Below are 123,255 nucleotides of genomic sequence, written 5' to 3' on the forward strand. Positions count from 1 at the left end.
CTACCTTTCTTCCTATAAGATAACTGAGGCCTCCTGGATTTCCCATGTTGATCAAGACCAATAGAAAAGCTTAAGCTTAATGTAATGGAAGAAAAGATCCACACTGGAATAGTTAAAAATGGAAGTCTCTTGGTGAGCATCCAGATATCATTAACATCATATTTTGGATTGAGAAGTAAACATGCAAACATTAAAAGTTGGGCTTTTCAAACCCCACCCCCTCCCCCCACCCCCCACCCCCACTCCCCGCCACCACCTTGATTCAGTTCCTTCAGATATTGTGTTCTGTTCCTTCCAGATGGGGCATTCTCTTCTCCCACCCTCGGGATTTTACTCCAGTGTGCACAACAGAGCTGGGTCGTGCTGCAAAGCTGGCCCCAGAATTTGCAAAGCGGAATGTTAAGATGATAGCCCTTTCTATTGACTCTGTCCAAGACCATCTTGGCTGGAGTAAGGTACAGCACCATGGGTTTGGGCCTGAATCACATTTATTGCATATGTTGTATGGTTTCTTGGTTTTGGAGCTGATAAGAACATGAGAAAACCTCAAATATTCTGATCTTTTGTATTATACTTACAAGGTTTGCTAGTACTAACATAGGCCTTCAGAGAGCTACTTATAAATGCAAATTGCAAATTGGTGTGATATTTAAGAATTTTGAAATTGATTATGTCACATGGGAGACACTGGCCCAGGACCACCCAGCATGGTGTACCCTCATCAGAGAAGGCACTGTGCTATATGAGCAAAGCAGAATTGAAGTAGCTCAAAAGAAACGGGAGATGCACAAATTGAGAAACCACTCCAGATGTTCACATGGACTATTTGTGTCTGACCTGTGGTAGAGCATTCCAAGCTTGTATTCTGATCAACCACAGTCAGACACACTGTAATTTGACTCTAGCGTAGTGATGTCATTTTGGTCACCTTTGAGAGTGAAGGACAGCAACCAATTAAAGGGAAAGCTCAATTTCTGAACTCAAGGATACAGCAAGGTGGCTTTAGGCAAATGCAGACTCAATTATAAAATTAATACAGCATAAAATCAGTTACATTGTAGAATCAATAATTTTTATATTTTCACTTAGCAATTAATCATTGCTTTTCTTTTTTGTCTTTCTGTCCCTAGCAACCAGGACACTTAGCCATGGTTAGCACCCGATAAATGGTTTGAACTGAATTGAATTCAGGCTAACTATATTCTGAATCCCCACTAACTGTTCGTGTAGACCTGGTGGTTTTATTGTAGTCTTAAGTTAGATCGGCTATGCTAGGCAAGCAGTTTGATTTGAAATGATCAAATAAGTCTTCTTCCCCCCAATCACAAGAAGATTGTCAGTAAACATTTATCTGGTGTTTACTATGTGGTACATGATTAAGAATTGAAAAATGGATAAATTAGCCATGGCCTGGCCCTTTAGAGGAGCTTACAGTGTATTAGGATGGTCATTCAACTAGCATTTGTTATGTACCAACTCTGGGTACAAAGAAAGGCCAAGTATAGCCCCTGTCATTAAGGAGCTCATAGACTAATGCAGGGGACAACGTGTTAACAACATACATGTATATATATTACATACACACGCATATTTCTTATATCCATGATTTACTTACAGGATGACTTGGGAATAATTACAGAGGGAAGCACAAAGATTTAAAGGTAGGGTTGTTGCTGTGACATGGAGGGAGCCACAGAAGCCCGGAATAGGAGCTAAGCAAGGAGAGCATTCAACACATGGGGGACAACTAGTGAAAACCCTCAAAATTGAAAACATGGAGCATTTTGTGTGAGCAGCAGCAAGGAGGCCAGTGTCAAGAGGCAGAATATGTTGAGGGAGGGCAGTAAGATAAGATAGCCCAAGTCTGGAGGGATCCAGTTATGAAGGGCTTTAAAATCAAGATAGGGTTGGATCCTGAAAGTAATAGGGACCCCTAGAGTTTGTTAAGTGGGGTGGGGCAGGGAGAGGAGTGCAACAAATAACTGTAATAACAACTTGCTGTTGTGGTCCTTATGTGCTTTCTTTGCAGCCACTGTTGAAAGTGGATAGTACAAGTTGTAGTGTCCTCATCAGAGATGATACAATTCGTGGCTTGCACATCCATGGTTACAGTTTCTGAAGCCAACATATCCCCCAATTCTCCTGAATTCAAGCACAGAAATGTTTTTCACTGTGCTGTGGTGTCTTGTGCAAACTAAATGTGATTAGTATATAAGTAAGGTATAAAGTGCTATGAGAATTCAGGGGAAGGGAAAGATCGGTGAGTTGGAGTAGCAGGAGTCATGTTCTGAATGCTCTAGTAGCACTAAAGCTTGGACTGCTAAGTGCGCTGGCCTGAAAGTCAGAAAATTGATTTGGGTTCAGACAATGACCTCTCAGTCTACTGGTTAATACCTGTCTACCCTTCAGGACATGAGAGTCAACCTCTATGTATGGATATATACAAAATAGTTACAGGGTAATTTTAAAGAAGGAAGGAAGGCACTAATATCTTGAGGAATTAGTTATGCTAAAAAAAGAGACTGTCCATGCCCTTTGAACCACTGCTAGGCATATTCCCCAAAAAGATCAAAGACAGGAAGATTCAATAAACCAGAAATAAAGATTAAGTTAGAAATTTGACCTGGTTAATTGTAGATCATGGTTAGAATTGTTCCTGTACCCACCCTTTAGGAGTTTGGCTTCATAGTTAAGATAAGAAATCACTTTGACCTCTCCTTACTAGGGTTTAGCTGTTAAGATAATCCGGAGAACATATCTGGTTTATATATTCATGTTGCCTTGTTTCAGGATATCAACGCATACAATGGAGATGAGCCCACGGAGAAGCTGCCTTTCCCAATCATTGACGATCACAAGCGGGACCTTGCCATCAAGTTGGGCATGTTAGACCCAGATGAACGGGATGGGCAGGGCATGCCTCTGACAGCTCGTGTGGTGAGTTTCATAGCCCTGCCTCATGCTTCGAAAGCATCCCCATACAGGCTTCTTCCCTTGGGGCTTGCTTGTCTTGTTTCACTTTGATTTAAGGGTAGGTAGTGTTATCTAAGCGCCTCAGACAGAAGCTTCAGAGGTCAGTTGTTCCACCCTCTTTTCCGCCTTCTGTGTTCCTATCAGTCTGAATACTTGGGTGCCAGTTGTGGGGTGGAAGGGGTGGTGTGAGGGCTTGTTTGAGGTTAGGAATTCTCATTCAACAAGCTTTCATTATTCCAGAAATACAAAGACAGAAATCAAAAACAGTCCCTTCCTTTGAGGAACTAGTATTCTGCTGTGGAATGAAACACATAAATTAATTAATCAATATGTATTTATTAAGAGTGAACAGATGAAGAGGCAACTGGGTTGTGTAGTGAGTTGGGAAGACCCAAGTTTGAATCCTAGTCTCAGTTTCAGAATCTATAAAATGAGAGATTGGTCTCAATTGACCTCTTCCTCTGTTCCTTAACTATATACATGATTTTGAGGAGGAAGAGGAGACTTAACCAACTGGGGGCATCAGGAAGGACGTCCCACTGGAGCTTAATCCATCTATTTATAAATGAGATCATATGTCGGGACAGGAATCTGTACAGATAAACACCAATATCTTTGCTGCCTGGAACAAGGTATAAATTACACTTCCTGAATAATAGAAGTACACGCTTGCACTTTTCTGCACTTTTCAGGTATTTATTTTTGGCCCCGATAAGAAGCTGAAGCTGTCTATCCTCTACCCGGCAACTACTGGCAGGAACTTTGATGAGATCCTCAGAGTGATTGATTCCCTTCAATTGACAGCATACAAGAAGGTTGCTACTCCTGTTGACTGGAAGGTAAGGCATATAAAAGAAGAACTCAGTACCTACCTGCTCAACTGTAATAAGATCACCGTAAATCCAAATGCCTGAAAAAGGAGAGCCCGCTGTAGTAAATAGAGAGCAGACTTTGGAGGCAGGAAAACCTAGGTTCAGGCCCCACCTCTGTTCCATACTGACTCTGGACAAGCCCCTTGATAACTCTAGAGTCCTTGAAAAACAGTTGGTGGGGGCAGTTTCCTGCTTGAGAGTTCTCTATTCTGGTGATTGACAGATAGATAGATATCTACATAGCTCTTTCTATCTGTGTGTGTTTATATATCCCATCACCCCAATTCTAAGCTTTTGAAACATTATGAAACATTTTATATTCAGAGTCAGTCTTTATAGACATATGTTTTTCCATTGCTAATCACATTATATAAATGGAACCTAAGGTACATCTGAAACTTGCCTGAACACTCTGTATGTACATCTAGGGGCTTTTAAAGATAGGTAATTGATTATGTCTTCTACATTATGAACAAGGAGTGTGTATTTGTACGAAAGATGTAGAGCTGGAAAGGACCTCAAGCACCATAGTCCAACCCCATCACTTTACAGATAGAGGAAATATCTATCACATACGTGCCGGGGAGCTCAGGCAACTTGTCCAAGGCCCTATGGGGTCTAATCATTAGAGGCAGGATTGGAACCCACTTAATCTTGATCTGTGTGTCTAGTGAGTCTGAAAATTGGGAGATCTGGTTCTTAGCTCTGGGGTCAAGAAAACTGACTTAGCAATATCTCTGTCCTTTTCTTGGTAAAATTATTATTTTAAAGACCTTAACAGATGTTAAAACACTGACTAGGTACTATAGAAGTTCATGTAGTGGTATCATCCTTATAACAAAAGTTTCCCTTTTCCTTTTAAGAAAATTATAATTTACATCAAAAAGGTAAGGACTTTTTCCTTTGATCCCTCTTAAAGAACCTAGGGAACATAGGAGTGGGATTCAAGATTTATTCATGCTTTTATTTATGGAGTTTACATTTTGCTTTATTCTTTCACAATAAAATTTAATAAACTACTGACAACATTTTAGGGTTTTGATAGCTCCACCCCAGGCATCACAAGTAACACTAAAACTTTTCTTATTAATCTTTCTCCAGTGTGGGGATAGTGTCATGGTTGTTCCAAATATCTCTGAAGAGGAGGCCAAAAAATTGTTTCCTAAAGGCGTCTTCACCAAAGAGCTCCCTTCAGGCAAGAAATACTTACGGTACACCCCTCAGCCGTAGGTTACTCCAGCAAGACCATGCTGGGGTCTGGCTGGGCCTCCCTTGAAGATCTCTACCAGAAGGGATACCAGCCTACCAATCATGTCTTCCTACAGTAATTGATTTAAACATCTTGGGGTGATGAAAGTCAGGAGTCTTTGGGCTGTTCTACTAATGGCTTGTTAAATGAAAATGGCACTAAAAGTCACCCATGATTCTTCTCCTTGTGCCTTTACCAGCTTTCACTTGGGTCATTGAACTGCCTTGTTGTTCTGCTGGCTATCTCTGGGATGGCACTGTTTGGGACTTTTAAATCCTTGTGAGATCTGTTGTAGTCTCCATCATCAGCCACCTAGTATGGTTGGCATTTAGGAAAGGGACTACTTAGGAGCATTGCAGGAATGAGACTTCTTTAACTGACCTAATAGACAAATCATCTCTTTTTCTAATTATCCATTTGAGGGGAGGAGACGATTTAACATGTTTAGTTTTGATCTTCACCTCCCTGAGTTTATGACCAACAACTTGTAATAATTTAGGTGTTTCAGATAGTGTTTTTTCCTCAAATGTTGAGTGTTCTAACCACAGTTAGGAGATTCTTCTCTTTCCAGCAGATAACAGGGAAGCAGAATACAACCTTAAAATATTTTGTTACATTGGGCGAAAGAGCTTTCTAATTATGTTATAGTATGTGGTTGAGACTACAGAGAAGCTGCATAATGCCTGCTAGTGATGTACAGAATGGTGGAGGGCCATAATTATGGGTGCCTTTTTAAACAAGTCAAATATCTAGACATGGGGAAAACTCCTCTTAAATATTCATAATAAGATGAAAGCATGTATACTCAAGGGAAAGGAAGGGTTAAAGATACTATTTCTTTACTATAAAATGTTGTCTCTGCAGTGGATTGTTTTCTGATATTTTGCCTTTAGGGGAGCCTCAAATAAAAGCTTTTTGAAACTAAGTCGTAAGTCTCTTCATTTGGGTGTATGTGTCTACGTACACCTTTTGGGTTGTGATCTTATTATACCTGTCAGTTCTTGAATCCCACCCCACCCAACTGTGACTTCTCTCATATTAAATAAGAAATTTTTAAGCAAATTTTGACCCAACCACCTTGCTTTTTAAAATATAAAAACTGTCTTATTAATATCTTTTGTCTGTATATCCCCTTCATTTCTGAACATGCTGCTACTACCAGTAAGCTATTACTTAATCCCTGAGCCTTAATTTCCTCATCTTTAAAATGAGGAAGTAATGGCTTCTGAGGTTCATTCCAGCTTAGTGTGCTGCCTATTTTCTCATGCACAGCTTAGGACCCAACCATTTCGTCTTTGTAGGAAGAATTTATTTGGGAAGAAGTGAGACACCACCACCTCCCCTTAATCAGTGACTACATGTTAAAAAGTCTTCGCCTGGAATAATTCCTAGCGTTTATTACTGATAACTGTATAAACTCAATAGTTACTGGAAAAAGTTGTTTTGTTAACAGTATTCCATGTATATTAATTTAACAGAGGCGTTAGTTCAGCAATCAAAGTGGTTGTCTTCATTTCTTCCTCTTGGATTTCAACAGTGACAAGACCCTGGACCCAAAGCAGATATACAGGGGTTAGGAAGAGTAATTGTATTTATTTATGGCACATTGTGATTAACACATATAAAGAGGTTTGCAATGATAATTTCATTTGCTCTCTGCAGCAAACAGCCTTGTGAGGTAGGTGAGACAAGTTGACTATTGCCTTTTGTAAAACCAAGGCTCATATAATGACATCCCAATGTTAACAGCAGTCAGGACTTCACCAGGTCTTCTGATCATCTTACTGAACCATAAATCATTTGTTAAATTATAGTCAGCTTTTTTTCTGCTACCACAAAAGGAATTTTTAAAAAATTGATAAGACATGGGTGCATGAAAAACCTCTTTAGTTGGCTATGTATGAGAATGAAAAATACATAACAGTATGATAGACCTCCAAACATTAAGAGGGCACTGGCAAAATGAAATGGACTTAATTGAATCTTAAAAAGTTCTGCTGTTCTCCATAAGATTATTCACCTTATGTTTTTTATTTACAGATGGAAAGTGATTAAATGCTGCAAACATAAAATTCATGTTAATGACATTTTTAAAGTAGTCCATGAAAATCTTTGATTTTTAAACACTGATATACAAATTGAGATTTTTCAATCTGAAGAGCAAAAGATGCTGGTTCCTCTTTCCATTCCCACCCATATAAAAGATTTCAAAATGAGAAATAACTGAATAAAAAAAACAAAAACTATCCTTTTGTTAAAAGTGGGGACCCGACTTTTTGAAAAAGCCAAGTAAAGAAAAACTACATTTTTTTCTTCCTTGAAACCAACACTTCTGAAAACAATGCTGTATTAAGGAATAAAGGGTGATTTGTGGTTGCCTCCAAGAGGGACAGTAAAACTCTGTAGAGATACTATTTAATGCTTGGTGTCTCAAACTTTGAACCGGGAAAAAGGCTTAGGTGGCTAGGAAATTTGTAATTCTTCATGCTATACCCTGAAATCACTCTAAAGAAGCAGAGTATTCCTTAGAATAGAGCTGTTCTGTGATAACATCCCATGTGGGGCTCTTGGGGGGGGGGGGGGCATCGCTTGTAAGTTCATGAGGACAGTGACTAAGATTGAAGACCCAGAGAAAAGAATGGAACTTGGAGATAAATGGCCTTAGATGAACCAGTAGGTCAGAGACCAATGCCCCCCTTCCCAAATTGATGAACCTTACAAGAGGAGTCATCAGTAATTGTATCGCCAGTGTTTGGACCTTAAAAGTAGATGGAGATACTGGTTGCTGTTTCATGTTCATGTCTTTTTAGCTTAGAAGGAATATTGTGTTCTTGGACCATTAGCACTTACATGAATATGCTACAATGCAAAGCCTGCTTGCTTCATTTGAAGTAGAAGATGACCTGCATTCAAATCCTAGTTGTGGTAATTTCCTAATTGTGTGATGTTGGACCTCAGTCTTGCGAAATCAAGCACTTATAAAATACCTGTTATATGCCTGACACCATGCTAAGTGCTAGGAATGCAAAGAAAGTAAAAACCAAAACCCAGTCCTTGCTCTCAAGGAATTTACAGTCTAATGGGAGAGGTAACATGCAAACAACCATATACATCTCCTGTAAAAAGCACATTTCCCTAAGTTATCACATAGGTTTCTGCCAGTTCTAAATATGCAATTCTGATTCACCCTGTTGCAGGCTGGGGTGTAAAAACAGCCACATAAGAATGGTGTTCCTTTTACAATATTTAGGAGTGATTTTGCCATTTGAATTTCCCATGGCAGTGTTGGAGTGCTCTGGGTATATGTGGCAGCTTCTACTAAAATCAATTCCAAAGCCTCATTGTGGGGTGAGGGTGACTGTTGTGGAAGACATTGTCTGCAAATTCCAAGTTTGAACTAGAGCTACTTGGAGCTCAGACCTACACAAAGTAATCGTCTTGAGGATCAGACTTCCTAAGTTGCAAGAGGTCCCATGGAAGAAAGACTAGCAAAGATTGGCCTTGAAGGAAGAAAAGGATTTCTATGGGAAGGTCACTTTCAGAATTTAAATGGAAGAAGAGACTAGGCTGAATTGCCTTCAGTAAATTGGAAAGGTCTTTTAATGACCCTAAATTTCCCCCAGAAATAAGTCCCATTAGAAAAAAAAATTCAATATTCTACTGAGCACAGCTGCACTTTCCAAATGATGGAACCCTCCAGATTCTGAAAACTTTAAAATGATTATCACACAGAGGGCCTTAGAGAGGTAGAGGTTCCTGGTGGGAATGAAGAGGGTGCAATATAAAACAGAACTTTGAAGAGCCAGGAGAAAGGCTGCCACTGGACTTGTGGGATTGTATGAAGAAGAGGGGTCAGTCACATGGAAGGCTGTGAAGTCAGGAGGAAACGTTCAAGTACTGCAGAGGGTGGGCAGGAAAGGATGGGTGGCTATATGCATGGTCAGAGGGAACACATCCAGAATGTTTATGGCTCAGACTTCAGGCTATGCTTCTGACTCTCCTGATTTTGCTGCAGTGACTCCGCTGCCTTCTCATCTTGGGGACCTCCCTGTAGAACACTGAACTCTGTGCCAGGCCCCTTCTCCCACTGGTGAGTCCCTTCCAGGGGCCTCCGTTTTGGGGGAGGGCCCAGACTGGCCATGCTTTATTCCCTTCTGACTCTCCAGGATTTCACCACCATGCCCTTGGGTACCTCTCCCACTCCCCCGTTTTTATGTGCTGCTGTCTTGGTCCATTAGAACATAAGCTCTTTGTGGGCAGGGACCTCTTTCTTTTGGTTTTTATTTTTGTCCCAAGTGCCTGGAACATTGTAAGTGCTTGTTGCCTGCCTGCCTGCCTGCTTGCCTGCCTGCCTTAAATACTTGTGACTTGCCTTTTGGCCCTTCCCATTTTCCTCATGGTTTTCACCGTGTTTAGAGCTTTGAAATGTTCCCTCTTTACAAGCATCATAGAACCACGGAAATCCAGATAATAAACAAACAGTCCGAACAATTCTGTCTTTAATTGGCTTTACTCAAGAAAAATTTTTTAAATGTTACATTTAAAAATGTTAAAAATAAATATGCTAACAATTCATCTCCTTAAAATTGCATTTAGAAGCCAAGGCAATGTTACAGAAAAGTCCATTCTTCTACTTTTACTATAGTTAGGAAGAAAAAACAACAAGGAACTAATGCTAGAAAATGAGGGAGAGATACTGACAGCAGGAAGTCCAGGAATCAATATCACAGCCCCTTGCTCATTACCAAACAATATTAATAATTAATTTTTCTGAACTGACCATAGCTATTATCTCTATTTGGTAACTAGACCTCATTTGGTAAGACTCAAGTTTGGGGACTGGATGGATTGCTGGAATTTGTTACCTTGTGGAATTCTATTTACATCTCAAATTTGACACTCAGTCTTTAAAGTACAGCTCCGAAAGCAGTTCATGTCACCTCCTTCCTCATCAAACAGATGCAGCAGTGATTGGTTTCAGGGAAATTCTAAGAAAACAGTCTTGAGAGACTTTTGGGCCATTGAATGTGGATATTAGTCCGTGGTCTTTAACCAGAGGCAGTAGATGCCAAGCAGCAGATTCAAAAGCTTTGCTTGTATAAGAAGCTGACTCGTCTTCACAAAAGCTAAGAGAAAAAATGGTAGACTGTGAGTTTGCATCCAGGGAATGTAGTGGGTAGAGTACTGGACTTAGAGTCAGGAAGACTGAGTTCAAATCCTGACTCAAACCTCAAGCCACTGAACTTCTCTCAACTTTCTCATCTGCAAAATGGGGATAATAATACCATCTACCTCAGAGGATTATTGTAAGGATCAAATGGGATAATACATACTTACATATACATATATACATAGATATATAAAGTACTTTGCAAATTTCAATGTGATACATAAATGCTATATAGAAATATATAAAAATAAACTTCTATAAATATATAAAACTTTTGTTTCCAAAAACTATTACAAAGGAAAAATTAGGGAAAAGAAATTAAAATAAAGTAAGGGCCGTTTACAAGAGGTGGTGGTACTTGTGTTTTAGCTATCCTATCTGGCCCTGTAAAGCTATATTACTTAGATTGACATAGTCTTTAACTCTAAATTTCAGAGTACAATGCAAGGAGAGAAATGTTGGGTGAACAATATTCCTGTCTTTGCCACTGATATCTGTGTGGATCTATTTTCTTTTTAACAACAGGGGAATTTGAATTCTTAAGAACGACAAGAGTTGCCAAGGAGAAAGAAAGAGGGGTACTCCAAATGTAACCTTTCTACACAGACCCCTGCTTTTAGAATTTAAATATTTCTAAAAATATTTCTAAAATTTATGCCAAAGATGAAGTAAAATTGCATTTATTTTTAAATATTCCGTAATTCATATTTTAAAATAATTTTGATTTGTCTCTCCTCTCAATATCTCCAAATATTTTATATTTGATTTTGTAGTAATTTATATAATGAATTGTAAAAAACAAGTCAAACTATCTGAACTCACCATTTTCTTTTTTTTTTTTTTTACGAGTGGCTCTGACTCAAATTTTAGGTGTTGTTTTCTTTTTTTTTTAATTCTAATTTTTTTAATTATTAATTTTTATTTTTAGTTTACAGCATTCGGTTCTATGTAATTTTGAGTTCCAGATTTTCTTCCCTCCCTCCCACCTCCTCCCCAAGACAGCATGGAATCCCATATAGCTTCCATGTATAACTTCGCATTGAATTAATTTACACACTAGTCAAGTTACGGAGAAGAACTGTGATCAATGAAATGAATCATGCGAAAGAAGAAACAGGACCAAAAAAAAAATAACCAACCCAAAAACAAAAACAAAGGAGAGAAAAGGAAAAAAAAAAGGGGGGGGAGGCTAGCATGAAGTGTGCCTCAATCGGCATTCATACTTCATAGTTCTTTCTGTGGATGTAGATAGCATTCTCCATCGTGAGTAGGTGTTGTTTTCTGAGGAAAGAAAGAATACCAGCATTAACTAGACTTGTCAAAATATGTAGCCTAAATTGAACTAAAAATTTCTTAGTAAAATGTTACAAAGTATTAGGTCAGAGTGGGCATCTTTAGGCATGGTCTACATTCCTTTGGGACAGAAGCATAACTAGGATGGGATAGCCTAGGCTTTGTTTCAAGGTGCTGAAATTTAGAGGGAGCTGATGACATTTATGATAATATAGTTTAGCACCATAGAGCCAATTGAGCTAAGTACCTAGTTAGCAAGAAGACTTAAAATAGAAAAGTAGTAGGCAATATGTGTTTCCTCCCTACTCCACTCCCAACTGCTGCAACCTAAATAAGCTCCAACCATTTGCCACCTGGCTCTATCTACAAGACAAACGTCCTAAGGTAACTAATTCTTCTCTCACTCCCCAGATTACCTCCCTTGAGCTGAATTTGTCTTTAAAAGTTGATCTGATGGTGCTTTTTCATTACCGTTTGGATTTTGTGAGGTTCACCCCAAGGCATGAAACATTCTAATTAACAGCTCTGCTCTGGAACACTATAATGTCCATCTGTGTGTCTAAAAGCATGCACCAAACCCCTCTTGGGAGAGACAGGGTGACTGGGGGAGGGCCGAAAAAGAGACAGTCCTTGAGAATGTCTCGATAACCATCACTCTTCAAGATCACAGAAGATGCCAGAAAGTAGCCTCTAAGAGGAAATTGAGGAGGAAATACTCATCCTGATTTGGCACCAAGTACAAGGGCTTCAAAAATCGCCACAATTCCCAGGCTTTCTTTTCAACAGGCCTGGGAGACAGGCTGAACAAAGATTAGGATCCCGTTTTACAGATGAGTAAACTGAGGCTCAGAGAGATAAAACTTGCCCGCAGTCACTCTTTATGAGATGGCTTAAGTGTTGCGGATACAGCCTCGGATTTGGAGTCAGGAAAACCTCAGTCCTGATCTGCCTCAGACACTTCCCACATAGCTCTGGGCAGGTCACCCAATGTCTCTCAGCCTTGGAATCCTCATTTGTAAAAATGGAGATAATGACAGCACCTTCCTCAGAAGGTTGTTATAACACAGGTAAGGGTCAAATGCAATGACTCGTGAAGTGTTCTATAAACTTGAAAGTGCTCCACAGCTTGTGTTAGTATCATCATTATTACATCTAGTAAGGGACAGAAGCAGGACACAAAGCCTTCTTTCTGATTCCAAATCCAGGTCTTTGGTCAATACATCGATCTGCCTCTACATCAATTATTCTAATATATAGATATAGAAATATATGTGTGTACATATATGTATATATTCATATATATTAGAATTTATATTACAGAATATAGAATATCACTATGCCAAGCTACCTCTAAATGAATTATTACACATAAAGATATTTAAGTATATTGCATATATGCATGTGCATGTATACTAGAAAATATATAGATATATAGATATAACTATATATAGAATATATATAACTATGCCAAACTGCCTCTAAATAGATTATTCTAATATGTAAGTATAGCTATATTTGTATATATATTAGAATATAGATGCTACTACAGAATGTGTAGAATAGATATACTACCACACTAAGCTGCCTCTAAATGGATTTTCATAGATAGACAGATTGACAGAAAGCTATAGATACACACATACATATACATACTTGTATATGTATTATATACGTATATATTAGAATATTCCATTTAGAAGTAACTTGGTGTAGCATGTGTATTGTGCACATGTATCCATTCATGCACACATATATATGCATGTGTCACGAGTAAAATTTTTCTAGTTTCTGGGCAAATTATAATCAGTTTTATCAACCACCGCTAACAAGTAGGTTAACAAAAAGTGCTCATTTGTCCTTTAATCTGTGAAACCTTCAATACTTATAAAGCCTTTGAAAAAGGGAGCACACACCTGAGGATGGACATCAACTCTGATTAGGTTAACAAGTAATGAGAAGGATGAATATCATAATGAGAAATGGGCTTATTCTAATGAGAGGCCGGGGTACATGACTGGCCATATCACCCATCTAACGAAAGAGAGAATCCCCATTTTCCCAGACCTTTCTGAATAAAACACAATTCGCCTAATTTTATATTTTGAACAGATCTGAGTTCTCCCTCTTAATATCAGCCCTCCACTTCCAATAGGGTATATGTTACCCTATCTGAGTAACCTACAGGGGTTGATTTCTGAATGAGGAAGTAGAAAAGGGGGAAAACCTCGGTCCTAATTCAATAATTAGTTATTAAGTACAAGAGAGAAAGAATAATTTTTTCTCATTCCCCCATCTGATTCTACTGAGAGACGCAGTCTCCTCAATGAATCACTAACTGATACTACAACTACTTCATCAAATGTTCTTCACTATGGAGTTCATAATGGGAAATGATGTGAGGGGAAAATGAGGGAGAGATTGATCAGTGAATTGGCAAAATCAAAGGGGGCAATCCCCTTTAGTAGGTAGATTTCACTGACAAAAGGTACAAGGGTAAAAAGCAAACTATCAAAGAAATAAAATTGTCCATTTCATAGAAGTCTCATCTCATACAGCCATGGAGTCCTCTCGATGCCGTGTGGTGGAGTCCTTTATGCCCTCCGGCTTGGGTGTGGTCTGAGAGCAGGTTGTAGCTGTTGGGCCTTTCCAGTTCAGGTCATATGTAGAGATCCTTCTCTCGTTTTTAAGTCTCCTATAAAATTGGTCTTAACACAATTTTAAATTTACTTTGCCAATGAGGTCAAATAATGGAAATTAGCTCAAACCTTATGTCTTGACGATTAGCAACTCAAATTTGGAACATTTTAGACCAAGGAATTTACATTTTTAGGTTAGCCAACTGTCATATTGATATATATAAGAAACTCAGATACAAACCAAAAATTAGAACCTAATTTTTATACTTGACATTGTACACACACACACACACACATACACACACACACACACACACACACACACACAATTAGGAGAGATTTCACTAAGAAATTAATAACAGAACACTTTTCGTAAGATTGACTCAAATAACAAAAACGAAGTTATTTAAAAGTAGCCAGACAAACTTCATGTGTAACAAAAGGTTCTGGGACATTATATATAAAAACATTGAGTAATCAATTCCAAAACTGTTCATATCAAGTAAACTATTCATAATAAAACATTTTCAACTTCTTGCCATGTTCAAATGAATAACCCCTAGGAAATGTGGATGTCTCTTTAAGGTGTTTAACAAGATAGCCATTCCTCTTTTAAAGATAACCAATTGTGTTGATACTCTTTCCATTAATACACATGTATGTATATGCTACACATAAATACATGTATTAGAATATTTCATTTAACGTTAGCTCGTGTGCATGTGTGTGTGTGTGTGTGTGTGTGTGTACATAGACCTTTGTGTATACAGGTATATATAAACACACATATCACACAAATGTGTGTGTTTCTCCAATCTTATTTATACCAGGAACACACTATATTGTTGCCAAATATGTCTCTACCTACATGTTCACCAGAAATTAGCAAACTCAAGTTCCATCCACTATGAGGTTTCAGGTCATTCCTATTTTCACATGACTATCATTGTACTACATTCGAAAGGCATCAAGCATGTGAGGTTTAGCACAGTAATGCACCTATTCATTTAACAAATATTTTTAAAACTCCCACTTCTGTGCAAGGTACTATGGGACCCAAAGATGTAGAAGACATAACTTACCCTTAAGAAACTTAAGAGTTTAGTAGAGGATAAGGCATTTATAGAAATAATTACAATCTAAGGTAATGTGTTGTGTTAAAATTATATCTTGTTCTGGTTCCCCTGACCACCCATCCCCAATTCTAGTCAGCAAAATAAGTTTATAGGGAGACAGTATAAAGGGGCAATTGCAGGAAATAAGATTGCAAAGAAGAACCTGGAAGTCACATACAAACCATCCCAAAGATCAAAAGAACATTAATTTACAAATTATGTCATAAATTAACCAAAAGGTCCTATGATATATAAATCTCAGATAAGTTCCAGATATCCACAGTTAGACCAGCAGAACACCAAAGAGTGCTGGTAATTTTGAGATGATGTGAACATGTTAACTTTAAAGTTTCACTAACAACTTTGAGATGATTTGGATATGTCAATGAAATGAAGGTAGCAGAGACAAGAGTCTGTTCCCCAAAAGGACAGTGAGGTGACTCAGTAGATAGAGCATGGGGCCTGGAGCCAGAAAGACTCATCTCCCTAAGTTCAAATCCAGCCTCAGATGCTTACTAGCTGTGTGACCCTGGGCAAGTCACTTAACCCTGTTTGCCTCAGTTTCCTCATCTGTAAAAATGATCTAGAAAAGGAAATGGCAAACCACTTTAGTTTCTTTGCCAAGAAAACCCCAAAGGGGGTCGCAAAGATCTGGCCATGACTGAAATGACTGAACAACAGCTGTTCCCCCACCCTAAACCCTATAAAAATAAGACCTCTAACTTCTGCTCTGCAAACTCTCGTCCATCTCCATTGGGCCCATGCTGTTCAGTCTCCCAACTGCCCTCAGTACCTCATTCAAGTGTGATTGCAGCCCCATTTCCCACTGCCATTGTGGCTTTTCCTGCAATATCCAAAGAAACAGGCGTGCCTGCCGCCATTTCATAATTTCATAAACTATCAATTCATATGTGCTAAATGTTACACAGGTCAGATTTGACCAGGCTTAATTCTGATACAGACCAGCCCCTTCATAGCCCTTTATCACTACCACACAAAGAGAAGTACTAGGAGAAATGGGACTTTGGCTTGGTGCGGTTATAAAGGTGGAAAGCCACCACAGATTCAGTATTCAGGTCCATATCCTTTCCATCCCCCTATCACTGAAGGTTGTGGGAATAGAGAATTCCCTGAAACATGAATTCTTCTTCATCATTCAGTAATATTATTTGGCAATTTGGCCATAAGAGACAGGAGAGCAATGCAACTCCAATACAAGAGCCCCATGTAACAGGAAGGGCCTGCTGCAAATGTTGCTGTTTTCTACATATTTGCTAAAAACTTCATCTTCCTTGACCTCTCTGCAGCAGACCACACACTTCTGGGTACTATCTTCTCTCTGGTGTTTCATGAAGTTGCTCTCTCTTGACTCTCCACTAAACTGTCTGACCACTCCTCAGTCTCCTTTACTCTGTCATCTTCCACATCCCTTAACTGTGGGTAAACTCCAAGGCTCTACCTCTTCTCTCTCTCTCTCTTTCTCTCTCTCTCTCTCTCTCTCTCTCTCTCTATCTATCTATCTATCTATCTCTCCTCTCACTCGGTGGCCTCGGCTTCATCAGTTCCCATGGGCCTAAATATCATCTCTTTGCAAACTACTCCCAGATCAATATACACAGCCCTGGTCTCTCTCCTGAGCTCCAATCTCGCATCACAAAATAGCTATTGAATATTTTAAACTGAACGTCCCATAGCCCCTCAAATATGTTCAAAATCGAACTCATTATCTTCCCCCCAAAACTCAGCCCTCTTGCCAATTTCCCTATCTCTGTCAAGACACTACCATCCTTCCAGCTGCTCAGGTTTGCAGTCTTGGTGTTATCCTTCCGGCACTTGGCCTCCCACCTGGCACATAGGAAGAGATTAATAAATGTTAATTGAATTACTGAATTGAACCTTTCACCTTTCACCCCCACTCCCTCCATATAGCCAATCAGCTACCAAGTCTTCTTTCTATCTCTACAACATCTCTTGTATCCATCACCCCTCCCCCACTCAAAGAGGCACCACCATGGTTTAGGCCTTCATCTTCTCTTGTCTAGACCATTACAATAACTTCCTAATTAGTTTCTAATTCCAATATATCCTCCACACAACTGCCAAAGTGATTTTCTGAAAGCTCAGACTTGACCTAGACTATTGATCTACTCAATAAACTCTAGTGGTTCCTTATTACTTTTGGGAACAAATGTAAACTCTTTATTTGCCATTTAAAGCTCTTCACAGACTTGTTCCAATCAACCTTTTCAACTTTATTACACATGAGCTAGAATTAAAGAACGGTCCTTCTTACCATTCCTTAAATATCACCCTCTATTTCCTATCTCTATGCCTTAATACTTACTGCCTTCAGTGACTGAAAGGAACTCCCTCTTCACCTCTGCCTCTCAGAATTCCTACTTTCCCTCAAGATTCGGTTCAAACCCATCTTCTGTATGAGTTTGTATCCCAACTGCCACATCTCCTAGTACCTCCAAATTGCCTTTTATCTATTTGAAATGTACACATTGTCTCCCCCAATAGAAGGTGAGCTCCTTGAGGGCAAGGACTTAGGGGCACATTTGTCTTTTTGCATCCCCAGACCCCAGAATGACTTAATGAAATTCACCAAATGAATTTTTATTGCTTGAGTAAGGGCCAGCCATTGAAAGACTAAATAACCCAAGTTCAGGCTGGAGCAGTAGAAAGAGATCAGTGGGAACTCGATATTCCTTTCAACTACATTGCTTTCTTCTGGGAAAACTGAATTGATTGCTAGATGCTGCCAAAGAACAACTAGGCTCCAGAAGTCAAAAGGCTATGGGATGAGTGAGAAATCAAATTGGGAGAAATAAAAAGGGTTTTGTGTTACCAAAGCAAGACAAATTGAAGCTCAGAAGTATGCTTAGGGTAGAGCAGTGTAAAGGGTCCAGGATGTTGGAACCGGGACAGTGAGAGTCAAGAGACGTATGTGAAGTTGTAACCATATTTGAAAGATCTTAAACTGGCATCCCTTTTTCGTCCCTAAAGGACATTTATTTGTCCAGCTTCAGATATCAGCATTACTCCCTCCCTCATAGCTGCCTAACCATGACATCCCAAAGGCCCCAATTTTCACCTTTATCCTACCAACAATAATCTCTGTTTCACTCTTCCCCTGGCTCAAAAGATCAAGGCAATTAATATCATAAGGTCCCCCTATTTGTTTCTATCACATGTCTGCCAAGGTCACTCTACTCAGACTTGGAATTGATTGTCTCTGCCCACACAGATAAGGGGCAAAAACTGAATTACTTAAAACTACTAGAGGAAGGGAAGTACTATGAAATCACCCAAGCCTCACAGTGGATGTAAGATGAGTAGCGATCAAGAATGTATCTCCAACACAGGTGCAAACATGCCACATAGGAGGACTGTGTATTCAGCAAAGGTGTAAAGCTTGAATAGGAGGCATGATTTCTCCAGCTAGGAGGATGGTGATCATGCCTGGGACAGCAAGGCAAAAAGCCTTGTTCATCCTAAGGCCAACTTCTTAATCATTATTCTGAAACCAGATTTGACAAATACAAAATACAAGAATTCTCTTAGTTTCTTTCTTTAGAAATAAAAGCAAATTATAAATGTATTAAAGTGCCTGTCTCCTTACTGTTTTTCTCAGACTCAAAGCATTCCTTTTCTAAACTGTCATTTTTCGAAGTATCTTCTTTTCGTACAATCAGCAATTTGTTTATATCAGATGTACCTTGAATCTGAAAGATGAGTCAAAACTAATCACAATAGTAGTCAGCCATCTGTATATTATCTTTTTTCAGTAATATCATTCCAAGTTTTATTCCAAAAAGTCTGAAACCATTTTCATTTGGTTAACTTGACTTCCTTCCATTTACTTTTTAATTAGGTTAGCAAAAGGTCAATTTTGTTAGTCATTTCAAAGAAACCATTTTTAGTTTTATCAATCCTTTAATCTTTTTGTATTAGGAATGATCTATTTTCCAATTTTAAACATTTTATCATACAATTATTTGTTGATTTTCTAATGTTTAGTTTCTAATTCAGTGAATTTATCTTCTTTTTTTCTCTTTTGCTGAAGTATGTTCTTAGAAATATAGTTTTTCATCTGAGTACAACTTTAGTTACATCTCAGAAATTTTTTGTGTTGTCTTATCACTATCATTCTTTTACATAGTTATTATTTCTATGATTTGTTCTTTGCCCCACTCATTTTTCAGGATGTCATCACTTAGCACTGTATCTTTGGCTTGTCCTCCCTAAATCATTTAATGTTTTCAGTATACTATGGTCTTTAAAGGATGCGTTTAGCATTTCTGGTTTTTTTTTAATATTTCTTTAGAATTTTTTTGTGTCTTAACATGTGGTCTTTGTGTAACAGGATCAAGTGAGGCTGACAAATATTTGCAAACTTTAAAGTTTCCATTCAGATGGCATTATGAGTCTTTTCAGCTCTGAATTCTCTAAGAATTTGCTTAGTTCTATATTTTTCCCTTCTGTTTAACCAAATACAATATTCATTTATGCTTTTGTAAGAAAAATCCTATGATGCATAGACATAGAAGAATCTTTTTAATATATATAAATATGTATACATACATACATATTATATATATTTATATATATATAAAAAAAAAAAGCTAGCATTATGACTGAAAAGATACTAGAAGCTTTCCCAGTAAATGCTGGAGTAAAGTAAGGATGTCTCCTTTCTCCTACTGTTATTTGATATGTTTCTAGAAATGTTACCAATAGAAATAAGGTAAGAGACACAAATATAGACAAAGACAAGGCAAAACTATCCTTATTTGATGATGATGTAATAGAATATTTAGGAAAATCTGGATAATTGGCAAATAAACTAGTTGAGAAAATAATCAGCATCAAGAAAGTAGCATGATACAAAATATACAAAAATCAATCACATTTCTATATTGCAATAACAAAAACCTATGAAGAAACATTAGAAAGGAAATCTCATTTTTTTACCAAAATGCGTAAAAATCTGATAATTTACCAATTTACCAAAGCTCCCTCAGGACCTATATAAATACAATTACAAAACACTCCTTATACTTCTAGGTTATATGACCAACAAGATGAAGGGCTAGACATCTCCAAATCTCATGAACTTTCAAAAAATTCTACAACCCAAGAATGATGTGTAAGAGATAAAGTCATTGCTTCTGTCTCCATAGGATAAGACACCAAGAATTCTAATGAGGCAACAACTCATTGAACTAATGACAAAGAACACAACTCCTCTTGTGGCTTTTTTACCCTGGCATATCACTTCTCTAGACCACCTCCCTTGCCCCATTGATGATATCTTCTTGGGGCCTCCATTTTGTGGAGGGGCTCAGGCCAGCCAGTCTTTATTCCTTCCTCAAATCTGTCTTTGACTTCTGGACACTTCAAAACCAGGCCTCCACAACTATAACATCCTGGAACTTCCCCCCTAACCTCCAGGACTGGATTGTATTGAATTATCTAATAATCTCTGTAGTCTTCTTAGACTGGAATAGATGCAAACCTTGTTCAACTCTATCTCCCTCAGCTTCCTAGGTGGGCACAATGGTGTAAAGCCAATCAGTAAGTGAAAAGATCTTTCCCCACACATTGAATAGGCTTCAGGTGGGGCCAACAAAGGGAGGATTGATTAGACAGAGGCCCAGAGGTGAGAAGCCCTCAGGGCCCTAAGGGGAGTTGCTAAAACCAGAGTCAATGGTATGTGTTTGAGTTCTAAGGACTGTATAAAAAGAGAGAATAGTGATTGGAAATGGCAGAAGCTGCAGAAACTAAGAAACGGAGGACTAGAAGTGAGAAGCTGAAGAAACCAAGAAACGGAGAGCAGCAGGATTCAGCAGCTGAGGGCCAGCTTTCAGAGTGTGCAGAGTGGAGAATGCTTAACACAAGAGGAAGTTTCAGAACTTGGAGTCAGCAGAGCTGCAGGAGAGAGAGTGCTGAGCAGGGGCTTAGGATTTGTGAGTGATCTTCTCATAGAAGGGCACTAGCATTGAGGGGACGCACAAGTATGGTCTGGCTTGCTGGGTGGGCTTATTGGTTTTGGAATGTTGTTGCCACAATATCAAATTGGGGGCATTGGTTCTTGGGTCTGATCCTTTGGAGTCTAAATAAATGTTATACTTCCTCTGCCTTCTACCTAGAGAATTTATTATGCTTTGCAATTCCGAACCATTCAGGCATGCTCATGGCCCTCTTCGAGGTCATGAATTTTGACTTAATGATATAAATGGATAAAGCACTGGGCTTGGGATCAGGAAAACTCATCTTCACGAATTCAAATCCAACCTCAGACACTTACTAGCTGTGTGACCCTAGGCAAGTCACTTAACCCTATTTGAACTGAGGTTCCTCATCTGTAAAATGAGCTGAAGAAGGAAATGACAAACGACTCTGGTGTCTCTGCCAATAAAACCCCAAATGGAGTCACAGAGTTAGACACAGACTGAGCAACAAGCATAGAGTAACCAAATTCCTCCCAATATCTTCCTTTATAGAAGGTAGAAATTAGACTTAGCTCACTCCACTTTGCATCTACTGGTCCTGCCTGGTTCAACTCCACAACAAAATGCCCTTCTCAGGATAAACTCATCACTTGAAAAAAAAAATTTTAAACTCTTCACTTTTAAACTCTCTGCCAAGCTGTTAATTCATGCCTTGATTGACTCTACCTTCCTTAGCCTCCTCTCTCCTCTGATTGGAGGGCAGATATCCAGACTCCTCCCAGTGTCTTTCGTTATAGAGTTCAGAAACGACTCAGCTCTGCCCTGCCTGGTTTCAGCTTCACAGAACAAGACATCTCGACACCAAATATCCCTGGTGTCCTGTCCTGTCCCTTCCGCTCAGCTTTCATGCCTCCTTTTGTGTGTTGTCTTCCCCTTTAGATTATAAACTCATTGAAGTCAAAGGCTACTTTCTTTTTGCTAATTTTATCTCCAGTGCTTAGCACAATGTCTGCCACATCTCATAAACACTTAATCAATGTTTATTGGATTAGAATGGATTGGATTGGTTTATAACATCCTGGGATTACCAGACCTACTCAGAATTGTCTGTAATAAAAGAAATGAAAGAATCTCAGAACAAAACAAAACAAACAAGCAAACGATAAACCACTACCTAGTATTAAAGGAAGGTTTTGAGTTATACAGAGTTTTCTCACTAAGAAACTCCCTATACCGATGAAATCACAGGTCCAATCCCTATCCCCGACACAGGATAAATAATATAAGGACTATAGGATCTATGCTTTTGAGGTGAAGCTATATTATTTTTTTTAGTACTGTAGGTAGAACATAAAAGTTATTTTATACAATACCCTGATAAGATTTGTGGATAGAATAATAAGGTACAAATTTAGAATGCCAGGAATTATCCTTCTTACCTGAAAACATGTTGGAGGTATTAAGCTGGGAGCAAAATATGGTTCCTTAGTAGCAACATTAATCACACTTCCAAATACAAGGAGAACATATTGCATAGTATTATCATAAATAGACAGCTCACAATAGCTTGATAAATTTTCGATGTAAACATTATTTTCTTCTAAATACTTCTGATATGTTAATTCCTAAAAATAAATGATAGAAATAAATGGTCTGCTTCCTGGTTTACCTGGATCACTCTCCCTGCTCATCTTCACTTTTTGGCTTCCCTGGCTCCCTACCTCCAAGTCTTAGCTGAAGACCCACCTTCTGCAAGAAGCCTTTGCCAATCCTCCCTAATACTAGTGTTCCACTCTGAAATTATCCCCACTTTAACCTGTTGGTATCCTGTTGGTAGACAGCTGTTTGCATGTTATTCTCCCATTAGACTGTAAATTCCTTGAGAACAGAGACTCTTTCTTGCCCTTCTTGGTATGCCCAATGCTTAGCACAGTGCCTGGTACACACAGTAGTTGGTGTTTAATAAATGTTTATTGACTTGACTTAAAATATAAGGACTGCCACATGATTTCATCATGCATCACTAATCCATGGGAATTTAAAGTAAACAGGTGGACAATGGAGAACCAGTGAATAGTTAATAATATTTAGGCTTTCTAAGTCCTTAATAATATTCTAATGCAAAGGTTGCCTCTTGTGAGTTTGGGTAGAACTGGCTTTACTGGCTTATATTAGTCAGTTCCTAGTACCCACAGGGGAGGAGAGGGATGATCTTATAGCATCCAAAATGGAAAGACAAGGGCAAAAAGAGTGTCATTTTCCACAGGACTGAGGGGTGCAACATTAGGCAATCATAACACTGGATGTGACTTTAGGGGGTGACCTAACCTCATCTCCTCAACCAGTACAGGGGACTCCTGAACAATATCCCCCATAAAGAATCACACCTCTGCTGTAAGATCCCCTACAATGAGCTCACTAGCTCACCAGGAAGCCCATTCCAGCTTTGAACAATGCATCATTAGAAAGGTTTTTCCTCCTATTGAACTAGAGGAAGTCCCATCAATAGATAACTGCTCACTATAGCTTGATAAATTTTCCACATACATATTATTATGTTCCAAATACCTATGATGTTAATTTCTATAAATAAATGAATGAATGAACAGATAGATAGATATAGATAGTTAGATAGATAGATAGATAGATAGATAGATAGATAGATAGATAGATAAATGACATTAAGTTTACCCCTTGATCCTAATCCTGCTCTTTGGGTTGGTACAAAAGGTTCACTCTTAATCCATTCTTTGTGTTCCATGAGCAGAAAGATGCAGATTTGAACCACTACTACTCTGTAATTAGAAAGCTCTCAGAACAGGATTGGGATGAAAAGGTAGAGAGCCACAATAAAGAGATAGAAATTTGGGGTGCACGATCCCTCCGTATTTCCTCTAAGAATCCTTCTCCTTCAGGACTCAGCTCAGGAACCACATCCTTGGTAAAGCCATCCCTTTCTTTTTGGTTTTTATCATTCTCTCTCTTTGAAATTTGGCTTGTTGTATATTTATTTGTGTATATGTAGTGGTCCCCTTTAGAGTGTAAGCATCTGTAGAGGAGCGACTTCCGATTTTTTTTCATTTTGTCTTCTAATAGAAACACTCAGGTTAATCCAGGGGTGGGGAACCTTAGGCTTCAAGGCCACATGTGGCCTTCTATGTCCTTAAGTGTGGTCCTTTGACCGAATCCAAATCCCTTTAATGAAAGGATTTGATCTGTAAAGCTTGGATTCAGTCAAAGGGCCTCACATAAGGACCTAGAGGGCCACATGTGGCCTCAAGGCCTCAGGTTCCCCACCGCTGCATCTAATAGTTCCTCAGTTTGCTCACTTCACATGACCGACTGCTCTACCGTATCAAAGACATACACAAATATGGTCATACCCTTGATCTTGCCATCACCTGTGTCCATGTTCACAAATTCTGAAATTCCACAAACTCTGAAATGCCATTATCTGATTACATTCTATTGTCATTCTATTTCTCCCTTTGCCTTGCAACCTGAAACCCTGTTCTTCAACCACACAATGACCTATAATCCCTCAATTTTTTCCCAGACTATCACCTCTGCACTTGGCTACTCTCTCCTCCATTCCCCAGCTTGACCCCTTTCTGAACCAATTCAAACCCTACACTGCCTTCTTCTCTTGAGTCCCTTATGCCCTTCTCCAATTACCAATCTTGCCCTGCCAAGCCTTGACTTTCATTTGTTCCCACCATCCTCTGCCTTTGTTCTTACACATTTGCTGCTGAAGAGAAAGTAATGAAACCATGCTAATTGGGTCCACTACAAATTTATATGACATAATCTCAACTGGCACTCAATGTAGCAAGGAAATCTTTTACACTACACTAATTGACTGCATATCCCACTCCTCACAATGGCTTTTCCAAACTTTTTTATCCCTCCTCTCTCATAGCTCCGACACCTCTCACCTTTCTCAGCTAAGAACCTTGCCTCATACTTCATTGAAAAAATTGGGGCCACTCACCAAGAGTTTCCTTTTATCCCCTCTTCCTCATCTCACATCACTCATATTTATTCCACCACTATCTCTTCCTCCACCCCTTCCTCAAGTGTTGGCCCTTCTCCTTGCTAAGGCAAGAAGGGATTCCCTCTGTTTGCACAAGTGGTACCATTTCATCCTGTCTTCTCCAGCAAATTGTCCCTTCTGTCATCCCAATTCTCTCATTTATCTTCAATCTCTCTTTGTCCACTAGATGCTTCCTTACTGCCTACAAACATGCCCATCTCTCTCCCATTCTCAAAAACCCCTCACCTGATCCATCCATCCCTAATAACTATTGTACCACATCTCTCCTGCCTTTTGTGCTTAACATCCTTACGGCCATCTATAATAAGTGCCTCCACTTCCTTTCCTCTCTCCACTTAACTCTCGAGTCATGTTTCCAGCCTCATCATTTAATTGAAACTGCTCTCTCCAAAGTTACTAATAGTCTCTTAATTACCAAACCTAACAGCCTTTTTTTTCAGTCCTCATCCTTCTTGGCCTGTCTGCTGCCTTTGACATTGATCACCCTCTTCTCCTCTACGCCTTCTTCTTTCAGGTTTCTGTGACACTGCTCTCTCCTGGTTACTAATAGTCTCTTAATTACCAAACCTAACAGCCTTTTTTTTCAGTCCTCATCCTTCTTGGCCTGTCTGCTGCCTTTGACACTGATCACCCTCTTCTCCTCTACACCTTCTTCTTTCAGGTTTCTGTGACACCGCTCTCTCCCGATTCTCCTCAGACCTGACAGCTCCTTCTCAATCTCCTTTGTCAGATCTTCATCCAGATCTTCCCTGCTAACCACGGATGTCCCACAGAGTTCTAACCTGGCCCCTCTTCTGCTTCTATACTATCTCCCTGGATGACTTCCCCAGCTCCCATAGATTCAATCATCTCTATGCTGATGATTCTCAGATCTACTTATGCAGCCCCATCCTTTCCACTGACCTCCAGTGTGAACTCTCCAACTGGCTGTTGGGCATCTTGAACTGGATTCATCTCCTGAATCCATGAATGTTCACTGGCTGAAATTCCCCATCCCTGGAATGCTCTCCTTCCTCGTTGCTGCCTTCTGGCTTCTTTGGTTGTTTCCTTCAAGTGCTAGCTAAAATCCCTCCTTCTACAGGAAGCCTCTCCCAATCCCCCTTAATTCTAGTACCTTCCCTCTGTTGATAATTTCCAATTTGTCCCATATATGACTGGTTTGCACATAGTTGTTTGCATGTTGTCTCCCCTTAGACTGTGAACTCCTTGAGAACAAACACTGTCTTTTGCCTTTCTTTGTGTCCCCAGTGGTTAGAACAGTGCCTGGCACACAGTAGACACAATAAATATCTGTTGATTGACCAACTGACACCCAATGGGCTGGGGTCCAACTGAATGTTCATTAAATTATTCCTATTAGCACTATCTTTGCCTCTTGGGGTTTGCCAAATCAGCATCTGTAGAATCCACATAAGAATAAATGTGAAACAGAGAATTACAAAGCTCTGATTTCTCAGATGTCCTACATCTTCCTTGATAGTATTGTGATGAGTTACTGACACCACACACAGAGGCTTAAAGAGAGGTAGGCCTGAATTTCCTTACTGCTCCCTTCCAGCTCTAAATCTACGAATTATGAACTTTGTAGGCATTCTTCTGTCCTGTGAAACAACAGGATGGATCCCGTAGGAGAGGAAGCGTGGAAGCGGGAAATAATGAATTGGCCTTGGAGTCATAAGAACTAGATTCATACGCTGTCATATACTGGCTACATAACCATGGACATGAGTCACTCATTCTTTCAATGATGTACCAGGCAACCCGCTAAGAGTCTGTTACATAAGAGATACTGATCTAAATTAGTAGAAGGAGTTTCTATTCTGGGAGTCCCACACATTGCTGAAACCAAAGTTCTAAAAAAAAATTATAATAGTTGAATCACATGTCTTACCTCACCCATTATACCCGCCTTTATATATTGATTTGCTATGTTGAGTGAAACTTTCAACCACACTTTATCTTCTAAGAATGACCAAAATACATCAAAACCTTCATATAAGTCTTCTAGAGAGATAAAACAGGCCTGAAAAAAATAAGACACAGTAATAACAACGCGGGAATAAACAGCAGGAATAAGACTATGAGAAAATAGGAACTCTATCCACGCCAAGATATTGGCTATCTTGCAGAATATAATCAGGACATTTGTAAGGGTATGAATGTGAGGGAGGGGAGAGTCAATTGAGTAAATCAATCATATCATTCTATCCTATATATCAGGTGAAAACACAACTCAATTTCACTAAGTGAGAACAAGATCCATCAGGAGCAGGAGGAAGTCCTTTCTGAATGGATGAGGGACTTGGTCATGGCCAGGTGAGGAACACCAAAAAAGCCAATTTGGTTGCACCACAGAAAGTGTTAAAAGACTAATATATAGTAAGTGTCGAAGCCAGGTTGCAAGGGGTTTTAAAAGGTCCAATAGGTTTATATTTAACCCCAGACATAATAGGAAATTTTATTTATCAGGGGAATGAAATGGTTAGGCCTATGGCTTTGGGAAAATCACCTTGGTTGCTAGGTAGAAAATAGATTAGAGGGGAGAGAGACCAAGGCTATTACAATAGTCCAGCTAAGGAATGATGAGAGCCTGGGCTATGGAGATAGCCATGTAAGTAGAGAGAATGGAATGGATGAGGGATGTGGCCATAGAAACCACACTACTTGAAAACTGATTGGATGTGTGAGGAGTCAAGGTAGATGCTGTCCTTGAACTTAGGACTCAGCAAAATCACTGCCCAAGCTTTCTTGTTATAGAATATTCTATGACCTCCCCAAAGTCCTACCGTGACACCTCATCACAGTGTAGAGGACACCTAAGATTGTCATAGGTTAGGCCAGTAGAAAGAAAGCTCTGATAGCTTCTACCATGCTGGAAAGGCTTCAAGTCTGATTTCTAAGTACCGAACTAGCTAAGAAGGGAGTGGCTCATCACAAGTAGCTGGACCTTTAATAATGAATTCTTTAGCATTATAGTCCCTGAAAGAGAAAAATACTGCCATTAAAGTGACAGTGGTGAGAGAGAAAGAAAGATGGGGGGGGGGGGGCCAAGGGAAGGAGTGCCAATCAGGCAAAGAAGCTAAGAATGAAAGATTTTAGAGAACCCCTCACCATGTAACATCCTTATGCACGTATCAAAGAGGGAAATCTAGGCTTGATGACAGGAAAAAATGCCTAACATATAAAGCAGTCTGAAAGAGCAATGGTTGCCTCAGATGGTAACAAGGTTCGCCCTCACTGGAGGGCTTCAAGCAGAGGTGGGATCACAACTTATGGATTACTTTGAAATGGGACTGACTTCAGTCCCTTCCTGCTCTAAAATCCTGTGATTTCATGATTCTCTGATTATTTGGGTGGTTTTCAAAATAAAAGTATCAGAGTTCTCAGGGGAAAAAAAATCATACTGTGGCCCCGGATTTACATGAAAGAAAACTATTAAGGTGCATAGTGGTAAATGTTTAATAATTACCTATCCCTCCCCTCCCCCCTGCCCCGCAAAAAAATATGCTGGACACATTTTAAAGTTTAATCTGCATTGTTAATGTTTTCTCTATTACTTTCTTAGGTTTAGAAGATTATCCATAAAACAATAAATCAAGCCCTGATTTGTAATATTTACTGATTTCTGAGGTGCAAATGCTCACACTGAAAATTTAACAATTGGCTCTCCTCAGCTGGTTCAAGGTGATTCCAGTATACCTCTTCACGTAACATACAGTGAAAAAAGTAGTGATATCTGACCTGCAAAATAGTTTCACAGGTAGCTGTATAGCCCACTTCTCTTTTAAGCAGACAACTTAACTCTCCTATCATGTCACCACTTGTGACGTATTCTGTAAATGTGTCAGGTAATTTTGCCTGTTCTCTCAGCTTAGGATGAATTCCAAAGTGAAGAAATGAGCCATGCAGCTGCAAAGAGAGAAACACACACACACACACACACACATTAAAATACAAATCAGAAGTCATGCTGCCAAGAATAATAAAAACTTACCTTTTTTAAGTGTCTCATGATTACAAGTATTTTGTATATCATTGTCTCATTTAATGCTGACAACTGCCCCATGAGATGGGTAGAGAAATTATTATTATTTTTGTGTTATGGGTGAAGGAACTGAGGTTCAAAGAGAGAAAAATAATTTGTCTGTAGTCACACACCTAGTGAGTGGAGGAGATGGGATTCAGCTCCAGACTTGTCTCTGACTATCGTACCCTTTCCATTACCCCATGCTCTATATCTCAGGAAGTAGGAGCCCCCTTGTAGCCAGAATGGACTTTGTTTTCTTTGAATGACTCAACTTGCCTCGTTGAGCTTCCCTGGACGCTGGGGCTTGCTCTTCCGGGGCAGGACCAGAGCTTCCTGTGTGATGAGTCGTGGGGCTGGCTGAGGGGAAGTGTGTTAACGTGGTCTACACTAGGGGGAAGGGCCAAGTCAAGAACCAATCGGCCCTGGTCGTTCAGGCGGCGCTTGATGATGTCAAAAACTCTATAAGAGGGGAGAGGACGGCTTGAAGATCCTCCTTTCCTTTTCCGGTTGGAGCCAGAGACACCTACAGCCGAAGCTGAGCTGCCGGTAGCAGAGCTGACTAGAGGCTAGTGGGTAATCTTCTTACCGTAGAGGGGAAGCATGTATACGATTTTGCCTTATACCATCTCGCTTCTCTGTGGCCTTCTGATTACCCTTGTAAGGTGGACTTATTGGGCCTGGAAGCTTTTGATGAAAATATCAAAATGGGGACGCTGGTTTGTGGGCTTGTTATTGTGGAGTGTAAATACATGCTTTAGTTCTCCTGCCTTCTGCCTAGAGAATTCCTTGTATCTTGCGGTTCCGGACCTTTTAGGCACATATGAGATTCTCTTTGAAATCATAAATTCTGCCTTCCTAATATACCCCTCAGAATCTTATGATTGCTGTGCTCAAAGGGAAATGTGTTTTATGGAGTCTAGCCAGTTCAGAGAATTAGAGTTTTCAGGAAAATCACTGTCTGGCTTAGATTTTAAACTTGAACGTCCAGAAATTCTTTTCATTCTTTAAATGTTCTATTCAGCTTCCAAAGTTTCTTGGAATCTTAGACACTGTCAGTTTTTATTTGACTTCCTCTTTTTTCATATATTAGTGATGAAGAAATTATAAACAATGGTGATATCAAGTTCCAGCACCCCACCCAAAAATTCATCTGGTTGGGGAGGGAAAAAAAAGGATGATAGTAAGGAAATAACATTTTTAATTTCCTGGATCTTCCTTAGGGATGACACCTATCCCTAAGAGAGTAGTTCAGAAACTGAGATCTCAGTTCTGTGTTGGCAAAAGCCTGGACTGCTATCTTCATGTATCTCTGCCCATAGGAATACTACTTATCTATCTTTCAAGATCCTATTTGAATGAATCCTTCTTTTCCCTGTTTAAAGTGTTTTCAAGGCCCCTAGGGTTTTCCTCTCCACTCAATCCATCCTTCCTTACTTCTTGTTAACCCTCCCCTCCCTCCTAAACATAAACAGGGTGCTATAGGCTTCAGGTGCAGCTGAAGCATCTCTGGTCCAAATGCTAGCAGGCTTCCAACTTGTTTACCTGCATTCATGGTAGAAGGTCCCTGGAAGAAGGGTCCGGTAGACTTCAGGTTGTCTTTGAATGCAATCCTGGGCTGGATGAAGGCATTTACTGTAGTTTCTCTCTCATTCTCTCTTTTTAAAATTATTATTTGGTCTGGTACTTTTTAAAGACCATTACTGGAGTACACACGGGGGAATGTCACAGCTTCTCTGTTAACCTTCCACACAGCCATCTTAACCAAAAGTCCTTCCCTGGTATAACTTTCTTAAAATAATCCTCTTCTTGTCCTTACTTTTTTTCTGACCAATCTCAGCTCATTCTGATCTTTAACACTATTGAGATTATTCTTATGAAGTTGCACCAGTATTTAAAAAAAAATTTTAAACTATATTTAGTAGTATTTTATTTTTTCCAATTACACATAAAGACAATTTTCAACATTTATTTAAAAGAAATTTTGAGTTCCAAATTTTCTCCCTCCCTCCCTCCCATTCCTAAAATGGTAAACAATTTGACATAGGTTATATATTTTCTTTTTTGTGTTTATCCTCCCATTACCTAACCTTGCTTTCCTCTTTTGTACATATCTTTTTAAGATTTTAGTTGGTTAATGAGCACCCTGTGTATCTACATCAATCCCTTTAGACAATATTCCCTTTTCTTTATCACAAATGTTTATCTTTGTCTTTAGAATTTCATACTTAAGAGTTGCCCCTCCCTGTTGGGGTGATCACCCATGGGATTCTAGCTGTTTTTATTTTGTACTCCTTGAAATCTGCTCTTTAAGATGGATGCCAGACTATGCCCTGCCTTCTTTTCCTTCTCTATTACAAATCTAACATAAAGAAATGTCATTTCTGTACAAAGTTTCTACCCCAAAAGTTAGTTCCTCTTTGTTGTTGAGAATCAGATCCAGAATGGCAATTTCCTGAATTACACTTTTCAATTTATTAATCAATTGATCATTAAATCAATAAGTGTTGTTGTTGTCATTCAGTCGCTCGGTCACGTCCAACTCTTTATGACCCCATGGACCATAGCATGCCAGGCCCTTCTATGCTTCACTGTCTCTCAAAGTCTGTCCAAGTTCATGTTCATTCCTTCCATGACTCTATCTATCCAGCTCATCCTCTGCCATCCTATTCTCCTTTGGCCTTTAACCTTTCCCAACATCAGAGTCTTTTCCTGTGAGTCCTGTCTTCTCATTACGTGGCCAAAGTATTTAAGCTTCAGCTTCAGTATTTGACCTAGTTAATGGCCTGAATTAATTTCTTTGAGTATTGACTGATTTGATCTGCTCACTGTCTAAGGGACTCAGAAAAGTCTTCAGAACCACAGTTTGAAAGTGTCAACTCTGTGACACTCAGCTTTCCTCATAGTCCAACTCTTACAGCCATACTTTGCTACTAGAAAAACTACAGCTTTGACTCTACAGACCTTTGCTGTCCCTGCTTTTAGGTATGCTGTCCAAATTTGCCACAGTTTTCCTTCCAAGGGGCATCTTTTAATTTCATGGCTGCAGTCATTGTCTGCAGTCATCTTTGAGGCCAAGAATATAAAATCCGAAACTGGTTCCATTTCTCCTCCCTCTATTTGCCAGGAAGTGATAGGACCAGTTGCCAAGATCTTAGTTTTCTTGTGTTAAGCTTCAAGCCAGCTTTCACCCTCTTCTCTTTCATCCTGATCCAGAAGCTTCTTAATCCGTGTCATTTCCTGTCATCAGAGAGGTATCATCTGCGTATCTGAGATTATTGATATTTCTCCCAGCAACCTCAGTTCCAGCTTTTGATTCACCCAGACTGGCATTTCATAGTAAGCATTCAAGAAGTATTTGTTAATTAACTGATTATGATATACATCTTAGGCATCAATGTTTAGTCATTTAGAGAAGAGGTTTTATGAAAACTTTTAAACTCCCAGAGTACCATTTTTCTTACTATTTTAAATTACTTTTTTATAATTGATATTAATGTCTCTTACACTTGACATTCCTGAAATAATCAAGTAAATTCCTTGCGGCATGTCACCCTCTTTACATATGATATCTCCATAGTCAAAACATGCAAGTTGGGCTTTTTCCTGAAAAAAAAATTATAATTATCACAAAAACTGACAATTCAGTTTTCTAAATTAAATACTAAAGAGAAATATGGAATATACAGAGAGATTGAGATTGAGAACAGAGACAGAGAGAGATGAATTACTTGGAACTAACAATAATATTGTTATGGTTTAATTTTGTGATAACAATGCTCAGTCATGCATATTTCTACTGTGGAACATTTTATACCATTTTATATCATTTTTTGCAATTTCAATAAGACCCAGAGCCTGAATTAATGATCAGCCGGAAGAGCCTGAACCTGAGCTTCTTTGGTCTCTAAAGTTTGCTCAGAGAATATCTTTTCTCTGTCAACAGGGCCAGATCCGGCTGACCTAAGAACATTCTTTCTCCTGTTAACCATTAAAGGATGAGACCTTCATCCCAAGAAGACTACCTCGCTTAATATTTTACGGGCCTATACTATGTTATGGATTGTTAATGAAATACAGAAATGCTGGGTTGTAGTTTTAACTGACCCTTGTCCATCACCTTTATCTTATTGTATTTACAAACCTATTCCATTAAGGGTCCTGTTTTACATGGGGATCATAAAATCAAGTAACATGCTGAATTGTGATGGTTCTAAAAAATTTAAAAACCTGTTCATTCCTCTGTACAAGGAAGTCAGACTCTCTCTGGCTCAATCCATGATGGTGTCTGTCTGCTATGATTAAGGGGAATGAATGAATAAATAAATAAGTAACATGAATTTTTCTATCATCTAGCTCTGTTTGCCTCCTTTAACCAACTTTCAGGTTTAACACTACTCACTGTAGGCTGACTCAAAACATCTGATCTTGACCTGGTTTCCCCACTTTTAGCAATGCAAGAAGTATAGATAAACATGCATCACTGGCTGGGGAACTCATTTGATTTAAATCCCATTGAAAATCAATGAGCTTTAATCTCAGCATCACGAGTTTAGAGCCCAAAAGATCATTCAGTCCAACTCCCTGATTTTACAGATGAGGACTTTTGCCTGTCTTCTTAGTTCTCACAGCGAATTATTCTTCAAAGGGCTCATTTCAATCTTCTCTCATACATGTTCTTGTCCCCAAGACAGCCACCTCTGGGAAGATTTGTATAATGTGAACAATCATAATCTAGGAAAAAGATAGCCCTGTGTATCTTGGGGAAAGGGTGCTTCTTTTCATAGGTAGGGAGGTTGCAAATTCAATTGTTATGGTGATGGAGAATGGGAGGGGGTGTTTATTCCAGGATTCAATTAATTCTTTTCCTATCTCCATTTGTTTGAGAATGGCATGCTGGAGGTAAGCTGATGTCATAAACTTCAACCAAAAATAGGATAAAAGCTAGGACCTCAAACCTGGACTAAGAAATTTGGGAAGACTGAAAAGCTGTTAAATGATCTATATATACATCTAAGCAGATAAGGGCACCACCGCACCTTTGTATGGGAAAAAGCAGACCATTTCAATGAGCAATCCCAAAGAGGACATTGTAGCTGCATGGAGTCTGTTAATGAAACACAAGGTCCACACCCTGGGTGCAATCAGAAGGAGTTGCAGGAGGCCTATGTTCTTTCTTGTCTGGTCCTTGACCCAGCTATACACCACAAAGGTTTCTGTGTTCCAATATGCACATTCCCTGTCCCATACACCAGAAACCTTGGGTTACAGAATGCAGGGTTTTGAATAAGACAAAGTGGTCCAAAGGAATAAGGTTATAATATGGGCACAGAACTTGGGTGCAGGTATTCTTCTTGCCCAGGAAGAAGAAACAATAGCATAAATGTGGGTCACATAAGATAAGGATTATGATGCGTATAGATCTGTCAGCTTTAGTTTCTTTAAGTCTGTTTGGGGCTGATTTGCTACAGAGTTTGCCAGACAAATCTGCTCAGATTTAGCTGATTCAGGAAGACAGTTGGGCTTATGGGAGAAGGCATTTTAGGCTCATTGGAATGTTTTGTATCTGAAGTTAAACATGGCACTAGTTCAGCTTGTGCTTATTTAAAGATATAAACAAGGGACTGTACATTGTGACAAGGATTTAGGAAAGCCAAGTTTTTCAAATAAGGCCTTGAGAGCCAAGAACTCCTTTTTCCAGTATGATGTAATTCTGGTGTGAAAGGGTTAATATAACTGGGTTGGATCCCAGTTGGACTGAGATAATGGCCACAATCAGTTTGTGTAAACTGGATCTAAGATAAAAGAAAATGTCTCAGAGCTTCAACAATCTGACCAGATTTAGGCAAGCATTTAAAGGCATGATTCCTCTGTAAAGGCATGGTTAATAAGTGATACATACACTCAGGATGGAAAAAAAAATACCAATGGTAGTAGCCCAAGAACTCCAGGAAGTATTACAATGGATTGACTGCCATTGAAAAAGGCCTTTGGACTTGCTACTCTTTTCCCCAACTTAGGTACACACCACAGAGGTCTCCATGTACCAATATCTATGTACTCCTCATCCAAAATACATACTTATGGCGGACTTTCCAGTTAAGGACAGCATCACCTTCTACATCCATCAAGGAGATATTGTGTCCTAGGAACTCAATTTCCATGAGGTCCAATACCAACTTCTTGAGCTTTTTATGAAACAAGTATTTTTAGAACCATTCATACGTGCATGAATGGGGTGGTGTGCATGGGTTTTGATCTGCATCATTGGAAGTATTGAGCATTCTTGCATAGGATGGTGAACCAGGTGTTTGGAGTAAATCAAGTAAGCAAATCAACCACATTTGCAAATTTGGGAAGAAAACATTCACAAACCACTGGAATTCCACAGGTACCTTGTAAACTCTGATCCAAATCACAGTCTCACAGTGCATTTAATAATGCCCATAATAAGTCAGAAAAACAATTTTCCATTCATTCCTTCACCAGAGTCAAATCAAGTTTTTTGGTGGGGGAGGGGGCCTAGGGGGCAGGGCAATTGGGATTAAGTGACTTGCCCAAGGTCACAAATCAAGTTTTATAACCCATCCTGAAATTCCAGTTTGTTATAGATTATGCCCCCTCTTCTTCCCCCAAGGAATTCTAGGAATTCATGGATCAGTGGGAGGAGGTTTGGGTGATGAAGATGATAAAAATGCATGCTAAAACTGGCTCACATTTACATGGTGTGGTTAGGTTTTCAGATGAGGAACGCTGAGGCCTAGAAACATAAAGTGACTTGTCCAAAGTCGCAGCTAGTAAATAGTACAGTGGTAATTACCACTTAGGTCAGGTCTCACTCTGGCCCCCAGTGACACAGAAGACAGAAGCCTATCATCTTGGGGAGCCACAGGGAAGCAATCATTTGGAATAACACCACCTCTGCCAAGCTGACCTTAGAGAATACAAACCGATTACCAGCAATTCTGAGCCCCCAAGAAAAACAAGAATTTTTACCTTAAAGAATTCAATGAGAACATCTTTATTCTCCAGCCAAACAATATTGTGGAGAAACTTCTCAGGGGTAGGGGGAGGGATTGTCATTGGAAAGTTGTTCAGCGATTTTATTTTGGCGAGAAATAGCTAAATACAAACAAAACGATAATTAGCCAGTTTGCCGACATTTATCTTTATATACTTTTTTTTTTCCAAAAGGGTAGGATTTACATTTTATTGTCATTTACAGTCAAATGTTATTGGGATACATACTCTTTTTACACTTGATCTTTAATCTGATGGGTGGTTAGATTTTCCTTTACCTTTAACTCACCGAGTCATTTGTTCTACTTAAATGGTCAATTGTCTATCTGTCTATCCTCCTCTCTCTCATCTTGTTCATTATTTCCATGGGCATATTCACTCCAATTGTACATACTTTTCTTTACTATGTACTTACTAAGTCTTTACCATTCAATTACCACACACTTTGCTATCTTTATGCTCAAATCAGCCATTGGTACCTTCCTGTTGAAAAATATTAAAGACTCAAACTTACAGGTAAAGTAGAATTCATACTGTAACTAAAAGAAAGCAACGAGGTGGCTCAGCGCTCTACCCTCTGGGCCACCTACTTCCAATTTGCTTCTTTTTTAAAAAAAATTTTTTCTACTTCCAGTTTGCAATGCCTTTATCTGATCCAGAGTCCTTAAAGCTATGTTATTGATTTTTCATGATTTCGTTAATCAATTATCATTATGCATTTATTAAGTGTTTGCTCTGTTCCAGGCACTGTACTGAGTGCTGGGGATATAAAGAAAAACAAAAATAGCCCCTGCCCTTAAAGATCTTACACTCTAGCGGACAGAGAAAGCATGTCGATAATTAGATAGATAGAAGGTGATATCAGAGGACAAGGTAGTAGCAAGTGAGAAGGAATAGTAGGGGAGGTGCTCTAATTGGCATCCAATAAAGACTGCAAGCAATAGAGGGTCTTAACCAGAGGTTAAGAATCTGCAGCTTGGAGGCCTCCCATCTAGCTATCCATTCCTCTCCTATCCCAAACTTTCCCAAACCAGCTGGCATCTATCACCGCCAATGCAGAAAATCAAGTAAAAACCATTACTGTACTTGAGGCCTAGGAAAACAGGTTAGTGGAAAAAAGGGTATGAATACTTACTGGCTGTAACAGCAATCATCACATTACCTTGTTCGTCTTGATTCCTTCAATTTCATCAATTATGCCCCTTGACCGAAGAAATCTTAGATTTTTCAGTGCCTTACCAAGGACATTCAGGATGGCTTGCTTGGTTTTTAAGGAAATGACAACTTCTCGGCACTCGTGTTCTATCAGGCCTAAAGTAAATGATGTAGCTCAGGTTGAGGTGGTATTGTAAAGTTATGAGACACTTTCTATTCATTATCTCATTTGGCCCTCACAACAAAGCTGTCAAGTAGACCGAGCAAGAATTCCTATTCCCAGTTTATAGATCAGGAAACTGAGGTGTGGGAAGGCCAGGGAACTTACCCGAGATCCAGGTCTTCTGACACTAACCTCTGTACTTTTTCCACTCCATCAGCATGAGTCTGAGGCACTAACAGAGGGTCGTGAGGGACCCACAGTGAGAGGAAGCACACACCCTCCCCAAAGAGGTAGTGATCTAAATAAGCAGGCTTGTACTCGAGGTAGATCTGATTCAAGGGAAATTACTACATTGCCCCAAATGTAGAGAAATACTTACTAATAACACCAGACATTTATACAGTACTTTGAAGATTTACAAAGTGTGGAACCAATTGCAATTCCAGAGGAATTACGATGAAACTTTTTTTGCCTCAGTTTCCTCATCTGTAAAACGAGGTGGAGAAGGAAATGGCAAACCACTCCAGTATCTTTGCCAATAAAACCCCAAATGGGGTCACAAAGAGTCAAACACGACTGAAATGACTGAACAACAACATGAGGAGACATGCGATACGCATCCAGGTAGAGAGATGATAGACTCAGGTGACGGATGCAGATTGAGGCATATTTTTATTTTCTGGACATGGCTAATGAAGGAATTGGTTTTGTTTGACTGTACATATTCGTAATGGCTTTTGTTTTTCTTGCTTTCTCAATGCCCGAGGGAGACAGAGGGGGAAAATTCAGAAATAAAAATAAAATTGAATGAAAAAATAAAAGAATGAAGACAAAAAGCTTTTACAAAGTACTTGATATCCGTTATCTCATTTGAATCTTATAACAACTTCATCTGTAATAAAAATAGTATTTTCATTCCCATTATAGAGATGAAGAAATTGATCCTCAGAGAGGTTTAGTAAGTTGCCCAGTCACACAACCACTAAGTATCAGAAGCGAGATGATTTAAATCCAGGTTTCTTCTGGCTCCAAATCCAGTGCTCTTCCTGCTACACCATATGACTTAACATAAAACAACTATCCTTAGCTACCTACGCTCCCTCTCTCACTCAAACTTAAATAAAAGCCTACAAATGTTCTAATACATATTAACACAGCTATGAAAGCAAGACATTTTTTACATCGCTTCTTTTAAAATTATCATCTCCATCCATGATATTCTCTTTTATAGCACATGCCCTTTCACACACAGTGTATCAACTTAGGTTCCCTATACTATTCAACTCTTAACTATAAACTCTACAATTTTCCAGTCGTCCCAGTCATGTTCAACTCTTTGTAATCCCATTTGCTGTTTTCTTGGCAACAATACTGGAGCGATCTGTCATTTCCTTCTTTAGAAGGAACTAAAGCAAACAAGGTTAAGTGACTTGTCTAGGGTCACACTGCTGGTAGGTGTCTGAGGCCAGATCTGAACTCAGGATGATGCGTCTTCCTGATTCCAGGCCCAGCACTTTATCCACTGGGCCATATTTGAGTTACCACTAATATAGATCAGCCCTGTCCATGAGGAGCTGCATTTCACAGTAGTGTTATTTCTTTGGACCTTTCTACTCTTCTTTTTTTTTTTAAATTTCCAGCCACATCCACTTTCTTCAGGTCTAAACCTTGGGTCAAACCCAGTGTCCTGTTCCTCTTTCCTTGCTATTCAATCCCTAGGAACATTCATGTGCACAGTGATAACGCTCAATGGCCAGTGGACACACTTCTGACAGGATCCAGCTGGATCACAACACACCGCCAGTTTTTTAGGTGTTTTTTTTTCTCAGTTCTCCAGATTGTCTGTTTTCATTTATGTTTTTGCCAAGCAACAGGTGTGTGCCATATCTATTTAGATCCAAAGGGTCGTGCCATCATCTGGCTATGTGGAGGTTATTAAACCTTACTTAGGACTATAAGTCCAAGGATCTCAGAGGCAGCTCACTCCTAGGAGCACAATTCAGTTAAACTATCACAGGGCTATGATAATTGGTGATTGGATCAGCAGTCTCCCTGGTGAAGCTTCTTTCTCTCCAATTACTACAGGGAGGCTTTACCTAAAAGAAGACAGAGCTCCCCCTGGGGCCCAATCGGCCTTGAGTTTTCTGATGAAGATTCCTGGTCATCTAAGGGCATAAAAAGTCCCATCCACATAGAGTCTGAGCCTCTTGGACTTGGTGGATTTCTGCAGCCTATGAGAGTCATCATATCCTTCACCCTATCCTGCCCTGATGAGCAGAAGCGTTTCCATATGGAGACAAGGAAAGCCAAATCCAGAAGAGGTAAATGTGATTATATCCTTGCTGCATACCCTTGCTGTTTTAGAAAAAAGTAAAGCTTTTTTTTTTAACCTTTCAGTAATTGGCAAGTCCCTCATTTCATCTCAACATCGAGCCTGAACTAAGAAAGTGCTGGTAGTAGAGCCATGCCTCCTGCAACAATATAGTAAAATAGTATGTTTCCCATGGTGTGGCAATTCCATTCAGACATATTTCTCTCTACACCATATCTCACCTCTAAATCATCTCTATACTTAACATGCCACAACCTCAACCCCAAATCCTCAGTAACTCTTTTTTTGTGTTTATTGGCTTAATTGACAATAGACAACTGTCTTCCTACATCTTTTCTCCCTCCCCCCCCACCCCCATCTCTTTCTCTCTCTGTGTCTCTGTCTCTATCTCCCTTTCCTTTGCTCTTTCTCTCTCTCTCCCTCTTTCTCCCTTCTCCTCTTCAATCCATCCTGCACAGATACCAGACTGATCTTCTTTATGCATGGTTCTATTCATGTCATGCCCTTCACAAAGATCTTCAATGACTCTTCACTGCCTCCAGAATAAAATTGGAGGTCATCAATTTGATATTCAAGTCCTCCACAATATGGCCCCAACCTATATTTACAGCCTTATATCCTGAGTAGTAAGCAATCAATAAATACTTTTTGTTGATAATGACAGGGAAGGATTTCCTCCAACAACAAGCTCTTCTAATTCAATCCAGTGTTCCCTTTTCACAATGTAAGTGAAGTTAGTCTAAAATTGGTCCTGATTCTCCCAGACCTCTGACACACAAACTTCTTATTCAGAATAGAAATATATTAATTTTCCATATATTTTAAAAATAAGCTTCACTGATTTTTATAACATACATTTTAAAACAATTTTAAGTATAGCCAGCTATAAAGTTAGTTTATAAAGTTAGTTTCCTCACTAAAGATCATCCTAAAAGAGCATATCTGAAGTTCTTTAATCCTGTAGCTATTCCCCCCCCAACCAAAATTCCTAGCATTTGTGAATCTTCAACCAATATCTCTCATAATACTTAAAAATAAAGGATATACTAATTAAAATGCTTTTCAGTTCACCAATCCAATCATTAAATGTTACCTAAGAAATCAATAAACAAAAAAAGTGCTCTTCATTTATTAGCAACTCAATCCACTTTTTCTTCAATTTTCCTTGATCTCCAAAGATGGCTCAGGTATGAAGCTGATCTTTAAAACTGCTGGCCTCCACATTTTGTTTTATAGAGTCATTGCCCCATCTGGTGGCAAAATGAGGTAGCTGTGTGTTTTTTTATTGTTCTGTCATTTCAGTCATTTTCAGTCATGTCCCACTCTTTGTGACGCCATTTGGGGTTTTCTTGACAAAGACACTGGAGTGGTTTGCCATTTCCTTCTCCAGCTCATTTTGCAAATGAGGAAACTGACGCAAACATGATTAAGTGATTTGCCCAGGGTCACACAGCTAAGGGTCTGAGGCTCAGGAAAATGAGTCTTCTTGACTTGGGATGGCATGGGGGGAGGGATGGGTCTATCCACTGTGCCACCTAGTTTTCCCTGTGTTTTTGCATTTCACCAAAAATTAGGACCGCTCTTTCACCAATTTTGCTTTCCAACAGAGTTTCTAGAAATGCATTATGGCAAAAAGAAAAGGCTGACCACACTGGTCTTTCCATGAAGTGCCTTTCTTAAACTCTGTAATAGTAGACAAAGTGAAGTTTTACCTTGAAACATGGATTATGGAACCATAACACTCCTTGGGCTTGAAGAGACCTTAAAAGTTCATTAAATTCTCCCCTCAGTTTCCACACAAGAACATAAACTAACTTAAGGCTTAAATCTGAAAGAAGGAACGCTTAGAATATCTCAAGGACAGTGATTTTATATGTGTTTTTCTTTAGGGTCAAGAAAGAAATCATTGAGTTATAGGATTTAAAGCAGAAAGGGTCATTTTTGAGATTTTTTTTTTTTTTTTTTTTTACAAATAAGGAAAGTGAGGACCGGAGCAAAGTTATACAGGTAACAAGCAACAGAAACAGATCACAGATCCAGTGTCTTTTCTACTACAAGACACAGGAGAAATACATGCTTCTTTGAAAGCACCAAGGCCTCCCCAAATCATTTTAGATTTAATTAAATAGTCTCATAATTTATTATGCTCAAATCATGAAATCACTGATATTAGTACAGAAAGTGGTCAATCATCCAATCCAATTCCCTCATTCTTCAGGTGAAGAAACTTATGCCCAGAGCAGTTAAGTAATTTCCCTTGAGTAAATGAGTTAATTAATGAGCCTGAAAGGACAAAATGGGAATTAATACAGATAATTAAAATGTCCCTTAGTTCCACCTACCTAGTTCTTTGACAGCATCACGCTTGTTCTTTTCCAAAATTTCATAAAGTTTCTGTAAGGAATTAAAGATAAAATTGAGTTTCTCTTATACAAAGTATAAAATATTTCTCAGTTGGCTTTTTTTAAAAGACTATTTGCCCAAAATAGGCAAGGTAAAGGGGTATTAATTTCATTCATAACTTCTTGGAAATACAAGGTTTGATTCTCCTTCCTCTACCACGAGACTGCTATTCCTTAAGCATCAATCTGCCCCATCTCCCATGGGGAAGAAATCAGATCAAGTTAAAAATTGTTCCATCGTAGTCAATGGCCTGCATATCCAATAGGCATCCTATTTCTCAACTTCATTTTAAGTACTCTGATGCATCCATAAGCTCTCAAAAGCCATCCAGGCCTTCTCACACTGTATAATTCTTATCTATGTCTTTCCATAAATGTTGAACAGATTTAGCCAATGTGTTGAAGGCCTTCTTTTATCTTTTTCATGGATAGCAGGGTAGCATTTGGGCTGTTCATTTATTACTCTCCTCTTTTGGTTCCATGACTGGTCCATCAATTTCTCCAGTTTTAAACGTTCCTGATAATATCTTTTATGCTATTTCTCTTCTTTAAGTTACAATTGTCAATGTATTGCAATATATACATTACCATTGCCTTTTTGGTGACTTGAATTTATAATTTTTCTGATTCTCAGTCATGTAGTATTACCAGAAGGATATTGGTGTTGATGGACTTCTGCAGCAGGAAAGTATTTGGGATCAAGGAAAGAGCTACACAATTTTTCTAATGCAAACCAGCCTTATCTCCGTCTTCTCATCAACTGTGAGCCCAGCCCATTAAATCCTACCTAATACTATTGATACCTCAATGTTATACCTTTTAATGTAGCAAAACCACTGATGTTCACCTGGCCCATGTTTGAATGATCTGAGAAGCAATATAATTGCCTTCACATTAAAATGGACCTGTGATCTTATACATTTGGGAGTTCCCTCCAACAATATAGCTCTGTATCTGTCCATCAAGTGCAACTCTTGTCCAGGTCCCCCCCTAAAGTTTTATGAATTATTTGTATTCTCCTCACCTGAAATATGGTTTCTCGAGTAGAAATCTGTTTAATTAACAGTTTTGTATCTTCTTGACTTTGGAGATAGCCCTTTGTAATACAATACATCAAACTAAGGCGTTTTTTGATCTGTTCCTCGGTTACATTTATCAGTGTTGGTAGCAACATCTAAAATAGCATGCCAAATAAATTCCATGTGTAAGAATCAGCAGATTATCTGAGAAATATCACTTGGGAAGGTTTCTAAATGGAATTCTGACAGATTATTCGTCTTACAATGAATATTCTCTCATTCCTGCAAAGCTGACAGAAACTGTGTTCTGGCACCAAGGCAGCAAGATGGTGCCATAGTGCACAAAGCACTGGACCTGGAGTCAGGAAGATCTGAGTTCAAAGCCAGCCTCAGATGTCTACTAGCCATGTAACCTTGGGCAAGTCACTTAACCTCTAGATGCCTCAGTTTCCTCATCTGTAAAATGAGAATGATGACAATAATCAGCCCTTCCTCCCAGGGCTGTTGTGAGCATAAAACAAGATAATATTTATAAAGTACTTTGCAAACCTTAATACATTATATAAATGCTAACTCTTATTATTGTTCTAAAAGGCATTAGGAAAAAGTATTCATCCGCTAAATAGTAGAACTTATGTGTAAAAGCACATACACACATCAATACCTCAGCTACCAAATTACTCTATATCTAGGTAGAAAAAAATCATTATTTCTAGAATTCAGATTTCATGCTAATGATTTTTGCATTTATAAAATCTAGGTGCGAAACTATAAATGAGTTTGTAAGAAAAACCCATTACTGGAAAAACAATTCAATGACTGTTCTATTAATTATAGGTAGCAAATATTACCCGTGTGTGCAAAAAAATGGGCCGCTGTTGCACACACAAAGGCTGAGATGAAGGAAAGGTAAATTCTTTGCTCCTTCATTGATTAATTCTACAAATATTTATTGATCACCTGCAACGTACTAGGTCCCATGTTAGGCTCGCGGGAATGTTGTTCATCCTTCCTTCTCAAAGAGGACCATGATATCAGGGAGGTATAAAAATGAATGAAACACAGTCCTTGGTTTTATGGAGCTACCAACAAGTAGAGGAAGTAACATATACATACCCATAATAGTGACAATAATAAGAAAAATAATGAAGATAATGATAATTGACATTTATATAAGGTAGAATGATTCAGTACCATAAGCTCAAATTTCTGTGGCAATTTGGAGGAAGGAAAGGTCACTGCTTACAAGGGAAAAGATCAAGAGGAGATTACATTGAAGTTAGAGAAGGGTAGCCCCATAACTGAATACAGAAGATGGCAGTAGGTTTCAGCAAGTTTTCATTGGAGAGCAGCAGCAGTGGCTTTGCTAGTGATAACCAACTGCTTGTTTGAAGAACACTAGAGATAGTCATACAATAGGAAGCAAGCCAAAACAGGGAGAGGGTCCAAGATCAAAGTTACCAATGGGACAAAATCAATAAAAGAGCCAATTTTCAAGATTTAAGCCACCATAATCAGAGATCTGGGTAGGTTCAGTGGGCAGTGCTCAAAAAAGCCATCATAACTAAAGGATTAATTGGAAAGAAAGTCAGGAATTTGAACCAGGGCAGATGACCAAAGACTAGAGATGGTAAATACAATAAAAACTACCATAGTGTGGGAGTGAATGTCTTTTGAATTGCTGGTTTGGGCCTTCTGTCACCTCCCTATACTCCACCCCCATTCCCACCAGGTTTTAAAAAGGGCAGTAGCCCTAAAGCCTGATATATGGGAAATGGACCCAGGATTGTTGTGGGACAAGGAAGGGGTGGGAAGAGTAGGCTAAATAGAGAGAGGAGTATGGGACAAGGAAGAGAGAAAGGCATTCCAGGTGGAGGGAACAAGGTGAACAAAAGCACATTGGCTGGAACAAAATTGCTCTGATTTGGCTACAGCTGAGTGCATGAAGGGAGAAGTAGATTAGGATAGAAAGGTAGATTAAGTTCAAATTGTCCAGGACTTTGAAGGTGAATTAAGGAAGTTTGAGCTATAGGTTAGTAGGTAGACAAGAGCTAGAAGCAATTAAGTGCAGTAGTCCAGTTTTCAATTAAGCCTAAACATCCCAATTTAACAAGAATTTCTGGGGAAAGTGGAAAGCAGTTTAGTAAAAATTAAGTTTGAACCAGTAGTGAGATTGTCCACGAGAAGACACTTTACTTCCAACCAGAGCCAGATAGGGAGACCCAGCATTAAAAAACAAACAAATTAATAAGCAAATAAACAAATACTTGTTGACTGACTGACAGTAAAAGGTTAAGAGCTAGTATTAGGTCTGGAGTAAAGAACCTTGGTTCAAAGCTCTGCTCTACTGTTTGCTATCTGTATGACTTTGGTCAAGTCACTGAATTCTGGGTTTCAGTTTCTTCATCTGTACATTAAGGTTGTTGGAGGGGATCAGAGGATCAGAGGTAGAGGGGACTTCAGAGGCCATCTGGGCCAATCACTTCATCTCATAGATAATGAAGCTGAGGCCCAGGGAAATTACAGTTATCCCTTCTTCATCATGGGGGTTAGGGGTACGGTCCCCTTACACTCCCCCTTGAGATCTGGAAAATCTGCATAAAAGTTTTTGGCCCTCCCTTCGTACCAGAGAAGAAGTCTGAATTTTTTCATTTTCTTTTATGGGGTGTTTATAGTACCTTATGTAAAATTTAGGTTAAATATTTGGTCATGTGCACTGTATCATCAACTAGCCTTCATGTATCATTTGCAGCTTCTGCAAAACTCCCCAAAAATTCCCACTTAATTTCTTATGCTGACCTGTGAATATCGAAACTGCAATGGGGAAAGTCATGATGTGGAAGGGATAACTATAAGTGGTTTGCCCAAGATCCTGCAGATATCATGTGTCAGACACAGTGTGGTCCTTTCTAACTCAATTCAATCAATGTTTTTTAACCTTCCTATCACAAACTCCCATGAAATGAAGGGTTTGATTGTACTTTATAGGATTTCTTCATTATATTGGCTCCTAACCCTCACCAAGGAAATCTGGGAAAACATAGGATACCACCCCTCACCCCACAGAATACTGAGACAGATTCATACTTGCCAGCATATATTTCACAAAATTTGATGGAAAAGTTTGCATAAAAGGAACACCCAGCACAGAGCCCTGCACATTATAGCTATTAATCAAGTATCTGATGCTTGAAATGCAAAGAGAGATAAAAAAGAAATGGAGACCAATGAGCAGTCAGATATCCTAAAGGAACAGATGAATCCTACCTCTTACAAATGAAAACAATGGCTCCTTTGGCAAAGGCTCTCCTCACATGTCCTACTTTTGCCCAGTGATTTCTGCCATTTTTTTTTAGAAGGGGGAGGCAAGGCAATCAGGGTTAAGTGACTTGCACAAGGTCACACAGCTAGTAAGTGTCAAGTATCTAGGGTCAGGATTTCTGCCATTTAGAAGAGAAAATAGCAAGATTTTTTTCCCCTTCTCCTTTTCCAGTCTCCTGGCCATTCTCCATGACTTCAAGAATTTGTATTGATTAGATGCTGTAGGAGAGGAAGGAGTCAAAAATGACTCCTATTTTTTTTTTTGGCTTGAGCAACAAAATTATAGTAGTGCCATTTATCAAGAAAATTAAAAGACAGGTAGTGAGGGTGACATGCCCACAGCATGTCTGTTGAAAGGAAAATTCTTCATTTGGGTTTTCTCTTCCAAGCCAACTGTTTTTCATTTCTTTTCCTTAGTCCTTATATAAATATTATCTCAGTTTTTACAGTGAAGAGCAGAACCAGAGGTTCAAATTCTGCCTCTGACAATCCTGGTATGACTTCAAACAAGTTACTTAAGGCCCCCTCATCTTCAATGACCTTATCCTTTCTTAAAAATCCATTCCCAGTTCTGTGATCTATGATCCTACTAAGAAATATTGGCCATGCGATACAAAATCCTCTACTCGGCATTCCAGAGCCTTCATAACTTAGTCCCCTCCCACCTTTCTAGTCTTCTTACACCTTACTCCAGAACATGTGCCCTTTGATCCAGTGACACCGACCTCTTCAAACAAAACATTCCATCTCTCCTCTCAAGGCATTCCCTTTAGCCGTCCCCTGTGCCTGGATATGCTCTCCCTCCTCTACTATACCTACTGACTTTCCTGGCTTCCTTTAAGGCCCAACAGTATTCTAGGATTTTGTATACAGAAGCCTTCTTCAACCCCTCTTACTTCTAGTGCCTTCCCTCTGATAAATATTTCCTTTTTTTTCTATATACAGCTTGTTTGTACCTATTTGTTTACATGTTGTCTCCTCCATTAGATTGTAAATTCCTTGAGGGCAGGGACTTTATTGCCTCGTTTTGTATCCCCAAATGCTTAGCACAGAACCTGGCAAATAGTAGGCACTTAATAAATACATTGATTGATTTCACTGGTATAGGGAGCTCCTAGAGGAGGAAACTCTATCAGTGCACACTGTGGTCCTATGATCCTCAAACAGTTAACCTATAATACAAGTTAGCTAACTTCATATTTGGGGAGTGGGGACAATACCCAGAGTGGACAACAATAACAGCCAACATATACAAAACTTTGTGAAGCACTTTACAAATTATCCTCACAACAACCCTGGGAGGTAGGTGCTGTCATTATTTCCATTTTACAAATAAGGAAACTGAGGCAGCCAGCAATAAGGTGTCACCCAAAGCCACACAGCCAGTAAGTGTCTGAGACCAGACAAAGGTGACTAGAAAGCTAAGCTGCTCAATAATCTCTCCTACATACATTCTACCCCTTGGAGATATGTTAGAATAAATTAGGTTCTGTTTTCAAATACAGATATCCCCTACAGGATGTTTCTATCAGTCATTAATGCTGAAGTGTGAATTATTTTAAGTAGCTAATTCTAGTTTATCCTTTTACCACTTGGCCATCTTCCAGCATTGAGAAATGGAATTTTGATTAAAAGAATGGAAGAGGAAGAGGGTATAATATTAAAGTGTGGAGTAATTTTGAGGGGGAATCGATTTGGATGAGTTGCTATAACAGGAGGCTGTGTACAACCAGAGGATAAAGTGAGGCCACCAAGTCCTTGGAGAAGTAGAACTAGGTATACTGCCTTTGGCATGATCCCAGACTATGAGTACTCATGCCTGACTCAATGGTTTGTAATAAGAAAGACATTTTGAGGCAGTGAGAATTTTCTATGCCTCTTGAAACTCCATCAAGTGGGTAATTTGTCAGGCTTTCCCTAACTGATTTGGACATGCCCCTATCCCATACCTTAGTTGACAATTGGAATAGGGGAGTTTAGGCTGATGAAAAAAAATGTGTAACCACAAGTATAGACTCCAATCCTTGTGCTCATCCCTGGTCATTTTATTTGGCATTCAGCTAAGATCTTCCTTAATGACTCCTGGGAGATGCCACATTTTAACATAATATTATAGGGAAATGGTCATCCCTTAAATACCAGAATCCTTACCTTAAAAATACGAAGAAATCTCATTATTCTTAAAAATCCTGATATTACTGAACATTGAATAAGGACAATATCTCTTGAATTCTGTCTGACTAAGTGTATGCAAATGATATCGATGAGACCGAGAATGAGGGTGTAAAATTCCAGATGGTTCCAACTGTGATGAAAATATTTGTTTTTCATAATTATTATCTATTTAGGAATCAAAGCAAAAAAGGAAATGTTATTGTTTGGAGTACTTTACAATGATGTAGAAGAAAAATTAAATGATCACAAAGCAGTCCTCAGCAATAACTCAAAAATTCCTTTGAAGTCCCTTACTTGCAATTCTGAATACAATTTTTCCATTAAAACGATGTGAATAATGACATTCCCAAGCTGGCCCAAAGGAACCGATTTAGCCTAGAAATAATTTTTAAAAATAGAAAACCAATATAATTGAATGAGAAAACTTCTTATCTTGAATGTGGAATATGGAAAGTCCTGTAGAATCATAGGACTCTAGTACTAAAAGGACCATGAAGGTCAGATAGGCCAACCCTCTCATTTTAGAGATGAGAAGGTACCATAAGAAGTAAAGCAATTTGGCCTGAATCAAAGACATTAAGTTACAGGACCAAACTTCAAATTCAGATTTTCTAACTCTAAATTCATTGTTCTTCCTACAACACCTTGGCGGCTCAAGAAGAAAAATTCACAATCTTAAATGCACTTAAATCCTCAATTTCTTGATCTGAAATCAGCAGATATAATTGAAGAAATATGAGAAGGTAGACAGAGACTTTAGTAGAGATGTGGAAGGGGACTTTTCAGCACTTACTGGAATTTTAGAATTTGAGGGCACAGAGTCATTATTATTTCTATTTTCACTCAAAAGTTAAGTTTTTCTCCTTTCTTTAGAAGCTAGAGTATTGCTAACATAATTTCCATGCTGTTTTTTAGCCATGATTAATGCAACTTCATGCCTTAAAAACAATGAAAGAAAGCAATTGAGGCAGATAGATTAAGTGCCTCGTCCAGGGTCACACAGCTAATATGTATCTGAAGCCAGATTTGAACTCAGGCATTCCTGACTTCAGGCCCAACACTCTATCTACTGCACCAACAACCTGCCTAGGTGCAAGGTAATAATATTAAGTATCATCTCACTGTTATAGTTTATGTTTCTGTAAATTATTCTATCTCTCAATCTCTTTTTCTCACAAGACATACCTCCAAAGTATATAACATATCATAGACTTTATTTTTTTTTCTTTTTACAGACCTGGATTTCCCTGATTCCTCACCACTAGAAATTAAAATAATGTATTTTATTCCTATCAGGTCAGATGGGAGTATCTCATGCCTTCCCCAGTATATTCTCACTCAGGTAACTGGAATTTATCCAGGAAAATTTTATTGAATCCAGTTTTTGTGAATGGAAAACTATAAACGTGATAATAGCTAATAGTAGCTAGCATTTGCATAGCATTTTAAGAAGTTTGCAAAGTTTTCTCTCTCTGTCTCCATATGTATGCATGTGTGTGCAAGCGCAAGTGTGTATGAGCATGTGTATGTGCACACTTAGGTGCATACATATTTGTGTGTGTGTGTGTGTGTGTGTGTGTGTGTGTGTGTGTGTGTGTGTGAGTGGTCTCATTTGATCCTCATAACAACCCTGGGAGGTAGATGCTATTTTCATCTCCATTTTTACCAATACAGGGATTATGTGACCAGCCCAGGATAACACAACTAGTAAGTGCCTGAGGTGGGGATCTGAACTTGGGGCTTCCTAATTATAGGTCTATCACTCTGTGCACAGTTAGGTGGCACAATGGGTTACAACACTGGGCTCAGAATCAGGAAGGCTTCAGTTCATATCCCATTTGAGACACTTGTTAGCTGTGCGACTCCAGGCAAGTTACTTAATGTTTCTCAGCCTCAGTTTCTTCATCTGTATAATGTGGATATTAATAACAGCTTTATGCATCATAGGGTTGTTGTGAGGCTCAAATGGGAAAACATATATAAAGTGCTTCACAAACTTTCAAGGGCTATCACAAATGCTAGCTTTGATTATTTAGCCTATCCAGATCTTTTTAGATTCTGATTATTTTAGGGTCTTGTTTGGAATTCCTTTCAGATCGGTAATGCTGATATCCTAAGATGTAATTAACAGCTGAGAACGGTGAAAAACAATAAAAAGAAGGAAGCATAGTATATGGACAATCCCCTGAAAGAGAAGAAAATAAGTGCTCTGGAAAAGATACTACATTAGGCCATAACTTCCCAAAATAAGTTCTGTAGAGTCCTTGCATCCCATACAATGTTAACAAGGAATTCAGAAGAATTTTTATGCTAGTGGTATTTCCCGTTCTAAAAAATGAAGTATGAAATTACACACACACACACACACACACACACACACACACACACACGGGAAATACAGCATTTGAAGGATATGAAAATAGGCTGTTCCTAACCAGAAGGAATTATTTCTTCTCTTTTATTGTAAAAACCCTCCCTCCTTTGGATCCAAACCTGCCAACTCCATCCTACACCTAAAACCAGCATTTATGGAGTTTGTCATCATGTCTCATAAATCCAAAACTGTTCCATGACCTAATTAGTTAGCAAGAAATTTTGGGTTAAGATGGTTCTTCCTGCAGAGAAAATTCTCCAGAATACTAATACATTAGTATCCTAACTAATTTAGAGAAGAATTCATTTGCCCCCCCAAAGAATCTGTAATTCATTAATAATGAATCCAAAGAACATAATATAACATGAGAATTTCCCTTACTTTGTGGCAGATCCAAATGAATATCTAGTAAATTCATAGGATTGATTCACTTTGACGAATGTCTTTAAGCACAATGGCTGATTATGCAAATGACCACCCGGAAAAATGTTCACACTGCTTTTCAGGTAGAAATTTGACTATGCATGCATGCATACATATGTACAGATGTATGTGTGCATATATGCATGTATGCGTGTATGTATATGTGTGTATATATTTGTTTTTCCAATGGCATCTGGTTTGAGTTGGACACATATAACCCCTTATAGATTCCAAACGTAAAATTCTTAAAATATCAGTCATTTTCAAGCAAGAAACAATAAGATGAGGTCCAGTCCCTCTTTATGATACTGATTTAATTTTAATCCATTATTTTTATCAGCATTTATGATGTTTATCTTAGCTGAATTACAAAATCTCAGAGTTGAAAGAGACCTCAGAAGCCATCTAGTCCAATCAACACCTATATGAGAATCTTTTCTACAAAATTCTCAACAGAGAGTCTTCTAGCCTTCTCTTGAGGATCTCTAGTGAGTTCTTTCTTGATCTTCAAGGAAGAATAATCAAATTATATGAAACAATCTAGATTCTAGAATCATGCCAAGCATTATGGTGAATGGTGTCTGACATTTAGTTAACTCAACTTTGAAAAGAGATTTTTAAGAAATCTGAATTTTTCTATTTATGGAAAATATCGATATTTTATACAATACCTTTAGTGTTGCTTCTATTATGCACAAGAGAACAAAATAGTAGTTTACAATTATTAGTCCCGTCACATAGGAATCTCTTACAGTTGGCCATAGATGTATTATCATGGGATAGATGTATAATATAGTGACAATGTATCCTGTATACTGAAACTCGTCTGAAAATACAATATGATATACATAACTCCTAAATATGGACTTCCTGTAAAAGAATTGAGATTAAATAGGATATCAATCATTTAAATACATTATTAACTAATACCTAAAAACAACTAAAGTTCAATATGCAGTTTTTTAAAACTCTTCACCATCAGTAACAATGGTTAAGAATATAAATTAAAATGGAAAATCAAAAATAAAACATGATTATTGCACAGTAGAAATATAATTGATAACAACATTTAGAATCACAGAATAAGGCTAGTGTTAGAAAGGACCTCAAAAGATGTCTTGTTCAACCCCTTCTCAAAGCATGAATCTTCTGCAATACCCCTGACAATCAATCAGCTTTTGCCAGAAAATCTCCAGTGGCATAGAACTCATTACCCAATGAGATGATCCATTCCACTTTTGAACAGCTTTAATTATTATGTTGTTCTTCCCTAAAGTAAACTGGAACTTGCTTTTTTGTAACATTCACTTAGTTAATAATAATAGTATTTTCATAGTATCGCTTTAAGGTTTGCAAAGTACTTCAAATGTTTGTATATGAGGCATATACATATACGTATTATGTACATATATTTATATGTACACATATTGCATACATGTAATTACATTACCTATGTGTACATATATGTGATTATACTACATGTGTGTACATTGCATATAGATGCATTACTTATATTACATGTATATGTACATGCAATGAACATATATTTACAATGTACATATATTACACTTTATTTGAGCCTCACTTAACCCTGTAAGATAGATTCTATTATCATCTTCATTTTTCAGATGAGAAAACTGAGGGAAAGACAGGTTAAGTGACTTGCCCAGCTAGAGTGTCCCTGAGGCAGGATTCAAACTTATATCTTCCTGACTGCAAGTTCAGCACCCACTGAAACTTAGCTGCCTCTTAGTTCTGCCCTCTCTGACAAAGCAGAATAAATGTAATCTTTCTTTCATATGAGCAACTTTTTGTTGCCCTAAGTCAAGTGTAAGGAACTTTTATTCTATTGAGGATATTTTCCAAAGAAAAATAAAAACCAAGAGTCACAAAAATAAGTGGATATATGTATGTATATCTATATCCATTATATATGTGTGTGTGTATATATATGTATGTATGTATGTGTATATGTGCATTGTATAGTATACAGGACATTCCAAAAGTCTTAGCACAGTTTTAATAGCTAAAAACTTTCGGGATGCCCTTTTTTAGAGAGAAATAGAGAACACTGCATTTCATCACTCATAATTGTTTTTTAAAAAAGAATACAAAATTCTATTCAGTACAATTTTTTAAAGGTAGAAATCAAGAGACAACTTTGACATTCATAAAAAAAATCCTGAGAAGTAAATATATGCCTCATTTCCTAGGATTTTGCCTGAAAATATATACCCCTTTAAACTTAAAAAAATGGCAAATATTACCAAACTTCTTATGAACATTATTTTAATTCCTGCTTTAAAATTACAATCATAGGTGTCCTTAAACTATTTTATTTTCCTGTTTGTAAATGCAAAACAAAATCCTAACATTCTCTTATGGAAATATCAGTTTCACACTTTCTTTACTGAGGGAAAAAAAATCTGTAAAAAAAAAAATTAGAATCTTGATGCTAAAGTTTGCCAAAGCTATGTTGCATTTTCACAACCATAAGCACCTTTTACTTGCCCATCTGTAAGCTTCTTGAGGGCAGGGGCTATGTCTTATGTGAACTTTATATCTCCCAAGCACTTAGAACAAGTTTTCTGCCTACGGTAAGGTGCTCAATAAGCATTTGTGGCTGTTGAAATATTTGTCCTTTGGCAAAAATGAAATTAAGGTGAGAAACTGGTCAGTCCATGGAGCTGGAAGTCCCCATCCCCCATCCCTGCTCCAAAGCATCTAGAAAAGGCATCTTAAGCAGGGCAGTGTGGTGGGATGTCTGTGTACGACTTGGGAATCAAAGCTCAAAATAGACTAAGTGAAGAGGCCATTCTCTGCCTCATTTCTCACCTAGCCTTAATCACTGAATGGGCTTTGCCTCCATCAAACTGAGACCTGTTAAAGACCTTCGCTTAAAAAGGCCAAGGTTTCTCACTGCATCCAGCGCCATCTCCAGTCATCTTGATCTGTATCTCACCGCTGGACTCAGAGGGCTCCAGAGGAGAAAGTAAGGCTGGTAGCTTACACAGCCCTCCCTCACTTAAATCCAATTCACTTGCATGTCATGGCACTGCCTTCTTGATGTCATGGTCCTCTTTGAGAATGAAGGACAAACAAATGCCAGATATGAATATCACCTTTTCCCCCTTTCTCCACCTACTTTCTGATGGTAATGTTATTGATGACCAATGAAACAACCAAGGCCAAAGGAAATGAAGGTAGACCAAAGCAAGATGGAAAAAAAAAATGAACAAGGTCCTGTGCAATACATAGATCATCTCCCCAATGAACAAAAATTGATTATAATAATGATTGCTCCAAATGAAATTGATCTATTTGTTCAGGTTTATCACTTATTATCTACAATGTGTAAAGTAGATTCTAATGGGGATCCTCTGATAAAGGGACATAAAAAGACAAATAGATAATCTGTCTTCAAGGAGCTTAGCTGAGAGATGACCTGTATATAAATAGCCATGATATAAAATTTGATAAGATATGAGTTTTTTCTTAACATCTAGAAAAGTTCACCTATTTCAAATATGTTCTTTGGAAAAGCACAAAGTACTTACCTAGATGGGAGAAAGTGCAACTTGTCTTCATGATATGACAAAGAAACTAATATTTTTTTAATTTTCACAAGCAAGCTTCTAGCTTTTACATAAGTTGAGACATCATAAATACTCATGAATCTAACAGAGAAAAAAAATAAGTGTGTTATGATAAATACTGTGCCCTACATTTGAGTAAAGTAGGTTCTGATGGGGATACAGAGATAAAGATAAAAATTGTAACAGGAGGTAGAGTCCCAGGACTAAAAGGATTAATAAAAACCTTGCATAAGAGTAAAACACCTTTGGAAGTCATGGACAGCAGTAGATACTTCTCTCCAGGCTGGCCAATGAATAGAAATAGATTTAAGCTATTATGGACTTCATAAAAGAGAAAAAGAATACGAAGCTTACAAACTAGGATTTCTGGCAGAGCCTTGGAGGGGAATCCAATTAAGACATCCGGGGCCTTTGGTTGTTGAGCAGTAGGGCACCAACTTCTAATAATACCATTTCCTGTGGGGAGAGGGGAAGATTCTACTGCCCAATTCATTCATTTTCTTCCCAGCTATGTCTCTGATTCTAAAGACTTGGCAACCATGACTCAGCTGACTTGGCAAACACAACTCAGCTGCCTTGACACCTCAGAACATCCCTCCACCTTGCTGGCTTCCTTCTCTCACTGGTGAATTCCTTCCATGGCCTCCATTTTGGTGATGGGCCCAGTCCAACCATGCTTCATTCTCCTCCTGCTGTGCTTCTGAGTTTCTGGACTTCACTACCATAGCCCTCATGCTTAGGACATAGGATAGTAAAACCTTAACAAAATGCTTGTTACTTGTTACCTGTCTAATTATGTACCAACGGAATTAGATTTCCCCTCATCTAATTCAGATTTTCCTAGCAATTTCATAAGCAAATGTTTTTTTTTAAATTTATTTAGTTTTCAGCACTAATTTTCACAAGAGTTTGAATTACAAATTTTCTCCCCATTTCTACTCTCCCCCCCCACTCCAAGATGGCATATATTCTGGTTGCCCTGTTCCCCAGTCAGCCCTCCCTTTTGTCACCCCACTCCTCTCCCATCCCCTTTTCCCTTCCTTTCTTGTAGGGGGAGATAAACTTCTACGCCCCATTGCCTGTGTATCTTATTTTCTAGTTGCATGCAAAAACTTTTTTTTTTATTTTTGAACATCTGTTTTTAAAACTTGGAGTTCCAAATTCTCTCCCCTCTTCCCTTCCCACCCACCCTCCCTAAGAAGTCAAGCAAATCAACATAGGCCACATGCGTATCATTATGTATAACCCTTCCACAATACTCATGTTAACTATATTTTGCCCCTTCCTAACCTATCCCCCTTTATTGAATTTTTCTCCCTTGACCCTGTCCCTTTTCGAAAGTGTTTGTTTTTGATTACCTCCACCCCCATCTGCCCTCCCTTCTATCATCCCCACATTTTTTATCTTCTTCCTCCTTCTTCCCTGTGGGGTAAGATACCCAATTGAGTATGTATGGTATTCCCTCCTCAGGTCAAATCTGATGAGAGCAAGATTAATTCATTCCCCCTCACCTGCCTTCTCTTCTCTTCCTACAGAACTGCTTTTCCTTGCCACTTTTATGCGAGATAATTTACCCCATTCTATCTCTCCCTTTCTCCCTCTCTCAATATATTCCTTTCTCATTCCTTAATTTGATTTTATTTCTTTTAGATATCTTCCCTTCATCCTCAACTCACCCTGTGCCTGCTCTCTCTCTCTCTCTCTCTCTCTCTCTCTCTCTCTCTCTCTATATATATATATATACATATACACTTATATATATACATACATACATACATACACATATACATATATATACATACATACACACACATATACATATGTATATATATACACATATATACATATATACATACATATATATATATATATATACATGCATATTTCCTTCAGCTACCCTAATACTGAGGTCTCATGAATCATACACATCATCTTTCCATGTACGAATGTGAACAAAACAGTTCAACTTTAGTAAGTCCCTTGCGATTTCTTTTTCTTGTTCATTTTCTTGATTACCTTTTCATGCTTCTCTTGATTCTTGTGTTTGAAAGTCAAATTTTCTATTCAGCTCTGGTCTTTTCACTGAGAAAGCTTGAAAGTCCTCTATTTTATTGAAAATCTGTATTTTGCCTTGGAGCATGATACTCAGTTTTGCTAGGTAGGTGATTCTTGGTTTTAATCCTAGCTCCAGTGACCTCCAGAACATCATATTCCAAGCCCTTCGATCTCTTAATGTAGAAGCTGCTAGATCTTGGATTATTCTTATTGTGTTTCCACAATACTCAAATTGTTTCCTTCTGGCTGCTTGCAGTATTTTCTCCTTGATCTGGGAGCTCTGGAATTTGGCAATAATGTTCCTAGGAGTTTTCTTTTTGGGATCTATTTCAGGAGGCAATCGGTGGATTCTTTCAATTTCTATTTTACCCTGTGGCTCTAGAATCTCAGGGCAATTCTCCTTGATAATTTCTTGAAAGATGATATCTAGGCTCTTTTTTTGATCATGGCTTTCAGGTAGTCCAATAATTTTTAAATTATCTCTCCTGGATCTATTTTCCAGGTCAGTGGTTTTTCCAATGAGATATTTCACATTGTCTTCTATTTTTTCATTCCTTTGGTCATGTTTTATAATATCTTGAGTTCTCATAAAGTCACTAGCTTCCACTTGCTCCAATCTAATTTTTAAGGTAGTATTTTCTTCATTGGTCTTTTGACCCTCCTTTTCCATTTGGCTAATTCTGCCTTTCAAGGCATTCTTCTCCTCATTGGCTTTTTGGAGCTCTTTTGCCATTTGAGTTAGTCTATTTTTTAAGGTGTTGTTTTCTTCAGTATATTTTTTGGTATTTTTTTGGGTCTCCTTTAGCAAGTCATTGACTTGTTTTTCATGGTTTTCTCACATCCTTCTCATTTCTCTTCTCAATTTTTCCTCTACTTCTCTAACTTGCTTTTCCAAATCCTTTTTGAGCTCTTCCATGGCTTGAGACCAGTACATGTTTTTCTTGGAGGCTTTTGTTGTAGGCTCTTTGACTTTGTTGACTTCTTGTGGCTGTATGTTTTGGTCTTCTTTGTCACCAAAGAAAGATTCCAAAGTCTGAGACTGAATCTGAGTGCGTTTTCGCTGCCTGACCATGTTCCCAGCTAACTTACTTGATCCTTGAGTTTTTCAGCGGGTTATGACTGCTTATAGAGTAAAGAGTACTATGTTCCAAGCTTGGGGGGATGCACCAGTTCTGCCAGACTAGCACTCCTCCTCCCCCAAGAACCCCCAACCCGGACTGGACTTAGATCTTCAGCAGGCTCTGCACTCCTGCTCTGATCCGCCACTTAATTCCTCCCACCAGGTGGGCCTGGGCCTGGAAGCAACCACAGCTGTAGTTCTGTAGCTGCCCCACCTCTGCTGCCCATGGGGTGGTGGATGAACCACGAACTCCTTCTTTCACTCTGTCCCCAGCAGCTTTTCCCACTAACCTTCTCTGTTGGTGTTTGTGGGTTGAGAAGTCTGGTAACTGCTGCAGCTCACTGATTCAGGGTGCTAGGGCACGCTCCACCTGGCTCCTGGTCTGGTTGGTCCATGTGGCCCATGCTGGGCTCTGCTCCACTCCACTCTGCTCCCAGCGCCATGCGCAAAAGACCTCACCCAGCAACCATCCAGGCTGTCCTGGGTTGGAGCCCTGCTTCCCTCTGCTATTTTGTGGGTTCTGCAGTTCTAGAATTGGTTCAGAGCCATTTTTTATAGGTTTTTGGAGGGGCCTGGCAGGGAGCTCATGCTAGTCCCTGCTTTCCAGCCATCATCTTGGCCAGCAAATGTTTTTAAAGATGAGGCAAGATGGGTTGAGTGAGATGTGAGTGCTAGCCTGAATAGGTGAAACCAAGATGTGATAGTGGTGTGATTAACCTTGCTCCTCCTAACTCTGAATTTACTAGTGCCCCCCAAGCAACTCTCTATGACTATAGGTTATAGAGGAATCATTAATCTGTATTCATGCAGGGAGTTTCCTACACAGATACTGGAAGTTCCCTACACAAATAAAATCATAGGTCCCGACCACTACCCATCTAGCCCACCCCAACACCTTCTTCCCCTTCAAAAAAAACTCCATCATTTACAGCCAAAAAATAAGAGTTTAGAAAATGCTAAAACATAATGGGGGCAGTTAAGTGGGGCAGTAGATAGATCACAGGACCTGGAGTCAGGAAAACCTGAGTTCAAACCCAGCCTCAGACACTCACCAGCTGTGCAACCCTGGGGAAGTTACTTAAACCTGTTTGCCTCAGTTTCTTAATCTGTAAAATGAGCTGGAGAAGGAAATGGCAAAGCATGCTAATATCTTTGCCAAGAAAACCCTAGATGGGCTCACAAAGAGTTGGACACAACTGATGGGGCTCTACTGATGAACCCCTAAAAGGAAAAGACCATGTCTTTGGGATCTGGATCCCAAAAAGGAAAAGCCCCTGGCCTTTTCCGCATGGCCCAGTCCCTGGCACCTGAGACACCGCCCTTTCCAATCAATAATCTTTTTAACCGTCCTTTCACTGGGGCTCTCCTGTTACTTAACTCCTTCTATTGTCTGCACCTGGCCCCACCCCTGGCTACTTGCCCCTCCTTAATCCTATCCAGATCTTTGCACAGTCTTTCTGTATAATATCAATCTTGCTCCCATTAAATTGCTCAGATTCTTAAAATCTGACCAACTTGTATTGGCATCACAAATAGCATAGACTCACTGTGAATCTTGCCCCCCCCCAAACAATGTTTTAATAAACTACTTGGGCTGAAAGAAGGCTTGAGTGGTCGAATTCTTCCAAGGCAGACCTGTACCCTATGCCCTTCCATTTCAGGGTTTCTAAGACCCCTAGACCACAAAACAACAATGACTCAACAACAAAAGTAACATAGCAGGGGCTTTTGAGCACGATGTTTTCAGCGATGTTGTCAAACACCTTCAATAAGGAGAAGCGCGGCATCAAGATCAGCTACCACACTGATGATAAATTCTTCAACTTAGAAAGGCTCCAAGCTAAGACCAAAGTGGAGGGAGTGTTGGTACATGACCTTTTGTTTGAAGATGATTGTGCACTCAATGCAGCCTCTATAACTGAGTAGCAACAAAGTCTGGATTGATTCTCTGCTGCTTGTACTAATTTTGGCTTAAGAATTAACACCAAGAAAACATAGGTGCTCCATCAGGCAGCATCACACCGTGCGTACGTGGAACCATCAGTTATAGCAAACGGAGAAGTTTTGAATGCTGTGGATAAGTTCACTTACTTTGGTAGTATATTTTCCAGGGATGTACACATTGATAATGAGGTTGATGCACTCATTGCCAGGGCTAGCTTAGTGTTTGGGAGGCTCTAAGGTCTTTCCCAAGTCTTAGTTTGTCTGAGGCAATGCCCATTCAGTAATTAAAGGACAGGTAAGAATTGAGGCAAAAGATGGCCTAGTTTGCCTTCATAAAAGAACCAGTCTGGGAGGGAAAGATGCTCAAAGTTTCTGGCCAGAACAGAAATGGAAGGTGGGGTGAAATGGATGAGAAAGGTCTTGTTTTACTCTACAATCCCAGACATTTTAGGCTCCAATCTGAACATTTTGCTCCCTTGTAGATGTCAATAAAAACAGCTCACATTTTCATCATACTTTTCAAAATACAAAGCATGTTCCTTACAAAAACCCAGGTCAGTAGTGTATTTTTATACTAAATTTTGCAGAGAAATACATTTGATTAAGGATTTGCACAGTAAATATGTGGAACACTTACTTTCCGTGGACAGTCCCATAGCGTTTGGATGCTCCAATTAATATCCGAGCTGCTGCTTCCATGAGGCTTCCTTCTTTATACTGTGTTTCAAAGCTACTCTAAACATCAATTTAAGTAATACCGATTATTAACAAAACAATTAAATAAGTAAGCAAATAAAGCATGAATGTAATGTGCTAGCAGTCTTCATCCAATGAAAGAGTTTTATGAGGTACTAAACAAGTATATGTATCCTTCATCATCTCAATAAAATGTAAGCCTTTTGTGGGCAGGGATAGTTTTACTTTTATCTTTGTATCCCTAGAACCTATCACAATGCCTAGCACATACGTTATGTGCTAATACATGCTTTTTGAACTGAATAAGAAATAAAACAAATAACCAGCAATCACTCATACTGTTGTGAGTCTGTCTTTGCTTTGCTATTGAGTGTAGAGATCCTTGAGGATTCTACATAAAGGAATAATCCAAGCAGAAATAGGATAGCCCTTGCAGCTGAACCCCAGATCACTCTAAGCAGGTTTTTGTCTTACTCATTATTAGATCTGCACCTCTCCTCTCTCTCTGTCTCTCTGTCTCTCTCTCTCTCTCTCTCTCTCTCTCTCTCTCTCTCTCACACACACACACACACACACACACACACACACACACACACACACAGCTTCTTAGGAGATATTCTGCCCTAATAGATGGTGAGAAATGTGACCTTCTTCCCATTAGTTTAATACTTGACTTGGGTTTTATCTTTATAATTAATTAATATACAAACTATAGAAATTTTAGCCTACAACAGACAAACAGATGGACAGACAGATAAAAAGAGATTGATTGGCACCATTTCCAAAGTTCAGTTTGGCTCCATTCGTGATGTAAATCAAGCCTGTCCTCATCCTAGCCCTGTGCCTCACTTCTAAGTCTCTATGGTAGTTTAAGGTGCTCACTCACTAGTTTTTGGTTAAGTCCAGTTCTCCCCTTGGGTGAAGCTTGATTTCTTTACCTCTCAATCTACTCTTTAGGTCTAGCCTAGACTCTCTCTGTTAATCTCATTGTGGCTGTAACATTAACATTTTGAGAAATTTCTCATGCTTACTCCTGTGCTCAGAGTAGATATACTTTCTCTCCCCATTTGAAAACTGGCACATTCAATTGCATCTGCAACAAGTAACTGTCCATGTTGCTAATATATAATTTTACAATTCAAAAATACCTCAAGTATATGATAGTAGGAAAAAATGGGCAAATATATCAATAAAATTTTCAATGAAGGTGAAACCAAACTGAGGGACTTGAGCCAGTGTGACCCACTCCAGTCCAAGAATGAGCCTCACTAGTATTTAGAAATAATCTTGCTAGATTTAGTGTTACTGTTATCACATGGGATTCAATAGCTTCATTCTTTCCTTCATGCATTTTTATCTGAAGGAATGGAAGGGGAGAAAGGGCAAAAGGGCCTAACCCAACAGGAAGTACTGGATAACAACAGGAACCCCTGAAAACCACAACAAGACCAAATTAGCAGGTTCCGGGTTGGGGTTACCAGGAAGTGAACTAAGGCGTCAACATGTAAGCACAGTAAAACTGTCACCAGGGTACTCATTGCTAGACTGGCTTTGTAAAAATCCATGACAATGATATTATAATAACTGTAAGCAACAGAATTAGGAAGTCTAGGACAATGAGGAACATCTGGAGAGGACATGGAGGGAACAAGGCCTACAAGGATTAAAGGGATGAGAAGAAGAAGGGATGTGCCTTACTAATAATGAAGAAGCTAGTGCTCCTAGGAGGAATTTTGGCTGCTTGTTTTTTGGGGTTTTTGTTTTGTTTTGTTTTGTTTTTTTTGCATCGCAAGCTTGAGTCTCCTCTCTGGAGCTATGTAGGCCAATAAAATACTTAGATAAATTCGAGCTCTTTCTATGTCACTCCCAACTCTGTTGCAATGAGAGAGGGAAGGTTGGGGAGCAAAAGTAATATCCACAAAAAGAAATAATCATTTCATTATTTTAGCAGCCACGGAGGTCAGAGAAGAATTGTCTCCTTTGTGACTCTTACAAGTCCTCAGAAGGTACAAGCAAAAAATCAACACTAGATGAGAGCTCTAAAGGATATGCCTCTATTAGACATGCTGCCAAGGCATCCTGGGAGAAATACCCTCAAACTTAATCAAGATAGCAATGCGACACCAGCCAGACCTGTTTGATGAGCCCTATAACTTCAATTCCTATGGCAAACATGAGGACAAAGAGGAGAATCTAGAATATATTTTTTTATTTGCTTTGTAAGACTCAAGTCTAAATGTAACCAAGAAGCCTAAGGTGTTGAGGCCGAGGTCTAGTATAGAAGGTGCTAGTGCACACAGGGAGAAGCAGCAGCAGATGGATGGTAAGATGGCCTGGGTGGGCTATTAGATGACTGGATGGGAAGTGGCATATTATTACTGAATTAGTGATGGATGAAAAATGCCTCTTGCCTAGAGCATGATGTGGAGTTCGATGGGCAATTCATTTAATTGGTCCCTTGTATTAGTACATATATGTTAGACAGGCAGTAGAAATGAACAAAGTACTAGGCTCACACTTGAACAAAAAGAAGAAGATAGGTTAGTGATGATAATAATAATAGTCAGCATTTATATAGTGCTTTAAAGTTTTCAAAGTACTTTATATCTCATCTCATTTGATTCATGCTATAGCCCTGGGAAGTAGGTACTATTATTTACAAATGAAGAGATTGAGGCAAACTGAGGTTAAGTGACTTGCCCAACATCACACATGTAGTAAGTCTTGGAATCAGGTTTTCCTTGTGCTGGCCTAGCTGGCCTTTGAGGTTGGATTACACTAGAAAACTGGGCATTTTCAACAATCCCAAACTGCTCCCTAAAATAATAAATCCATTATTTAAAACCAACATTGACTGCAATGTAAAAAGTTGATAAACTATGGAATACCACAAGAATCTAAGTTACAAGTGACCCAAAGGGTGATGGAAAGAGGCATGGTAGATGTAAGTAGTCTGTTAAACATCCATGATGACTTGTGCATATGCATTGATGTCAAAGCTATGATATCCAGGAAATGTACAATTGAAAAAGGAGATGAGCTAGTCATCTAGTGAGAGAACATGATACTTATGAAATGTTAAGATGGCAGTACCTAGGTGGCAGAATGAAAGGAGTGCTGGTCTTGGATTCAGGAAGACCTGAGGTCAAATTTGGCCTCATAAGCTTACTTTCCTCTTTCTCTATGTCTCTGGGCAAGTCACTTAACCTGAGTCCATCTCAGTTTCCCTATCTGTAAAATGAGAATGATCATAATAGCACCTCCCTCCCAGGGTTGTTGTGAGGATAAAATGGGATAAATATCTGTTAAGTGACTTATGAACTTTAAAATATTATAGAAATGCTAACTATTATTAAGACTTCTGGGTAGGTTTTCAATGTACTCTGGAGGTGGATCATCCATGAAGTATTAATGGGAGAAAATAGACAAGAGTCCCACACAATATGTGAAGACCATAGTGGGGTTGTGAACTACATTGGTGGAAAGACTGTCCACATCAGTAAGGTCACATACATTTTGAAGACATAGTAATAATGCCTGCTTCAAAAACTAATTTGGCCTGCCACATTCTTACATGGCATTCAGGGGTGATTTTCTTCTGGGACAATATGATAATTCACTATGCAGAGGAGCATTGAAATCTATGAACCAATTACAAAATATAAATGATTAACAAAATCTAAAAGAAAGAGGTAGATTAATTTCATTTAACATAATTACAGAGCCTAAAATACTTGGATCACAGAAAGTGAAGAATTAAAAAGCTTCATAATGAGGGTGAAAGAGGAGAGTATAAAAGCTAGTATGAAGTTTAACATAAAAAAACTAAGATGTTGGCAACTGATCCCATCATTTCCTGGCAAAAAAAGGGAGAAGAAATGGAACCATTGTCAGATTTTACATTCTTGGGCTCAAAGATCACTGCAGATCGCGACTGCAGCCATGAAATTAAAAGATTCTTACTCTTTGGAAGGAAAGCTGTGACAAATCTGAACAGCATATTAAAAAATAGACATCACCTCGTCTACAAAGGTCCATAGAGTCAAAGCTATGATTTTTCCAGTAGCAATGCATAGCTGTGAGAGTTGGATTATAAAGAAAGCTGAGTGCCACAGAATTGATGCTTTCAAATTATGGTGCTGGAGAACACTTTTCAGAGTCATCTGGAGAACAAGGAGGTCAAATCAGTCAATACTTAAAGAAATTAATTTAGGCTCTTCACCGGAAGGTCAAACACTGAGGCTGACGCTGAAATACTTTGGCCACGTAATGAGAAGACAGGGCTCATTGGAAAAGACCCTGATGTTGGGAAAGGTTGAAGGCAAAAGGAGAATAGGACGGTAGAGGATGAGCTGGATAGACAGTGTCATGGAAACAACAAACTGGGACTTGGACAGACTTCAAAATTTAATGGAGGATAGAAGGGCCTGGCATACAATGGATCATGGTGTCACAAAGAGTAGGATATGACTGAGTGACTAAACAGCAACAACAACAAAATATTTGGAAGACTACCTGCCAAGACACATACAGGAACTATGTGAACAGTTATAAGTTGTTTTATATGGGAATAAAGGTAGATCTAATTAATTGGAGAAATAGTAATTGGTTATGATTAATCTTAGTCAATATAATGAAAATGACAATTCTGCCTAAATTGATTTACTTATTCAGTGCTACTCCAATCAAACTACCAAAGGTTGACTTTAATAAAGCTAGAAAAAAGCAATAACAAAAAAGTCAAGAATATCAAAGGAATCAAAGAAAAAAAAAGTGGAAAGAAAAGGGGCCCAGCAACACTTGATCCCACTTATACTACAAAGCTATAATTGTCAAAACAATTTGGTACTGGGTAAGAAATAGGGTGATCACAAAATACAGAAGCAAACGAGAACAGTAACTTTGTGTTTGATAAATCTAAAGATCCCAGATAATGGGGGATGAACACTCATTATTCAACAAAAGCTGTTAGGAAAACTGAAAAATAGTCTGGTAGAAACTAGGAAACAGTCTGGGAGAAACTAGGTATAAATAAATATCTCACATTATATATCAAAATAAGCTCCAAACAAGAAGATGTAGATGCAAAGGATGACATCATAAGTAAATTAGTGAAGCAAGAAAGAAATTACCTGTCAGATCTATGGAAAGGGAAGAACTTATGACCAAATAAGAGAGGTTCATAGGGGGTAAAATGAACAATATTGATTACATGAAATTAAAGAAAGGTTTTGCATAAAGCAAACCAATGTAACTAAAATTAGAAAAGCAGGAAATTGGGAGGAAAGCCTTTTTGGCAAATTTCTCTGACAAAGCTTTCATTTCCAAAATATATAGGGAACAGAGTCAAATTTGTAAACATAAGTGTCTTTTGATAACTGTCAGAAGATATCAGGGGCAAAGTGGCACACTGGATAGAGTGCTGGGCCTGAAGTTAAGAAGACATATCTTCTTGAGTTCAAATCTGGCCTCAGACACTAGCTGTGTGACCCTGGGCAAGTCACTTAACCCTGTTTGCCTCAGTTCCTCATCTGTAAAATGAGCTGGGGAAGGAAATGGCAAACCACTCCAGTATTTCTGGGGTCACAAAGAGTCAGACATGACTGAAAATAACTGAACGATAACAGCAGTAGCAGCAATAGCAAAAACAACAACAAGAAAAGATACAAAGGAGGCATTGGCAAAACCCCTCCAGTGTCTTTGCCAAGAAAACCCCAAATGGGGTCATGAAAAGTTGGACGTGACTAAAACAAATGAAAAACAACAACAAAAGATATGAATAAGTGGTTTTCAGAGGAAGAAGTAGAAGTTATCAATTGTAGAGGGCCGGCTCTGAGAAGTCCCCAATAGGACGAGTCTGGGCCAGGTTTTCACTGAAGCCTGCTCTTGTCCTTGAGCTAATAATACTCAAGATGTGGGCTCTCCAACCCCCTTATGCGTAAGTATAGAACATTTTGTTCCCAGAAAGCATACAGACACAGTACTGATAAGGCGCAAGGAAACAAAGTACGCAATGCGGTTAACAATTGCCAAATGTTTTCATGAGAAAGTCGTTATGTTTACCAGCTTGGAGGGTATATCTACCCTTTCTTTCTGGTCAATAAACGGAGCTGTTCTTAACTTTTCCACCTGGCCCGTGTTTTTCTTTCACTCTCTCTGGCATTCGGCCATCTCCAGCCATTCCGTGCCACAACCGCTGGAGGCAAGTGGCGTCACAAGGAGATGGGGTCGGAAAGCAGAGGCTCCGAAAGAGTGAGTCTCCTGGAGTGAGGCCCTGGACATGCAAAGGAGCTCCAGTCGGACAGTCTACTTAGGTAAGGGCGATAATCTTTTTCCTTTCGAATTTTTTTTCTAAGTATCACCAGGCTTATATGGGAATTATAATTCACAATGGGGCAAGGACAATCGAGTGGAAAAGATTGGGAATATCATCTGAAAGTCTTAAAAAAGTTAGTCAGAGAGGCCTCTTAATACCCTCCAGCCAGTTACAAGAATTCTTGGAAACTGTAGGAAAATGTTGTCCTTGGCTCCCCACCAAAGGGACTATAGATCTAGAGAAACAGGACGTTGTAGGGAACCAGATGAGTGAATATTTTAGAGAAATAGGGCCTTTAGCCACAAGAATTCCGAAGGCAGACGAGGCCTCAGGAACAGCCAGGGATCTGCCCCAAGTCATCTTTAAAAGTAGGGTCTACAAGACCCCAATAAAGCATGGCACCTGGCTTCCATTACACTCCTGAGGGCCAAGAAATTTGTGTAAGGATTCAAAAAATCCTCTCTGTGTTCTTCTCTGTATCTGTGTTTGTTCTGTGTTTCTGTGTGAGTGTGTAATCTGACACCCTGTTATCTCTTTCTCTCCCTCCTTAACACCAGTCTCTTCGGAGGAGCAGGAGGGTAGGGGAGAGAGAAAGAGAGGGGAAAATGTTTTATTGTTTAGTTATATGATGGAAAAGGCAAGTTGAAGTGTCAGGTCACAATTAGAAAGAAATAAAGTTTGGAAACTTTTGGGAAGTTGTTGGAAAAATGCTCTTTCTTTCTCCCTTCATTCTAAATCTGGCCAAATTTGGAATGTGAAGAGAGATAAGAAAGAAAGCAGGAAACTTTTCCCTTGAATTTAAGTGGAATGTGTTACTCCTAACCTGAAGTGCTATTTGGCACTAAGACAAATTGGGAAAAGAAAAAGAGGCACTTTGAGTCTCCCAGTACAAGGAGAAAGGATAAGGTTTCACTGGATCTTTTCCAGGGTCCCATCCACCTTTGACGGGCAAATTCAAAGTTCTCACTTTCAAAAATGTTTTTAAGGAGTGAACACAGAAGTAAAATTTACTTGAGTAAAAATTAGAACCATTAGGATTTTTTCACCCTGTTGTCCTGTCTCTGACTGAGCCAGGGCTGCAATAAATATTAGAGCAGCTAAAAAATCTTTAGCAGATTCTGTTAACCATAGGTAATCTGGTGAAGCATATAAAACCTTTTTAAAAATAATAATACACTTATAAATGTGAATAAAAATCAGTTTAAATGACAAAAGATGGATATTTTTTCTATATCCCCTTCCAATCTATCTATAGACTCTTTAGGGAGTTAAGAATTCCAGCTCAATGGCAGAAGTATATACAAAGATGTTTTGTTTCTTGTGTGGTTAATAAGAATCACCTTGAGACTAGTATAAATAAAAAATTGGAAGGACTTTAAAAAATCTAGAATGTGTTCTACAATGCATTGTAATTATGGTTTCCCAATTTTTAGAATTAAGAACTTTAATAATGATCCTATAAACAGAATTGGAAAATATTTAATAACATAAAAATATTAAATAAATCTATAAAGTTAATAAGTAGTTTTTTTAATACATACAACTACTGAGATCCTTATGTGCAATTTAGTGACCCTCATTCCTATTTGAGTTTGAAACAAGTGGCTTAAAGCTTCCAAAACAGAGAAATAAAATCAGAGAATGAGAGCCAATGTGAACATATTTGACCAGAAAGACTGTTGCTTACTGTACTCCTGAGAAACAAAAATACTTCTAGAATAGGATTTGCCTCAATAGATAAATATTTTTAGCTTGCTGTCGTCTTCCTAAGTTTGCTACTTGGAAAGTTTAAGAATGTACTGTGAATGTACAAGAGAGTTGCCTCCTTTCAAAATAATTGCCTCATTTATTAGCTGCTTTTTCTTATTTAGACCTTTTATCTTGATGTTTTTTCACCTAAGTCTCAATATAAATTAAAATATAATAAAATTGAAACTGCAAAAAATTAAAATACACGTTGCAACAAAAGCTCTATTCCCTGTTTTCTACTTTGCTACTTTGTTGCCCTCTCATACCCCACTGACAACAGCCCTGGACCCCGGGTGTCTTGAAGCCCACAGCAAGTGAAGTCCAGGCAAGCAGAGGAACCTCTCCTCTCAAGCCCCCAAGTCTTTGCTCCCATACCACTGGAACTTAGCATTTTTGCTCCAAGTTTCCCAAAGCCCAGCAACTCCTATTAGGAAGCAAAGGTTCCTCAGGGACCCTCCTCAATGACTCCTCAGACCTTTAATTTAGGTGCTGGACTCTACAGCTTCCCAGCACTCCCTGGTCCTTAGTCTTCCCCCTTCAAATGTCTGACTTGCACTGCCAGTCCTCAGCCAGGCTTTGCAACTGTGGGGAGAGAAGAAAAGCCTCTACGTTTGGTAAGCCCAATCTTCTATCAATAATTTATATATGTAATGATTTGGGAATGCAATTAATGTCATCTGAAATTTTCTGCTTCTGTTATTATTGTATTTCTAAATTGTGGTAAAATTCTCCTATATTGTAAAAAATTCACCACTGTGAATCAGAAATGATGTTAGACAAAGCAATTTTGTTGAAACTAAAAGATGGAAAAATTGTGTAAAATCAGTTATGTTACTTTTATAATGTTTTATAACTGCCATTGGGAAAATCAGGTATTTCTAGGTTTGTCTGTATTTAATAGTAAGTTACAGCTAAAACAATTTGGCTATCACATATGAAACTTGTAAAGTTGTTAACTAATTTATTTGGAGATATTGTTTTAATGCTAAAACCTAAAACTGTTAATTGATTGCTGTACGTAGAAAGAAGGGAATTGTGTAAAGCCTTATCCAGATTGGTTCTGCCCATTTAGAACAGTCCTCCTGTATGCATAGAGGACAGCAGGCAAAGGGCGCCAGTATTAACCCCTTCCTGGGATCCATGTTAATTCTCCTTATTTTGCAAATTGCCAAGACCCCTGGAAACTATCTGCACAGGCAAGGTCATTAGACCTGGGAAAAACAACTTGTTTGAGTTATGTAAATTCTAAACAATGAACTTGACTTGCTGAGAAATTGCAAGTTTATGTACAGTAGATAGAAAGGATTCTAATATTTGGCTTTTACACCAGGACAAGTTTTAAGTGGAAAATAAAAGATACTAACTGAAATCCCTTATATGTATGTGAGTCCTGGTAAATCTTTATTACTTATTACAACTCCATGAGAGTAGAAGCAACTGTATTTGACTCTAACCTGTGACTAGTGAAACTTGCTGTTTAAGGCAAAAGGCATTTGGGACCATAACTAATTTTGTTTTGAGCTTGAATTTGGGTATGTCACATGTCCCTGCTTTTTCCTTTTATAGCAAATTTCTGTGATCAGAGCAAGTAGTCAGTATAAGATACAAGCTCTTTTGTGTTATCTTACTTAGAATCCAATCTTATTTTTATCTTGAACTAGAACATGTGCAGAAAAATTATACGACCTGCTTAAGACTCACCTTAAGATGTTCTTTGTTTAAAAGGATTCTAAGAGCAATAGTATTTTTCCTGTAATCAATTTCCTATTGTTACCCATGTGAGATTTCATTACAACACCTTTTTGACTAAGAAACTTTGTGATATCTAGGAATTCTGCAATAACTAGAAACTTTGCTTGCTATCATATGCTGGAATTTGTGTTACTTAAGGATTTTTGCACCAACTTAGTAAAGCTTTATGAACAACGGTAGAAATGATTTGAGTCACTTAGGGCTTGTTTTGTAAATGTTCCTTAAGCAATGTGAGAATGTTATTTTGTTATTTGATTAATATCGTGCTTGTCTAAAGTTTTGTTACAATTAATGATGCTAAAAAGAAAAATGGTTTGTGGTTTATTTTATAAATGCCATCAAAGAAACATGGCATGACTAAAAGGTTAAGATTCTATATGCATTGTGTTAAAAATTGACTATTTAATGTATTTATATATGTACTGAAGCCTGTTATTAATTCTTTAAGTGACATCTCATCCTCCTAATGAGAAAATTAATAATGGATAAATGTAAAGTATAAGACACTGGCTTCTGATGTGAATTTCTTAAATATGACTATTGGCCATGGTTCAAATTTTGAGCTTGTAAAAATGATCAAGGTTATTAAGATTAGAAATGATAATTAAAAATTGTGCTAAGATCACTTTTGTAGGAGAATGGACAGAAAGCTGGTTCCTACAAGAAGAGAAGAAGAAGAAGCTGAGATGCAGTGCTGGAGATGGCTGGAACAGATACCAAGGACCAGAGGATTTCATTGATGATGTTCCTTGCCAGACAGCTGTATAAGAAAGGACTTTTTGAATCTTAAAGATACAATTGCATTTTTATTTCTTTTTGACTTTATGTATCTATATTCATAAAGGGGATGGCCCCTTTGATTTGTCAATGCATCAATCAATCCCTCCCATATTTACTTAAAAGGGTGATGGTTAAAGGAAAAATTCAGATGTATCTATAATGATGAGGACATACCAGTCATGTGGAAAGACCCAAAAACAGGATGTTGGGAGGGGCCAGCAAAGCTATTAACTTGGGGGCAAGGGTATGCTTGTGTTTCCCCAGATGATGCAGAAAAGCTGATCTGGATCCCAGACAAAAACATCCGACCCTGTGACTACATTGGTCAACAGAATTATGACACTCCTAATACAAAAGAAGCTGAGAAAGGAGGAGGAACAGATGCAAAGGCCTCACTACTCTTCGCACTCTACTGATGATTTCTGGGGTAGGAGGAGATAGCGTTAACTGGACCTACATGCCCTTCCCACCATGGCTTCAGACCACCACCTGGTCTCCCTGAAGCAATAGTCAACAACACTGTTCTGCTGGGAGGAAAAGGGCACATTACAAGACAGGTCATTCTCACACAGGTTAACATCTCCATCCTTGCATCCCGTGTTCCTTTATGTTTTTCCACTCATGACTTTTACAACACATCTGGTATTAACTTTACCAATAACGCAAACTTGTCCCAGGACATAGGGGAAGGATGATGTTTAATACTAAAACCACATTTTAAAGACATTTGAGTTCTTCAGAATGGACAGGATTGGGAAGTCACTAAGCTATTCATTGACATTGGGAAAGCTAGAAAATATACCAATACCACTGTGCGCCTCCCATACCCCCCTTGTAAGGACAAAGGCTATATAACGAAATACTTTTTAGGGTGGGAGAATTTTGTCACCCCTTGGAGAAATACCACCACTCTGCCACATGGCCCAGAACTAAATATTTGGTCTGGGACTGACGGGTATTGTAACCATTGTGGGTTTTTTATTACCATCACTTTGTGGCCGACTCAATCATCACCAGTCAGCACGGGATTTTTCCACATTTGTGGAGGATTCTTGCTGCTGTGGGCCCTATAACCGTGAATCATAGTATCTGGTACTCACAACAACTGGATAGTGGTAAACATTATATACAAGCGTGTCTTTCTTACCCACTTTTCTTCCTATCTACAAACCTATCTTCCTGTAAGGATATATCAGGACCTTGTTACCAAACTACGCAGAGCAAGCCTTTCAATGTAACTTGTTACAATTGTTATATATCATCATGTATAGATCCTAGTACACTACCGTTTATTATGATTATACAGCAGCTCAGTCATGCCGTTTTCCCTGTCCAGTTAAATCATTCTTGGTACCAATCAGTGGGAGCACATGCTCTCAATAGCCTTCATTCTAGTGTGCAGCTTCTAGTTCGTCCCAAAAGATTTCTAGCTCAATTAATTGCTGGTATTACTATTATAGCCACTCTCGTTGCCTCCTTCACTATGTCCACAGTGGCAATGCAGAATTAAGTTCAGACTGCTAGCTATGCAAATGCCCTGGCTGCAAACTTCTCCCACACTTTAGAAAAAGAGATACAGATCAACAAAGAACTCCAATCCCAAGTAGAAATATTAAAGCAATCCCTCATTTGGGCTGGTGATCATGTTCAAGAGATAGAAGCTTGTCTCAATCTGCAGTATGATTATAGATATGCCTTTATTTGCGTAACCCCTTTTGAAGTAACCTTACTCACAATGATACTTGGGACAAGATCAAGAACACTCTAAATGGGGCATGGCATAGCCATAATTTAACACAAGATATAAGTGATTTAACAGCTATCACTCAAGTGATTGAACATAACAGAATTGATCCTGAGGGCATTACTAATGATTTGATGTGCTTGTTGAGACAGGTAAACCCCTTGAATAACACCATTGCCCTTCTATTTCACATTCTTCCCTTGCTTGCCTTCTTGATACTGTCATGTATCCTAGGGCCCTGCATGATCCGAGTCTTTACTCATCTCCTCATTGCTGTACGGATAGCCTTCTGTGAGCTCAAGCTTCATCTTGAGAAAAGGGGAGATGTAAAGGGCCAGCTCTGAGAAACTCTCCAACAGGACGAGTCCAGGCCAGGTTTTCACTGAAGCCTGCTCTTGTCCTTGGGCTGATAATTCTCCAGATATGGGCTCTCCAACTCCCTTACGTGTAAGTGTACATGTAGAATATTTTGTTCTCAGAAAGGATACCAACACAGAACTGATAAGGCGCAAGGAAACAAAGTAAGCAGTGTGGTTAACAATTGCCAAATATTTTCATGAGAAAGTTGTTATGTTTACCAGCTTGGAGAGTATATCTACCCTTTCTTTCTGGTCAACAAACGGAGCTGTTCTTAACTCTCCCACCTGGCCCATGTTTTTCTTTCACTCTCTCTGGCATTCAGCATCTCTGGCCATTCCATGCCACAACCACTGGCAGCAATCAATAACCACATAAAATGCTCTAAATCACTAATAATTAAAGAAATACAAATTAAAACAACTCTGAAGTATCACCTATACCCATAAGGTTGGCTAAGTTGATAAAAAAGGAAAATGACAACTGTTGAATTTGTGGGGAAACAGGTACTTTATTTAATGTGCTGCCAGTATAGCTGTTAACTGGTCCAGCCATTCTGGAAAAAAATTTGGAACTAAGCCCAAAAAGCCATTAAATTCTGCATACCCTTTGACCCAGTGATAACACTGCTAAGTCTATACTTCAAAGATATCAAAGATAGGGGGAAAAACCCATGTATACAAAAATATTTATAGCAGCTATTTTTGTGGTGGCAAAGTACTGGTAACTGATAGCATGCCCATTAACTAGAGAATGGCTGAAAAAGTTATGGTATGTGAATGTGATGGAATACTATTATATTTTAAGAAATGATGAAGGGTATGGTTTCAGAAAAACCCAGAAAGATTTGTAAGAACTAAGGCAAAATGAAGTGAGCAGAACCAGGACAATTTCTACAATAACAACAATATTAAAAAGACAATTAACTATGAAAGACATAGGTACTCAGAGAAACACAATAACCAAACACAATTCAATAAGATTCACGATGAAATATGCTATTTACTTCAAGAGAGAAACCTGATGGACTTAAGAGTACGTTTCTTTCTTTTTTTTTCTTTTTTCTTCCTTTCAACATGGCTGATGTAGGAATTTGTTTTGCATAACTATATATATTTGTATTGAGCTTTGTCTCTTGTGCCTTCTCAATGGGTAGGGGAAGACACAGAAAAAGGGAGAGAATTAGGAACTGAAAATAAAACTAAATTTAGTTTTAAAAAGAGAACTGCTTAGAATTTTTAATAAACCTTATACTCTATAGCATATACTCTAAGCATATAGGCTTAAAATTAACTCTGAATAAAGGCAAAACCAAATATTTGACATCAAAAGACAAATAGCTCTTTGGATCACTTGAAAATACTAAGTAATAAAAATTCATTTAAAGTAAGAAAATCATATCAATCTGATTATTATAGGTAATCCTTACCATCTGTATTAAAGCTACATGCAATCTGGCCTCTTCCATTAAAACTTCATCTGCTGGAGACAAATCATCTTCTTCAATATCTTCAGAAAAATCAGTAAGCACCTAAGTTTAAAAACAAACACACTCTGATGTAAAGACAGAAGATATCCATAAAGATGTATTTGTAAAGACATGTATGCATGAATCTGAAATATGCTCTAGAGAAATTATGAAGAAGTTGTCAAATCATTGCACTCAACAAAGAGCAAAAGAAGTAAAGTTGTTGAAACTGGGCTGACTCCTCAACTGGAAAATAATGCCCACAATAGAACACCTTCTTTTCAACGATTGGAATGGAAAAGGATACTCCACAGGGAGGCCAGTGGAAAACCAGTGCTTCCACAGACATTTCTACAAATTGGCTGTCTTTTCTCTCCTCTCCACAGAAAACTACAGTTTCCTCTTGACCATGAGGTCTCTTGAACCTCACTGCAACCAAAACATTACAACCACAGCTGCCATTTACATAGTTTTAAGTTTTACCTACTTCTTTATATATATTATCTCATTTGAAACCCTGTGAAGTAATTGCTTTTATTAGCACCATTTTAAAGATGAAGAAGCTAGTAAGAATATGAGGCAAGATTTAAATATAGATTTCCTGACTCCAAGTCTAGCACACACAATTTTTTTCTGGATATTAAATATCACCATCCACCAAATTTGGACTTTCCCCTAAAACACTCTCTTGCCATTGAAGATTTGACCTATTGGTACTTCATCAGGCAAGACTCTTTCCTCAAAGTCCAACTTCACCAAATCTATTTTGCCCAAATAGCGAAACTACTAATTAGATTTTTCAGTGTGCTGACATCAGAACCAACTCAGACTAAGCAAAGGAAAGAGAAGCATTATTTTTTAAAAATAACATGACTTACAATATTGGGGAAATCAATTTTGGTTTTTTCTTCTACTGTGGACCAAATAATATTTGTCAAAATGTTTTCAGTTTTAGATAATATAATTGCATTGTCAATCACCTCTTGTATGTGTAGAATGGCATTTTGCATTGCCATTTGTCTTGGGAGGGAAATAACACAAAGATCTGTGAAAAGAAGAAAAGTATCTCTAAAACAGTATCCATAGTGCCAAGGGAAAATGAAAGGTCATATGATTAAATGGTGAATGTTGGAGATCAAACACACACACACACACACACACACACACACACACACAATCTTAGGGCTCAATGTGTGAATGAAGACATACACACATATACACAGAATCTTAGAACTCAAAGGGATCTCAGAGACTATCTAATCCAATTTTCTAATTTTACAGAGAAGTAATTGGCTCAAAATAACATAGTCAGTGGCTGTCAGAACTGGAATATGTGTACCTGTGTCCAGACATCCTGCCCAGGTTTTTCTCTCTATATCAGAACTATCTTTCATATTGTCAAGTCATACTGTTCAAACAAAGGCCAACCTAAATTTGCCAGGCACTGCCTATCACACACAAGTGTGTGTGTGTGTGTGTGTGTGTGTGTGTGTGTGTGTGTGAATGCACATGTATATGTGCATATTTTCCTTAAATGTCCAACCCCTTATCCTGGATTCTTCTCTCTTTACTTTGAAGATAACATCCATCTTTATGGTTTCAATTATCTCCTCTATGTGGAAAACTCCCAACTACATAGGATCAAGGATCTAGAGTCCAACTAAATCCATAGCCTTCTCATTTTATAGTTGAGGATGGGAGGTTAAGAGACTTACCTAAGGTAATGTGTCAGAGTTTTTCTTTTTTTTAAATTTTATTTTATTTTACCAGAACACAAATACAGAATAGAGAAAAGAAACAAAAACATATCATAAACTTAAATACAAAATGAGAAAGAAAAAAAAAGCATGTCATGTGCATACCAGAACATGAAAGGATTCAAAATATGTAACAATATATTTTCATTTCAAGAAAGTCTGTGTGATAAATAACACACCTTGTGTTGAGAATTGTCCATCATTTCTTTGTTTCCTTGTGTTTTCTTTTATTCTCTGCTGTGTACTTTTTAACGTTCTTTTTTTCCCTCCCCCCACTCCCCAGAAGGCTACAATATAGTTTCGATCTTGATATATACATACACATAGAGATGTATACATACACTTATACATATATACATGCATATATAGACATATACTTTCCCACACATACTCTACTCCTGATCTTGTTTTTATGTTTGTAAAATCTCATTTCCTATCCCTCCTGCCTCGCCATTAATCTAAACACCCTTTACCTATTCCCTCATTCTCCCCTCTAAAAATCCCTCCCTTGTCCTAATCCCTCCCTTGTCCTCTCCCCCTTCACTATAGCCTTACCATTTTATTTCTTCTAAATTTAGAAGACTTTTTATACTCTTCTAAATATGTATGTATTTTTCCCTCTTAAACCCATTCCTGATGAAAGTAAATTATCAGAACTACCAGCCTTCCTCCCCCATCTAAATCCTCTGTATCCTTTCTTCTTCTTGCACCTCTTTTGTATAAAATAGTTACTTTTTAGCTGTTTCTAAATGGTTTTACTTTTAGAATTCATATCAGTCAGGTTTATCCCCTTCTTTCTTATAAGCTTGATAATTATTAATAAGAATGTCAGACATACATTTTACATTTTATGTTATATAAAAGGTAAGCAGTCTGTTCTTGTAAATCCCTTATTGTCAGTCTTTGGTATGTACCTTATGTTTCTCTTGGTTCTTGTATTTTGAATCTTCTATTAAGTTGAGGATTTTTTTAACAAAGTCTTGAAAGTCTGAGGGTTTGTCAAATGTCTATTTTTTCATTCAAGATAATACTGAAATTTGAAGGGTATGATATTTTCGTCTGGAGCCCCAAGTCTTTTGCTCTTCGATATATTGTGTTCCAAGACCTGCAGTCCTTTAATGTCTCTGCTGCTAGGTCTTGTGTAATTCTAACTGTGGCACCATCATACTTAAATTGTTTTAACCTTGATGCTTTTAATATTTTATCCTTGATCTGGGGATTTCGGAATTTGACTATGATATTCCTATGAGTTTTTCTCACAGGATCTCTTTTAAGTGGTGTTCGGTGGATTTTTTCTATTTCTACTTCCCTGCCTTGTTCTAATGCTTCAGGACAATTTTCTTTATTTATTTCTTGTATTATCGCCTCAAGATTCTTTTTTTGATCATAACTTTCAGTTAGTCCAATTATTTTTATATTTTCTCTTCTTTATTCTCCAAATCTGTTGTTTTTCTTATAAGATGTTTCATTTTCTCTTGTATTTTTTCCATTATTCATGTTTTGTTTAATTATTTCTTGATCTCTTATAATTTCACTGGCTTCACTTTGCCCAATTCTAATTTTCAAGGTGTCATTTTTCTCCTTGAGATTCTGAATCTCCTTTTCTAATTGATTGACTTTCCTTTCATAACCTTCTTGTTTTTCCTGGATTATTTTTAGCTTTAGTTTTTCCTCCATCTCTGTCATTTGATTTTTAAAGTCTTTCTAAAGATCTTCTACAAATTCTTTTTGGTCAAGTTGTTATACCAAGAGCGAATGAGACACACCACAGAGTATAAGTTTTAAATGGAGAATTTATTAGTCGGCGGCCGTTCGGGTTTCAACCCAAATCAAAATGACCAAGAGTTTGGGGTGAGGTCAAATTTATACAACAGATCAAGGAGCAGTGGTTAATTATCTCTTGAAACTTGCATATGTTGTTTTAGCAGGCTTGGCAAGCCTCTTCCACTTTTGTGATTATGATACATGAAGAGGAACCTCCTAAACAGACTACAAGTACAGCATATCATACAGCTGACAAAGCGTCAACTGAATTACAACCCAGGATCTCTCTGTCCAATTTGCCATTTACATCCCACAACATAAGATAAGAATAAGGAATTCAAGAGAATGTCCGGGGCTGAGGCCTTCATCCTTCAAGGCCATAGGCAGACCAAGGGACGCTCCAGCTGGGTTTGTTGACACAAGATAGAGACGTCTCTCAGCATACTCAGGAAAGAAACAGAGATTGCTGAGCATCAGGCCCTTCCCCTGGCCATACTCCATACTCCCAGAACAGTCACGGGTGGCGGGGGCGGGGAGGGGGGGGGGGGTGCCAAGGACACCTGCTGAATGCCAAATGGCAGGAACTAAGTCTGTTTTTCTTATGCAAACTGGGGTTTTTTAGTTAGGGGTTGGGGCAGGGTTTTTTTTAGCAATACCTGGCTGCTCAGGTATCACAAAGTGACCATTTAACGCTGCTCTTTGGGGATTTCTTTACTTCAATGTCCTCCTCTGAAGATGAACCCTGGTCATCTCTATTCTTGTAATAGGTTTCTGTGGTTGGATTCTTTCTCCTTTGCCTGTGCATTTTTTTTTTGTGGTAGTAACTTGATTTTTATAATCACTCTAGCCCTGGGGTATGGGAAATGGTGCCTCTTGCCCCAGATCTTCAGTTCCCTCTAGCCTGGAAACAAAGCTAAACCTTCAACCTCCTGTAAATGCCCACAGTCAGGGGCTTTCTGCCCCACTACTGGTTCCTTCTTGCCCTCACCGCTCTTCACAGCACAGCTGGGTCCGGCGTTCCTCGTCAGCAGAGGTATCTGCAATCTTCCTGGGCTCAAATGCATATCTCCCCTCACTATCCTAGCGAAAAAAGTTCCAGTGACTGGGACTGAGGCAGCCAACTAACCCCAGGGCTTGCTGCTAGTGGTTTAAGTGGCTTGCCAGCTTGTTAAAATGGAACCTAGCCTGGAGGTGTTTACTCCTCACCGGAACCAAACACAGTCCTGGGGTTTTTCTTCAGATCTTCTCAAACTGCCTTAGGAAGATTCTGGGTGTGCCCCTATTTTCCTTTGTCTCCACTCTACTTTGTTCACCCTAAGGTGCTACTTTAACTCTTTTGTGGGGGAAAATCTTGAGAGTTTGGAATTTTCTGACCTACTCTTCCATCTTCCCAGAATCCTCTCCCCCATCTTCCCAGAATCCTCTCCCCCATCTTCCCAGAATCCTCTCCCCGGAGTTTTTCTTAAGCTTACTCAAGTTTTATTTTCAAACCTCTACTTCTACCTCCTGCAATTAACTCAAATTCAACACAATTAAAAGCAAATTCATTTTCCCCTCTCCCAAACACAAAAAGCAGCCCTTCATCTCAAACTTCCCTATTCCTGCCAATGCTCCCACCAACCTTCTAGGCACCCAAATCCTTAAAGTCATTTTTGATTCTCTGCTCTAGTTCACTCTTTATATCCAATAATTCCTAAAGTAAGCTATTTCTACCTTCACAGTATCTCTTCAATACAGAGCTACCCTTGGGGCAAGGGAAATCAAAGCATTTTGCCCCAACTCTCAAAGTTGGAGAGGCCCTGTGCCACTGTTATAAGTAGCAGAAGGCAACTAGTAAAAGAGGTACGTGATGGGGAAGAAGGAAATGAATTAACTGAACCAATTTGAGCTAACATAAAACAAAACCGTAAAGCCTCCTATGCATGTGTATAAAAGCAATCTATAACTCATTCTCCAATTGTCATCATCAAAGCAAAGAGAATGGAACTCATCCTCTTACTTTTAACCCATCACGTTCAGGCTTCATGTTGCCCTGTTGTACCCTCTTTTCCTTTTCAAAGTTTCCTTGTTACTAGAATGAATTTTAGTGTGATGGAAAGATCACTAGCCTTGGAGTCAAAAGACCTGAGTGCAAGTTCTGTTTCTGCAACTTAGGTATATAACCATGGGCAAATAACCTCACTTCTCTGTACCTTGATTTCTTCTTCCATAAAATGGAAGTAATAATTCTGACACTAACTACAGGGTTATTGGGAGGAAATTATTTTGTAAACCTAAACTACATAAATAGCTGCCACTAGTTTAGGAAAAGGCACTGAGGGAAGACTAGCCAAGATGGTGGTAGAGGAGGGAGCAGTAAAATCAGCCTCTCTCTCACAGTTTAATGCATCAAACTAAGGCCTGATGGGAGATTCAAGACAAAAAAAATCACTGTCATTTTTCTAGCCCAAGTCAGCATAAGGAGACAGCCAGAGACGTCTGCAGACACTGAGGACAGGGTCTAGTCGTGAACACAATACCACAAGTATTCCAGTGCATGAACAAAACAGGGGCCTGTTCATAGCTGTGCACCAAGACAAGAAGCCTCAGATCCAGTACGGAGGAGACTGATTTTGTGCAAGAGCTGGAACAGGTGCTCACTGGCAGCTCAGTAGTTCATCATCCAAATCTGGGTGATAAATCCAGTACAGATTGAGGAGGGGGGTCTAGGCCAAATGGTGGAGTACTAGGGAGAGGAGCACTCATGGTGACCTACGCACAGGGGTTTTGTTCTAAGGTAAGGATTAGTTGCAATCAGATTACATACTGAGCAAAGAGCAAGCACAGAAGTGAGCAGCAGATGTGTTGCTCTGGCCCCAAGAGAAAGCATAGTAGGGTTTCAGATCCTAGCCCCAGCCTACTTTGAAGCCTATAGCATAATAACTAGGGTAAGAAGCCCACACTAAAGGCTATCCTACAGTCTGAACCTGCATAGTTTACAGCTGGCCAGTAGTGGCTGAATCCAGCAACAGCCCACTGAAGTTCCAGTCAAATGCAAGCCCATAGCTGTGTCACCTAAACCCAAACCCAGGTCAGGAATGTATAGAGTTCCGGCCATGGCAGGGCTCTGACTTCACCCTCGAGCAGACCAAGTATCTCATATCAAAAATAACTGATATGGAAAATAGATAACAGAGTGATCATTTAAGAATCATTGGACTGAAAATCATGTCTAAAAAGAGAGCCTAGATACATTTCAAGAAATCATAACAGAAAATATCCCAGCTCCCTTAGAACCAGAGGGCAAAATGAAAAGAACCAATTTGTCACTCCTAGAAAGAAATCTCAAAATGAAAACTCCCACATTATAGCCAAAATCAAGGGCTTCCAAGTCAAAGAAAAAATATGCAAGCAGCCAGAAAGAAAGAAGTGAAAATTGAGGAATCACAGTGAGGATTGCATAAGATTTAGGAACCACAGCTATAAAGGAGGGGAGAACTTAGAACATGATATTCCAAAAGTCAAAGAATTGGCTTAAACAAAGAATAATTTAGCCAGAAAAAATAACTATAATCCAGGAAGGGAGGAAATGAATCTTTAGTGAAATAGAGGACTTCTAAACATTCCTGAGGAAAAGAACAGAGCTGAGTAGAAACTATCAGATACAAAGGAGTCAAGAGAAACAGAAAGGTAAGCAAGCAAGCAAGAGACTAAACAAGGATAAATTGTTTACATCATAATATGTGGAGGTAATACTTATGTTCCCTCAGAGACCTACTGTCATCAGGGGTCATAGACTGTCTTTATTATTTTTGTCTTAAAAGAAGAAAGGAAAGGAGAGGGGGAAGATGGAGGAAATGATCTTAAATAATTAGGCTATGTAAGTAGAAAACTACAAACAAGTAGGAAGGGGTAGAGGAAGTGGACAACACGAATCTCTTTCACTTTCTGAAATGGTGGCAGAATATGCACAGCTGAATACCATAAAACAGGAAAATAGGAAGGAAAATGGAGCAGTGAGATGAGAGAATAAGAATTATAGATTAAGGGGAGGATTGGTCCTAAACAAAAATAAAACTTTAACCACAAAGTATGAATTTCTAAGAGGGATTTAAAAGGAAAGCAAGAATGGATGTGAACCTGTGATTGGTTTTGAATGAGGGAAACAGAACAGGGGCAGAGGTACCAAAGCAGAATCCATGAAACCTAGAGTATAGTGCTGAGCATACTCCTCCCTCCTTGCTCACAGCTCTCTTACTCTTTTAAAACAGTAGATGGGAAAAAAAGAAAATGTAAAATATAAGAAAATAGAATGAAAAGAAATACAGAATTAACAATCATAACTGTAAAACGTGAATGGGATGACCTCACACATAAGAGGGAAGAAGATAGCAGAATGGATGTGAAAACTGACTATAACAATAGGTTCTTTACAAGAAACACATAAAAATAAAGATTCACACAGAGTTGAAATAAGGGGTCAGAGTAAAAACTATTATGCTTCATGTGAAGGTAAAAACAGATCAGGGATAGCAATCGTCATAGTTCAATAAATTATCAAGAAAAACTGCCCCAAAATTCTAAAATCAGAGGGTAAAATAGAAGTTGAAAGAATCCACCAATCACCCCCTGGAATAGATCTCAAAATGAAAACTCCTAGTGATATAGCCAAATTCCAGAGCTCCCAGGCCAAAGAGAAAATATTGCAAGCAGCCAGAAAGAAACAATTTAAATATCATGGAGCTACAGTCAGGATAACACAAGATTTAGCAAATTCTACACTATAGGATCAGAGGGCTTGGAATATGATATTCCCAAGGGGAAAGGAGCAATTACAACCAAGAATAAGGGAAGGTTATGGAAGTGTCTGATCAGAATATGAAAGAAACAAGACAGGTACAGTTTTAAAGGGTTTTAATCTAATTCTAAAAGAGAAGTTTCACATGTCCTAAAAGATAGAGGGGTAAAAATGCAAGACTGTCACTTTAGATCTTTGCCAGTAGGCTTAAATGAAAGAAACCCTAGCAGTAAATAGCCTTGAATGCTTTTGCATGGGAATACCAGCATTCAAAAGAAACAGGAGTGAGTCTGATTCCCCACAGATAAGAGTAATAACCTGGGAAAAAATCCTTCCAGGTAGGGCCACAATTGAGTGATAAGGTTGAGTAGGGACTGGAAAAATTATAGGGGAAAAAAGAAAAATTTGCTAATTACTGTGTGGGAAAAGGTACTAGACCTTATAGAATCTCCTTGTTTGTAAACTTACAAGGACCTTCTTGGGCAAGGTCATAGATTCTTCTCAGCCCAGACAAAGAGCTTGTTAGGGCTATACAATTCCTAAACAATGAATTGGCTTACAGGAAAGATGGAATCTCTTCATGCACTCCTTGAAAAGGAGTGGAGAATTCACAAGTTTGTTTATAATATAGAAGTGATTCATGTGATGACTTGTGGTTCATATATTCACTAAGTGTAAGTCCAGAATGTAATTGTTGAATTTTACACCAGGATGAGTTTAAACTTGTAGAAAAGAAGAAAAAGAACAAATGAAGGATGCTAAGTGAAAACATTTTATGTGTGTATGTGGCCTGGTAAACCTTTATTGCCAATTGCAACAACATGAGAGTGATGAAAACTGTATCTGACCCTAAGCTGCGATTAGCAAAATTTGCTCTCTGAGGTAAAATCTCTTGGGACTGTAATTTATATTGTTCTGAGTTTTGAATTGAGGTATGATTATCTGATCGATCATTGAGTCAGGAATCCACCATTCAAGAGAAATGCCAAAAACTTCTCAGAGGAAGTGTGATCCTAAACTGTATCTTGTGAATGTTTAGATCTGGAAAAAGTCAAAGGGATTACCTTGGCATGGCCTGAGATAGAATCTTCTTGATCCAGTTTCCCCATTGTGTTATTTCCTTTTGAACAGGAATATTTCCCACCTGGTTAATCCTGAGTGTGACTATAATACCCTGTAAATGAGGTGAAATTTTGCTGTATAATTGGCTATTAACTGTGACTCTTAACTGAAATCAAACAGAGCTAAGTTTGCTTTATCCTGGTTGTACATGTGTTGAGTCATTCTGTACCCTTGGGCTTAAGCCTGGAGGACCAGTTTTGATGCTATTATAATCATGTTCCTGCTTTTTCCTCTTATAACAAATTTCTATTATCAGGGCAAGTGAACAATGGAAGTTTGTCATTGTGATAATATATGAAGATCTAAGTATAAAATATCTTGCTGTTCTTCAATCTGAATTTAGAGTCATTCCATATCCTAAGCAACTATGTAAATTGGTACTTGGGCTTATCATTTGCCTGTTAATCGTTATAAATTCACATAGAAGATAAGATCTTTAAAATATTTCAGAATGATATGGGAATGATTGGACAAATAAAGAAGCTAGTGAAACAAAGACATGAATGTCTATTAATTTGTGAGGTTAACGTCAGACACTTCTGTTTTGTTTTAAGGAATAGAATTTCATTGCAATCAGTTATCTTAATGGAGAGTAATTTATGAACTATCTTGTATTATCTCAATGGGAAATACAATTTTACTTAGATTTGTTATTTAATCTGAGATTAACACCTACGTGTAGAACATGTCCTAACATATATGCAAATTGCTCAGGAATTACCTTAAAGTTGCTCCTCTTGCTCAAAGGATATCCAAGAGCAGTAGTTAATGTTTATGTAGTATCTATTCCATTTGAATATGGTCAACAACTGAACACATTTTGCTATAGACCAGGGCTGTCCAAAATGTGGCCCACGGACCGCATGCAGCCCCAAGTGTGATTTATGCATAGAAATTTACATATATGCTTTAGTAAATGAAGCCGAGCACCTCAGAGCTCTCACTAAAATGGCAAATCAAAATATATTGTCTATTGTTTCAATAAAAACCTAAGGTTGGATAGCCCTGCTATAGACAAGTCATTTGATATAAACTATTCTCAACTTCATTTGTGTACCCATGGAACTTATGGGTGGAAAGCATCTACTTACAATGAGTGTTGTTACCTATGTTTTCATGGATAGGATTAGATCCTTATCAGTATCTAGTCTCCTTAAAAGAGGAAAATTGGAATTAGAGTGGAAAAGTTTGAGAAAGCAACAAGATCAGATGTGTGTGCATGTGTGTGCATGTGTGTGTGTGTGTGTGTGTGTGTGAAATGTATTGTGATTCTGAGGGGATATACAAAAACTTAATTTCTCTGAAGTTTCAAGTGAACTATAGGTTTCTAATTTGATTTTATTCTTATAGCTCTATTGTTGATGAGACCAAAAACCATAATTTTGAGTTGGTTTTCACCACATAACTATTAAAAAAGTAAAATTTAGAAGGGTGTAGTAAATTGTATTGAGATCTATTTTGTAAAGGATTTTAGCAGGAACATCCAAAAGTCCACAAATAATATGGAACCAGAGAAGCAAATCTACTAAAGAGGAGACCACTTCAGAGCGGCCTGAGAACAAGACCTATTCCAGAATGTCTAGGAGAAGATATTTCCAGAGACCAGATGACTACATGGGAATATCAGAAATCCAAGATGAACTGTGTTGATTAAATGGACATTGGGAGTAGGTTACTAAAATACAAGGAGACTTGATATTAGTTCATATTGATGATCTTTATTGTATTATTTTGGCTTTTGTTTCAAAGTATTTGTATTTGCTGATCTTTCTTAGTTACCCTGGTAACATGTAAATCTCTTCTAAAAATTGTCCATGGTCTTAGATATTCTTATTTTGCCTTATACTATGATTAATCAGTCTTCTTGTTCTTATATTTACAAGTCAAAGGAAATTGTGACAGGTCTCCCACTGACAATAAGGGGAAATTGAGAAAATCAAATTACTCTGATTCCATTTTGTGATTCATTCAATTCTGTATCATCCCCAATATGTTGTAAAACCACTGAAGCCATGTTTCCTTGTCTCTGAACTTATTTCAGAAATTCAGCTGGGCTGTAATAAGTTAAGTTTAGAAATCCAGTTCTCCCAATAATCACCAGATGCCACAGACTCTTTCTTCACCTCCTTTGGGATAGAGTAGAAGAAAATTGCTACAGGTGGTTTTCCTGTTGGTTATGTTATTTTCCTGATTGTGCTTATTTTGATGTTGTGAATTGTGTCTCCAGCGTAGCTCACTGATGAATTCCTCTGCTTCCACCATGATAATAGAACCAGTCATGTACCACTCATGGATCCTTGGGAAAGATACTATCAGAAAGAATGTATAAGCAGGTCACAAGGGGTGGAGTATATGGTGGGAGCAAGAGCCTGGGAATGTGACCTTGGGTATCATGGTTACTGTAAACAGCAAAACAGCTCCTGTCTGTGGGAAAACTTGCATGTGACCCTGGGGCATCTTTTAGCACTATGTCTTCTTTGATCTGTTTCTATATAATATCTGGCCTGTCCTAGGCTTGCTGTGGAAATGTACCACTGCCCTGCCCCACACAGGACCAGCCTTATAAGTAAGGTCCCCCAATAAAATCTATTTGCTATCATGCTAGTGTGTATTGCCCCTCTTTCGTCAGTATCTCAGTATCCTCTCCGTGGTGGGACTGTTTCTCTGGATGGTCTGCCACCCGACGCTCCCCCAAGCCGACTACAAGCTCCTTAAGATCAGGGATTATTTCACTTTTGTCTGTATGTTACAGTGCTTAGCACAGTATCTACCTGTGTTTGGCATAGTGGGCATTTTATGAATGCTTGTTGAATGACTGATTATTATCATGGATAAACGATGGGAAATTGGTAGCATTTGTCTTCTTCATCTCTTTTCCTACCCTTTGTGAATCTTAGGGTACAAAAGTAACCCTGTCGATAATGTTTTTGTAATAAAGTAATTATGATGATAGACTGTATACATGAAAAATGTTGGGTTTTTTTTTATATACAAAAATTGTTACTGTCAAAGGTCTGTATTTTTGCAAATACTTGTAGTCCCTCAGATAAAATTAATGGGGTATTTTGTCCTTAGACCATGGGTTTCCCCATAAGCATGAGTTAACAAATTTAAATAGACACTAACAGAGATATTCTAGGATGATTACTTTCACACACTGTTGAGTCAATAGGTCTCTTGCCCTCCTTTGACATCTCTTTTCTCCCAGGTTTTCCTGAGTCCATCCTACTCCCGTACACATCCCAGAGCAGCAGCTCCACAGCATCATCGGGAAATTAGACTTCACGGACTACTCCTTTAGTCTCATGTAAAATTAACTTATGGGTTATTCCAACAATCACCATCTATAATACAATAATATTATTTGAATAATGATAATAACAAAGCAAGGATGTGTTCTACTAAAATGACTTGTTATTGGCCTTATTTTTTTCCAAGATAATTGTTGTAAACTTGCTATACTTTACCTAATGTCATTGCTAAGCGAGTCACCATGACTGAATTTACCATCATACTCAATACAGATATGGCCAGCACATAGATTAGAAACTAAAAAATAAACAAATAAGAAAAAAGTCATTAAAATTTTTCCAAGGCTAATCATTATTCAACCATAGAGAAATCTAAACTCTGACCTTATTTAGATTTTTTTAAAAATTCTCTTCTAGTCAATAATATGACACAAAAGGACTTTTTCCCATTGAATAGAGGCATTGTGACAGAATAGATAAATAACTGGTCATGAAGCTCTGGGTTCAAGACCTATTTCTGTTAACTATTAGCTGCATGACCCCAGGCAAGACATATCTTTAGAATGCAGCTGAGACTCCAACTGCTAGCTCCTTCCCTATCATAGGACCTTGTATTTAGCCACTTTTAAATGTATATGTATGTTAACTTTATATTTATTCTGTATCTAAATTTTATATGTACTTGTCTCCCCTATTGGCATAGAAGCTCATTACAAGTACGGATCATTTCATTCCCCATACCTGTATTCCCAACAACCTAGCTAGTACAGAGTCTGGCATTCAGTAGGTGCTTAATAAATACTTGTTGATAGATTTATTGATTAGTTGATGTCATTCAGCATCTCAGTGCTTTATATAACTCTCTAAGACCATAAATCACACAGTACTAACCTGTGCTGAGAGGGGGATATGCCTCACTTGGAAGAGAAAGTTAGGTTCCTATCCCTTCCCTCTTTAAATACAATAGTTGAGGTACTGAAGTTATTTATTACCTCATAGATATAATATCTTCTCTGTCAAGGTGATGATGAAACTGCCCAGTTAGGGTTGCCTATAAAGATCCACACAGAACAGTGTAGCCTATGGGCAGCCAAATCATCAGGGCCAGGCAGGTCCTCAGCTTGCATTGCAAGGGCCCCAAGCAGCTGCCAGCAGTACAAACCACAGAGAGAGTGAGGGAGGTGGTTCCTGGACAATAGCAGCTGTTGCTCTAGTCATACAAGGTTCTAGAAGCAAATTGTGGTGATTCTCAGACATATAGAAAGCTCCAGAAATCATTGTGGCATTATATTGCATCGAATAAGGCTGAGCCTGCTTCTTATTCCAGCACTGAGGTATGTCTAGGCTCCAGTGGGAACCTCCAAAAGAGTTCAGGAATGTCAAAATAGAGTTACCATGCTTGTATATCCTCTCCCAAACTGACGTGCAAAGGAGCAGAAAGAACATTTCAACTTGGAGTTGAGAGTGATTTAGTAAATTGTAGGTGCTCAATAAATTCTTGTTAACTAACTATTGCAGATGACAAGAGTTTCCCAAACCCAGCACCAGCAAATGAGGTGGTCGGCCAATCAACAATTTCATGGACCAACACTTCTAATCAAGGCATGGGTTGTTAAATTTGGATAATTAACGAGTTGATTTTGTTGACCTGCTTTTTTTTACTCTTTTTTGTTCTTTGGTACAAGGGTTAGCTATTTGGGGAGGAGAAGAGAGGAGAGAAGAATAGATCTAGAAATAAAGATAATATAAAAACAAAAAACATCAATAAAAAATTATCCCCCTCTCCCAATTCCACATTACTATGTCCCTTAGCTCACACTTGTCTTTTTGCCATGACATATTCACATCTGGTTTTTTCACAGCCTCCAAAATTATATAATCGATGGTATTATTTCTTAGGTAGTCAATGTGAATGCAAAAACTAAGACACAGGCCTTTTCATATTATCAGCATTTTCAAGTTCCTTTTGAGTTTCTTTCTTCTTAATGGAGGAAAATTAATAGTTTTGACAAAGCTCATTAGTCAAAGTTATTTGCAAAGCACTTTATAAACGTTATCTCCTTTTAACTTCACAACAATCCTGGGAGGTAGGTGTTATTATCCCCATTTTATAGATGAAGAAACTGAGCCAGAGGTGAAGAGACTTGCCTAGAGTCACCTAGCTAGTATCTGAGGTGATATTCTAACTCAGATTTTTTTTGACTCCAGGTCCAGACTGATGTATACACTGTGGCACCATCTACCTGCCTCGATTCAGAAAAAAAAATTAAGTATACTGAATAGTTTTCCACATAGATAGCTGCTGCAAAAGTAATTTAGGGTGGAGGAGGAATAGAAAATTGAAGCTGTTGATTAGTTACCATTTGTGGTAATTCTACTTTTTCTTGATTCAAGTTATGGACATCAGGAGCCAGGATTAAACTGAAAGATCCCTTAATGCCAGACCAGATGATAATAATTCCCCACTTCCAGGTGAATTCACAACACGAATGTAGCAATACAGGGCTTACTAGCAGAATAGTTATCAACCTGTGCAAAGAAAAGCATCAGAAAGAAAAATCAAAGTTTAGATAAGAGAATTTTAGGGTTGGAAGGGGCCTGATAGATAGATACCCTATTTCAACCTTCTACTCCACACAGAAATCCTGTAATAAGAAGACATCATGTATTCTGGAGGTAAATTCAGATGCCGTGCCCCACCTTTTTCATTTTAAATAATATTTTATTTTTTTCTCCAATTACATGTAAAAACTAATTTTAACATTTTTTTTAACTTTTGCGTTCCAAATTCTACCCTTCCCTCCTTCCTGAAACGGTAAGTTATCTCATATAGGTTATACATGTGCAATTATGTATAATATATCCATATTAGTTATTATGTGAAAGAAAGAGACAGAGAAAGAAAGAGGAAGGAAGGAAGGAAGGAAGGGAGGGAGGGAGAGAGGGAGGGAGGGAGGAAGGAAGGAAGGAAGGAAGGAAGGAAGGAAGGAAGGAAGGAAGGAAGGAAGGAAGGAAGGAAGGAGGGAGGGAGGGAGGGAGGAGGGAAGGAAGGAAGGGAAAAATAGTATGCTTCAGTCTGTATTTAGACAATATCAGTTCTTCCTCTGGAGGCAGATAGAATTTACGATCATGAGTGCTTTGGGAGTGTCTTGGATCACTGTGTTGCTGAGAACAGCTAAGTCATTCACAATTCTTCATTGAATAATATTGCTGTTACTGTGTACAATGTTCTCCTGATTCTGCTCACTTCAGTTTGTATTAGTTTAAGTAAGTCCAGTTTTTTCTGAAACCATCCTGTTTGTCATTTCTTATAGCACAACAATATTCTATTACAACTATATCCCACAATTTGTTCAGCCATTCCCCAATTGATAGGCATTCCCTCAATTTCCAATTCTTAGCCATCACAAAAAGACTTGCTATAAATATTTTTGTACAACTAGATTCTTTTCCCTTTTGCTTTTTAATCAATTTGGGATACAGACCTAGTAGTGGATAAACATTATGCACAGTTTGATAGTTCAAAGTTACTCTCCAGAATGGTTGGATCAATTTACAATTCTGCCAATAATGCATTAGTGTTTCAGTTTTCCCACATCCCCTCCAACATTTATCATTTTCCTTTTTTGTCATATTAGCCAATCTGATGGGTATGAAGTGGTACCTCAGAGTTGTTTTAATTTGCATGTCTCTAATCAATAGTTGATTTAGAGCATTTTTTCACATGATTATTGATAGCTTTGATTTCATCTGAAAACTGTTCATATTCTTTGACCATTTATCAAGTGGGAAATGACTTGTATTCTTATAAATTTGATTCAATTTTCTATATATTTGAGAAATGAGACTTTTAGCAGAGATATTTGTTGTAAAAACTTTTCCCCAGTTTTCTGTTTTCCCTCTAATTTTGCTTGTATTGCTTTTGTTTGTACAAAAATGCTTTAATGTTATATAATCAAAATAATCTATTTTATTTTCTTTATATTTCTTAATACTCTCTATATCTTGTTTGGTCCTAAATTCTTCCCTTATCCATAGACATAATAGATAAACCATTCTGTACTCTCCTAATTTGTTTATAGTATTACTCTTTATGTCTAAATCATGTACCCATTTTGACCTTGTCTTGGTATGTGGTTTGAGATGTTGGTCTATACCTAGTTTGTACCATACAGCTTTCCCATTTTCCCAATGGTTTTTTGTTGAATAATGAGTTTTTGTCCCAAAAGCTTGGATCTTTGAGTTTATCAAACACTAAATTACTATGGTCATTTACTACAATGTATTGTGTACCTAATCTATTCCACTCTGTTTCTTAGCCAGATTGTTTTCATAATGACTGCTTTATAATACAATTTGAGATCTGGCACATTTAGGCCACTTTCCTTCATATTTTTGCTATCCCTTTTAAAGAGAAAGTGATAGATTCATCTAGTGTGTGTGTGCGTGTGTGTGTGTATACATGAGTGTATATCTGTATATCTTTGTGTATACAAAGAGAGACAAAGAAAATAATGAGTAAAAATAAGATGGAGGGAAATTCACAAATAGTAATTATAACTTTGAATATGAATGGGATGTTTATAGCAGCTCACTTTGTGTTGTCAAAGAACTGGAAATTGCAGGGATCCCCATCAACTGGGGAATAGCTGTACAAATTGTGATGCATGGTTGTGATGGAATACTACGGTGCCATATGTGCCATAAAAAATGATGAGTTCAATAATCTCAGAAAGTCCTAGAAAGACTTCGATGAAATGATAAAGAGCAAAATGAACAGAGCCAAGAGAACACTGTATACAGTAACAGAATATTGTTTTAAGAATGATTTTGAGCAACTAAATAATTTTGACTATTAAAAATACGCAAACTAGAAATAAAGGACATATGAAGAAAGGCACTATCTGCATCTAAAGAACCAATTGATAGAAATATGTATAGAATAATTTTACATTATACATATATATTATATATGTACATATATAATAAGTGTGTGTATGTATATACATATATATATGTGTATACCTATTTGTGTTTAATGGTAGCCATCTCTAGGGTGGGAATGGGGGAGAGAGGGAAGAAAAAAGGAAAAAGAAAAAAAAGAAATTTACATGATAATTTTATTATATATTTAAAAGGAATAGCAAGTTGTGCATAATAGATTTGCAATTTCATGTGCAATTATCTTTTTATTATACTATGTTATGGAAATGCTTGTTTTATTACAAAATTTAAAAATAAATTTAAAATAAAGTGATTTTAAAAGAAATATATAAACCGGAGAACCTAATTTTAACAAGTTTCAACAGATTTCATTCTTACCTTGTAACATTCACTGCTACAAATAATATTATGATGAAAGTTAGGTTGTGAAATTCCAAGTGCCCAATATCTTCACATCCAATCACAATGCCAATGAAAGTGAATATGAAAGATTGGCATGAAAATGACAGCATGAATAAGAACCTATGTTGAAAGGAAGCCATATTTGAATGTATTAATTTTAACTATCCATTTCACTTTTCTCATGGACTCAGGAATCTGACTTTCTCAGCCTACCACAAACAAAAATTGTTATATCAAGCATTGTTTGAAAGAACAACAACGAAATTGGATTACAACTCAAGGGTCTAGTCCCATGATCCTCCTCACTCTGATCACCCCAATACCAAAGAATTTTTCCCCCACCCCCCACCCCCAGAGTGACAATGGGAAGTCATTAAAACATAAAAAACAAAGGTCCTGGTTCTCTGCACTTGGCTGGAGGAGTACAAGCAACCCTTCAACTACAATCAAGCCCACAGCAGAGACAGTGTTAGGTGATCTGGATCCAGTTCCTTGAGGTAGTTTTTTAAGTTTACATGACTATAGTTAGAATTCAAGTTATCAAAAAGTCTTAAACATGAAAAAATATAATAAAATATAGCAAAAACCATAAAATAGTAATAATCTTACTTAGCAATTGTGATGTCAATCCCCGGCCTAAAGCTTAAGGAATCTAAAAGGAGCCCAAGAGCAATTAGAGCAACAACTCCTGAAAGTCCCAAAAATTCAGCTAGGGAGAAAGAGAAATTAATGAAATTAAATGCATGAAAATCCATGTGCTCTATTTTTATTATTCAACATTCATTCAAAAATGGTTTCTCAGTACCTGGGTTCAAATTATAGATCTTTCATTTATTCACTGTATGTCTCTAGACAAGTCACTTAACCCCTCTGAGCTTCAGTGGCCTCTTCTCTTTAATAGTATTTATACTACCTGCCTCCTAGAGGTGTAGTAATGATGGGGATGGGATCTAGACCCAGAAAAGGAAAAGCCCCTGGACTTTCCCACAAGGCCCAGTCCCTGGCATTCCCCTGAGGCACAGTCCTCCCAGTATAATCCTTTCAACTGTCCTTGCCTTGTGGCTTTGACCCTGCCCCAATCTCCAAGTCTCTGTTACCTCTAACCTAGCCCAGTCCTTCATTGTCTGGATCACCCCAGGCCAATTCCTACCCCTAATCCCATCTAGCCCCCTTCTCTGTTACCTCCCCATCACCTCAAACTTAAAAAGGTCAGTCTTGTCTACCAAATTGCTCAAATTCTTAAAATCTGACCAATAGCACAGACTCACTGGGAATCTTGCTCATCCCAACTGGTGTTTTAATAAACCTTGTCTCTGACTGAAAGAAACCTTGAGCCAAATTCTTTTGCGACAGGACCCACATCTTTTGCCCTTGCATTCTGGGATTCCTAGCACCCTAGACCTCAACATATGGTTCCCTGACCAGGAATTTGACTCAAGCGTTCTTTCAGTCAGAGACAAGTTTTACTAAAACACCAGTTGAGGTATGCCAGATTTTAAGAATCCATGCTGTTGGCTAGATCCTAAGAATCTGAGCACTTTATTGGAGGCAAGATGAACTTTTTATACAGAAACGACTGTGGGAAGATCTGAATGTGATCTAGGAGTGGCCAAGTAGTCTGAGATGATAACAGAGAAGAGGTCTAGATGGAATTAAGGGGAGTGGGGGAGGGATCTAGACAATGAAGGGCTGGGCTAGGTTAGAGGCAACAGAGAATTGGAGGTTTGGTTGTGGAGCCACAATGAAAGGCCAGTTGAAAGAATTATTGGGATGAGGCAATGCCTCAGGCAAATGCCAGAGACTTGGCCATGTGGGAAATTTCGAGGAAAGCTGGGGTTGGGGGGAGTTCCCAGGGCCCATACTCCATCACTACTATGTGCCGGCACTGTGCTAAATGCTGGAGATTCAAAAACAGTCAGTAATGGAGTGTTGTGTGTGAAGTATGACTAGGCTAGTAGAGTTCATGAAGAGAAGTATAAAAAGATTGTAATAGTAGGAAGGAGTCAGAGATAAAAGGCTTTAAATGCCAAACAGAGGGTTTTCTATTTGATCCTGAAGATAACAGGTAAGCACTTGGTAGAAAAAGGGGTGGGATGGGAAAGTGACACAATCAGACCTGAGCTTTAGGGAAAAACACTTTGGCAAGTGAGTGGAGGATGGACTAGAGTGGGCAGAGACTTGAGGCAGGGAGAGCAACTTTCCAGGTGAGAGGTGAAGAGAATCTGTACAAAAGTGGTGGCTGTTGAGCAGAGAGAAGGAGATGTATATAGAGACATGTTGGGAAGATAGAAACAATAAGATTCACTTTCTACTGTCCAATATAGGTATTAACAGAGTGACCAACCTATCTTCAATCCTTCCCACTATTTGGATGCTTTCCTTTTCCTGAGGATTCTTTCTCACCCTAATATTAAATTCCTGAACACTCTCAGTGCCAAGACAGCTTGCATCCTCATCACTCTGCCAGCCACTTCCAGACTTGGGCTTTGCCCTGTCCTTTACTACCCCAGAATCCTACTTCTCTGATGACAAGGAAAAGATTGAGGAAAATTAATATCGGATTGTCTTATTTAATAATCAATGTTTCTACGTGATCCATCTTTAGGTCTTCCCCAGGGGATGAATCTTGTGTTCTTGCTTTTCCTTTACCAAAATTTGGGGCCACCTGTAGAGGAGACCAAGGCAAGGAAAACCTGGTTGAGCCAAGATTGCTGGAGGTGGCTGTCTCTAATGAAGCAATAAGCATTCCTTGAGGGTCAGAGATGGGTGTAACACCTGAAGGCCAACCCATCTACTAATCAGAGTTGACTTATGTTTGCCAGGGGAGGCCCCAAGGAAGTACTATCGGGTCAATCAGAAGGAAGACACACCTGGATTTAAAAGCCCTATGACCCTCAGATAGGGTCTTTGGTAACTGAGATACTAATGACCTCAATTTCTTGGTTATTGCTAGACTAACTAATAAGTTGATTAAATTGTGCTTGGAATTTTTGTCTCTTGGAATTTTAATCTCAACAGATTTAAATAAGACATTGTTCTCTCACCTTACTTAATTTATCTTTGAAGTTATCAGGATGGGAAGGAAATCTGAAGCAAAGGTTTAGTGGGAGATGGTGGCCATTCATTCTTTAGATGAGGGTTTGGACTAGATGATCTTTGTGGTCACTTCCAACTCTGGGATTCTTTGACAGCTATAGGGAGTGGGTGATCAGAGAGGAAGTGATAGGAAAAGTCAAAGACAAAAATGAAAAGGAAATCTGGGAAGTAACTGGGGTAGTAAAAGGATGATATGAGGGGTCAAATAAAAGATATCATGGCAGAGGTGTCACAAGAAAAAAGGGTAAAGGGGGACAGAGCCAAGATGGCAGCTGGAAAGCAGGGACTTGTGTGAGTTCCCCGCCAGGTCCCTCCAAAAACCTATAAAAAATGTCTCTGAACAAATTCTAGAACTGCAGAACCCACAAAATAGCAGGGGGAAGCAGGGATCCAGCACAGGACAGCCTGGATGGTCACAGGATGAGGTCTATCCCTCATAGAGCAGAGGGGAGTGAAGCTCAGCGTGGGCAGTGGAAGGACCAACCAGGCCAGGAGCCTGCAGAGCAGGCCCTAGCGCCCTGAATCAGTGAGCTGTGGCAGTTACCAGACTTCTCAACCCACAAACACCAAAGACAACAGAGAAGGTTAGTGGGAAAAGCTGCAGGGGACAGAGTTCACGGTCCAGCCAACCCCCCAGAGGCAGCGGGGGTGGTGCAGCTACAGAACTACAGCTGCAGTTACTTCCCGCCCCGGGCCCACCTGGTGGGAGGAATTAAGTGGCAGATCAGAGCAGGAGTGCAGAGCCTGCCTCAGGTCTGGGTTGGCGGTTCTTGGGAAAGGAGGAGTACTGGTGTGGCAGAGCTGACTGTATAGAAATAGCTCTGAAATCAACAGCACATCCCCTCAAGCCTACAACAAAGTACTGTTTGCTCTACAAGCAGTCATACCCTGACAAAAAACTCAAGGGTCAAGTAAGTTGGCTGGAAAGATGGCCAGGCAGTGAAAACACACTCAGATTCAGTCTCAGACTCTGGAATCTTTCTTTGGTGACAAAGAAGACCAAAACATACAGCCGGAAGAAGTCAACAAAGTCAAAGAGCCTACATCAAAAGCCTCCAAGAAAAACATGAACTGGTCTCAGGCCATGGAAGAGCTCAAAAAGGAGTTGGAAAAGCAAGTTAGAGAAGTAGAGGAAAAACTGGGAAGAGAAATGAGAAAGATGCGAGAAAACCATGAAAAACAAGTCAATGACTTGCTAAAGGAGACCCAAAAAATACTGAAAAAAATATTGAAGAAAACAACACCTTAAAAAATAGAATAACTCAAATGGAAAAAGAGCTCCAAAAAGCCAATGAGGGAGAATGTCTTGAAAGGCAGAATTAGCCAAATGGAAAAGGAGGTCCAAAAGACCACTGAAGAAAATACTACCTTAAAAATGAGACTGGAGCAAGTGGAAGCTAGTGACTTTATGAGAAATCAAGATATTATAAAACAGAACCAAAGGAATGAAAAAATGGAAGACAATGTGAAATTATCTCATTGGAAAAAACTACGGACCTGGAAAATAGATCCAGGAGAGATAATTTAAAAATTATTGGACTACCTGAAAGTCATGATCAAAAAAAGAGCCAAGATATCATCTTTCAAGAAATTATCAAGGAGAACTGCCCTGATATTCTAGAGCCACAGGGCAAAATATAAATTGAAAGAATACACAGATCACCTCCTCAAATAGATCCCAAAAAGAAAACTCCTAGGAATATTGTCACCAAATTCCAGAGCTCCCAGGTCAAGGAGAAAATACTGCAAGCAGCCAGAAAGAAACAACTTGAGTATTGTGGAAAAACAATCATGATAACACAGGATCTAGCAGCTTCCCCATTAAGGGACCGAAGGGCTTGGAATACAATATTCTGGAGGTCAATGGAGCTAGGATTAAAACCAAGAATCACCTACCCAGCAAAAACTGAGTATCATGCTCCAAGGCAAAATATGGATTTTCAATAAAGTAGAGGACTTTCAAGCTTTCTCAGTGAAAAGATCAGAGCTGAATGGAAAATTTGACTTTCAAACACAACAATCAAGAGAAGCATGAAAAGGTGAACAAGAAAGAGAAATCATAAGGGACTTACTAAAGCTGAACTGTTTTGTTTACATTCCTACATGGAAAGATGATATGTATGATTCATGAGACCTCAGTATCATAGTAGCTGAAAGGAATATGCATGTATATATATATATATATACACATATATATATGTATATATATATGTGTGTGTGTGTGTTTGTGTGTGTGTGTATGCATGTATATACATATGTGTGTGTCTATGTATTTATATATGTAGGTGTATATATGTGTATATATATACATATATACACACATAGAGGGCACAGGGTGAGTTGAATATGAAGGGATGATATCTAAAAAAATAAAATCAAATTAAGGGATAAGAGAGGAATATATTGAGAGAGGGAGAAAGGGAGAGATAGAATGGGATAAATTATCTCGCATAAAGTGGCAAGAAAAAGCAGTTCTCTAGGAAGGGAAGAGGGGGCAGGTGAAGAGGAATGAGTAAATCTTGCTCTCATTGGATTTGACCTGAGGAGGGAATACCATACACACTCAATTGGATATCTTACCCCACAGGAAAGAAGGAGGAAGAAGAAAAAAGGGGGGATGATAGAAGGGAGGGCAGATGGGGGAGGAAGTAATAAAAAACAAACACTTTTGAAAAGGGACAGGGTCAAGGGAGAAAATTCAATAAAGGGGGATAGGTTAGGAAGGAGCAAAACATAGTTAATCTTCCACAACATGAGTGTTGTGGAAGGGTTTTACATAATGATACACTTGTGGCCTATGTTGAATTGCTTGCCTTTTTAGGGAGGGTGGGCAGGGAGGGAAGAAGGGAGAGAAGTTGGAACTCAAAGTTTTAAAAACAGACATTGAAAAACAACAAAAAAAAAGTTTTTGCATGCAACTAGGAAATAAGATACACAGGCAATGGGGTGCAGAAATTTATCTTGCCCTACAAGAGGAGAAGGGAAAGGGGGATGGGAGGGGAGTGGGGGAACAGATGGGAGGGCTGACTGGAGAACGGGGCAACCAGAATATACACCATCTTGGAGTGGGCAGGAGGGTAGAAATGGGGAGAAAATCTGCAATTCAAACTCGTGTGAAAATCAATGCTGAAAACTAAAATATATTAAATAAATTAAATAGAAAAAAAGAAAAAAGAAGAAGAAAGGGTAAAAAAAAATAACAGAACCAGAAAATAAGGGAGAAAAAGAATGAGTAATTCACTTCTACATATTGCATATGTCTTTTTTTCTCACTTTTCTTACCAACATAGAAAGTCAAGTATACCGTTGAGAAGCAAAGAATGACATCAGTCACTATATCACCAAATATGTCTGCCAGCACGTATTGGACGATTTTTGCAGTCCAAGATCCCACTATGATACTTCCAACAATATCTACAATCATATCTCCTGCTGTGTATAACTCTGTTTGAAAAGAAAAGAGTGGCTGAATTGTAATTCTTGAATATTTCATAAGAAGTGTCCATGATATCTCCATACTTGGCCATTTGTATGCTATTGTTTGACCATATTTGAAAGCAGACTGGATTGAGAAAGGGAACTTGGATCTACTCCTGGCTCAGTTATTAACTAACCACAAGTGACTTAACCTTTTTGGGTCTCAGTTTTCTTGGCTACAAAGCTAGGAGAAAGGCAACCTTAGAGGACAGCACACTGGACTTAGGGGTTAGGAAGATCTGGGTTCAAATGCTGATGCAGATACTAGCTGTGTGATACTGGGCAAGTCACTTAACTTCTTTGAGGCCCAGTTTCCCCACTGGTAAAATTAGGGAGTTGGGCTCAAGGTCTTCTACGGTGACTTCCAGTTCTAAAATCAATGATTCATGACTAGATGATGGCCGTTGTTGCCTTCCAGGTGTATCTGAAATACTAAAAATCTGTAAATTTCTGTTTCCCCACAGATATGTTCCTTTTCAACAGCCAGAATAGAGAGGCCAAGACAGATATTTAGTTAGAAGTGTCATTCCCTACCACCAAAGCATAGAGAAAGAACCTGAAGAAAAGAACTGTTTGATTGCTGAGTCCTCATCAGTTAATTCAAATATTTCTGGGTGTGTGGCTGATCTAATACTCTCCCCTTCCTATCTCTCTCAATCAATCACTGACAACTTTCACAGCCAACTTTTTTTCACGCTAAATATATTTTCATATTAGCCATGTTGCAAAAAATAAAGTAAAAAGCAAGAAACAAAGAAAGTCAAAAAACTATGCTTCAATCTGCACTGAGTTTATCAGTTCTCTCTCTAGAGGTAGTTACCATTTTCCATCATAAGTCCTTTGGAATTGACTTGGATCATTGTATCCATCAGAGTAGCTAAGTTGTTTGCAGCTGATCATCCTTACAATACTGCTGTTACTATGTATAGTGTTCTGGTTCTGCTCATGCATCAGTTCACTTTGTACCAGTTCACATAAGTCTTCTCAGGTTTCTCCTGAAACCATCCTGCTCATCATTTCTTATAGCACAATAGTATTCCATCACAATCATTTACAGCAACCTGTTCAGCCACTCCCCAATTGATGGGTATCCCCTCAATTTCCAATTCACTGCCACCACAAACAGCTGCTATAAATATTTTTGTACATATGAGTCTAGGGATATAGCCCTAGTAGTGGTATTGCTGGGTCAAAGGGTACGTAGTCAAAGGGTATGCACAGTTTTATAGCCCTTTAGGCATAGTTCCTAATTGCTTTCCAGAATGGTTGGACCAGGTCACAACTCCACCAACAGTGTGTTAGTGTTCCAATGTTTCCATATCCCCTTCAGCTTTTATGATTTTTCTTTTCTGTTATGTTAAACAATCTGGTATTGTGAGGTAGTGCCTCAGAGTTGTTTTAATCTCCATTTCTCTAATCAATAGCGATTTAGAGCATTTTTTCATGCAATTATTGATAGCTTTGATTTTTTTCTTATGAAAATTGCATGTTCATGTCCTTTGGTCACTTATCAAGAAGGAAATGGCTTTTATTTTTATAAATTTGGCTCAGTTCCCTATATGTTTGAGAAATGAGGCCTTTATCAGAGAAACTTTTTATAAATTTTTTTCCACTTTCCTTCTAATTTTGGCCACATTAATTTTCTTGTGCAAAGCCTTTTTAATTTCATGTAATCACAATTATCCATTTTACTTCCTGTTATTCTCTCTATTTCTTGTTTAACCATAAACTCTTCCCTTATCTATGAATATGTTATGATTGAAATTAAGGTAAACTGAGGCACAAAGTTCTGAGTATGTTTAATTTATTGATAAGGCTAGCAATTACCAATAAAAGAGGTCTTCAGCTCCTCAGCAAGCCAAAAGACTCGAAATAAGGGCAGATACATAATTTTTACAGACAAAAGGAGGAGCATCCTAAAGCTAAAAGGCAGCATCATAGATGGGGAAAACAATATGATTGGTTAGATAGTCTGAAGCATTACAGACATGAGGAACAATATGATTAGTTAGAAATTAGGAATGAAGGACTAATAACAACCCCTCCTTCATCTTGTTGCTATAGAAAACTCATTTGATGGTGTCTACCTGCATAGCTAGTTATGTCACAACAATAACAGACCAGGCTTTCTTGAAAGACAGCCAGTGTTGCAAAGATAACAGACCAGACTCTCTGGCATCCACCTGCATCCTTCAAGGACAACAGATTTCCTTGATACAAAAACATAACAGTGATTATCAGGAAAACGGAACTTCTAAACTCAAATAACCCAGAAAAGAAAGTGAATTTTTTAACTGAACTCAGAGACAAAGAAACGTGACTTACGCAGCGTACAGAATAGAATCAGTTACAAAAATGGAGACTATCAGTTTTATTTTCTCAGATATGACAGATAAACTTTTCTACGCTCCTCTAATATACATATGATACCACCTTTTATATCTAGATCATTTATCTAATTTGACCTTATTGTGATATATGGTGTGAGATGTTGGTCTACACCTATTTTCTATCAAACTGCTTTCCAGTTTCCCCAGCAATTTTGTCAAATGGTGAGCTCTTGCCCCAAAAGCTTGGATTTTGGGGTTTATCAAACACTTGATTAATATGGTCATTTGCTGCTGTGTATTATGCACTTAATCTATTCCACTGATCCACTACTCTATTTCTTAGCCAGTACCAGATTGTTTTCATGATTATGGCTTTGTAATATAGTTTGAAATCTGGCACTGCTAGGCTGCCTTCCTTGACATTTGTTCATTGGTTCCCTTGATTTTCATGACCTTTTGTTGTTCCAGATTTTTTTGTAGCTTTATAAAATAATTACTTGGTAGTTTGATTGGTATTGCATTGAATAAGTGAATTAAAGTAGAGTTGCCACTTCTATCATACTGGCTCACACAGTGAACTCTTAAAACACAACCTAGTTCCAGTATAGAAAAGAGCTCAGTGCTGGTAAGGGGAATATGAACATAAAGCAAATCTATCCCCACCTCTCCTAGATACAAAACTTAATAAATTGCCCAGTAAACCAGCTCACTCCAGAGTAAGGCTGACAAAACTGATCTACATGTATCTTTCCCCTTACTTCTCTTATCTCACCTCTAATATACCTAGAGACTAATGTAGACTTACCTCCAAGACCCCTTGAGCACTAGTTCCAAGAATCTGGCAGGTCCCACTTCTTGGGTTCCAACTGGCACCTTTCCAGGTGCTGATCCAGGTCCCTTGATTTGCCTTCATCTCAAGAATCATGTGACCTCAACTTTGACTTCAACTATGACTTCAGTTTTAAAGCTGTACGTATTAATCAACGACAGCTTAGATTCATCTGAGTATTTTAGTATTATCTAGGGCCCTTCCCCTGTACCCTATGCATGTACCATGGCCTGGTCCAGCTTCTAATTCCATCAATGAATGATTGCTGGATGATCATTCCTGCCCTCCTCTTTTGTTAACCTTAACCTTCTGGACTTCAACATTCATATGGAAAAGGGAATGCTGCCCAAGGTGGGTTGGGAGGAAAATAATACAGAGTCAGCAGCTAAGATCCTGTGATGAATATGGGAGGTACAGCAGAAGGCACGTACCCTCTTTGTGCCTGGAAAAACACAAAGCTAATCTTTTGGATGTGAAGGCGCTGCAGTGTATAGAATGCTAGATGTGAAATTAGGAAGAACTGAATTCAAATACTGCTTCAGACACTCATTAGCTGTGTGAACCTGAGCAAGACAATCAGCCATTCTCAGCCTCAGTTTTCTCATCTGTAAAATGAAGGGGTTTGGACTAGAGGGCCTCCATAGTGCCTTCCAGCTCTAAATCTATGATTTAACCTAGTATGTCATTTTTAATTTGCCAGAAATAAAACATGGGAAATCAGTGAAGTCAAGGCATCTTGAATTGCATTTAGTTCTAGAATGTTCTGAAATACACCATGTGAACATGACCAGAAACAAAAGTTCCTACCTTTAAACACTGAAGTCCATTTTCCAAAATTTCTAAAAGTCCCGAAAAATATAACACTGATACCACAGCTGATCAACGATTCCCCTCTAATAATATCAATTAATATTTTGGAAACACCTCAAAAAAAAGAAACCATGATAAAATGTATGAATTACAAGTGAATGTGGCATATGGCAAAAGTGGTTATGTGCAAGTGAACAAACATTCAAATAGAAAAATATGTGAGGAAAATAAAGAAAAAATAAAACAGGACTTAGAATTTTCAATAGAATAAAATTAACGAAATGATTGTTATTTTTAGTGCTTTTAGGTATGCAAAGGGTTTTAAAAACATTATCTCATTTGAGCCTCAATTCAATTGAAAAAGCATTTATTAAGTACCTACTGTGTAACAGGTACTAGGGATAAAAAGACAAAAAATAAAATATAACAGTTACTCCCTTCAAGAAGCTTACATTCTGTCTCACAACAAGGGGGAAGGGGACCAGCATTATTAACTAATTACTATAGCTAAGGGCAGTGAAGCGGCACAGTGGATAGAGCACTGGACTTAGAATCAGGAACACTCATCTTCCTAAGTTCAAATCTGGCCTGACACTTCCTAGCTGTGTGACCCTGTGCAAGTCACTTAGCCTTGTTTGCCTCAGTTTCTTCATCTGTAAAATGAGCCGGAGAAGGAAATGGCAAACCACTCCAGTATCTTTGCCAAGAAAACGCCCAAATGGGGTCATGACAAATCGGAAGTGACTGAACAACAGCAAAGGTGATACGAGAGGTAGAGCGCCAGTCGTGGAGTCATGAAAGAGTTCAAATTCAGCCTCAGACACCAGCTGCATGCCTTAAGGCAAGTCATTTTTGCCTCAGTTCCCTTCTTTGTAACATGGGGAAAATCAAAGCACCTACCGCTCAGGTTTGTTGTGAGGATCAAATGAGATAATAGCTATAAAGAGTCTAGAACAGAGCCTGGCACATAGTGAGTCCTATATATTATTAAGTATAAAATGCTGATTATTTTTCTGGTAATTCAAGGAATTTTCAAGTACTTACTCAAAAGATCAAGATAATAATAATATCAAATATAACATACCTACAGTTTTCAAGGGATTCACGGACTGAAGAGGATCTGTGATGCCAACAGTGATACTAAAGAATATGCAAGATTGAAGATCCCATTTATACCTATTGAATTTCGTGACAATGTATCCAATTAAAATGAAAGCTGCAGCAAAGCTTGTAATTCCAGTTATTAAAATCTGTAAAATCAAGTTATAATTAGACTTATTTATTTTCAGTAATCAAACTTTAAATTACCTATTTGTTATAATCACAGATGCTTTTCAACATAGATGCTTTTCAAAATTGTATTCTTGTCCAATTGTCTGCCTCCAGGCCAGACAATACATATATGTTTTCAAATTAAATTATACCTTATTTCCAAGACCTCAAGGGATTAAAACAAATTACAGCCTTGTTAGTATAGTTTAACAGTCCCCAATGTCAAAAATATCTTAAAATGCCACCTAAATTCCTAATGTCACAAGTTAAATGGATTTCCTCTTAAGTTCAGTGCTAAAGATGGAGAAAAAGTCCTTGTTCTGTCCTATTGTTGTTGCTTTTTTCAATTGTGTCCAACTCTTCATGACCCAATACGGAGTTTTCTTGGCAAAGATACTAGGGTGGTTTGCCATTTCCTTTTCCAGCTCATTTTACAGATGAGGAAATTGAGGCAAACAGGGTTAAGTAACTTGCTCAGGGTCACACAACTAGTAAGTGTCTGAGACCAGATTTGAACTCAGGAAGATGAGTCTTCCTGACCCCAGGCCTGGTACTCTATCCACTGTGTTACCTAGCTGCCCCTCTCTTTATCCTTCATTAATTGCAAAATGAACAGATTTTCAATGGAGGGCTTATTAGCAATGACATAATTACATGCAACTCCTCTGAAACCCTGGAGCTGATGAATAATATTTATCTATACATGCCAAATATTAGACATCAAAGCTACACTACATCTTGCAAACGTGGAGAAAGTTGAAACCATTTGCTGTGGAACTATACTGATAGAACAGACAAATAAATTGTGGGTTTGCCAGTCAGGGTACAATCAATGGGGCAGATTGGGTGGAAATATGCATGAAATGTTAAGACAGAAAACTCTATTTGCTTTCATTTTTACTGCTATAGATTTTCTGCCAAATATCATACACACTATGATTCAAAGTTTACCTGAATTTTTCGGCATGAAAAATCAGCTTCTCCATCCCTATACTCTAAGTCACCACTGTTTCCCTTGTGGAGTGACTGCCCTAGCATGTAGAAAAGGCCAAATGGTTGAAGTGGGTCTGAAAATAGACCATTAAGAAGCAGGCAAATGATCTGCTGCCAATTGCCCTTCACTTTTGGCTCTATCTCCAATTAGGCCCTTCTGAAATGAGACAAAGAACTTAAAATCTTGACCTTAACCAGTTTAGGTCATATGTTCATCCAATCAACTGTTGTTTGTTTGTTGTGGTTTTTTTAATCCTAACAGTTCTTTTCCCTGACCCCCCTCCCACCACCACCTAATTTTCTATTCCTACATCTCTGTTTTCAGCACAGAAGTATAAGAGCACTTAGAAAGATCCAAATACTCCCAGAGAATGATAACTGAACCATTTACTGAGGGTTTTTTTTGTTTTGTCTTCCCATAAGAATCTAGTGTTTTCATGACTTTACAACACATCTGAATATTGGCCAAAAGGAACACAGCATACTCTCCCCTTACTTCCCTGGGTCTCCTCATTCCAAAATATCGTTTCCTCCTCCCCTCTACCTCTCTAAAACCGACATGTTCTCTCAGCCTTGACTCAAGCCCCATTGACCATCCAGCCCATTTCAGACCAAGGTGGTATCACCCTCTTCTAAATTCCTCTCCCCACTCATTTGGAAGCACCACCCTGTGCTATCTCTTATATTAAATTCTGTATTGCTATGTCATTCTTCATATTGTCTATGTTTTATCTCATCAACTAAATTGTAAGCTCATCAGCAGAAATCATGTTTACTATTTCTTTATCTCTCTCACAGTGCTATATACGTATTTAACAATTATTAAATATTAATTGATTAATCCAAGCAGTAGACGAAAACTATCTTGTCTCCAAGGTTTCAGACTTTCATGAACCTATCCAGAAGAGTTTTTCCATAGTCCCTTTCAAAATGCTATAATTGAGCCTTGTTATATCTATATAGCACCTAGGCAGTCTGCAGAAGTACAAGGTATATTGCATTGAAATGAGACAAATAATTTCCTTGTTTTCTACTGAAGCCAAATGAGGCTGAACAAAAGATTAATGAAGCAAAATGCATGCTCAGTCTTCACAAAGATTCTTAACATCATTGCCTCCACATGGAAGAATTCTAACCACAAAACCTAATTCTCAAAGAGAAAAGTTTACTGGAAACTACATTAGGTCATAACTGGATATAGTAGGTACCTAATAAAAATGTTCATCAAATTGAAATATCTTTAGAGGTCTGGGTTTGTATGTTTTTATTGGATTTGTGATTCCATTGGTGCACAGACCTCCTGACGATTAACCTTCCTCTACCGATGGAAAAGTGCTCAGCAACATAATCTTGGGGAATTGCCGAGGCACTGAGAGATTAAATGATCTGCCCAGGATCACAGAGCCAATAATGTGACAGAGGAGGCAGTCAGGTCTTCCTGACTCTAAGGCTGGCTCTCTAACCACTCCTCTATACTCCCTCTCTGCTCCAAAGACAACTAGTCTAGAAAAACAAGAATAGACAAAACAGCTTCCTTCAAGAAAGTTCAGAAAAGCTATTCAGAAAACAACTATCAGTTGGTGGCTTTTTGTTGTTGGGGTTTTTTGTTTGTTTGTTTTGGAGGCAGTTGAGGTTAAGAGACTTGCCCAGGGTTACACAGCTACTAAGTGCCTGAGGCCACACTGGAACTCAGATCCTCCTGACTCCAGGGTTCATGAGCTGCCCCTGGTTGGTGGCTTATTAAATAAAATCTCTTCTCTTTCTTTCCCCCATACATTGCCCAGACTTGGGTTATTTGGTTGCTCATTTAGCACCTTCACAGGAGAGAGGGATGAAAATGAGAACAGGAATGAGGGCCAAATCGGTCCTTCTGTCTATGCATAAATAATTATAGCCAAGGTGTGCCCCCATCAAAGAAGGCACTTTGCTCTGTGAGTGAAGCAGAACTGCAGTAGCTTAAAAGAAATGAGATGCGCAAATTTTCAGACATCTCCACTCCAAATATTCATCTGGACTATTTGTGCCTGAGCTGTGGTAGAGCATTCCGAGCTCAGACTGGTATGATCAGCCACAGTCGACACACTGTACCTTGACTCCAATGTGGTGATGTCATTTTGATCTTCGAGAACAAGGGACATCAACGAATCAAGTAGTAATGAACAGAAAGGAGACTTAAATAAATGTAGTTTGTAGATCATGTATCTTTGAGTTCCCCACAACATCCATGTCCTCGATTAATACATATAATCAAGGGGTGACAAGTTTACTTGAAAATAGTTCTTACCTGCCAAAACATGTTCCTGAGTACATAAAAATCCATTTCTAAAGCAGCCACAAAGGTCATTAGTGGTAAGAAAGCATGTACAAATACGTAATTATCTGTTTTTAGAAGAGGGTAGAGAAGTTGTTGCACCTGATGAAACAAAACAGGGGAAAAAAAGTTCTGCTACTACATGCTGCTACTAGGAAGGGTTAGAATACAACTTGAAACACTTTAGCCAATACAGATTTTAGTGTTTTCTAATTAAAAGATACCCGCAGCACAGGGGGATCTCAAGGTAGTAGGGACTCCTCCAATTGCACAGATCCCAGATAGGTTATAATTTAGTAGACCAGACCTAGGGGCTGTCTGAGGCATGCCGATGCTAAGAAACTTGTCAAGATCATGCAAGTAGAAAGCTCCAGAAAGAGTTCGGGGCTTATTTTTTCCTGACTCTAACCGGCTGCCCCAATCTGCCTCTAATTAGTTAATAGCGCTACAAAGCAGAAATCATAATAGCCATGTAAGAGATTGGGGGAAGAGTTTTGTTTCCACAGAGTTGAAGGTGTCCCTCTCCCCCTCCCCCACCCCAGCTTTAGCAGAATGTAAGTCAGGTGACTGATGGGAACTACTTCCAATCAGAGCTCTGATCTAGCAACCAGGCCTCAGGTCAGTCGGGTGAAAGGTCAGAGGCTTGCATGCATGTTTAAATGAGCCATTTGAGGACAGCATGACGTAGGCAGTCAGGGGGTTATATATGGCCAATGAAGAGCCTGGCAGAATATTGGAAGGAAAAGCCAATAAAAGGACTGGCGTCCATCTGAGTCTTTCATACTCTCCTGTAATCTGTTCAGGAGATGTGCTCATTTATTCAGACCAAATAAATGTAAAACACAGTTAAAGTGCCCCTACTTGGGTGGCATCCTTTCTCATGAGAAAGCAATAAAATTCCTTTCTACTTTCTACCTTGAGAAGCCTCTGAATTTAATTTGGGGAAGGGTCGCTGTCCTACACAGACAGCTAACATTTATGTAGTAATTTAAGCCAAGTGCTTTACAAATATTATCTCATTTTATTCTCCCAACAACCCTAGAAGGGAGGTGCTATGATAGTCCTGACCTTACAGATGAAAAATCTGAGGCAGATATAGGTTAAGTGGCTTGTCCAAGGTCACACAGCTAATAAGTATATGAGGTCAGATTTGAACTCATGAGAATTTTGAAAAGTGAAAATAACTGTTGGAGAGACTCACACTCCATCTGGAGCAAGCATTTTGTTCAATTGTAAAATTAAATGGAGGGTTGGGCAATTAACTTGTGAATTTAGGACATCTAGGTGGGCCATAGTGGCTAGTTTTAGTTGTCCAAACTAGTTGTGTGGGGTGGTCTTCATTCACAAGAAGGTTCTTCTAGTTCTAGTCTTGTCATTAGCTAATTCTACATTGCTTTTAGTAACAATAACTATAATTAAAACCGCTCTCTGAAACTTTACCAGAATATCTATTGAATAGTTACTATTGTCAAGTCAATCACAATTTCACAAAACTTGTGTGAAAACTGGGATTATTAAGAGAAATGAACACACACGTGGAACCCAAAGAGTTCATAATCCATACAGAAGTTTGCATATATACGACAGTAGGAGAAAGGAAGGAAGAGAAAGCACAAATCTCCACCTAAAGGGGCATGGCATAGAAGGGGGAAAGATGCAGTAAAGGTGTGAAAAGAACAAAACCCCTCCCAAGGGAAGGAGAAAGGCGATGGCAAAAGTGGCATTCTTTTCCCTTGGGAACTGCCAGACCATGAAGATATGATGGTCTATTTATCTATAAGGGTCCCTGCTGCAAGCAGACTGACTGACCTCTGTCTTGACTTCCAAGGACACACAGGGAGTCCAGCTTGGGATGCAAACAAGAAATTGTGTCAGGTCAGGGAGGATTTCATCCGTGACACATTCAGGGCCTCCTGCATACTCTAGACATTTCTGAAAAATGTGGCAACTCAAAAAGACAAGTTCAGGGGACTTCTTAACATTCCTTAGCACTATTCATCAAAACTCCCTATGCCTAAGTGTTCTCATTCAAAAAAAGGGAATGATAATATTTGCATTGTCTATCTCAAAGAGTTGTTGAGAAGAAAGCACTTTGTAAACCATATGGCACAGGGGTTCTTAACCTTGGGTAAACAGTCTCTCAAGGGTCTATGGATAGATTCCAAGAGGTATATAACACACTATTTTATACATAATATATGTTATATATTAAGCACTAAGCAACTGAGCTATTATTAATTGCAATAATTTTTATTACATGGCACACTTAATAACATTATCTTCACATAAGACAGACCATAAATGGACTTTAGACGACAAGTGATTATTTTTTTCTTTTTAAAATCTAAGTTAAAATAAAGTAGCCAAAAAATCCCCAAAGCAGCCTTTCAGAGTTTGTGCAGAAATGTACTGCCTTTTTAAAGTAACTGGCTCATTTTAGTGTAGGTCATCTGTCCTTATCAGAAAATTTGCTTTCAAATTCTATTTGATGTAATCAAGCAATTTTAAAGAATACTTTATTCATATAATTATCTCTTGTTTACTTTGTTTTGTATCTGAAGGACTATAGTCATCCCCCTTGTCTGAACAAAGAAGCAAGAGTGGAACAACTCATATATTCTCATAGACTTAGGCTTCAAGAGACAGATATCAGACAGATGTCTTAGGACAGAATTTAGCCCCCTCCCCCATAGGCTGAATGGGGAAGTTCAGCTAGAGTGCAGTGATTTCTTCCATTTGAGAATATGAGAAGATAAGAAGACTGAAAGGTCTTCTTTCTCCTCTTTGCTCAAAGACAACGATGATGATAATGGTGGTGGTGGTGGTGATGGTGGTGATGATGATGATGATAGTTTATGGTGATATAGCACTCCTAATAATAAGGGCTCTGCATATTATTTCATCTTCTTCTACTGTTGCAGTATACGAAACAACCTTTCCACATGAACGTTTACTTGACAATTTCCATTTAGTATAGGTCTGGGCCACATAGAACAACACTGTTGAAAATTAGAAAATTCAAATCCCTTACTCCAGCATTTAGTGCAGTGCCTGAGACATACTAATAAATACTTACTGACTGACTGAAATCATAAAGTATTTATTAAGCACAATAATTAGATTATAAGCTCTTTGATGGCAGAGACTGTCATTTGCCTTTTTTATATTACCAGAAGAACTTTTGAGCAGACCTGGGCAAGAATAGCACAGGTTGGGTAGGCATGAATGGATTCTGTGGCAGGAATCTCTGTCCCAATGAGATCATAGATCCTTTAGATTCTTAGAGTATTCTTTCAGGGATGTTACGTGGCTGTCAATCATAATACCACAATTTCCAAAGGATTAAGTTTGCAAGTTATCAGGAAGGCAACGGAGAGATGTATATTAGAAGTTAGCTGCCACATATTTTACACACACACACACACACATACACACATACACACACATTTGTACAAAAGCAGCAGCATTAAAGATATTAAAGAGATGTATGACCAGAAAGGGAAGTGGACCAGTCATGGTGAGATCAAGAAATAACAGATGCACAACCTGTGTGCTCCACTGATGTTCAAATAGGGTCAGACAAGTTTTTAATAACTTTTCTTACGTGAAGTATATCTCTGCCTGGGAGCACATGTGAGATTGCTCTGTTTAAAGCTGTGGTTCAGAGATCCAAATCCCATTCTCAACCACTTGTTCCTTTTTTATTTTAATATACATCAAAAACTGTACTCAACGGTAGCACGGAAAGGACATTCAGAGAGTCACGACCCGAACCCCCCCACCCACCCCGGAAAAGAAATAAAAGAACATCAATGAAGCTTTTACAAGAACACACATAGGGAATAGAAGGCAGTTATCAGCAAAACACAGATAAGCAAGACAGCCTGAAAAATTTTCCTGCGTTCATTCTATGTGTAAGCTTTCTCCCCAGTACAGATTATCTTATGTATATCAAAGTTTCCCTACAGGCTTTTCCTAGATTCATCACATTTATAGGTTTTATTGCTCAGTATGAATTCTCTCATGTTGAATGAGCTGCTCAGGGTCTTTTCTACTTTAATCACTTTTCTGTGTGTGCCCTCCAGTATGAGTCCTTGGATGTCACTTAATATGTGAGCTGTACCTGAAGCCTTTCCCACATTCATTACATTCCAAGTATTTCCCTGCAGGAAGAATTAGCTTACATGTTTGAAGGAGTGCAATCATGGTGAAGGCTTTCCAGCACTCATTATGTTCATAAGACTTCCTTCTAGTATGAGTTTCCGGGTGTTTAGATAGTCGTTCTTCTGAAGGCTTTCTCAATATTCACCACATTCAAAGGGTTTCTCACCTCTATGAATGTATGGCATGAAATTATGTATTTCAAGGAATTTCTTCTGCCTGAAGATTCCCCTACATTCTCCCTACATGTATAGGGTTTCCAGGATTAATTTTCCAATGTCACCTAAGGGATGACCTTTGCCTGAAGAATTTCCCACATTTCACATTTATTACATTTATAAGAGTTCTCTCTGATATGAACTGTTTATGTTCAGGTAGTTATTGCTCACTGCTGAAGGATTTCCCACATTCATTACATTTATTGAGGGGATGTCTTTCCAATATGAATGGGGTTTTTTGTACAGCAAGATAGAATGATGCTAAAGTCTTCACCATATATATACTCAGAGTATATTCCTTGAGTGTATTCCATACTCTATGGTAATGAATTGTAAGTAAAGGGCTTCTTATAATTATTATACTTACAAAGTTTATTTCCCAAGGTGATCATATTATATTTAATTAGTTCTGAAAATTGTTTTAAGTTTTTCCAAGGGTATCATATTTATAAAAACAAGTGCTTATAAGAACTCCCTGTTGTAGAATGAATATTGATTCCAGACTAATGTTTCTTCCAAAAGTATTACATTCATGAATACCTAATTAATTGTTCTGTGAATTACTGCTAACTTTCTGTGCAGTCTTACCTTGCTGTTCTTCTGTATTTTTGACTTGAGAGTACAACCCCAAGCAGCTCCCAATTCAGAATTCTAGGAACAATCCTTTATGATTCTCTCCTTAGATGATGTTCCCATAGAGATACAAAGCTTTGGGGTTGAATCCTTGTTTTCACTACTGGTCTGAAAAATGGAATCTAGGTACATGCTTCTCAGGGTTTCTCCTGCTAGAAGACCTGGTGCTTCTCTTGTCTCCAAATGGGAAGTCCGAAATGCTTTGGAAACTGAAAGGTCTAGAGACACAAAGTTCTCAGAATTCTCCAGCATCACATCCCTAAGCAGGTCCTTCTGAGGAGGTTCCAACAACCCCCATTCCTCCTGGGGGGAGTCTGCAGCCACATCTTGAAAGGTCAGATATCTCTCACATGTAGCTGTCAGGAGCTCAAAAGTCATTTTCTCTCTTCCTCAAGTCTCCTTTACATGGACAAGTCCAGAGTCTTGAGATGTCAGAATTACTGTTGTTGGCCATGCCTGATTTGGGCCAATCTGGTGGTTCTGGTTCAGCATTGGAATGAAATATGACATTTGCAGACCATCCAGCTGTGGGATCTCCAGCTGACCCAGAGGGATCTTCAGGTTCAGACTCCAATGGAGTCCCCTCACAAGACCAAAGAGCTAGAAGGGGCCTCAGAGATCATCTAGTCCAAATTAGATCAAGAATCTGAGGCCCAGAGAGGTTGAGTGACTTGTCTGGGATCACATAGCCAGCAAGTAGCAGCTGGGAAGAATTTAAACTCAGGTCCTTGCTTTCCATATCTGTACTTTTTCTGCCCCAAGCAGTACCTCCTCCGCCCTCTGGATCTTTAGATGCCTCTGAAGATGATCAAAGGGGTGAGCACACTCACCAACACTCATCCACACCCACATTCATTCACATTCACACAAACACATACTTACATTTACCCACAGTCACTTACCCCCTCTCACACTGACATAAAGGCCCAATTTACTGGCCCAGAAGTTTGACAATAAGAGGGAACAGGTACCAGTCCTTTATTATAATGACATTAAAGTAAACATGAAACAAGCCCAGGTCACTGTTCTTTTTATCAATAGGCAATACTAGAGCTCTGGAATGGGTATAGTCGCAGGAAAAGAGACCCATGGAGCTATATGCTAATGGTATAATCAGGATTGGGTTGATGACCTACAAGAAGGAGGAATGGCTGGGTTCTGATCCAGCCTCAGCCAGTAATAGTTTGCATGACCTTGGGCAAGTCCTGAGTTTTCTTATCTGTAAAATAGCAGGACTGGATATATTAGATTCTAAGTTCCTTTTTAGTTCTGAAATCCTTTAATTCTAGGCAGGGTCTTGGCTTTTATGGCACAACATATTCTGGCAAGCATGCTATTTACTAGGGAAGATAGCTAGTGGCTGCTGGGTCAGTATGACATTATTGAAGACAGTGGGGAAGATGAAATGATGCGCTTCAACTGCTCACAAAAGGGAAATCATTCAGTACTGGCAAGCAGATGCCAAGAACCAGTGGGGACAAAAAGGCACCAGTCAGGTTGAAGGTGAGGATTTCATAGCAGTTTCCCACACAAGTTGGAGGGAACTAGTTTTTTGCACGAGTGGACCTATATGAAGAGGACTCTGGTTGACTACTTGTACTACTCATGGCCCAGGAATGTTTTCTTGCTAAACCACATTGTGGTCAACAAAGCTGCCGGGACCCCAGAGTCCACCAAGACCTCAACCTGGAGTGTGTAATTGTTGCCAGAAGGGAAGGAAAATGGAATCCAGAACCTGTGGTAGGTAGAGTTGATTTAGTCACTAGTCATAGTGGCTGGGGGATTCAAGGAAGGCTTCATCACTGTGGGATCCTGGTGTTAACCCCACTCTTCTTAAACTGACCACAATACGAATAGAGGCTCTCAGACTAATAGGCAGAATCACCTCAGCAGGAGGAATAGGCAATCATGACTGGACCCTTCCCCACCCCACACATACCTACATGGATTCTCCAGTGTCTATAGTGGGGAGGCTGACTTGATATTTGTACTCCTGGTATGAGGGTTGCCTTCTCCTGAATTGAAACTAAACATACATCTCAATTCTTATCAATCAATATTTGAAGGTGGAGAGTTTGGTAGCAATATTTATCTAGGCTTGCTCATCTTTAATCAGGATGTTCCCTCTAAAAATTGGTCAACAGATACAGCTTTGTTTCAATGAAATTCTTTTATTGATCCTATGTACTAATCTTTTGACCAAAGCAGTCAATCTTGCTGACTCAAGAAGCCAATCTTGCTGACCAAAGCAACAAGATTGTTGCTGGCCAGAAAGTCTTTTCATAGAGGCACCTAGGAGATACGAGACTGGGCAGGCAAGAAAGCTGCCAAACATAAGTTCCTCTTGAAAGGATTTTGGGGAAATTATTTTCCAGGCATGTAGGAAATAGTGTAGCAGTCAACCAGAAAGTCTTTTCAAGGGGACTTCTAGAAGCAGCAGGCCAAAGGAAAAAGGGTTTTGTCAAGGAAGTAGAAGCCAGAATAAGGCTGTATAGGAATAATGATTGCCATGCCACCAGAAGGATCTAATAATTGGGGGAACAGAATAGTCAAGGGCTATAAGTACCTGCTATGTGCCAGGTATGTGGTGGGTACTGATGATACAAATGTAAAATTATATGCTATGGGAGATGATGATACATACATATATATATGTATATATATATATATATATATATACATTATATATACATAAGTATATGCCTCCCACCCCACAACAAAAATATAATACAAGGTAATTTGGGAAAAAGGAAGGCACTAGGAGGTAGGAATACTAGGAAAGGTTTCATGTAGAAAGTAGACTGAGCTGAGCCTTGAAAGAAACTAGGTGCTCCAAGAAGCTGATGGGAAGGAAAATCATCTGGGGAGCTGCATGCAGGATAGGACACATGGGCTGTGCATCTGAAGTTCTGTACTTCTCTCAAGGGATATGATTCTGCTTTTATGGACCAAATGGACCTGCCTTCCTTTGGATGCTGTGCACAGTGCTAAAGAAAAGGAATCAGCTGACAATAAACCTCTTGCATATAAGGTTTGGCAGTCAAGAAAGGTAGGAAAATGGGCAGGACAAGAGTCAAAGGAAGTTTTTCTTAAAAAAGAGATGTCTGCTATATTTGTAGACAAAGAAAAATAAGCCAGAATAGGAAAAGAGGAATGATAGCTAGAAGCCAAGGACCCCAAAAGAGAATCAAATTGCCTAAATTCCAGGGCTTAAGCCTTTGTAATCCATATTTCTCCTTTATTTACAAAATGTTTTCTTGCTTTTGAAAACGTTTTAAATATTGGATACAATTTTTCAAGTGAATTTTCACATAAACACTGTTTCATACACTCAGGACAGAACAGAATCTGTTGTTGCTTTCTTTTTTAAAAAAAATCCCATTTTAACTTATTTTATTTCTCCCATTTAACTTATCTTCATCCCATTCTCTGACTTATTTTCTATGATACCTGATTAAATTCACGGCCCAAGAGTCCTATGCAAAATCCCCAAAGAGAAAGAAATGTCAGGATAGCTGGTTCATAGCTCTTTAATAGAATCCTCAACATTCCTAAAGAAAACACACAAAACATACACTTTACAAATAAGCAACCCAATTCAAAATAATTAATCAAAGTTGTATTTTCTCTCCCCAAAACCAAAGTCCTCTCACTTGACACCTTCCTCATTTGGGGTGGATAAGTGACATATATTAGTGGTCTGTATCTTAGAAGGGCAAGACTGTCTTCTCAAGATCAACACAAATCAGCTACTTCACACTAAATGCTGTCTGGATGCTATGCACAACTATGTGTATGGATCTGATTGCAAAAGGGTAAATGGAAAGTCGGGCTTCTTTTACATTTTCTACCTTCTTTGCTGTGGTTCTGTCTCATTCCAAATTGTGATTTCTTCCCTGTATTTTTTTAAGCTTCACTGATGCTCTTTTCTTTACCCAGGGTTGTTCAGTCATTTTTCAGTCATGTCTGACTCTACATGATCCCATTGGCGGTTTTCTCAACAAAGATACTAGAGTGGTTTCCTGCTCCAGTTCACTTTACAGATCAGGAAACTGAGGCAACCAGGGTTAAGGGACTTGCCCCGGGTCACACAGCTGGTAAGTGTCTGAGGCCACATTTGAACTCAGGTCTTCGTGACTCTAGGCCTGATGAGGTATCTACTGCACCATTTAGCTGCTGCAGTTCTGTCATCAATGCCTATTTAGCACCTGAGTCATAGATACATATCCCCTATGGTTCTACTTAAATCAAGCAAAATCTCAATCAAAGGAGCTTTAAAAAAAACAAGAAGAAAAAGTAGGCTGGGAGACTGTTATCCCTACAGAGTAAAGGCGGACTTTGATTGGATTTTTACATGTATTTTCTCTGTTAAAAAGCTCTGACTAACCTACATTTATAGAGTCTGTTCTTACCAGAAACAATGCAAATGACATCATTTTATTAATTTGTGTCTCAGTTCGCCCCCTTAGGTATGCACCAAATCCCTATTACAATAGTCTCATATGAGGCAGTATGACTTAGTAGAAAGTACTGAATTTGGCATTAGATGACCCAGGTTCGAATCTTAGCTGTGCCATTTAACACTCTGTGATCAAGAGCAAATCATTTCCCTTCTCAAGGACTCAGTTTCTCCACCTGTAAAATGATGAGGTCGGACAAGATGATCTCTGTGTTTGCTTCTGAGTCCAAAATCCCTACGGTCACCATCACAACGGCGCCATCTACTTTTGTTTCTGCCCAATTACCCACGGGGAATTAAATTAAAACAAATCAAAAAAGACATATGGGTTACCAGCAACATGCAAAGTTCAAGCCAAAGGACTTTTGTCTGTTGCTTTCTCCCCACAGGGGTATAGAAATGATGGCCCCAGGAGAACAGTGTGGGGAGGAGAGGGGCAATATACAAAGAACGACGAGAACTCTCTATGAAATAAGTGAGTTCTGTATTGAATGCGAGAAATAATTCATTTGGACCCCCATTCTATTCCAATATTACTAGTCAGTTTGCTATGCTACATAAATCATATAGGGATAGATAGGTTCTTATAGCAGGCCTTAAACTTTAATGTAATATTCACTAGTTGTCTAACAAGTTATAAGGCTCCCTTGCACAACCGTGAGAATGCTGACAAAGATATTTCCACCCTGTTTTGCTCAGATTCCATGTCCAAATGCAGCATGGGTGGGATGCCTTCATGCTTTGGAAAGTCCTCCAATTTATTTTTGTACCTCCGGACCATTCTCTCTTGTCCAACATGAGCAAGTGACCATCTTATGGCCACTTAGTGGAGATTCCTCATGTTTCACCCAACCTGTGCCCCGCCCCTCCTGATATGTCATTTTTGGCCCTCAAGGGCAAGGTCTATCAACCAATAAGATTCTGTATTTTGCCATGCCTCTTTTGCATATTTGAGTATCAAACCCTACAAAAACAAGGTTTTTATAGGAAGAAGGGAGGCATCTCAGATCATAAGGAAGATCCAAGGTCCTCTTCATTAGACTTAATAGTCTTAATAGCCTGTAATAGACCCTTTAATAAAGTGCTATTGACTCAGAGCTCTGCCTCAGTCTCTTTTATTATAAGATGGACCATTTTAATCCCCACACTAATACAGATGAAACCCTTATATAGTTCCACCTCTAAGCCTTCATACTCAGCTATTCCACATTTCTGCTTTAATACATTTATCATCTAATCTGTTTAAAAATAAGAGGGCATCTAATTTATTAAGCACCTACTATGCATAAGGTGAGAGGTAGTATGGCTTAGTGGTTAGAATGTGACCCTTGGAGTCAGGAAGACATGATACATACTGGCTATTAGACGAATGACTAATCCTTTCCATGTTCCATGACAACTCTTCTAAGCCTTTAAGTCAAAAAAGTGTTTGTTGTCTGCATTGGGAAGGGTGGGGAAAGAGTTTGCTTATTGGAAGCTCCTCATGCCAATGAAATCACAGGCCCAGTCTGTACTGGGCCAGACTGTGCTAGGTATGGGAGCTTTTAACTAGTCAATTCTTAATTATCTCTAAGGAAAGACACTGGGTACTAGCCTTGTAATATGCTACAGTGGTGCCCCCTCACCCCCCACCCCAAATCCTTACTACTTGAAAATTTCTTAAAAATAAATTTATTTTTATCATGTCCCAGTAATTTTCCTGTTCTTTTGGTTTGAACTGAGGTCTCATGAACCCTAGACACACATAGATGACTAGCCAACTACATGCCTTGTAGATACAGTGTGACCTTTGATTTGCATATGGTTTAATTGCTCTGGGTGCAGGGGGAAAGATTCAGAGACTTGAAAAGGGAGGAAGTTAAGGAACCAAGTGACCTACCTGACAAAAAAATGATGGAAAATAGCAGCAACATAAAATGTGGCTTCTTCGAGGTTCGTATGTCTGGCCTCCCACAGAGTAAATCAGGAAGCGGAATATCCTTACTCCTGGAAAGATTCATTTTTCCCTCCGCTTTTCCAATCCCAGTGCAAAATCTGATATAATCAGTCACTGTAACTCTACTCCCTGCATACAGCACACAGAAAAAGGGAAATTAGAATTTCCAGGGCCTGAGTAGAGTTTTCCTTCCCAGACTCACACCATCTGAACACATCTCTTCTTACAAATCACAATGTGTATGTGGGTGAATACCTTTCTTCCACCTTCTACCTTACTTCCACCTTCAAGCGCTCTTTAAAAACACCCAAATTAGTGTAAAGGGCCAGCTCTGAGAAAGTCCCTTCTGGGATAAAGATACAGGCCAGAGGCCTGTTCTTGCCCTTGGGCTGATAACTCGGCATGTGGGTTCTCCATCCCTCCCTCGGCATACAAGTGCTGCCCAGGATGAAGGCTCTTCAAGCCTCCTAGGTACATGTGCTCTCTCCAAAACCCCCATGGCACACATGTGCTAAATACCACCTGTGGGCTATTAACACAATATTGTTTATGCCAAAAGGGGAACAAAAGCAGGAGGAAGTCATGCATTATGCAAATGCCTCACACATGGATTTGTTGATTCTGCTTGCCTAAAAGGTATATAAGCCCTGTCCCTCAGTTAAATAAATGGAGCTGTTCTGCCTGGCCCGTGTTTTTCTTTTTACTCTCCACAGCATTCGGCCATCTCCGGCTGAGGGGTTTCCTTTGGCATCTTTAATTCCCCTCTCCCACTTATGAATGTACAAACTCCTCATGAGTGAAATATTCCCTGTCCCTCCCACATTCCCATCCTCTTCTTCCCCTCCCCATCAACTTCTAGGTCCTTATTGGGGAACAGCAGAGAAGGTTGGAGGGGTCCTGATCAGGGTTTAAAGGATGGGGACAATTGAGGATAAGGAACAGAACCATCCCACTTTATTTTTCCTGATATCAAGGTATGATCTAAAAAGACCTATAACATACTAAAGTATTCTCAAAAACTTTTTAAAGACACTGTCTTGAGTAGCACAGGTCACCAGTACTTACTTTTCTAATTGTTTAGTCACAGGCCACGGCAGGGGTGGGGGGGGGGGATGCCAGGAGACAAAACGGACTAGGGCTAATTAACAGTCATTTAGTCATGTAAGCTCTATTTCAAAGTGACACCTAGGTCCCAACATCCTCCCTCACCAGAATTTCCTTCTGGCCTTACCTTCACTAACTTTCTCTGACTGATCTACCAAGATCACCAATATTTCCTTCCAATTCCAAGCTGAAGTTGAAACAAAGTGAAGCCCACTCAACAGCACAAGAAGAGAAGCTCAGTTCCACAAGGTCAGTTAACTACAACCTGGTGGCCAACTGACCAGTGTGGAGCTGGCCATCCCCATGCCTCTCATTGGTTGCTCACCTACCAATCTCCACTCTCATTGGCTACATGGGCTGTCCCTAACGCTGATCCATAAGAACTTTGGAAGCCAAGCTCCAGAGAAGCCGCTCTGCCTGGGTCTTCACACATTCAACGAACTTGACTCATCTTCTTACCTTGAACCAACAAACCATATCATAGTGTCATAGATGTGAAACTGGGAAGGATTGTAGAGAATGTCTCATCTGACTGTGTCATTTTATAGATGAGGTAATGAGGTGAATTGATTTGCTCAAGGTCACACAGCTAGTAAGTTGTCATGTCAGGATTCAAACCTGGATCCCCAGTCTGTAAATCCAGTCCTCTTTCTACTGTACAATAAATATAATTGAAGACAATTATAGGCCTCTGCAAATATGGCTACTCTCCTCTTCCTTCAGCCATTTCCCCACATCCTTCCATTCTACACTAGAAGCAGGCTCATTGTCACCCCAAACTGCCTCCACTCTGTGTATGTCTAAGATATGTATACATACACATATATGCAAATCTAAGACGTGTATATGTTTGTTGTATATGTGTGTACGTATATGTACACATGTGTGTAGATGTGTGTGTACATATATATACATACACACACACACACACACATATATATATATGTTTATATATATGTTCAGCCCCTAAGTATTAGTGATTTCAGCTACACAAGGATTCACATGAGGTAACAATAGAATCAACTTACCACTTAAATTACAATGGAATTCAATGCCAAGCCACTCACTTTTGTCTACTGTATGATTCTGGCCTCATTAATATGTATAAAATTTTTATTTGTGCTGCACAATTACATTGAAATGTATCAACCTGGAAAGGTTAGAGGGGGAAATAATTGGAAGGATAATATTTGATGTAAAAGTAAATTTCTAGGAATTAATTTGCTTTGCCTATTGTCATCAAAGTGCAGAGTATTCTTCCAAAATATGGGTAATGAGAGAGAGAGAGAGAGACAGAGAGAGAGAGAGAGAGAGAGAAGGACAAAGAGTTAGAGACAGGGACAGGAAGATGGGAGTCTTGACCTAATCAAGAACTTGGAGTGTGAAAAAATATCATGCAAAGGAGGAAGAGAAGGAAAAGGATGGATGTACACTTGGAGTTATAAAATACATCTGCAGCTCCTGTTGAAGAGTGGGTTGGATGCTCTAAGGAAGTAACAGCTGCCTGTCCTCCAAGGAATGATATAGTAGAGCCATAGAAGCTATGAAGTGAGAGATCATCATTCATTAAGAGTCAGAGGAAGAAGAGAATACTACTGATGATTGATGATTACATGTTCAATGGTACTGAAGTAGCTCTGTTCATCTGCTAACCTGTTGACAATAAAAATGTTTTTTGTCTTCTAGAGGCATGTATCCAAGATATTAAAGAGAACTTCCCAACACTTGTAAAATGGATAAATGGCACCCAGTTCTGGCGATTCGCTTGGGCACAAATGATATTGCCAGAAAGAACCAAAAAAGGATTCCATAAATTCCAAAGTCTTCGCCAAGAAACCAAAGACCTAGAGGTGTTTTCCTCCCTGGTGCCCACTTAAAGCAAGGGATGTGAAAGAGAAAAATTGACTTGGGAATTGAAGAGCTAGATAAGATTTGCGCACTGTGGCTTAAAATAGAGAGGTAACAAACAGCCTCCTAGCCAGGGATGGAGGAGAAGGCACCCGAGAGCACCAGTCTCACTTTACAGACAAGAAAACTGAAGTCCAGAGGAGGAAATTAACTTGCCCAAGATTACAGATTCCAAATATAAGAGAACGAACTTGAACATACAAGTCTCTTGACTCAGATCAAATACTCAACCTACCATATGACACTGCCTCTCTGTCTTTACAGTTCAATTTCCAGAGTCAAATGAAGGACTTTATATTTATTTTTATTAAGGTTTATCTTTTTAGTTTTAGTCAGCCATTCCAACCAGTCAAGACCTTTTCCAATTCTAATTCTGTCACTTAATGTTTCAGCTAAC

General features: G+C 38.7%; 2 protein-coding genes across 2 annotated transcripts in view; one reads left to right on the forward strand and one right to left on the reverse strand.

The window, feature by feature from the left end:
• Positions 1-6,019, forward strand: part of PRDX6 (peroxiredoxin 6) — a 22,041-nt gene extending 16,022 nt beyond the window's left edge. The window contains exons 2-5 of the mRNA XM_036755937.1: positions 299-455; positions 2,791-2,937; positions 3,666-3,812; positions 4,947-6,019. Coding sequence (XP_036611832.1) covers positions 299-455; positions 2,791-2,937; positions 3,666-3,812; positions 4,947-5,075 — 580 coding nt within the window. The 3' untranslated portion in view covers positions 5,076-6,019. The remainder of the gene's footprint in view (positions 1-298; positions 456-2,790; positions 2,938-3,665; positions 3,813-4,946) is intronic.
• Positions 6,020-10,128: 4,109 nt separating this feature from the next.
• SLC9C2 (solute carrier family 9 member C2 (putative)) lies at positions 10,129-119,849 on the reverse strand. The gene is made up of 26 exons (XM_036755503.1): positions 119,790-119,849; positions 116,902-117,002; positions 108,413-108,541; positions 104,948-105,113; positions 103,861-103,977; positions 99,700-99,861; positions 93,931-94,030; positions 93,298-93,441; positions 90,336-90,504; positions 88,192-88,273; positions 76,179-76,349; positions 75,266-75,345; positions 61,080-61,177; positions 55,285-55,404; positions 52,399-52,597; positions 48,907-49,095; positions 43,440-43,589; positions 42,356-42,407; positions 37,526-37,674; positions 36,340-36,465; positions 32,851-32,949; positions 29,061-29,228; positions 27,211-27,342; positions 22,705-22,890; positions 18,934-19,036; positions 10,129-10,220 (listed from the first exon to the last, which is right to left on the reverse strand). The coding sequence occupies exons 1-26, from the start codon at positions 119,821-119,823 to the stop codon at positions 10,129-10,131; spliced, it is 3,318 nt and encodes a 1,105-aa protein (XP_036611398.1). The 5' UTR covers positions 119,824-119,849.
• Positions 119,850-123,255: the final 3,406 nt, after the last annotated feature.

The sequence above is a fragment of the Trichosurus vulpecula genome, chromosome 4 (genome assembly GCF_011100635.1).
Source record: "Trichosurus vulpecula isolate mTriVul1 chromosome 4, mTriVul1.pri, whole genome shotgun sequence".
Taxonomy (NCBI): domain Eukaryota; kingdom Metazoa; phylum Chordata; class Mammalia; order Diprotodontia; family Phalangeridae; genus Trichosurus; species Trichosurus vulpecula.

Bases quoted from the DNA above. Each gene is read 5' to 3' on its own strand.
- SLC9C2 (XM_036755503.1), bottom strand. From the start codon at position 119,823: ATGTTGCTGCTATTTTCCATCATTTTTTTGTCAG. The intron at 105,114-108,412 runs GTAAGAACTATT...TTGATTTTACAG, and splicing joins TCAGGAACATGTTTTGGCAG to ATTTTAATAACTGGAATTAC. The intron at 27,343-29,060 runs GTCAGATATCAC...TATTTTTTTCAG, and splicing joins CCTGTGAAACTATTTTGCAG to GCCTGTTTTATCTCTCTAGA.